At 47.3% G+C, this 135,451-nt stretch overlaps 8 protein-coding genes and 2 long non-coding RNA genes across 22 annotated transcripts; 6 read left to right on the top strand and 4 right to left on the bottom strand.

Moving 5' to 3' along the window:
- Positions 1-10,123: 10,123 nt before the first annotated feature.
- Positions 10,124-18,974, top strand: fam110d (family with sequence similarity 110 member D). The gene is made up of 2 exons (XM_086114603.1): positions 10,124-10,650; positions 16,073-18,974. Exon 2 carries the CDS (start codon positions 16,463-16,465, stop codon positions 17,759-17,761), a length of 1,299 nt encoding a protein of 432 aa, XP_085970729.1. The 5' UTR covers positions 10,124-10,650; positions 16,073-16,462; the 3' UTR covers positions 17,762-18,974.
- A 5,767-nt stretch (positions 18,975-24,741) lies between these two features.
- LOC147204391 (uncharacterized) lies at positions 24,742-28,376 on the top strand. The gene is made up of 3 exons (XR_015101278.1): positions 24,742-24,926; positions 25,444-25,729; positions 26,496-28,376. It is a non-coding gene; the product is annotated as an uncharacterized LOC147204391 (long non-coding RNA).
- A 74-nt stretch (positions 28,377-28,450) lies between these two features.
- Positions 28,451-34,021, bottom strand: LOC147204390 (uncharacterized protein C1orf232). Its single transcript, XM_086114553.1, has 4 exons — positions 31,121-34,021; positions 30,434-30,514; positions 30,247-30,344; positions 28,451-30,127 (listed from the first exon to the last, which is right to left on the bottom strand). Exons 1-4 carry the CDS (start codon positions 31,199-31,201, stop codon positions 29,749-29,751), a joined length of 639 nt encoding a protein of 212 aa, XP_085970679.1. The 5' UTR covers positions 31,202-34,021; the 3' UTR covers positions 28,451-29,748.
- Positions 34,022-36,401: 2,380 nt separating this feature from the next.
- LOC147204389 (uncharacterized) lies at positions 36,402-47,399 on the bottom strand. Of its 6 annotated transcripts, XR_015101209.1 has the most exons (8): positions 47,165-47,399; positions 45,968-45,985; positions 45,856-45,882; positions 45,408-45,455; positions 45,272-45,325; positions 44,036-45,172; positions 38,346-38,453; positions 36,402-37,034 (listed from the first exon to the last, which is right to left on the bottom strand). It is a non-coding gene; the product is annotated as an uncharacterized LOC147204389 (long non-coding RNA). The 6 variants fall into 6 exon arrangements; XR_015101206.1 differs by lacking the exons at positions 45,272-45,325; positions 45,408-45,455; positions 45,856-45,882; positions 45,968-45,985; positions 47,165-47,399 and adding an exon at positions 38,109-38,201 and having other exon boundaries at positions 44,036-44,564; XR_015101208.1 differs by lacking the exons at positions 44,036-45,172; positions 45,272-45,325; positions 45,408-45,455; ... (1 more) ...; positions 45,968-45,985; positions 47,165-47,399 and adding exons at positions 38,109-38,201; positions 38,883-39,485.
- A 1,186-nt stretch (positions 47,400-48,585) lies between these two features.
- On the bottom strand, positions 48,586-54,750 carry dhdds (dehydrodolichyl diphosphate synthase). The gene is made up of 9 exons (XM_086114527.1): positions 54,693-54,750; positions 54,318-54,387; positions 53,040-53,156; positions 52,830-52,972; positions 51,618-51,734; positions 51,019-51,120; positions 49,963-50,077; positions 49,758-49,865; positions 48,586-49,180 (listed from the first exon to the last, which is right to left on the bottom strand). The coding sequence occupies exons 2-9, from the start codon at positions 54,378-54,380 to the stop codon at positions 48,935-48,937; spliced, it is 1,011 nt and encodes a 336-aa protein (XP_085970653.1). The 5' UTR covers positions 54,381-54,387; positions 54,693-54,750; the 3' UTR covers positions 48,586-48,934.
- Positions 54,751-56,806: 2,056 nt separating this feature from the next.
- Positions 56,807-77,141, top strand: ago1 (argonaute RISC component 1). Of its 2 annotated transcripts, none has more exons than XM_086113314.1 (19): positions 56,807-57,203; positions 62,780-62,966; positions 65,159-65,279; positions 65,570-65,751; positions 66,113-66,249; positions 66,343-66,477; positions 66,561-66,648; positions 67,097-67,244; positions 67,325-67,444; positions 67,741-67,863; positions 67,951-68,084; positions 68,427-68,611; positions 68,679-68,838; positions 69,140-69,230; positions 70,279-70,473; positions 70,688-70,822; positions 70,904-71,005; positions 71,812-72,011; positions 72,993-77,141. In XM_086113314.1, exons 1-19 carry the CDS (start codon positions 57,179-57,181, stop codon positions 73,099-73,101), a joined length of 2,577 nt encoding a protein of 858 aa, XP_085969440.1. In that variant the 5' UTR covers positions 56,807-57,178; the 3' UTR covers positions 73,102-77,141. The 2 variants fall into 2 exon arrangements, with proteins under 2 accessions (XP_085969440.1, XP_085969439.1); XM_086113313.1 differs by having other exon boundaries at positions 66,537-66,648.
- A 667-nt stretch (positions 77,142-77,808) lies between these two features.
- Positions 77,809-103,323, top strand: ago3a (argonaute RISC catalytic component 3a). 5 transcript variants are annotated; one of them, XM_086112738.1, is made up of 19 exons: positions 77,809-78,549; positions 85,607-85,778; positions 85,886-86,006; positions 86,379-86,587; positions 87,601-87,737; positions 89,315-89,449; positions 89,560-89,647; positions 90,542-90,689; positions 90,777-90,896; positions 90,986-91,108; positions 92,007-92,140; positions 92,216-92,400; positions 92,814-92,973; positions 93,056-93,146; positions 93,252-93,446; positions 93,848-93,982; positions 95,026-95,127; positions 95,543-95,742; positions 96,408-103,323. In XM_086112738.1, exons 1-19 carry the CDS (start codon positions 78,531-78,533, stop codon positions 96,514-96,516), a joined length of 2,583 nt encoding a protein of 860 aa, XP_085968864.1. In that variant the 5' UTR covers positions 77,809-78,530; the 3' UTR covers positions 96,517-103,323. The 5 variants fall into 5 exon arrangements, 4 of the variants coding, with proteins under 4 accessions (XP_085968864.1, XP_085968863.1, XP_085968862.1 ...); XM_086112737.1 differs by having other exon boundaries at positions 90,986-91,129; XM_086112736.1 differs by having other exon boundaries at positions 90,986-91,129; positions 92,007-92,149.
- Positions 103,324-104,387: 1,064 nt separating this feature from the next.
- On the bottom strand, positions 104,388-111,373 carry LOC147204385 (uncharacterized). Of its 2 annotated transcripts, none has more exons than XM_086113799.1 (6): positions 111,027-111,373; positions 107,888-107,962; positions 106,996-107,373; positions 106,448-106,687; positions 106,179-106,278; positions 104,388-104,743 (listed from the first exon to the last, which is right to left on the bottom strand). In XM_086113799.1, the coding sequence occupies exons 2-6, from the start codon at positions 107,952-107,954 to the stop codon at positions 104,683-104,685; spliced, it is 846 nt and encodes a 281-aa protein (XP_085969925.1). In that variant the 5' UTR covers positions 107,955-107,962; positions 111,027-111,373; the 3' UTR covers positions 104,388-104,682. The 2 variants fall into 2 exon arrangements, with proteins under 2 accessions (XP_085969925.1, XP_085969924.1); XM_086113798.1 differs by lacking the exon at positions 111,027-111,373 and adding an exon at positions 108,442-109,241.
- LOC147204384 (uncharacterized) lies at positions 111,011-122,342 on the top strand. Of its 2 annotated transcripts, XR_015101203.1 has the most exons (9): positions 111,011-111,160; positions 113,176-113,511; positions 114,858-115,121; positions 115,540-115,827; positions 117,061-117,174; positions 117,470-117,525; positions 117,617-119,098; positions 120,173-120,268; positions 120,349-122,341. XR_015101203.1 is itself a non-coding variant. In XM_086113796.1 (8 exons), the coding sequence occupies exons 1-8, from the start codon at positions 111,118-111,120 to the stop codon at positions 120,200-120,202; spliced, it is 2,613 nt and encodes an 870-aa protein (XP_085969922.1). In that variant the 5' UTR covers positions 111,011-111,117; the 3' UTR covers positions 120,203-122,342. The 2 variants fall into 2 exon arrangements, 1 of the variants encoding a protein (XP_085969922.1); XM_086113796.1 differs by having other exon boundaries at positions 120,173-122,342.
- A 10,081-nt stretch (positions 122,343-132,423) lies between these two features.
- On the top strand, positions 132,424-134,353 carry LOC147204383 (free fatty acid receptor 2-like). Its single transcript, XM_086113684.1, has one exon. The coding sequence runs from the start codon at positions 132,598-132,600 to the stop codon at positions 133,648-133,650; it is 1,053 nt and encodes a 350-aa protein (XP_085969810.1). The 5' UTR covers positions 132,424-132,597; the 3' UTR covers positions 133,651-134,353.
- The last annotated feature ends 1,098 nt before the right edge of the window (positions 134,354-135,451 follow it).

The following is a 135,451-nucleotide window of genomic DNA, read 5'->3' as shown; positions in this document are numbered from 1 at the left end:
ATATTGGGCTTTATTTTGACCTCTTCCCTGTTGAAAGGAAAGTTTGGGAAGGAGTGAAACTACAGGAGCCGACGGCGCCGAAACAGCACTCGGACACCTGGCAGGCACGTGGGAAGCCGGGAATATGCGTCACCGGCCCGGCTGCGCGATGACCAGGACCGTCCAGGAAATACACTGGCCGTTCGCGAAAATTAACGTGTTTTCCAATGGCCACGCCGCCCCTGCCTGGTGGCGTTACAAAATAGTCACTTTGTGCTGTTGTGGCACAAACATCTTCAGGGTAAAAATGAGTTTCAGGTGGAAGGCAAAAGTTCTCGGTTGCCCTTGTCTACGCACTGTTTAAATCATAACAATAAAATGTTAAAATAGGTCCTTCTGTACACCAGACTTCAGGCTTCCCTCTGAGATGTTTCATCTCTCTGTGTTCCATGTGGTCGACCAGAAGTCTTACTTCATTGCCATGAAAAGGTGCGCTCACTCAGCACTTCTTGTAGGTCACATCTGGCATGACCCAAAATGAGAGATGAAGGCATGGGGAGGCGGGGGAAAGACACTTTGAACTTCAAAGTAGGCCATGAAAAGTGCCCGAGGTATGCCGACACTGGATGCACACTTGGCATTTGATTCAGGGCGGATTGAGCAACCCGGGGCTAGTTGTGTTCCGCGACGAAATAAAAACTGACATTTCACGCACTGACTTCAGCATCAAAAACAATTCCTATTTACACAGACCTGTACAAAGGTAATATCCATGCCGGGCCACTGCTTGGCGATGTTACCGAGTGGTTTTGAGTGTTTGCGGCACACCTACTACATAATCCAATAACATTTTTTGAGCATTTAAAAAAGTTCCATTGTAAAAACCACAAATGACAGGTTTTTTTTGTGGGTTTAGGCTGAAAGAAGCATCTGTGAAAATGGACCACAAAATGATCAAGTTGCTCCTCAAACGATTTCAGTGATTCGCAAAACTGCTCCTCAAAGTAAAAAAAACAAAACAAAGGCACAATTTCAAGCTTTGATTTGTGTCGATTACCGTTTTAAGCCTGTTCATTAAAGTGAGTTGCAATGTTTCGTTTTCTTCCCTACTTGGTGCTTGACCAGTGATCTTGTGCAAGAGTTGTGACCGACGTACAAGGCTGAGACGAACAGCATGGCCAAGGCCGCGGGAGATATGCGAAGCTGTGTAAGGACAAGTCGACCGGCCCGGGGATCAGAAATGATGGACCTCAAGCTGACAAAATGGAGCACATCAATTCTCTTTCTCTCCATCATGCACGAAAATGGAGTTTGATTCGGCATGCGACGACACTCGCGGCGCCGAAGGACACTCCCCCGCGTCATGACTCAACCTTTGCTCCGGCAATCTCCCAACGCGAACTCAAATCTGCTCGTCAAGCCTGCAGGGTGGTTTGTGTTTTTGTTTGGAGGGCAATTGCCAAGACTCGGGCTGTGCCCGAAATCGGCGGTGACTCGAATTGAGCTGCAAATTGGCCGTTAAATAAAAAAAGAAAAGGGAGGTGGGGGCTGACCCCCTCTTGTGTGACCTAACATCAAGTGGGATTTCTCGCCAAGCTGATTTGGAACGGCTCGACGGCACTCACAATTTACGGCAGCCGCATGATCACGCCGCGGAGTGGCCTCCCCGCGGGGATTTAGTTGATCTTTTCCCAAAACGAGGCGCCGTCTGATTGAGCAGAAAAGCTGTCATTTCCATCACGATGAGATTTCCTCCCACTCGGCTCAATGGGTTTCTCCAGCGTAGACGGCGCCGGCCGGCTTCTCGGCCAAACTCGTTTACATTGGAGCGCTGCTAAATATACCGTCACGCCCCGTCGCCGTCTTTAATCGGCCTCGGTTTTTCGTCTTAAGTGTGAGAGAGGCCGCGTGATGAATCCGTTCCGGAGTTTGTTGCCAGCGGGGGTGAAAACCAGGAGGGAACCTCTGTGATTACCGCTCCCATAACGTGAGAGACTTGTCGGAGAGGATGAAGCCGCAAAACGGCCATTTTCAGCACAGGAAAGGATAAAAATATCCGTTTGCACAAAACATGCAGGCTCCTATTTCGGGGACTGACGAGATCTCTCGGGGCACAGCTCAAACTGCCCAGGAAAGCTCGCCGCCGCACTCCGTAAGAAATTTGTCGGATCAGCCCGCGGTCCACGAGATGGGCAAAAGTATTGGGACACATGGCCACTTTAACGACGTCAAGATCCTGTCGATATAGCACGGTCATTGCGTTCTGATCTTTGCTTTGGTCTTAGTCTTGAAATGGTTTTGACTCAAATCTCGACTGCTTCTCAATCACCTCAAAGTTTTGGTGTTGACTTGGTCTTACTCTGAAAAGCCTCGAGCTTTTCAATTCTTGGTCTAGACCAGGGGTGGGCAAACTCTTTGGCTCGGGGGCCGCATTGACTTTTAAAATTTGACAGAAGGGCCAGGTCAGCACGAGCTATGGTACATTAAAAAAAACAAAAAAAACTGCATTTGTTGACAGTCCATATCAAACATCAACAGAACAAAAGCATGAACGTACTGTATTAATATACTTTTTTTTAAATGACGACAGTGTTGTTGATGACCTATTTTAGCCTGTGCATTTCTGCAGATGGGTTGTGATCAGACCAGTAGAAGTAGAGCGATACAGAGGTCCTAGGTGGTCGAAAAGATCCCGCCCCCCCCCTCCCTGTGTTCTGCAACTTCAAGTCGATGCGCCACCTGGCGGTGAAATGCCTGTCATTACAAGTCCAATTGAAATGAATGCAATCATTCACATCGAACCTTAATTGTAGACCGACCTTCGGCGGGCCGGATTAAAAAGACCAACGGGCCGGATTCGGCCCGCGGGCCGTAGTTTGCCCACCTCTGGTCTAGACTGTATCCTGGCTACTCGAAAGTCTTGGTCTTCACCTTCGTTTTTTGCAACCTCGGCCTCCCCCCAAAGCGTTTTCATCTGCGGTCCGTGCCAGGCTTCTATCATCTGTTTGGTGTGTCGCTCCAAGAACGTGCGTTTGCTTCCACTGCCTTCCAGCCTCACAGAGAATGTCAAGAGAAAGCACGGATAGCGTGAGTCAGCGTGGACGATGAAAGACTCGGACAGTTATTTTTATTTTTTTTTCCAGCATCGACACACGCACGAGCGTTGGATTTTAAATATTGCATTCGAGCAGTGGAGGCTCCTTCTCGTAGCCTCCCTGGGGCTTTTAGCAGAGCTCTCATCCAACCCCCTCAACTGAAGAGCCTCAGTTGACCTCCAAACTTGATCATCTATTCGACATTCCCATGAATGTTGCTGGTGTCAACGTGACCCATTTAGTTGGCGTTGAAGTAGCGGCCGACCACCTACTTGCTTCCCTGGACAAATCCCAAAACCACAAATGGCTCTCTGGAGAGGAGTAGGGGATTAAAAGTCTTTGTGGTTTCAAGGTCTGGATGTCTCAAACTGGATTTACACGACTGCGACAGCCTTCTTTTTGTGCCACAACCAGAATTACTTTTCTGGTTGTTCAAACGTACTTCTTGGAGGGAAAAGAACACCTCGAGATACGAATCTAAGTTGACACCAGTTTCAGCGACTAACCCGAAATTGGATGAACATGTCCGGCAAAACACAACTTATGCCTGAAACTGAAGAGGAAGTGAAGCATTTTGGACGCGTGACAGAGCTGCTCCGAAGGATCTCATACAAAAGAGCCCCAATCGGCAGCAACTTTGCGATGCAAGTTCTCTGCATATGCCGGTCGCCGTTACGATTTCTCATTGCAACAAGAGAAAACCTCACAAATCAAGGACGAGACCTTAATTGATACACCCTCCTGCGGGGATTGCTGGCCATCCATCACGCCGCTCTCGGAGGCCTTCCCCGCAAAGTAAACAGTTTAGGTCAGGCCTCGGCCGGCGACCTGGGACCTTTACGGCCTCCAAACAATGCCAAATGGAGCTTGACCTCCATCCCCGCCTCCGGCCTCAGACCTCAGACCTCCCACCTCCACGCAGGTCACGTGCTCGCTATGGTCACTGTCCTCTGAACAAATATCTTGAACAATTGTACACCGCAATCCTCATCTTTTCAAAATTTGGAGGCTTTTTATACAACTTTTCTCTTCGGCCGGAAGTGAGATTCCCGTGATTTAAGTATTCAGCCCCCAAAACCTCTTTCACTTAGCGACATGGAATTTTGGTGGGGACCTCTATGATGGATAAACCCACCAAAAAGTCTCAACAAGCCAGACCTGAAGACACAAAGTCGTCCGGTTTGGTTTTTAACGGTTATTTTGGGGTCATTTTCAGGCGTCAAATCAAAATTGAACGTCTGGACATTTTGATGGCAAGTTTGAAGTAGTGAAACGAGGACACTCAAGTGCAGATCACCTCGTTTCTGTCATTGTAGCTGGGCAGAGTGCCCCCACCCCTTCCCCCCAAGAATCCATGTCCAAAGACAAACAGCCAGTTGGCCATTTTGGCTTGGAGCTGCCATTTGAGGATTCGGGAAAAACAACAACAACAACAAAAACATCCTCGAGTTGTTGTCTGATTGCAACCAAATTTGAGTAAATTCTATGGGGTGGATGGCCGCAAGCGCACCCCTCTTAACTCATTCACTCCCAAAGACGTTCTTAAACGTCTTTTCAGACTTGGTCCAGAATTGGATGGTACTGAATGAGTTAAAAGGTTCCAGCAGGTGAGTCGCAAGGCATTGCTTCGTGTCGCCATATCAGCGATGACACGTTATCTTTGGCCCCAAAATCAGTTTGGCCCGTTGTTATTCTTGACCGCTACTTTTATCAGCTCGCCTCTCGTCACGGGCTCCAGGGAGCCAGCGCAAACAACAATGGAGGTGCAATGAACAGGAAACGGAGGGCCTCTTCTCAGTGAGTGACCCAAGGCAGAACACACACGCATCGGGCTTTATTTACCTACTTGGCACCTTAATCCTCCACTTGTTAACAATGCAAATGGAATTTTACAGTGAGTGCTAGCAGGCCCAAGCCAACGCCTCTAAAAGCGCCGCGAGCCTATCCCAGCTGTCTTCAAGCAGCGGGCGGGGGGGCACCCTGAGTCGGGTGTCAACCAATCATGGGGCAGATATAGACAAGCAAACATTCGCACTCATGCTCGCGCGTAGGGACGATTTGGAGTGTTCCGGTAAGCGGCCACGCATGTTTTGGGAATGTGGGAGGAAAGCGGAGAAAAGCCACGCAGCTCCGGACAGCCGACAAGCTCCGCAAGGAAGGCCGGAGCCGGAATCGAACCCCGCATCTCTGCGCTGTGAGGCGGACGTGCTAACCGGTTCCCCGGCGTGTCTCTCCTTGCCAAAATTCAGTCTGTTTGTTCGTAACAGAAGGATGTGCAGCCTCTTGTGATGCGTCGCACGAAATTTCGTGTTGACGCAATGAAAAAGAGGAATTTTATGTCGAAATAGAACTTGAGTTCAACTCTTACTTCACTTCCTCATATGTAAAGTTGCAAGAGTCGTGTGTTTGGGGTTTTTTTTGTTTTGTTTGTTGACTAACTGTGCACTCGTCCATGTTGTGGATTAAATCTGTTTGCGAACGAGTGGAAAGTAGTCAGTTGCATTGCGAAAAGTCGACCACAAATCACCATCGATAACAACGAGCGGAGGTCCCGACTCTGGAACGTTCCCTCATCCAACGCTCATCTTGAGCCTCACCCACCCGGGGCGCTGCGGCCAGCGGCCGCGTCAGCAGGATCCGCCGTCAAACACGACACCAGAAAGAGGGAGGAGAGCTGCCCAGGGCTTGAAGGAAGGCAGATAAGAGCGCCAGGAGTGGACAGGAAGTCCCCGCAGCGGTTGCTGCCGCCCGTGTGTGGGAACACGGCTGTCAACTTCAATACCCGACACTCACGTCTCCCGCGATTGTCCTGCTCAAGCCGGGATTTTGGCCATCTTTAGTTCGAAGTTGCCCCAGCAAATACTCTGCCTTTGGAACTCGGGTTGGAGGGGAAAAGAATCAGGAGGGGTGGAGTTCAAAACCTGATACTCGCTTCACCACCACCTCCTCCTCAGCTTTTACGCTGCCCGCTAAAGCCAGGTCTTGTTTGGCCTCTCGTCGACCTAATAACCTATACTTAGCCAAAAGGAAACAGCAGGCAGCTAAAAAAAAGAGACAGCTGCAGTTCAGTGAAGAACCTGGAGAGGAAAATCTAAGAATTTAGAAGGATGGGGGTGGGGGGGGCATCCGCTGTATTGACTTCTAGACTGAAGACTGCGGGCGCTGCAGCTGAGTGGAGTCTAATGATGCGAGTTCCAGAGCTCAGGTGCGGCAAAGCTTACGTTAGCGCGGGTCTTGGTTTTGGTTATGCCTGCCCGCGCGTTCTCAAATGTGACGCGCGAGGACTCCGCTCAACTCGGACCGAGAAATAGGTCCGCCCTCGTTAGCAACCGGCTTTGCCCGTGGAAAAGCATCACAGACCAGAAAAGACATCACGGGACGAGTTTGGCTCCGATTCCGGGATGGGACGGGCGGAGTCCAAGAACAACACGGAGGAAGGTTGACGCCGAGTTAAGATCAAGACTTGGCAAGCATCGAGACGAAGACAGAGGCAGAAATTGTTGACCAAAGCGATGGCGGTGGCCGATGCGGAGCGGGCACTTGCAGACGGCATTCCACCGCAAGCCCGCCACCCCTCCCCATGAATTGATTTCTACGTGATGGTTCGATGCGTATGCCGTTGTTATATCTCGGAATGAAATACCGCGACATCTCCCACGGCTGCCCGGAGTGCAGTAAATCCAGCGAGATCGCCGTACGATGACATGAGACTGCGCGTGCTCTGTGGTTTTCCTGGATTGTGTTCCCACATAAGCAAGAATGTGAATGTCACCGAGCCTCTGTCGTATGAGCGACGAGCCTCATGAGTAGCCCCTTTGTCCCCGCCCAGGCCCACTCTTCATTCTCAGATGACGTAGAGAAACTGGACGAGGCTGGCTTTTTCTCATCTTCACTCAACTGTTGTTTCTTCTTGTTTTGTCTGAGTCGAGACGGAGGTCAGGGATGCGTTCAGACGAGGCCTTGTTGTGACTGCGGATGCCACTTTTGGCTTACTTCTTGTGTTTGGGGATATCTTGGATGGAACAGCCCCCTGGGAGGTTACTGTGTGTTAATCATCAGCAGCACTCCCCCCGCTCAGGCTGACGCAGTTGATTCTGCCGCCTTTCAGATAAGATCTCCTAACATTTTTTTTTTTTAACATCTTGAGTCAAAGCGCTTGTTGACCGAGAGGACTTTTTGTGCAGGGATGCGGAAATCCCGCGGTGGACTTCTCACGGAGAAATATTTGTCTGTGGTCTTACCGCTGCGCTCGCCAACGTGTCAGCAGACTCTGTTGGCGATCAAAATCAATCGTTGCTGAAAAGTTGCGACAGATTCGAGACTGAAACTTTGAAGGGTTCAAATGGAGTCAATAGGATGACCGAGGTAGGGTGACGCCAACCCGAGACCCAAACTTGGAAGGCTTGAGCCCGAGTCCAGACAAAGACAACGGCGGGATGAGAAGTTGAGACCGAATCAAGACCCAGTCCGAGGGAGGTTGAAATCGAGTCAAAGCCAAGACTGAGTGGTCGGCACCTAGTCAAGACGGGATGAGACCAAGACGAGGCCAAGACCGAGGGCTTCAAACAAGACCGGGGAAAGTTGAGGCCGAGTCAAGGCCAAGACTGGCTGAGGCTGAATCCCAAGTGGGGACTGAGTCGAGGCTAAGACCAGATGAAGGCCTGGTCTTCACCTGGTCTTCACCTGGTCTCCTGGCCTTTGGAGGTGGTATCAGAAGCCCAGTGCTGCAAATTTCAGTCGTAGCCTCTTGGGGGCCGTCCAATGTTGCGAGACTTTTCATTTCCAGACAGGAATTTCTGCCATTTCCTCATCTTGGTCCGGTAATATTGATCTTGCGTGCTCGGAAGCGGCCTCCGCGGTGCATTCCGGACATTCCCGTTGTACTTCCCGAATAGCTGGCGCATTATGACCGTCTTCCGGCGCAAAACATGACCGGCGGGTGAGCGGTGGGTGACGCGTCTTGTTGGGGATTCACGTACAGCATTACGCGGGGGTTGGGGGGCATAACTTGTTGGAAAGTAGTCTGACTGGGGTTCAAAGGTCAGCGGGGTGGCAAAACTAAACATGGGAGCGAGAAATGGAGTCTTCTGTATTCCGCGCCGTGATCTTTGGCAACTATTAGAGGATTAGCGGCACGCGTCAGCATTAGCCACCTGCTCACGCCGCCGCCCGCCAAAAACTGTGCGATTCAAATAAAGGCGCCGCACGACAGGAAACGTGATTTCCTTGGGTCGGGAGAGGAAGGGGGGGGGGGGGGGGGTCAGAGTTCAGGAGAGGACCAGATCAAGCGAAGCACATTTCTTGTGTCTGGCGGTGACCCCCAAATGAGGCGTGACTGCGCCCTCAACCAAACAGGAAGTTCTATTCTGAGGCCTGTCATTTGTCAACAGCGCACGCCGCCGTTGACCCGCTTGCATTCCATCTTTCTGGGCGTCTTTCATGTTGGCTTTTTATTGAGGCTCGATCCACTGGTGCCTTTACACGCAGAATTCGCGACAGCAATACGGGTGGTGTTGGATGGCAATAAAAATCCAGTCTGTTTTTTTATTCAATGTCATTTGAAAAGCGACTTTCAAATCAATTTTCATTGGAAAACTTTTGGGGGGATTTCGTGATCTAAAAGGGAATATATTATTTATTATTATTCTTATTTTGCATTAATGAAATGTTTTTCTCTTTTAGATTAAAATCAAAGTTCAATTTAATTTTACAAATACGTTCGGGTTTGATAAGTGATGTTATATTAAGTTTGTTTGTATTATTTTTGTGCCGCAACCGCAGGAGGTCGGTCCCGGCACGGAAGAGGAGAAGACTGAAGCCATACAGCAGTGCGACGTCGCAGCCTGGCTAAACCAAAGCAAAAATGAGCCCGTGTCCGTTCGCATCACTTTTCTTGCTCTCCACACACATGCAACGCACCGACGACTTTGTGCCGCTGTTAAACACGTAGTTCAAAATCACATCAAAGTATGCTCATATCGATGGCTACCGGTGATGGCACAGAGCAAAAGCGAGACAAAAGAGAAACTCGGACTCGCTGTGACATCACGACGCCACGGTCATCTGATGCGGCCATTTTGCCGCGTGATCGCGCCCTCTTTCTGCCACATGTTGAGCTTTAACATTGTTGTGTTTTGAAGCCTGCTTATGTTGCCGGGTAAAATACTTCCCTCTGCATGTGTGTGTGCGTTGCCCTGCGCCTCCTCACCCGTCTGCCTTTTGTGAGTGATGGACTTGGAATGAAAAACAGGTGTGGATCGCATCTTTATCTCTTCCTCCCACCAAAGGCACGTCATTTTTTTTTTTTTTTACCTCAACGTGAGGAAGGGGAGGATGAGCGAAGAAAAACAAAATGGAGGACAGTGAAAGTCATGCCTTCATCACTGAAAATCACCACAGTGATCAATGAGGGAAAATCCCATTGAATTTTAATCATGCCCGCAAACAATGAGGCGTGAAACACTCCAATCGGATTAGTCAACCTCAAACAGTGGAGATCATCAAACTATCGATCAAACAACCGGTGGATTATCATCAGAAGGGAAGCGCCTACTGCACGTAGGCCTCGTTAATCAACCACGTCATCAATCGGTCCTTTCTTTTGCAGCCACGTTAATCATGGAGTGCTCAGAAGCGTGAAGATCGCCGTTTGGACGCTCGTCATTCGCCGCGACGCTACACGCTACTTCTTGGTAGCATTTGCTAAATCGAATGAATTGCGTGACGGCAACTTTGATCGGATTGGTCGTTCGGAATCATGAGAGCAGCCGGCCACTTTCCCGTCTCACTGTTGCTTCCATTTCCTGTTCTATGGTTATCGTCACACTTTTGCTCTTGAAAATCATTCATTGCCTAATTAGGGTGAACTATGACCTTACTTCGACAATGTAAACATGCACTCATTTTTTATTTGACCCAAATTAGAATTGATGATCATGAAGAACACTCGAATAATAATAATAATAATACATTTTATTTATAAGCAGAATTATATAAGCGCCTTTCAAGACACCCAAGGACACTTTACAATAACAAAAAAACACAAAACAATACGTGTGTAGACTTGAGAGTCATTTCATAATGTGTCCAAATTTACATGCGTCTGCTTTTGTGAGTCGCGTTACACTGGTCAACAAACTTTTCAAATCAGAGACGCAAGGAAGTTTTGATAGCTTTTTTTTTTTTGCACACATCCCGAATCCCGTTTAGTGGCCTTCTCAATTACTCGTTCATTCCTTCCCATTACGAAATTAACAGTTGGTCTACACATTTGCGTGTCATGTTTGTCTTCCACCTCACGTCACCCGCTCCCCCCCCCCCCCACACCTCTCCACCCAGATAAACGTGGGAGTCAGTTTACACACGCTCACGCACACACTTGCCCAACCCTCTCAGCCTCTCTTTCTCTCTCTCTCTCTGCGCGTGAGAGTTGGCGGCGGCGGCCACGCTCGGCTCATTGCACAAGACGTCCAGGCAGGAGAAGCGCCTGCCTGTCACAGCGAGAGAAACGACACGTCTTCTGCATCGGATCCAAACACCAAGAGAGGATTTACAAGGCCAAATATAACAAGGAGAGGTCAGTGCGACGAAGCTCTTCTTTCTTCCTTTGAATGCGAATTTCGCTGTGAGTGGCTCGTATCTATTCTTGGGTGAGCTGATTGTTTTTTGTTTGGAAATGAGCCATTTTCAGACACGTTAGTTGACCACTGTTGTTTTTGTCTTCAATCGTTATTTGTTTCCAATTGTGTTTGGGTTAACATTAAGATTGATGACACTTATTTCCGAACATGAAACAGTTGAAAATCTATAAACACACACATTTACAACCCCCCCCCCCCCCTCCCACCCCCCAGATAGCGCCTATGGGCAATTGATTCTTGGGTCAAATTGTTACCATCAAAGATCCCTGACAACTGCATGTAAAAACATTTAGCCGGCATACAAGTGTAAAAAGAAACGCACCACAGTTAATTCACAGAAGCCACAAAAAAAGTAAAAATGTACATTTAGCCATGGCGTGTCTGACTTATGTTGCGATTGTTGTTTCGGTTTGTGGGCTTTTGACAGCAGTTTTTTGTTCCAATTTTGCCCGCAAATGGCCCGCTGACCTTCGGTTGCACATATTTGGTTCAACTCAGACGGACGCGGCTGGTCCAAAAAGCGAGTGAGAGTGATGATTCGAGCTGATTGTTTTAACGGTGTCTCGGCGCAAATATTGACACGGCTCAAGCGGATGCGGCGGCGTCCAGTCGTGTTCTCGCCAATAGCGTGATTGGTTTGACGGGCGCGTGGGTCAACGAAGTCCCCGGCAGACTAAACAGAGTGCGCGTGTGTCGCAAAGATTCAGCCGCATAATCCCCCCCGAGGACATTTCACAATTGTTTTTTTGGGGCGCCACAGCAGCAAACAGAAAAGTCACTGCCAAGTAGGGTCATCCTGTGGAAACTTTCCCACAGTGACACAGCACATAATTACGGGAGAAGAGCAGTCCCGAAAGGTACCATTATAAATTTAAAAGTCCAAATGGTGGTTCTGCTACCACCATTTTTTCTGTGTATCTGTGTGAAAGGGCACACCCTTGTAGCAATATACCCCTCTGCGGTGTTGTGTGTAAAAAAAGAGAGAGAGAGAGACGGATCAATTCGGAGACTTCTATCACTGCTGTCATATTCCAATTTTGTGCAGAATATCATGTTTTGGAGGTTTCTGCGTAAAACTGGACTTTCTGTTCCAGCTCTTTTACAGCCGCTGAACAAGTGTGGAAAGCCGCACTTCTCTGGGCTCTGTGTAAACAGGCACAGTTAAATAAAGGCCGAGCCTCGTGTTACGGCTCCGCTAGTGCAATTTGTGCTGTGTTGCCGCGTGAAAGGGGATGCTGGAATATCCTCCCTCACCAGCTTCTCTGCCAAAGGCTGCGAAAGCTCCATTTTGTGCCGCATCACTGTGTGAAAGCACAGCCAGTTTTGGCACCGGCCTCCTTTGCGGGGTTCAGTGTCAAATTCAGTGTTACGGCTTCACCGAAAGAGGCTTCCGACCATCTTTGCACCCGCGTAGAAGCGGGAGTGAGCTCGCGCTGACGTCAGCCAGAGTGAGGGAAACCGATTGTCATTCGCCGTCGGCGGCCTTTCAAGTGAATGTGCGGCACTTTTGCAGGTGTTGTGTAGCGCTTGTCGGATCTTGTCGGCGGCGCGGGTTAGTGACGCTTGCTTGTTGTCGACAAAGTGTGTCGTTACCTCCGCCAAGTGCGACTTGCCCCCGAGGCCAACGTCGTCTGTTCCCAAGGCGGTGCGTCATTCGCTACCGAGCGGGATGCAACGGGCTCAAGCCCTGCCGCTTAAATTTAATCAAGGCTTCCACCCATCATCTGCCGACACCAAACGAGCGTCCCTTCACATTTTAGGATTGTTACGATTATCATTCAAGTCCATATTAAATCAATAGAAAGGAATAAATAAAGCGACGGTTTTATAGAGACACCTGGCGGAATTTTATCACAAACATTCATGCGCTATTTACTTCATCAAATGTAGAATAATATTATCATTCTATAATATTTATTGACTTTAATATTTGACCGGTTGCTGGAGTCAAAATGGCAAAAAAAAAAAAAAAAAAAGACCGTCAATCGGTTTATAGACATTTGTTGGGGTACGCAAGAATTATTTGGGGCTGTTCGAATTTATTAAACAGAAAAAAACGGAATTGTAAATATTATTTTCACTTGATTTGACGTTATTCTCATTGTATTTATCTTCTCGTTACTATTTTTTTTCTTAATTTAATCAGAACCAAATTGCACTCATTTCCTAAATAGGAATGCGTTTTGAGCACAATTTGCTTCACTTGCTAACTGAATTGTAAAAAAAGGCGAAATAGACGCAGCGACAAAAGGTCGATACTGCAAGGCAAAACAGAAAAATGGATGTTCACATGCTGCCACTTTGAAGAGCCACCTACAGCCCGATGTTTCTCGCGTGAGCCTGCACACTCCCCGGCGCAGGTAACGACCTTGCGCCATTGTTGCGCCGCATGCGTTTCTCATCACGGCCTCGGAGCCGCGTCTCATAAACGCCGCCTTCAAAGCCGCTTCATCTTCCTGCAAAGGTTTGCATGTGAGGACCCCCCTCCGAGCTTACGTTTCTAATTAGAGGCCCCCGTGATGACATCGTCAACCCCCCCCCAACCCTTAAGCAAGCTGAGCGGCAGCTGCTTTGCGACAAAGTGGACCCTTGCTACCTTCTAATTTGGCATGATTGCTGGGCCTCGTCCGTGGCTTTGTTTTCGTTGGGCCGTATTAGGCTGCTGCGCGTCACGGGGAGCTAAAAGAAAGGCTTCCTTTTGGATTCGGTGAGTGACGTTCGCATGCCCCCCAGTTGCTGTCCCGTCAGGCTCAGTGAGAGCAAAATATTTGTTGTGACTTTGTTTGAATGGATCACCTCAAAGTTCGAGCGTAGCAAGTGACAACCGAGTGCCGACGATACGACAGACGTCACGATCGACATTCGCGCGCGCGACCCTCTTCGTTTCGTTTGCCGGAAAGTTCAGAGCGACCGAGTTGCGTGTTGCTACTTCGTCCGAATGAAGCGAGCGTGGACCATCTGAAAGCATTCACTTGACCGTTGCGCTTAATGACCGACGTTGGCACTCCCCCGTTCTGTTTGCGCAACGCGAGCGAGTCAAGGATGAACGGCTGACCGTCACTTGGTTTGACTCCACAGAGGGCGGGGGCAGCATGTGACGTGAAAATCCGCGTCCCCCGATTCTGCCCCGAATGCTCCCATCTATCTTTGGAAGCACGTCGACTCGACCGTCATCGTCGCTCTCGTCACGTTCGTGACCTCGGCAGCCTCCGCCGACTCACGATTCCATCGATTATTTACAGCCGGCTCTCGAGTCGTCAATCGCGGACCTGACAGATCTCCCTCGCCGGCGTGCGACCGATGGTCTGCGAACGGGCACGCTCGCAGCCTCCTCATTTGCGTATGCTTCGCTCAACCGTGACGACGTCGCGGGTCCCACCGGATGTTGACGCGTCACTGCCTCGTCCCCGGTGCTCTCGTCTTTGTCTTTGAATGACAAAAGGAGCCGTTTAAGGGCTCGTGTTGTCCATTTTGCGTTTAAGAGACCATCTCAAGGGTGGGGTTGTGGGGCGATTATGAGGCAAGGAGTAGGGGGGGGGGGGGGGGTCACCAGAGAAAGTCATTAGCAACCTCCAGCAGCTCAGACGTGATAATACCCCGAAGATTTACACTATTGTCTGCTTTCTTTGTCTTTTTTGGGAGGGGGAGGGGGCAGTAGTTGACGTCTTTTACGTTTGATGGCGGCCGTGTTGCCCCCTCCCTGACTAATGAGGCTGAGCAGCCATACGACTTCTCATACTCCATCAAACAAGCCTCACTTTCTTTGTTTAAAAATAATCAAGGAAAAGTCAAGTGAATTCATTTGTTGGGCACCCTCGCAGAAAAGTCTTTAAGATATTCGAAGTCACATTATCACTGCGAGACAAGTGTCAATGGATTTTGGACTTTTGGGGGAATTCTTTTCAGGCCTGTGTCGATTCCGATATTTGCCAGAAGAAAATGATTCGTTGCCGATTTGAAAACAATTTGTTCAGGCCCCAATAAAAACATGCAGTCGTGACACAAATCAATAGAATGAAACGAATTCAACAGGTTTAGCCCCATTTTTTGCATCAGTCAAATGACCATTGTGCTGCTCCTTCTGATGTGCACACCTTGGCCACCAGAGGCCGCCATCACGCAGACTAAAGGCGATACATGGAGCCAGTCAAAATTCCGCAGTTAACCACAGTATAGATGTCATTCTTCACAGAGGATAAAGAATGCATGTCCGTGAGTGTTGCCGCAGCGTTTGTGTTCACAAATCCGTTGGTGAAAGATCTCTAACGCAGCAACGCCAATGCTCACATTTTGCATTGTTTGCTTGCATGAGTGATTTGGAGAAATGGGCAGATCATAAAAGATTCACTCGTTTTCATTTCACACTTGATGGGTGGCCAGACTCTCCGGAGACCAATTTTTCCACACCAAAAAGTCAAATGAGTCGAATGGCGCCATTTGTTGCCGTTTACTTCGCAGATGATTCAACAGCAGCCGTTTTGCTTGGTGATTAAAAAACAGCGTCAAAACCGGCAGCTCCGCGTGGAGCGTCTCCGTGTGACGCCACACAAAACATCTGCTTCTGCTTCAGCCAGCATGGGGTCGCCCCCCGCCAAGCCTCCGAACCCCCGCTGGGCGAGGGCCTGGCAGGGCAGGCGGGACGGAGATTAGAATGCGCTTGCACAACATCTGAGGAGACACTTTGTTGCTCTTCAGGGTTTGTGTTTGTCCTCAGTCGTGAGGCTGAGTCATTTGGCCTTGAAATGAAATTTCACGGGCTACCCCCCCCCCCCATTAAAAAACAAAGATTACTGTGACATTTGGAGATTGGAACACTGTCAAGCAACACGTGTCATCCAAGGACAATACTCACAGGTATCTATTCTTTATCCTCCGAGAAGAAGGACGGATATAAATGCAGCTTACTGAGGACTTGAGACCGTCACACTGGTTGTCACATAGCATGTCTTTTTCCCGCTCCTAATCGAGGACTATCCCAGGGCTGGAAGCTTAACATCTGTGTGTGTGTGGGGGGGGCGGATGTGAAAGCGGCCGAAGGCGCCGAAAATGTCTTTCCGCATCACGGCCGACGAGACTTTGGAGTGGAACGTTGTCACCTTCTGCTCACGACCCCTCGCGAACAGCGACTTCAACAATCGTCTTTGATCTGGTTCCGCGTTGATCCGAGGGCGTCTTAGCCGCGCGCGTCAAAGGTTACACACGCATCGGAAATGAATGAACGGTGCCGGTTTTGCGTCGCTGCCTGCTGAGGAGATGCCGTTCCCTCCTGCTTTAAATAAGCGCGCGCGACAACGGCAGCGTCTGCCATCTGCTCTGTCAAACAACTGAAACCTTTCCCTCTCTCTTTCTGTGCCTCAGGTGAGGGCATTGGCGAAGACGTCGGCCCATCTGCCAGTCGGCGTCTCAAGTGCCGGATGCGAGCAAGTCGCCGGGAGGATCGACGAAGGGAGGAAAAGTAGACGGCTTTTCAAAGAGGAGTCCGCTTGCTATTTCGGCTGCGCTGCGGCCGGGGGAGTGACTCGCTCGGGAGGGCTTTCTGACACAAAGAGGGCCGCCCACCGAGTCGAAAAAGACGAGTGCAAATCCCGGATGTCAATTCACCTCAGCGCTAAGATTACTGCCCTTTTGAAAAACGAGACGGCAAACTTAAACACTGTGGTTTCTTCAAACGCTACCCTCCAATTTCCAGGAATGAAACTCACGCGTTGAAAAAAATCTTGGGTGTCTTTCCAATCCCGTCGGATCACCATGAAGCCGTTGACCCCCATCGGATCGCCGTCCCCCCTTCGGCTCCTCAACAAGGGTCCGGACTACCTGCGGCGGCAGATGGACGCCGGGGGCCACGGTCGAGCGATTAGCGCCGTCGAGAGGCTGGAGGCGGACAAGGCCAAGTACGTCAAGAGCCAGCAGGTCATCAACACCAAGCAGGAACCCGTGTCGGCGCCGTGCGCCACTCCGCCGCCGCCGCCCCGAAGGCCTTTCGCCAGTCCCCAACTCCCCCCGCGGCGTTTCTCCAGCACCCCCTTCTCCACTCTCTCTCGATCTTTTTCCTCCGGGGACGAAAATGAAAACGACGACTCCAGAAAGGAGAATCGACAGTCTGCCGTCGACCTCGAGACTCATAACAACGCGCTGAACCGCGAGCCAGCCAGTCCCAGAACGCCGGCATTTAGCACCCTGGTGACGCCGCGCAGCGCCCCCGGCAGCGCCCCCGTCCTCCGCAGGAGCACCGGCAAACGCATGCTGAGACCCGACTCGCTCGTCATCTACCGGCAGAAGAAAGAGTGCAAGAGTCCCGACGGAGAGAACGGCAGCGCCGAGCTGAAAGGTTACGGCTTCGTCCGCCGCCTCTTCCAGGGCTCCGTGAGGGAGAAGGGCGGCGGTGGCGGTGGCGGCGGAGTCCACAAGATGGTCATCGGTGAGGAGAAGACGCCCTCGCGGGATGGAGACTCCCGCATGTCATGGACTAACGATAAGGACGCGGCGGACGGCGGGCCTGGAAGCAGGAGGTCCAGCAAAACCGAGCAGGAACACAGCCCGGGGTACGGCACCGGCCCGGGGCGGACGTCTCCACCAGACCGGACCGGGGACGGACGGAAAGGCACCGCCGATGACGGCGCGGACGACGACGGTCCGTGGAGACGGGCGTCGCCGCAACCTTCGTCCCGCAGGGGTCAGCGCGGGGGGCTGCACCGTTCTAAATCGGAGCTGCATCTGGACCGCTCCGGAGCCCGGTCCGAGCAGGAGCGGTTCTTTGACTTTTGCGGCCTGGACGCGGACCTGATCGAGCGCCTCGGCCGGGAGAACTTCCCGTGCGGCGCCAGCTCCATCGACACCCTTTCGCTGGCTCTGCGCAGCGTCGCCGGGGACGGCGGCACGGAGCCCAGCGAGTTCTCCCGCCACTCCGGGGACGGCTTGTTCCGGGAGGAGCCGGCCGAGAAGCCCCCCGCTGGCGTCTCCATCATAGAGAGGAACGCTCGGGTCATCAAGTGGCTCTACGGCTGCAAAAACGCTGCCCGTGAAGGACCCAGAGAGTCGACGGTTTGATCCAGAAGACCGTCTCCGTTCGAGGACGATATGCGGTGGCTTTCGTGGGCAACTTGGCGCTTGCTCCTTGAAAAACGTGTTTTTTTTTTCCTCCCGTCAAAACTATTGATGCATCTGACCCAAAGCTCCTCTTCAAATGGATTGATTCCAGATGTACAATCCTGAACAGAACCGGATTCTGAACTGGCACATATCTATAATCGTCTGCTCGCGTTGACACCGGAGACTAAATGCTGCGTGAAGTGAGCCACGAGTACCTCATTCAGAAACGTCTCGGTTTTCAATGCCAGCGTGTGGCTTTCTTTCTTTCTTTTTTTAACGCAGGCGTTGAATCAAACATGCAAGACTCCCCTGTGGGGTTGTTAATGTACTGAAATGAATAGTGAGAGAGAGAAGGGGGGAGGGGTGGGGGGGTGATTGATTGACTTTATTTTTATATACACTGTCCTGATCATGTCTTGTGACGGCATTGATTATCACTCAGGATTACAGGGAACCTCTGGAAAAATATGATGTGTAGCAGACAGTTTCTTCCGAGTTGTCGTCACCACTCAAAAGCCCCTTTCAAATCGCCGAGGTGTAACAGTAGAAGGGGGACGCCGGTCTCCCGTCGTGTCCCAAGTGCGGCCGCACCCATCCTCGTAATTAAATGCCATGTCAACGCCGGCATGACTTCTCAGAATCGGAATCAGAATGCTTTCGCTACTCATCCTAAGCAGGCGCAATGGCTGCTTGACTTGACCCCCCCCCCCTCCCCCCCCTCCTCATCCGGCGTGCGCGTGGCTTTCGCGACCGTGGGCCTGTGCGAAAGGGGCTTCATACGGAAAGACGGTCAAGATGTCGGCTGCATGTGGCGCTTCGGCCCGGGAGATCAAGCGCAGATTCTACCTCACTTCATTCATCACCGGCTCATTTCTGCCGAGCGGTCACTTCTGTGGTACGGCCCACTCGAACGCAGAATCTGGGGTCTTCCGAGGTTCGGCCGAGGGTCTCGCGTGTGACGATTGTGATCCATTACTGTAATGACTCCCAACCCTGATAGCTTTGCCCTTATTTATCATCTCCCTGGCACGCTCCTTCAACGGGACCTACGTTTGCATTCGGTTGCATGCTGACAACATTTATTGTGACGGATGTCCATGAAAGACTTGTTGCTTTGACTCTCAAGAGATGAGACGCATGCACACAATCAATAAATGCAAATACTGACTGATTTGGACTGTTTCTTTTGTTTTTGGTACTGCAACAGAGGAGGTACCGAGCCTTAGGGAACACCTTTGCTTGTCAAGGGACAAGAAAAGATTCACGACCACCTCAATGCATCTCTCAAAGCGCTCAGATCAAAGCGCATCCCTTAGTTTCTGAAAACAAACGATGGCGACAGGTGTTCCCCTTTTTAGTCACATATTAAGTACGTACCTGGGAACTGTTTTAAAAGGTCAAGAAAGCATCGTTTGTTTACTTTAAAGGCTTTTAAGGATCCGGGCATCTGGATTTGTACTCTGCCCACACAGTTGTTTGTTTTAGGGACAGAAAACATCAACCTCCTTCCATCTTTTCCTGAAAGCAGCAGCAGCAGCAGCGGCAGCAGCGGCGAGACAATTCGCCTTCTGTGTCTGGCTGACATGAGCGCAGGGCCTGCTGTGTGACATCCTGTTTTGGGTTCACAGGACAAGGTTGAAACATATGCTCATGTTTTGGTTTTGGCTTTCTTTCCGCTGCGTCTTTTCTTCGTCTCGCGTCTGCCGCCTTGAAATAAGCAAGACACCAGCTGGCCGAGGACAATTCCCGTTGTATAATTGTAGGGATGGGCTGGATCGGGGCAGTGCTGAGCAAGCACAATCGCAGGGAGCAGGAACACCCTGGAAAGTGTGCAACAAACCATTGCGGGCTGCTGATCTGGGTTTTCAGTCACATAAAAGCTCCACGGGGGCTCCGAAGCGCGACTACCTGAGCCAATTAAGACGACTAATGAGAAAAGCTTCTGGAATCCATTTGTCACTTTCCACTTTTTGTTTTGGAGGTGCAACATCCAACAGCTCACTTGACGTGTGTCCAAGTGCTCGCAAACGGTACCCACGATTGCTGTCAGCGGGTTTTTGTCTTCCCCCTCCCTTTTCTGGGGAGTCGTCGTAAAGTCTGTGAGGGGAAGTGAAGTGCACCAAACCTGGCCTGGTTCTTCCGCACCGGTAGCTTCAGCAGAATGGGGCTGTCTATGTCGGCTTCAGGGGACAGACACGCGAGACTCTTAAGGATTGTCCGGTGGTAGAGATCGAGATCCTACTGGGAAAGATCCTCGGTGACCAAAAAAGGAATTCCTTTGATCCTTGCGGATAAAGCGTTAGAGGTACGGACTTGATGATTCCGTGATCAAAATCTGATTTTTTTGTTGTTGTTTTAGGGAGGGGGGGGGGGGGTTTTGGACTCACACCTTTACCAAAGTGTCCTGTCGCAAACTGAACTCGACCACTTGGTGGATAGGTGACTTTGGGATGACTTCATTCAATTGTCGTTAGCTACTACAGACTCCTTTCTTTGGATCATTGCAGTGAAATCGCGGATTAAAACTAGCAGTGAAGACTAAAAAACAAAAATTTAAAGTGCTGTTCGGGCTACAAAAACAGGCCTTGGCCAGCGGGCTTGAGATGAAGCAGACCAAACAACTTGACAAGTGGGTCCAAGGTACAACGAGAACACAAACATAAGCAGTTGGGTCAAACTCCCCCCAAGAGATGAATCACTCTCACCTGCAGGATGCAATGCCATTCCATCTCAACTCAACTCTAGTGTATTTCTCGAGCACTTGAAAACAACCAGCGCTGTCTACAAAGTGCAACACATGGAGCAAAAACAATTCTGAATCAATAACAAAAATGGTAGAAAGCACAAAAACAGCCCAACGAGATATCAAATCTCATGCCGAGTCAAAAGCCAAAGAATAAAAACGATGAGTTTGAAAGATTGCCCAATTCTCATTCCAAAGAGATGGAGCGGCGACGGAAAAGGCTGCGTCCCCTCTGAGCTTAGTTCTCGCTACCCCGAATAGCACCTGGTCCCGTGCAGATCTGAAGCAGCGGGCAGGGAGCTCAGAGAGGTCAGGTGGGGCCAGGCCACTGCAAGATTGGAAAACAAACTAGAGGGTCCTCTTCAAAACAACTCGAAAACGCAGCCAGTGAAGGGCATGCCTGAGGAGGAGTGAAGCGCTACCTCTTACGAGTCCCGGTCAAGAGGCGAGCGGCGGCATTCAGGACCCGCTGGAGACCCTTCATGGAGGATTGGCTGACTCCAAAGTCCAGTGCGTTACAGTCATCCGGCCGAGATGTGACCAAGGCTTGAATGACTGCATCTGAAAGTGCTCGCCGGAGCAAGGAGAGGAGCGACTTGAGCCAGCTGCCACAGATGAAAGAAGCTGGATTTACCGGTCCAATTAAAAATAAATTACTGTCTGTCCAGTTTAAGACTGTTGGCTTTAGCTAAAGGAGCCAGAGGGCCCAAGTCCGCAGGATGGGATCTCCAAAAGGTGGACTCCTAACTTTAGCAGGAGGGTTTCGGGTAGCAAGAACCATCCAGTTGTTGGGACCCCGTGACGGCGTGGGGTCATAAATCACACCGGTGGACCTTTTCATTGCCTTCTTTCTTGTTGGTGACCTCTGCCTCAAGGTGGGTGGGGGGGGGGGGGGGTGAAGGGGGTCTCGACCCGGTGGGAAATCTGAGCAGAACGTCTGGGGCGGGGGAGTTACGTCAGATTGAAGCAAGGGAGAAGACAAGTTTGGTCTTTATTAAGCACATGGCCTCAAGAGAAATGCAATATTCAAAGTGTTGTGTGAACAAGGCGAATGTGGAGCTTTCTGCTTAGTCTGGGAGACTTTTTTTTCCAAGTTCATTTGAGTTGTATTTAACTTTTTTAAGTTAAGTAAGCATTTAACATTCAAGATTTTTCTAAAACATACATTTTAATTCAATTGTTACTCAAGTACCCTATTAGCTGGCATCTATACATTTCAGTTACACAGAAATTTTTTAAAAAGTAAAACAATACTACAGATGAAGGACTTTGAAACACAAAGTGTTTGAATAAGGAAAAAAAAATGGAGGTAATGAAGTCTTCATGTTCAGAGGGAAAAAGTCTGATTTACTAATTGCAATGTTACTCCCCCCAAAAAAAGTGTGTGTGGCCCTCCTCCGTTTTTAGCCCCCATTACGTCGTTTTCACGTGAAGTCAACAAAAACTAGAGCGTTTTCTCATTGACCTACATTGTTGCACGTTAGCTCAGACAACCAAATTGTCCGACAGCTATCAGAAGCATGCTAGCCGGATTAGCCTTCGTTTTTTTTTCTTTGGAGGGAAATTAAAGAACTGAAAGTCCTTTGTTAGGACAAAGTCAGCATTTGGTGACGAGAGAGCTGTTCAGAACCCGACAGTAGCAACCAAAGTAAATGCGCCGTTTGTTTACCCCTTCTTAGAACACCCAAGAGGAGGATTGACTGGAAAGAATGTTCTCACTTTAAAGTAGGTTAAATCAAGAATCCAACATACCACACTTATCCTGCTAAGCTGTTGGGGAAAAAAAACGAAAAATGTAGCAGAAATAATATTTTAGCTCATAAAGAGGATCCTCCTATTGAGCTTAGCTCCCTTTCAGGGTCACAGAGAGGACACGCTAATAGAAAAAAGCTAGCTTGCGCGAGCCTTACGTCGACCATTGTCACTTTTTTTTTTTTATGTCACTAAGAAAAGCCAAGTAGGAGTAGAAGTTTGTTCATGACAGTAGCGCAATGGAAATGGCATGGATCGCACCCTGAACTGGTCGCCAGTCAGTCACAGGGCACAGAGAGACAAACAACCCTTCATCCACACATCACCGAGTGGAAACTAATCCCTGCTGTCCGCATGCAAGTCAGGCGAGCGTGACGCTACACCAGCAGCGACTGCAATGGATTTTTTTAAAATTAAAAATAAATCAATCAATAAGACAACAATGGCGGGATTATAAAAAAAAAAGAGAGAAAAAAATGCTCAGACATCAGACACATGTAACATTTTGTAAAAATGCTGTTGCTATTTAAAAATCCCAAAAATATTTGTCGTTTGAAAAATACACCGTTTTCTGAAAAAAAGTGAATGAGGGAAAAAAAAGAGACAGGTTTCCGGAAAATGTGCATTCTTAAAAAAAATAAAAATAAAAAATCGCAATATTGTGAAAATAAAGTTGCCTTTCTGAAGAACCCACTCGCAATATTACTACTCAATATACATCTCAGATATGTTCTTCCGAAAAAAAAATTGTTTTGCAAAAAAGTGTTACAATAGGAAAACAAATGTACCTTAGAGAAGAAGTCTTATTTCTCAAGTCAAAACAGCCCCCCCCCCCAAGAAAAAAAACAAGATGCATTTTGAGATGAATGTCGTGATTAAAAAAAAAAAAAAAAAAAACAGCAATCCCAAATATCTCCTGGACAGTATATTTGAAATCGGAAAAGATCATGCCAATGGTGTGGAGGTCATGTCGGCGTCAAGCGGGCTGGCGCTGATCTCGTTAATGAAAACATCGGTGCCTGGAGCCCAGCTGAAAACCTTTCCATCTGCGTGAAGAATCAATTTGGGGGCGCGACCAAGTGTGCAGACGGAACGACTGAGTCCGGCCGGGTACAGACTTTCATATGAGGACGCTTGAGGTCAAAAAGGGGCAAAAAGGGCCTGGCTGGTTCCGAAACGCAAGAACAGCAAAGCCAAGGCGACGTTTCGGGCGGCCACGACAAAAACTAAAGAAAAATCTCCACACGTGGACCCGCTCTGCATCGAATAGAAAACGCATTGACCCTTTTCTCGTGAGGCTCCAGATGAAGACCGAAGAGCCGGTCTGCCTCCCGTCTCTTTCTCTGACCTCCGCCCTCATCAAAGCCGAACGACCTCACCGCACTTTTGGGGTTTGGCCGCTCCCCGCCAGCGCCCGAGCGGGCCGCCGGGGCGAGGGATAGGCGCCGCAGATCGGCGCCACGCTGGGACGGACCTCCCCGGAGGATTCGCTCGGCGACTAAACCGCAGCCGGAGCCCCACGTGACGCGCGGTAGCAAAACGGGGGCAATCTGTGCCCGCTGCTTATTTTGAGTTACACAACGACAAGATGGGTGTACGTTAAGATAAAAAAAAAAAAAATTCTTGCAGAGGCACACTTTTCAGGAAAAAAAACATAAATTAACACGTGCTGCAAAAATGGCTGCAGTTTTACTTTTTAAAAGATGTTGCGCAGGAATAAACTGGAATGTTACGAGAAAAGGAAGTTGCTGTTGTTTTTTCTTAAAGGGGAATGGCACAAGAAAGGAGGAGTGATAATTATCCAGGAAAATCGATGAAATTGTTCTCATGATCAAGAAATCATTCAGGCAAACAAATAAGATATTTTTTCAGGAAAAAGGCGGAATGTCATGAGTAGAAAGATGCCTAACGAAAAAAAAAACCCGGGATGTTATGAGAAAAGGAGCTGTAATTTGACTGAATAAAGAGTAGTATTTTTCCAGAAAAAACAATCCAAAGGGTCGAAGAACCAAAACGTCAGGCGACGACAGAATGGCTACAAAACATGTCCATCATCATGAAGGTGGACTGTGATTCCAATCTGAAGAAAAAAAAAAAAAAAAAAGATAACGCAATGATCCAAAAACAAAGAAATCCACGCGCACTCCATATTTAGTACCAATCAAAAAGGTCACGGTCAAGATCAGACGCCCAAATCACAAAATGGACATTTTTTCATGGGCAAGGTGCATTCGGCTTCCGTCTCGGAAGCAACCCCGAGCCCAACGTCAGTCCGAGCAGGACGTGATGAGAGCCTCCACTATCAACGTCACGGCGGCCGTGGGAAAAACAGGAAATGACGGACGCTACCTGTCCCGGCGAGGAACAATACGCAGGAAGTCAACTTTAGCCCGCGGCGCGGCGCGAACGAAGGCGTCGGCGCTCTTCAACTGAGCCGCCGGCCTGAGGGAGGCACGGGGGCCCCGCGCCAGGTGCGTCGTGGCGCAATTGCAGAGGTGCGGCTGCAACGTTCTACCGGAGCAAGCAAGAGAACCCCGCAGGGAAACGTTGGCACGGGAAAGGAAAAGAATAGGTTGGGAATTCATGCCGTCATCACGTGTGGACCACCTGCTGCTCAACAGGCTAAAGGTTCGTATTCAGCCCTCCCAGACAGAAGGACTGGGGGGGGGTTATGGCAATGTGGACACAAATAGCGTGTTTTTGCTTTTCTTTTCGCACTCCTGCGGGATCAACACACTTACTCTGAGGGGGGAAAAAATCTATCGCTCCATCTATCCGAGTCTGGGCTGGAAAGTGGAGTACGGTGGGAAGATGAACATCTGGACTCCTCACGTCAACGACTGCGTGTCGTGTGTGTGCGAAAAGGCCTTCTGCCGACTCGCGCTTTTGACATCGGGTGTGATTCACAACCTTTGAAAAGTTCTCCATCAAAAAAAGTAAAAGCTACGTGTTGAGTGCAAATAATAGCCCGAGACATGATTCGTGTGCACTTGTGCTGACTCGTTTGCCGGAAAAGACCAAAAACGCCACAACGCAACACTATTAAAACGACAAAAAAAAACAAAAGCGGACTTTTGCCGTGCCGGAAGCCGGTCTGTATGCATATGTGTGTGAATGTGTGTATGTGCGCGTGTGTGTTTTCCAGATGTGATGCAAGGCACCGCCGCAGAGACACGCACCACGGTCATGCCTGAACGCCACGAGACATCTCGGGCTCCGCACGTGTTTACGTGGGCGTGCTTCTACTCTGCCCGCTCCTCTCGTACTCTGACAATTGTCAGACAAAACAAGACACGGGGAGAAAGAGAAAACACCCTCCAGCTCATTTTCTTCGCACCTTTTCCCCCTGTGACTCATTTAACAAGCACACAATGATGACATCACACACATCACACCACCTCAACCCACAGGGCGCCGGAAAGGTTTGCATGGTGAGTTTGCGCATTGAGACACACACACACACACACACACATTCACAAAAGCTGAAATCATATGGAAAACACCCATTTTATTATTGCAAATATAAAAGATGCTTCAAGGGTAAACACATTTATCGCTCGGTTAATGCAATAATGAATCCTTTTTTTCTTGCATTATTTTCCTTTTTTGGGGGGGTGTATAAGGTCATCTTTTTTGTTAGATTATTCGCATTTAAATATTTGAAAATGTGTCCATCACAAATTATTTTTATTTCAGTCAGTTTACAGTCTTATTTTATTTTTAAATCCATTTTTATTACACTTCGTTTCTATTGCACTTATTTTACTTGGGTTGTACGTCAGGTATTCAAAATAATTTTGCTTAATTAAAAATAAGGTTCATTTTTTTTAATCCATTAAAAAAATTAATAAAATGTGATTGTTTTCGGTGTCTGGTTTTAAAGTATTATATTTTATGATATTATATATGTTATTTTTTAAGACAAAAGACATACTTGATGAAAGACCTCGATTACTTAAATATTGAATGTGGTTGTCGGCAACAGACATTTGTATTTTATTCCGTTTTGAATCTTAATTTTTTTTCATATTTTTGATATCCTTGTTATTGGTTATACACATAAATGAGGTGTTTCGTTGCATTTTATTTTTTTTTTTCCGGTTTTGGTTTCGATGTAATTTGCTGGGCGTTTTTTTCCCTTTTTGTTTGCTGTATTCTCCTGATTGGATGCATGCGATCCAAGTATTTGTGTTTCAGTGTGGCAGCGACGTCACAGAACGCAATGCTGATGATTTCTGACTTGCGCCTGCAAAGCATTGTTTTCGATGACTGACAGGAAGCCAAAGGAGAGGATGCGCGTGCGCCAGGAAGATCCGCTCCAAACTATTCAATCAAACGGGACAAACTGGCCTCAGATCTGACAGTCTCACGAGAGCAAGAAAAAAAAAAAGCAGACTGGCTCCTGCCGGCTGATTTGGAGATAGTGCAACGGCAGATGGCGCCCCCCGGTGGTCAAAATCACAATAGCCTGAGAATGGTCATCATGATCCAAAACGGGGCTTGAAAGCATCAACACAAATTACAACCTCAGTAATGTCAGCTTTGGTGAAATCTAACATGTAAAACACAATTTAATACAGAAAAAAGCATTGTCGTCAATGGATAAACGAGTTGAACATGTAATGAATGATTGTTTAGCAGTGGCGGGCCGTGCATTTCAACCTTAGGCCTTCAGTGACGTCACATAAATGAACAATATAGCCTCGTCAGGCAGCACTTCATTTCAGGAGCATTGAAAACCATCAAGTATGCATTCACAATTAAGAGCAGGAAACTACATTTACAGATATTGTCAAAAATAAAAAGATTTTAAAAATACTCAATAAAATGCCACCCAAATGACGCTGTGTGATCATCAACAAGTCTGTCCAATAAAATTCGCAATGTCGCAGTTTCATATAAGACACCAAACACACAATAACAAAACAAACTATTCTTTGAAAATAAAATGAACAGATCATTTGCATTTTGAGAATAGGCGATACAACAACAAATAACTGAAAATGTTGAGCAGCTGAGATTGAACGAATTTTAGTGCACGAAGCTGACTACAATGCGCCATTATAAGTTGCAGGTGAGCTGATTTATTTGATACATTTTTGTATCTTTGTCATTTTATTTCGTGACCGTTAATACTAACGAAATAAAATAACAAGAAGAAATGTAAAATAAAATTCAAATACTCACCAATGTAGTGCCTGTTCACTGAGCTGCAGATCTACGCGAGTGTCCCCAAACGTTTTGAAACGCACCGTAGCTTGTAAGTGCCCGGCCGTGCTCTGATGTTTCCTTGCTGCCTTGGTAAAACAACTTCAATTGGTAAATCCAGCGGAAGGTCCGTCTTGAAAATTGTTTGGAAAGTAGTCCTGCAACCAGATCAACGTCTTCTCCTTCGGCCATTTTGGGTCAAAATGCAGCAACAGCTCCCTCTAGCGGGCGCTCATCCAATCACCGAACGCGCGCGTCCATTTTGGGTCAAAATGCAGCAACAGCTCCCTCTAGCAGGCGCTCATCCAATCACCGAACGCGCACGTCCAGTGTCGACGTCAGCTCTTCCAGCTGGCCCTGGTACGCAGACTCGTGATCTGATTGGCTATTGCAAGCTGACTGGGCCTGCTCTATTTAATCTGAAGGCCCCGAGCAAGTTTAGTTTACCTGGCAACACGAGCTATCTGAAATATGATTGGTTAAAAACTCTACCATAATAAATAAGTTATTTATCGAGTGGCTTTCAATGTTCTTTAAAATAACATTGAAAGCCACTCGACTAAGTGGAAATAATATGACATAAAGAATACAGAGAATCATTTTGTTGACATATTTATGAAAATAAAATAACATGAATTAAATTTATGTTATTCTCAGAAAAGTAAATGTATTAAATTTACTTTTCTGAGAATGTTTAGGCCAACAGAGAAGGCCTTGCTGGCCCTGACGGAACGCCACTGTTCTTTAGCAATCCAAAATCCATCCATCCATTATCCGAACCACTTATCTTGTAACAAAAAATATTGTTCACCTGACAGGGCCAAATAAAGCCCAAAATAAATTAGAAAAACAGCAGAAAATGTCGAGCAGTTGTCTTTATTATTATGATTTTAGTGCTTCATGTATCATCACTGCTATTTGGTCGAAACATTTCAATTGCAGCATTCAAAGAAAAATAAAACGGCACAATCCAACATACACCACACAATCAAAGAAAGAAAAAAAATCTCAAACAATCCCAGAGAGTTGCTGTTGGACAGTATGCGCGCGTGTGTGTGTGTGTGTGTGTGTGTGTGTGTGTGCGTGCGTGCGTGCGCGCATCTCTCCAATAAAAGTTGATTTGTGACATGTTTCAGTGTGGTACGATTCAAAGACAATTGGATTCTGTTTGATCCAGTGACGTCACAATTGGATTCCATATGGCGTTATGACTCAGGTCGAGGGGGTCCAATGTTGTCATTTCACAATAAGCCTGACCCCATCTGTACTCAAAGTGTGGCATTTCTTTCCACTGTATCGTCGGAGATACATTTGTCTTTGATGAGAGATGTATGAATCGGTATGAATATTTCTTGTGGTGCTTGGAGGAACGATAATTGGCGGGCATCCGGCCGTGTTCATGCGCCCACAATGTTCGCGCTTCTTTTTTCTTCACTTTTATTACGATAAGATGCAAGCGATGAAGGTTTTTAGGGGGGAAAAAAACTGTGTCACGTAATAGGATGGCCGAAAGATGCCGACGCGACTTAGTTCAGTAAAACAACAGCCGTAGATTTCAAATCGGGTCGATATGACGTGCTACATTTGAGCTAGCATAGGCTAAGCTAACGTGTCTGCTCCATTGCATTTGAAGGGATTCCCGCCCCTGCTAACACGGCCGCCGTGTCATCCGTGCATTGTTTTGTTGGGGAAAGTCACTCCTGTCACGATGTGCAACCTATTGAGGCACCTTTGAGGTTGCTCGAGTCGACTCACTGTCAAATGTGTCGATCTATTAGGAGAGCAGTGCAAGCCGGAAACACGTGACCGGTCACCATCCGTTGAGGGCGCCACAGCGACGTTGAGTGTCGCTGTGGAGAATTGTGGCCAATTTTGGTACTAAAAGACTGAAAGGTATGATGTCGAGCGGCGTTTTTACATGGAGCCGGAGACTATATTCTGTCCAGTGAATCTCGGTCTCGGGGGTCCGTTCAATCGAGGTTCCGCCGTATGAATCGACATGACAAAAGCTACAGCGGAACCAGATCGAAAATTACATTTATACCCATCGTAGATTTTTTTTGTCATCTATTCGAAAAAATGTTGAACAATTCAAAAAATATTTGGGGGAGTGAGAGGGGGGGGGGGGGTCAGAAAGAGGTTGAATTCGTCCACCGTTCCGGTTACCCGCATTCTGATTTCTTTCTTACCCGCAGTAATACCTGAAATTCCCGAGCGAGGGGTGAATTTCATGGATGCTTTCTTAGTCGCTCTTGGCCAGGCTGGCCCTCCTCAACTGGGCCAGTTTGCTGGTGACAAAGTCCCACTTGAAAGCCGCGTCATCGTCGCCGCCCGCTCCTCCTCCCAGCGTGACGTATTTGGAGAAGCCGTTGTTGCCGTGGCTCTGCCGTGGCTCCGCCTCCTCGGCGCCGTCCGTCTCCGCCGCCTCGGACGGCCCCGCCGACGCGGATTGCTCTTCCTCCCCCTCGGGCGCCGCCGTCACCCCCTCGTCGTCCTGGGTCCTCTCGCGGGCGGCGGCGGCCTCCGCCTGCTTCTTGGCGGCCCAGTTGGCGGCGAAGCTATCCCAGAATCCACTGCGGCGTGCGGGCCTGGAAGGTTCCTCTGGCTTGACTGCAAGTGGACTGGCACGATACAAATATGGGAGTCGGGCATTGGAGTTGCTTTTGTTTTTCGTAAGTAGTTCCAAAAAAATACATCTATCTATCCATACACACACACACACACTTTATAGTCTACTGACTGGTCAGCGATTGGCGTCTCTTGCAATAGTTGGTGCTCGTCTTCTTTATTGAAGAGAGCCGACAGTCTGTTCCAGCTCTTGGTCCCTGCCCCCTGCATCTGGACACACACACACACATACACGCACACACATGCGCAAAGTCAAAGGTCAACGGAGGTGTCCGTGTCGGAAATGGCATCGAGCGTACTTTGCGGGCCAGCTCGGAGGCGACATTCTGGCCTTCGTCTTGCTGGACTGAACTCATCACGTCTTCATCCGCCTCACTCACCTGAAAACACACCCACACCCGCACACACAAAATGAAGGTCTTGGCCTGGCGTGTCACTCCAAGCAATGCCAGACGATCCCTCCGTTGTACTTCTGTGCCGGATTGAGTTTCTCGCGACTCTTTTTGGTTGGGTCATTTATTTGTGACGGAGCCAAAATGAGGCCCGCTGGAGCGTTTCTCCAAGCGTGGGGCTCCCTCTGGTGGTATGTGAAAGAATCACTGGCTAAGTACAGTAGGGACGTCTAACGTTATACATTTAGATCTCTCGGGAATGTTTGTTGGTCAAACTTCGATGTTTCCACTTCACTGTGATGTGAAATACATTTTTGAGACTCTGCTAGGGAAAGGTGACGCGTCCGCCAAAAAGGAGTCATTTAAAAAAGCGCAACCAATCAGCTCGTCTTTGCGAAACGGTTCACGGAGGAAGCGTCATGCACCGCAGGCCTTCAATGAACCTCGTTTTCGGAAGGTCAGCGTTATTCATGTCTTTGTTTTAGTCTTTTTTCGGATCCAGATCCTGCGTCGGTATCGCACGTAAGGCCTTCCCAACATTGCGGGGGGATGGCCGGCGAGATCGCTCGAGAAAGTGCGGACGTCGCTCAGTACCTCTTCAGCCAAGTCGTCTGCGTACTCCAGGTTGAGCGTCTTCAAGACTTTGCTCTTACAAAGCCTCCACAAAGGATTCATGCTGCCCTCGGCTGGACGCTGCTCCGATGCCGCCTGCGCGCCGACGAGACTTCACTCGAGGCGGTCCTTTTTTTCCTCCTTTTCCCGCTTCACCCAATGGTCAGGAAGCAGACAGCCAGCAGGAGGGAGGCCGGGAGCAAAGCATCAAGAGAGCCCGCGCGCCTGCAACTGCGTCTGTACTGTCCCTACTTGGACACACACACACACACACACTCAGTGAGTAAGCAAACGAGCGAGGGAGCGTCACGGTTGAGGACGCCTGCCTGGGTTACCTGGAAACAGGTGTGGATTTCCTCATACATATTTCACGGAGCCACCCCTCCATTGTCAGACACCGCTGGCTCCAGTAGCACACACACGGACACGCTCACTCACACGCACTTTTTTTTATTCAACCCAGACCACCATAATAAGCAGACTATTCGTGTCAGTACAACGGAGAGTCTCAAAGTGTCGCACGCATACGCGAGTCCTACGCGGGCTCCCTCTGGTGGTACACAAAAGAATCACTGCCCAAATTCAGTTGATTTGTACTGGATTGAACTTTTCAGTATATCTAACCCTGAATAACGACGTAACTTTTTTTTTTTGTTTTTACGTACAATAAGTTGTAATTGAGTCCTTATTTGCCTGCCCCCGTCCCCATATTCAAGCAAAGTGTTCAAGTGCATTCTTTGCATCATGTTACGAGTGGCTTACGGTACAATAATACCAAATATACTGTTTAGGAATAAACCACTATTTTGTTTGCTACTGCATTTAAATGCTGGTCGTGATCGCGGTACTCGGGGTGATATTTAAAATAAAAAGTTGGAGAGTTATTGCACTCTACAAAACTGTAACGGGGATGCGGCGGATATGTGTATTGCCTTTGATGTTTAACGCTGATCTACCTGCGAGGATGTTTAAGGTGAGCGTGAATTATGGATGCACGCACGCACACACAAACACACACACACACACACACACTGTTTTGAATGGACACAGAGGAGATCGGCTTTCACAGCGGACATGACACACCCACTCGATACTGGAACTCTATTAATAATTAGCATTTCTTTCCGTATCCGAAGAGATATGAGACAATGAAATCCTCGAAGCAGCATTCATTCACAAGATGGTTCGACAGTAAATGACGCAGGTCGCCGTTAGGTGGCGTAACGGTCCCGCCTCTTGGCCGAGGCAGATTGAAAACTGGAGATTCGACCCAAGGCACTTATCCATCCGTGATCTTTTCTTTTAAAGCCTTCTCGTTCGTAGCTGCTTTGTCATCCATCAAAAATTATATCACACCAGCTCGCTTTTATTTTGTCATTTCAAAAGGTTTTCATTTTTGTGTGCATTTTAGTGAGTGTGAGCCAGTGTGAAGGCCTTTATTTATTGGTGCAGCCGAAGCGTGAGCAGGCCTGTCGCATTGCCAAACGGCAACATTTATTCCACATGGCAGGCATTTTAATAAGCGGCAAGCATCACGTCCTGTCGTCATTTTATATACACCGTTGACAGTTTAATGAGTGGCAGCTCTTGTAAAAAGCAAAGAAAATGAGGTGTCGGTGGGCATTCCTTTAAGAAAAGTGGATGTTGCATAAGAGTTTGGACGCAATTGCGCCACACGAAGATGCCTGAAGGATCCCGTAAAAACTACCAGGCAAAACAAAACAAAGGAGTGCAGTATGTACACAAGAACAGGCACTCAAGCTGTGCGTCACGTTATATAACACAAGACGTTTTGGGTTGAAAAAGATACAGTCATATTTTCACATTGTTTCACATAATCGAAAAGCTGTTGTGAGTGTAACCGTGTGCAGTTAATTACTAAGCAATGTCATTCTTGCTGCTGGAGGCTGTAAATTTCCCCAGTGTGGGACTAATATAGGATATCTTATCTTATCTTATGTATGCATATGTATGTAACAATATTGAACAAGTTCTAAATTTAACATCAAGAAAGTTCAAGTAAGAAAGCTAAAAACTGTACGACATGTCTCAGCTGGGTAGTTGAAACTGTATTGTGTTGGGACAACGCCGTTTCCCCGTGGCCTCAAAACATGCTGGCGACACAGCTTGCTGATTAAGCGCTGCCCCTGCCGTCAGGTCGTGGAATTACAACAGCCAGAACATTTACCGGCGCCCGAATGAATGCGACTCTTCACAAACACGAACAAAAAAAAACACAATTTTCAGCAAGCGCCTCGGTATTTTTCCGTTGATAATGTCAAAAAGGACTTGGGCAATCATGCTATTAGGCGAACAATTTTTGAAAAATCTTATAGCACACCACCAAGCAAAACGTCCTAAATGTGCAATGCCACCTGGCCAGAATGGAGAATAACTTCGGTCACTCCTCCCTGGTTCGTTGAGGACATTAAATGAGAGTTTTCAAAATCTGTTGGGTATTTTTTTTGTTGTTGTTGTCATAATCCATTCAGCAAACCCCAATCCAAACCATCCATCGAGCTCGCTCGCTAGTTCCACCCTCGCTCGCGATGGCCTTTATTGTTTCCAGCAAGCCACCGCCTGAGAAAGTTGTTTTAACCCTGCCCGGCTGGGATATTCAAATTGTTTCCTGCGTGAGAAGCTCCGGGGGGGGGGGGCTGATTTCCTGTCTACAATTGAACGTGTAGCGCTCGGCTTAGGGAGCGATTCAGGAAATACCGCGTTTCATCGCTTTTCAAAACAATTCACCTTATGTTGTGTCAAAACGTGACTTTCAAGAATGTTGCTGCGAAAAGATGACAGCATGTCAAATAATATAAGCAGCCACATGGAGGAAAAAGAACCTTTGTGCTCATCAAGCCGGAGATGAGCAGCTTTTCTGTCAATCCCGATGAAAATAAATAGAAAGGCAGCCGCGGAGCATTGGGAAGAAAATTTGGTGTGATTTACAACAAGTGGTCCTGCTTCACCACATGAGCGCTGTCATTGAGGAATACAAGGAAGGAAGTTACAGGTCAACATCGGCGCTTTTCATTTGAGATTGTACATTTTGAAACGGGGGTCTTGCATGCAGTCAGATGGATGTAAATCCTGACCAAAAAAAGGGTAGGCAGAGGCCAAATAAAGTCAACGTGATTCAGACGCAGAACATTTCGTAGCATAGGTCCAACGAAGAAAATACACACAAGGGAGCAAATTGGTTTCGAAAGGTTTTTTTTTTTTTTGTTCGAAAAATGACGATTGTCAGCATTTGCAGACGGAAACGGGTTCAAATGGATGATGGGCATCCCGATGGAAGAAAGGCAGCCATGGGGAAATAAAGCTGAAAATCCACTGAACTGCACAGACACTCCAAACAGCAATTATAAGAAAGCAGTTTACACTCAATTTTGTCGAAAAAATGATCATTTTCAAATCTTGCATGTGTTGAAATGCAAAAAGGCAGCCACTTGCTCAAGCGGCGTGAAGAGCAAATACCAGAAAGCCAACTGCAGTCCAATTATCGAGCTTTTTGGTGATTTTCAGAGAAAAGTCTAGCGTGGGGTGAGCAGAGGCCGAGCGGGCGCCTGCCTGTCAATGGAGACACTTTGTTCCCCACACCCTGCACGTTGTCACGACAGCCCAGAGGCCGGTCCGGTGTGAAGCTCCATCCTGAACACGCACTGGCCAAGGCACATGATGCAACACGCTGCTGCGACACGCACCGAGCACTGATGCGGAGGCATCGAATAAACGCGCGCTGAAAAAAAAAAAATAATAAAAAACTAGATGCAGCACTATTTTTGCATCCATATATATATATAATATAATATTTAAGTTCAGATAATGTACAGTTAGCGTCCAAAAATTGTCGCTGTGGAGGAAATCTTCAACACATGTCATAAAACGTGATGGGAAGCCCCTGCCCTCTCACTCCATAAATAAAAATAAACCCCTCCCTGATACGATTCATGCCAATGAGCGAATCCTCATGCTTTTGTCTCCGCGCCTCGCAACCGGGCCGATTTGGGTGACGCGTCAATGCTCAACCAATGGCCGCCCGTCAGCCAGCATCATTAACGAAGGAGGGGGCGGTGGGAGGGGGTGGGGGCACGTGGTGGCAGGCGAGGTCTGGAGGCCTGTCGCACAGCATCATGGGGCAATGGTGAGCGAGTGGGCATGCGCCGTCACGAAGGGGCTACGTGCGGAAACACAAATCCACCATGGGAATGCCAAATGTGGGCCTAAATCCCCCCCCCATGTGCACTTAAAGCCGCGTTTCATCAAATGTGATGTACTGCGACCATCACTGGAATGAAATACTCATTTCTGGCTCAGAAGAATTGATTACCTCAGCATTTTTTTTTTTTTTTTTTGCTCAATTCTAAGGTCACAGACTCACATTTTCATTTTGGGGGCTTTTAAGCCTGCGCCACAGGAAATTATCTGCAGATTTCAGAAAATGATTTACTTCAAACAATGCATCTTTGTTCCTCTGTCAATGCCGGTGACGTGTCATAACTCGATGGGAGAAGGCCCGATTAAATTGTTGCCACCCAGAAAACAGGAAAAAAATGCATTGTTCCCAAATTGTAGCCATTCGTTTGGAAGCCGGTCCCTTTGGACCGAATCCACTTCTTCATCCCAAGCATATCATGCCACAAATAACAGACACCATCCACACTATAGAAAAATGGCAATGTACAGTAACGGCATGCAACCGGTCCACGTACGTGAGCACGTATTCACTTTCTGAGAGAGAATGATGTACGGCAGTTATTTTCCAAACAACTTTTGACCCTCAAAGGTCACCGTAGTACAGCGGGAAAGAGCGACTTTGCCAGCAAAATGTCCCGTGTTACAATCCGTAGTCGACTTGCGAGTCAATTTAGAATAGAAATAAGCGAGCGCGCGTTCGAAAGTGATATTACGAGCCATTTTCCCTTTGCCGTCAAACAATCGCTAAGCGTGATTTGCACGAGCGCTAATAAGTGACCGGCGGTCGTACGAAAACTCTGCTCAAGACGAACCTTACCCGAAGGGTCGCAACCACCGCTCACAAGACGTTTCTTAGCCTTCCAACATCACATCTCTTTCGAAAGCGTCATGCACGGAGTTCAGTAATCGCATTCCAAAGTACTCTCGGGAAAAGGTATCGAAATTTTGGCCTTTGCGCCGCAATGCATTCTGGGACTTGTCGTTTCAGCGCTTTGTTCACCACTCACGTTTGGTTACTTCTCACGAATAAGACGAGAGGAAACCGAAATAGACAATCGTCGCAAAAAAGGATTCACAGATTTATTAAATAACTACCAAATAAAGTGACATTTCTCGATTAAAAAAAAAAAATTAAAGTCATAAAAATCCACACATGGGCTCAGTGTGGTGTACATACAGTATATAAGACATTGATAAGATGTTGAGTGTCACAAGAGGATTGCCCCCCGCCCCCAAATAAAATACGTAGTGATTTATGACACGTTTTTGCTGAAAAACAAACCGTTTCTACACGATTGTGCAAAAAATTCCCAGAATCTTCCAAGTCGCCCCACGTGGAGATCCACGTTGAGAATTCAAGTAGTAAATGACAAAATATTTCGCCCACCGTCGCGACTTGACCACGTTTGCATGCACCTTTGCAACGCAGCATCATCTTCCGAGTGCGATCAGGAGAGTCACCCCCTTACGGTCTGATTGCAGAAAACTAAAAACCACAATAACATCGCCATGACTTCATCTTCACTTTCCATCCCAGCCATCGCTCTGCACTTCAGGGCACCGGGTGGGCCTGCACCTTCTCCGTCATCTGCTTGGCACTGTAGTAGGACATGCCGAGACCCATGATGGCCAACATCATGGCAATCTGATTGATGGCACGGTCCCGCGGCTGCGTCTGCACCTCGCCCGCCACTTGCCTCTGTGGCGGGGACAAAAGGAAATTAAGACGATTTATTATAAAACTGTACACGTTTAAACAGTTGCCCAAACAAAATTAACCAGGCTAATATTAAATGTGTTCACAACATATATCTCCTTTGATTGCAAATGTATAGCCACTAGCTAGTACAAGAAGCCAACGTAGTAGCCGCCATCTTGACCCCTTGTCAAAACGACACGTTTTGGCTTTCTAGATTGTCGTACAAGTCCAGAAACTAGTGAACAAGGCTCATCTGTTTAATTAAAATGCATAAATAAATAAAAAGATGGCCTGTTTTCAAGTAATAAAATGAATGGTGGCTGAAAATGCTTCCTTTTGATCACGGGCCTACGGCGGCAAGCGCAAAAAACGAATGCGGCAGTCGCCATCTTTACTCGGCACAAACTCACTGACCCAGATGCACAAAACAGTCCCTTAATCACAAAAAAAGTTGCTCAATCAAAGCAAAGATGCTGTAGTCAAAGTTAAGAACAAAAAACACGACTGTTAATCACAAGCATGTGGCACATAGCCAGCCGGGCGGCTAGCGCAGGAAGCTAACGGTAATCTCAATCCTCTCTCCTTGTCAAACGGCGCGCCAAATCAAAGTTGGTTTGGGCACAAAACGTTTGGTAGATATGGCACGTAGCAAGCAAATAAAGCTAACGCCTTGGGTCAAATCTTGAATCCCACTCAAATGCCCGTCAACACAGAAGAAGCAAATTTCAGTCTTTTGTTCACAAAACATTACTAGCTACACAGCTGCTAGCCAGCTAAAAAAGCTGAAGGAAGACAAATTCTCGAGTGGAAAACTGCCAAACCTTCGTTTTCAGGCCGTCCAACCGGTGCGGTAGCGGGTCACTTCATGCAACCGTTCCTCTTACCGTCAGGTCGGATACGAGAATGAAGTCATTGACGGTATTTGCGTGTGCATGTGGGGAGGGCGGTGGTGGTATACATTATGCGACAATCGCCATCTTTCCTCAACGTTTTTTGAACATGTCATTCTGTGTTCCGTTGTCTGGGAGAAAAAAAGAAACCCTCAACCCAAAGTAAACAAGATGAACGCCGTACCGCCAGGTCAATCTGTGTCACGCACGGAGGGCCTTTGTTTTCCCAATTAGAGTCAAGAAGGGAACAAAACCTTGCGACAACGGCTCCCACGCGCTTTGTGATGACGGGCCCGGGATGAAGAAAAAGAAAGAAAAAAAAAACACGATCACAATGGTCGAAATGGCGTCCGATTCGTGTTCAGGAATGAAGTGTAAAAGGGTGCAGACGAGAGCTCTGGAATCTGCCCGGCGTCGCTACCTGGAGCAGGCGAAAGTATCCCGGCGTCAGCCGTCCCAGCCTGATGATCATGTCGATGGATGCGGCGGGACGGGGCGGCCGTGGCGAGACGGGGCGGCTGTCGAGGGCCTGCGAAAGCACAAGAATCTCGTGAGCCGACGTCTTCAAAAGTCCATCGGCGGAAGGGGAAACCCGGACGAAGCGTCCCTCGCAAACGAGAACCGCGTGACCTTCCGAACAAGCCGGCCGTCTGATTGACGTGCTAAGCGTCCATCATCTGGCTTAGATTTGCTCAGCGGCATAAAGCGGCAAAAGCCCCCCAGGCCGCGGCCCGCATCTTTCTCATCACACGCTCCGGATGATGTCCAGACAAGAACAAAATGTACCGCACGTGGCAAAGGTTGGAGAACCCCCAAAGCGCCGTTCTGGATCTTTCGCTTCCGCATCCTACCCTCCTCTGTTCCGCAACGCATTTGCAAAACGCCAGACTCTTTCAAACGAAAGACCGTCCGGGGTTTCGTCCGCCGCCGTCGTAAACCGGGATATTCGGATACGGACCGGTCTTAACTGGTACAAAGGTTGGATGAAAATCAGAATCTGGACGAGCCGAGCGCCCCGAGAGCTCGTAAGCGTCGAGGCGGGGTCATCGTCTGCGGCGATGGAACCGTTAGAAAACAAGAACGTCAACCTGCTTGGAGTCGGATTAGCGCATCAGGCAGACGATCCCCATTTGAGGAAGTTCTTCAAGAGTCTTGAGGATGACCCGACTCGACAGGAAAATTACAGAACATTAAAAAAAAAGAAAAAAAAGATGCCTCGGGTATGCAAGGATTCCTCGAAGCGACAACGCTGATTTCAGCAAGTCTTGTCAGGATTCCGCAATGTCAATCCCGTCGAGACTTTTTCGAGCTGTATTCTTCAAGTCCAGCAGATCATTTGAGTTGGGAGAACTTGGCCCAGGAGTCTCTCCCGCCGCCCCAGCCCTTACTTGTCCGCCGACACCTTCACCTCCAAGCCCAAGCGGAGAGAGCAACCGAGGTACTTCTTCTGCGCCTTTTTATAAAGCGCCTGCTCTCGCCCAACCAGATCTGCCAGGCTGGGCTGCGGCGCACACGCCCACTTTTTGCAGGAACACGCACACCGGGGCTGTCGAAAAGCATTACTTTCACTTGGTGGTCCTACCAAAACACAACCCCCCCCCGCCCCCAACCCTCATCCCTCCCAACTTCCCCCTCTACTTCTACCCCTCCCCCAAAACAAACTGTCCTATGTTAGCTCGTTAGCAGATGAAGACAAATAAAACGGGGGAAACGACGCGTTCATGAGGGCGCACGTGCGCGTCCAAGAGGGCGATTACGCAACCGTTCCCGATGCGCGCGTTTTCGTCGGACGCCGGCGCCGACGGGACACGCGCGCACAGACCTCGGGACTCTGATCAAAACCAAAGACCGGAATTGATTGCTCAAAAGTGTAAACGAGCGTGTCGTTTCCCGTCTTTGTTTCAATACGCACGTGCCATTGAAATGAAACGAAGAGACAAACGCCGATGATGTTGGCACCGCGCCATCATTGCGACTTGCGTACGAATTTGGGCGACGTTCTCAATGTATTCATGAAACATGTTAAATTTGCTGAAATTTCACCATCACTGCCGCAGTTTTTCCGTCATATTTTGTGGTTGAAAAATAAGTGGACGTCGTGCCGTAAAACCCGCATCGGACATTTTTGGCTCAGTTAGCGCAGAACTTTTGACCGCGCGCTCGCAGGCTGGATTCATAATTTGTTTTAATGCGGCGGTCTTAAAGTTTGAAAATTGGCATCGTCTCGAGTTTCCTGAAGTCTTTGTCTCCGCTGCGAGGACCGAAGCAAATTTATGAACAATACGAAGCAAAGTTGAAAAATAAAATGAATAAATATCGACAGTTTGACAATTTTACTCATTGTAACAAATGCACTGTGGGCTGGATAAAATGTTTTAGCAGGCCAGCCGAAGTTCCCCACCCTTTTTTTTTTTAACTACCGGTACATGTGCACTAACTACTTGTAGGGAAAATCTGTTTTATCAAAAGGCATCCAACCATCACCGATGGAATGAAGATTGCCCATCAACACTCCCAAGGGCAAAAAACAAACAAGAAAAGGCATTCGAGGTCGGAACCTCAGGATGCCGTTTGCCACATTCTATCTTTAGGTAGGCACGTTGATGACTGACTACGAACAAACACTGCATGGGTGTGTTCTCAATCACATGTCAAGACACCAACTCATTGGCATGCTTTGGAGTTAAAAAAAAAAAAAATCACACGGTTCTAATATTAATTATTCAAAATGGTTGTGTTGGATAAGACTCCTGTCAATTGTCCAAAACATTGTGCGAGTTAAGAATAGATGACTGTAATGACGCCAAATGTAGCGCAGGCTGAAATTGGACAGCTGCAAATACAAAATGTCACTTGCGTGTTGCCCAAAATCTGATGCAAGGTGGTATAACTCTTTAAATTCCCCCAAAGTTGCCTTCAAGACTACCTCAACTCTCCTAAAAGTTGCACAGGTTACAATAATGTTACTCTAATACCACAGGTCAAATTAGAACCCCTCCCCCCCCCCCAAAAAAAAAAAAAAAAAATCGAATACGACCATGAATCCAAATGTTTCAGAGGGTAAAAACTAACCCCCCGCCGCCACCAAAAAAAAGTTGCAGTTAAAAACAAAGTGTACAGCAGCATAATTCCACAAATCTTGTGCAGCTAAAAATAATTCTACGGTTAATGGCCCGAAACTTGCACAGGTATTAACCTGCCAAAAATCCCAAACATGTCACGGAATAAGATAGGAATCCCGTAAACTGTGAAAAAGTTTCACGGTAAAAATACGATGCCCACAAATCCCCAGACAGTTAGACAGATTCAACAGTATGGTGACCCCACAAAATTGTAGTTTTATTTAAAAAAAAAAAAAAAAAAAAAAACATCTTGATAAAGAAAGACTAGCATAAATCCACCAAATGTTCGGAGGTTAAAATAAGTCCCCCGGCCCCGAAAATATGGGCAGGTTACAATAAGACCAATGCCAGGGAGGAGAAAGAAGTAATACCAATGATTTTTTTTTTTTATTGATTTATTTACTTTTCAGAAAGGAGTGGTTTAAACTATGACGAGCGTTTGGCCAGCAACCCTGCTGAGTCAGCTGGGAACCATTCTTGGAATTCTCTACCTGAAGTACGTAAACAAAAGAGCCACTTTCACACTGGCGGAACAGTGCAAATCACACTGGCACAACATAGCCATGCTGTTCCAAAGATGCTAGTGCTCAGTCTGACAACGTCTCATGATGATCATTATCATTATCATTATCGTAATTGGAGGCTGCTCGCTTCAGTCAACATCATCCAGAGTCAGGCGTCAACATACGCAGAGTACACCGTGTACTCTACTCCTGCCGGCCAATGAAAGCCCTTCATTTCCATTCTTCGTCCCGCCTTTTCACCCACACTTTTTGCAGCTTCCCCTCCCTTCCTCGCTCTCTAGTCGACTAGTAGGGGCGGGGGGTGGGTTCCAATCAGAAGCACCGGCTTCAATGCAACTGGACATCTGTCACCACGGTTACGTCACACAGCAGCCCGTTCGCACTGTACAGCGGCTGCATCGTGCTGCATTCGAGGCAAACCAGCAAGTGGGAAATTCGGCACCCGAGGCCCGACCGCAACGTGAAAAGGAGGCAAAATGGAACGCGAGCTCTCCAAGTGTCTCATCGAGCTTTGGATGAGCTGTAGTAAACAGGTTAAACGTTCGGTGTTATGCGAGCACATCTGCTCAACCTCATTTAGCATTCCAATTATGGCATTATGCATTTAATTAATTTCAATTTCACCCGTAATAGTCACGAGTGAGAAATTTAAGAGGGTGAGCTATCTGGCATGTATGATGCAAGCATGAGCACGGTTGACATTGTAGACCGGCACTATCGGCATTCCGACTTTGTCGTTAAACAATAAAACTTAAATTTCTTTTTACTTTACTATTATGTGTGATATGACAACCAAGAACTTGGTGGACCCGTTTATTTATTTTTAACTCATTCACTCCCAAAGACGTTTTGAAACGGCTTTTCAGACTTGGTCCAGAATTGGCTGGTACTGAATGAGTTAAAATCAGGTTAGCTAGCAGGTTACACGTGATAGCATTCTCATTTCTGCGATAACCAGACCCCAGCCCTTAGCTTTATTGACTTTCTGTAATGACAAACTCTTCGTTAAAGCACACACAACTTGAAGATGACAAGAAATGATAGCTTGTGTACTTAGAGTTCGTATGTGTTCATATAGTTAGCATACTCATCGAGAAGACGAAAATCCGCCAAGTAGCGAACCGGCCCATGGTATAGGTACATGTGTATAAGTATAAATAATATTTATAAGGCCAAATGTAATGGTATACATGCATGTTTGTAGTAATTAACATTACTTAATGCTATATACTAATATATTTAAACATGTATAAGTTAGGTTAGTGTATGAATAACGACATACAGTAAACATGTATGTAGTACTGTATATGTTGCTCTACGTGACTTGCTGCCGTTTTGCTGACTTTCGCTGCCTTTCGCATTTTTTTAATGAATATCTTTGAAAAAATCCTCGATGCACCGAGGGCTCGATAAACGAACCGCGAAATAGCGAGGGATCACTGTAAAACGTTTGTTTTGCAAATGAGCCTACAGCAAACCGAGAATTACTTCATTAGATGAGCGACACACTGCTACTACATTCGATGGGGGCATGTGAAAGGGACCCACTTGAAATGTAAAAGCTGGCTCAGCTACATAATGCGTTCATTTCTTTAAAAAAAACTAAATTCAATGACTATGAATGGTTTGAAAATTGATAACTCTAAATATAAATTCTCAACAAAAAAAAACAACAACCCCCCAACAAATCTTTCTTTACACGGTGACAATAGAGTACAGTATGTTAAACTCGCGCAATTTCACCTAATTTCTTCAAATAAAGTAAAGTTTATATCAAGTTCCGTCACAGCGAATTGTTCAAATGTGTTGCAAACATTTCTTAATCATAGACTAATACAAAAACGGCCATTACGACCTTGAAACTGTGGCAATTAACAAAAATAAATGTACACTTTTGAGGGGATTGCATAAAACAACAGCACAAAAAAAATAACCAAAGGAACAAAAATAAACCTCATGCAAACAGGTTCAAGTTAATTTCTCATCGCCCGTCTAATTTACACATAGACAATTTCGGAAAAAACAAGTTTCCTCATTCACTTCAAATTAAGACACCCCCCCCCCCCACACACACACACACACCCCAAACACAAACATAACAGCTTGCATAAAATGAAAACACATGGTAATACATTTGACTAAAGATTCGTTTAAAATGTACCCAAAAGTAACGCACACTGCAGAGTTGGGACTCGGGCGTTGCTTGCAATTGATTAAACGGACATTTCTCGGGCTTACATATTTGATGATTTAAAAGTAAGACAGGGGTTTCACAGGAGTACATTTTGACTGAGCAACGCTCAAACCACTTTTAGGCGCCTTACCTATCAAACAAATGCACATGCCTGACACTCAAACGGCAACAATGTGTCATTTGCACCAACTAATTCAACGATTAAGGTCACAATGAAAACAGTAATCGAACCATTTTGACCATTAATGGGGCGAGTATTAACCACAATTACCTTCCCTTGGGCTCCACTCTTTAATTAACCAAACAATTCTTCGTGCCGAAGTAAAACTTGACTGTCACAAAGGGCCAAGCAACTGGAGTGAATTTTGTGCAAGGAGTGTAACGTGAGGACATGAGGCTTTTTTAAGGGACCGGCTGGTCGTGATCCACATGCTTAAAAGGGGAGATGGGGCTCCACACACTGGTGCCGGCGTGTAGGTGCCATTGCACATGTGTGAAATACACCCCTCTCACGTCTGAAGGAATGAACACGTCCACATTCTCTTTTTCTCTCTCGACACACTCACCTATTGCTCCCTCTGATCATCGCCCCGCAGTAAAAAGTAAAGCGTACAGGGGTAGAAGTCTTCATTGTTCAGGCATGGCAGCGCCGACGAAGTTTTTACAACATGCGTCATATTTGACCCACTTTTTCCCAACTTGTAATGAACGGAGAGCTCCACCCAGTGGCCAAGACGAGGACAGCGGCTATTCCATTCAATGTGGCATGGCAGTACTGTATTCTATATTGGGGAATTGCAAAATAAATATACAAAGGATGATTTAGAGCTTTGTTTTTTTTTTAAAAAAAGGTTTTATTTCAGCAATATTTAGATTAACCATCGGCGTCATCAACATAGCTTATGGGCAAGTTTCTTCATTGGGTCATTAAAATTCATATGATACGTGTCTCTTGGGGAGGACGGCAGATCTTTTTTTTTTTTTTTTTTAAACATACAGTGTTTTAAAAACATTTGGTAAGTCGTAACTTAAGACTTTTTATTAGCTGCCTTATGTTTGAAAATGTGTGTCAAAGGGTCAAAAACTCAGCAGTTAAAAAAAAAAAGACAGAAAGGAGAGAAAGAGAGACGGCTAGCTATGAGGTATGAATGGTGGGGGTGTAAGAAATTCCAAAATAGATATGAGTGAGCGTCGTGAGAACACCACGTGTTACATCAAGTGCAAGGCAAACCTAATAACGGACATTTGTAATATAAAACTTGGTAAAAAATACTTATTTCAAACTGTACAATCACCAAGTACACAGGAAGGGGTGGCGAAGGGTCGGGGTGGGAGGGGAAGGGGATAGAGAGAGCATGTCGAGCATGATGTCAACTCATTTGGATTCTGCGGCGTCGGCCTTGGGCTGCTTTTTTTTTAAAGGGGGGGAAAGAAAAAACACACAATTGATTAAAAATGAGATTTTACACCACCTGTGTATATAGGTTCCAGTATCATTCATCACTACCTCGGCCTTGGCGTTGCCGTTCTCTGCCTTGGTCTTCTTTGCTTTGGGCCCCTTCTACAATACAAGTTGTCATTAGTAACTCACAGTAAGATATTTTTCAACATTATAATGTCAGTGATAGTGGTGGGAATCATACTTTGGTGGCAGCTCTCTTCTTGACTTCCACTGGAGGGGCTTTGGGTTTCTACAGGATGAGAATAATCTTCATTATTACAAGTCTTTTTTAGTTTCGAGCATCACATGGAATAGGGGTGGGCCAAACATCCAGACAAGCATGCAATGCTCTAATGTATGTAAGTTTAAGATAAGATAAGATAAGAAAACCTTTATTAGTCTCGCAATGGAGAAATTCCCAATTCACAGCAGCAAAGTTAGGAAAGGAAGAAGTAGAACAACAAAATATAGGAGCTGCTGGAAAGGCAGCCACTCTCGCGGCGCCATTTTGAAGTCAAAATAACAAAAATAACACAATTATCTCAGTATTATTATCATCGATGAATCACAGTCTAGTCAAGTATGAATAAATGTGTGAGTATGGCTGCAGTGCAAGTCAGGAAACAGTTTTTCAAGTGTATGCAACGCACCGCTAACAGGCGTGGCGAACACCGTCTCTGTGGAGAGAAAGAATGTGAAAATGTAGCCATAATGTAGCAATTGTTATATTAAAAAGTGTACGTGAATAAAAATGTAACAAACCTCAATGGTGGCACTTGACTGTTGAGGGGAAAATAAATAAACCATTAAACATCATCATTAACCTTAAGTAGCAACAATTCAAACATTTCATTACTCTGACAGCATAATTGTCATAGTCATTCATATTGTAATGGATTTTAAAAAATCACACTCTAATTATTGTTTTCGTAAAAATCTGGGGAAAATGGCTCCGGAAATTACCCTGTTATTAGGCAAACATTTGGAATGTCTTTTGGCCAAGTAGCACGTGACCTTCCCGCTCTTATTTAAATTCAAATAAATGGTGGGCGGCAACAGTTGCCAGGACAACACGTATTTGTAGCCAGACGTTTCCCTTTGTTTTTGTTTTTTTGGCGGGTGGTTGTCCATGTAAACGCAAGGAGACGAAATTAACGAAATGACGGTCTTCGAATGAGCAAACTACTGCTTGTTTAGCACCGTTGCCATACCACAAAGGGGTACAAATTAATTCAAATTTAAAACAACGGGGGAAAATGTCGTTTTTAAAACCACCGCCCCCCTCAAAAAAAAAAAAAAACTCCCGGAAATGAGTGGTTTAGTCTCAAATTGCCCAATGGCTGCTCCGGAGGCTGGAAATCAACAATACGTCATTCGAATACAAAATAAGGCCACGTTAAAATGTAAATTTTGAATTATGATTCAATAAATGTCTATGGGGGGGGGGGGTAAAAAAATCTTAGCCGAAGCAAACTAAGAGGACTCGTGGTTTAAAAAACAAAAAAAAAAACGTCACATCTCCCTCCCATCCCCCACTGAAGCCCTCGCTTACAAAACCTACATTTTGATTGACGGCTAACCGTCAAGTTCACGTAAACGTCAACATATGCACGTATGTGCGAGCAGTTTGGCGCGAAAATGACACTAAACTTTGGCTTTTTTAAAAAAGGTTAAAAAAAATAAAGGCCAAAACAACAGGTACGACGTTGTTATTCACGAGCACATTCGTTAATTATATGGTTACCAACGGGGAAAAAAACCTGACATGTTAATTTTCCTTAGGCTGCAGATTTGCGCAGTTTGCGCGCCTCGGCTGGCTGTCATGGCGATGACGTTTCCACACGCAAGACGACAACCTCACATAACCTTCACTATAAAATTTAAAAAAGAAAAGAAAAGAAAACCACCGCCAAGGTCTCTGCACGTAAAAACAAACTCGCACGTAAACGCAAATCTTACCTTCGCTTTTGCCATGTCGTCGCAGATAAAATGTGAAAACAAAAAATAACGGGCAAAACGGTCTTTTTTCCTTCTCACAAGGGGGTCACGGTACTCTGTGCAGACAGGGGAGCTGCTTAAAATGGCGCATGTATATCGCTAAGCAATGTTTTTCTAGTTTATACCATGAAATATAAGAACCAAACCAGTTTGAACCAGTTGGACATAGCGCCCCCTGTCATTGGATACCACCGTGTCACGTGGCCAAGGGACTCCACCACTTTTTGGTTGAAGACGAGAGATTGGAGCGGGGGTCTCGTTGGAAGTACCGAGTAAGCGCCTCAAGGGAGCGTGCTAAACTACGCAATAATACCGCTTCCCGCAGATGGATTTGCAGGGGTTCATTACAGTATTAAGGTTCTATCATGAATACATTAATGAAACCATGAAAATAGATTAAAAAATAATTTGCAGCATGAACTAATGGTCCGACAAACAAATAAGACATTACATAAAATCAAGTAACAAATATCCTCAGATAAATACAGAGCTCAATTAAGTAATGAATACAATTACACCCAAAAACAAAATAAAAAATTGACTAAATCCTACATCATGACCAAAATTAGGGGATGAATAATAAATATAAATATTTAAAAAAACACTAACAATAAAATACATCACATTTCCTTAAATTGATGGACATTTAAATAATTGCTAAATTAAGGCGCCGTACTCGGCTCACTTTTATTTTGACAAGGTACTGTGGAGCTGCGATCATTTCACTCCGTACAAAGACATTTGTTGATTTTTAAAAGATCATGCATGGTTCAGCTCCTTTTCTACTATCCCTTTTTATAAAATTCAAGTCCTCTGCTACCAGAAATGCAGTGAAAAATACTCTCTCTCTCTCTCTCTCTCTATATATATATATATATAGATATACTGTATGTATATATGTGTATAGATATACTGTATATATATTGAATTTTCTTTAGAAGAACATCATCCGGTCAGGCTGTACTCTCGCTCAGTATGTCACAACAAGGGAATGCGACCACTCACGGAGATTCCTTCATATCAGTCTTTGACAGTTGTTGCAAAGGGCTGACTTGTTGATGCCCAACTACTGTATTTAAACGTGAAGAATTGTACTTTATTTATTCATCTGTTTCTATGATGTCGGACGGGCCATTATCTATTTGTAAGATAAGAAAACCTCTATTCGTCCCACGATGGAGAAATTCCCAATTTACAGCAGCAAAGTTATGAAAGGAAGTGCCTATTCACATCTGGTATGTATTTCAGTAACATTAATCAGATTTTATAAGGGATATTAATTCTCTCAACCTCAATTTTACATCTAGCAAAGTGTATTTTTCTATATGCAACTATTGTATAGGCAAGGACACTTTCAAAAAGAGTGAATCACAACTCATTGATTGACAATCAATAATGTCTTTATTCTTTTTTGATAAAAGTGGTCAAAACCTAGTTACGTCATCAACTTCACACGACTGACACCTTCATTGATGAACCGGATGATAACGGCACAGCATTCACTCCACAAACCACAGCATGCACTTTAAAAGATAACGAACGCATTTAACTTCATTTTGAGCAGACACTTATTTCCTGTTATCACGATTTTTTATTTTTTTTTACATTTAAATCTACATTTATAAATATGCCAGTAACTCTCTTGCCCCATAGGGGTTGACGTCACCCTCTTCTGGTCACTGAGCAGAAGAAGACCTTGTAGGAAGAGGCGGGGTCTACAACGAGGCGCTCTTAGGCCGACCCGCCGTAGCACAAGTCAGTAAAGAAAGAGTCCCGCTTGGTCGTCAGCACCTCCACGAAGTGGCGAACTCGCTCTTGCCGTCGGGCGACGTAGCGCGACAGCGCTTCCTGCCTGCGGCCAGCGTCTGCGGGCTTGCCGTTGCCGTGGCGCTGTAGGTGCTCAGCGGACAAGGCGCAGGTGCGGTCAGCCTCTAGCTGCAGTAGCATCTGGTGCTCTCGGTGGACGTCCCGTGCGTTCTGGAAGGGGGAGAGTTTCCGGTACGGTATTGAGGAATGTTTAGCCATTTTGGATAATGGATCAAATCAGGCTTGGAGTGACTAATCTGGAGTTTCTGTCTAGTTCACGTTGGGCCGGGCTGCTCTAGGCCTGCTCGGGGCCTGTTCTGGCTTCACCAGTTCTAAGTTCCAATCAAAATATGTTATTTTGGAAGAATGCTTTATTTTGAGAAAAGTTCCAGTGACGCAGTAGTGCGCCGTAAATGCGTTTCTAAAATAGGAGCACACACAGGAAGCCAATGTCTCAATCCTGTTATGTAGACTTGCCTGTAGGTCCCTTTTTGTCCAGTGCAGCTATTTATCTTCTCAAACTTTTTTCAAATAACCGATGAGTAAGCACCTTCAATTGTAATTTTGACGATAAACTATTTTAGATTGACACACTTATAAGTAGGACCAAGAGCGATCAGGGGGCTCTAGAAACTCCAATGATTTGGACAATTTCAAAACAAAAAATGGATCAAAAAGAGAATGACAACAATGAACCATTTCCTAATAGATTAATCTGCCGTTTTGGTCATTTTAAGCAAAGCCTCACCTGAATGGATTTGTGGTTGACTTGATACTGGAGAATGGCTTCACACAAGTTCCAGAAGGAATACTCGGGCCACAGCACGGACTGGAACACTAAACACGTGTGGGATGTCTGAGTTGCAAGGGGGTGGGGGGGAGAAAATTAAAAAAAAAAAAAAAGACTCAATAGTCCACAATAAAATTGAACGAAAAGTCTTTGTCATCGTCACCTGCCAGAGTAAGAAGTCACTGAGGCGCACTTCGCCGGAGGTTCTGATGAGAAGGTCAGGATTGGGAGAATTGTTGCTGTACAGACATTGGCTTAGCAGCGCCTCCGACACGTCACTAACACACACACACACACACACACACACACACACACACACACACACACACACACACACACGAGTGCATTCGGACACAAAAATGAAACATTTTCTCTCGTCATACTAGACACGTAAAATGAGCTGCCAAAATGACACCCTTAAAGGAAGACGACTATTGCCATATTTGAACTTATTCCCACCAATGACAACTTTTTGGGTTCAATTTCCAGAGATGGACGGAATGGTCCCTCCGTCTCGGACGGTCCATTGTTGGGGCGGAGGATGAGAAATGTTCTAAAAAGGACGAACTAAGCAAGGGCGGAAGCGGGCTTTCCTTCCATCTTTTTAAATCGTCCCGAACTGGATTATGTGTGTGGTCACGGCAGGCCAAATTGCAACCCCAGAGTGTAGCCAAAGGCTATCTTCTTAACAGGCAACTGCATGTCCTGCATGTTTTTCCAAGTTTGGCATTGCATAACGTTGCAAAGACACGTTTACGTATTTTATGGACGATACGTCTATGAAGAGGAAAGCACCATCAAATCCCTAATACTCGGGTGATCATTTCCATATTTTCAGAGGTTGCTGTGAGCAAAAAGATGTCGACGTCAATTTTGGTGATCATCGATCACGGTTTGAGCACATTTGACGACGTTTAGGTTCCTACATTAGGCGTTTAGACTGTCTTGTTGCACACTGTACGGCAAGTGAGAAAGGACATATGACATTTCAGTCGATAACGGGAGAGGCATTTGAAGCTTTAAATACAAGATCCCATGGGAGTTATTTAAATAGCAAGTGTATTCTTGTAAAGTTGCTGTGGCAAATGTTCTTAGTTTGGGCGGTCTTCTCTTTATGTGACAATTCTTCTGTTAAATTGCACCAAAAAAAACCCAGAAAAACCTGTTTCACTTGTAATATTGCGACTCGACACCTGCCCTGTGTTCGTGCGTGCGTTACCTGGCTTGAATCAGTCCTTGCTCCACCCCCCAGGCCATTTCTCTCACCGCGTTGGTCATTTCATATCGTGACGTGTAGGCAAAGCACACGTTCAAAAAACACCTGTTGGAAAAAAAATAAAAAATTCAAAAAAAGTAGTACCGTTCCTAAAAAAGGTTTGGATATTTGATGATTTTATTTTTATACCGGTACAGCGTGCAACTGCAAGGAAAACATTTAATGCCGTGTACAAAACCTTGTGTAAACGTCACTTTTTTTCCTCTCATACAACTGTCATTTTCCGACTAACTTTTACTTTGGAAATTCCCCCCCGTCAAAACTGACATTTTCCCAGATACAAGAAAAAATGCACAAACGTTCTACTCTCCTTGTTAAAGTTGCTTTTGGTTAAAATGTGACTTTGTCCTCTTAAAAATCTCCTCTTTGTCTCCTACCTGGAGAGTGTATTCAATTAAATATTGGTTGAAAATAAGTTGGAAAAGGTTGTCTTCTGTTGTCATTTCTGTTTAACACAACGTCACTGGAATTGGGTTGGGGGGGGGGGGGGCCCCAACAACAAAGAAGAAAAACTCCACTAAGGACGAGAGACGACAGCGTACTTATTGTGAGCTCGGGTGGCAAGCACCGCTTTGGCAATGAGTCGCTGGAGGTCCAGCGGCAGCAGATTCAGGTCGCCCAGCACCCGGATGCAAACGCCGTGCTTCTCCAGATTGTCCCTGCGTTTGAAAAGAGCATAAAAACAACACATCATGCCTTGTTCATGAAACACAAGCAGTCATGGATCGATTGGGAAAAGCATGAAAATAAAACGCGTCACATGCTGCATGCTCATCATGGGTTTACTCAACTGCACAGAGCAGCGGAAGCGTATGACTCCATGACAGCGGCTTTTCTTTTTATACTGGCCTTGTTGAAGAATTTTAACACGGTGAGCCACCACGAAAGGGCGAGCATTTATAAAACATTCTTTGATTGGTTTACCACTCTCACACGCGTCAATCACGTGAAAACTTATTGAACACACTTTAAATGATTTCTTAGCACCCCTTCTCGCCCGCGTGCTGTCAACAAATTAAGATTAGTGTTCAGTTTAACATCACAGAGGAAACTCGACAAATAAATAAGAGCTTCAGCGTGCTTGCTTTTAGACATCTGAAACTTTGCATTCTATGCAAGATTGCCGATCGGTTGTCATGTCATAATTTGCCGAAGAGTTATCAGCATTTTTGAAAGATTTTTGTTCGAATTTCATTGTTCTTATTTTTTGCCCAATGAGTGTCCATTATACGCAATATAAATTGTGGCTATTCGGCAGGCGGTCACAATCCCCCTACAGCGTAGGTGTCAAACTCAGGTCCTGGAGGGCCGCTGCCCTGCATGTTTTCGTGGTCTCCCTGTTGCAACACACCTGATTCAAACGATCAGATAAACCGCAAGCTCTGCGCAAGCCTGACATTGAACCTGCTCATTTGAATCATTTGAGGACTGCACGACTGTCCGTGTTTTATGTTATGTTTATTATTTTACTTTATGTTAACCGTTTTGTTAAGCGCTTTGTTACAGCTGCAGCTGTTGTGAAAGCGCTATATAAATCAGCATGTATTGTATTGTACTACACAGAGCTCAAAATTCGGACTTGCCAATCTACTGTAAAAGGCCGTATGAGCCCAATGATCTAAACATTTGCAAAATAGCACATGCACGAACAAATAGCCCCGATATTTGCTGACACGGTGTACCCCACTCTGCGCACTCTCCTATACGTGTACCGTAAACGTCATAAAGGTTCCGCTGATTGACAGGTAACCCACCGTTCCTCCATAAGTCTTTCAAATTTCTGTTTGGCCAGTTCCATCAGGCCTTCCACTTCGTCCTTAGTGCGCTTGAAGTTTTCGATGCTGAAGGCATACACAGTCACCTCCTGTATGTTCAGATGCTTGCACCAGCGAAGTGTCTGGAAGACAAGCGAGGGCTGTTTGCAGTGGAACAAGTCCGCACTTTGAAATGTCAGCCGGGCTCACCTCTGCCAATTTGTCGAAGCCCTGCATGTGTCCCTCCTGGCGCTCCATGTTCTTCCTGCGCGCAAAGCGACGGTTGCCGTCCATGATGAAGGCCACGTGTTTGGGCATGGACCCCGCCTTGGAGAGGGGCAGGGGGGAGAGAACGTGGGTCACATGTGAAAGCAGCGACTATACTATATTTCCTCTGACCATTTTGAAGTCTCACCTCCAATTAAAAATGGGCATCCCCCCCCCCCCCTAAAATGTTAAGATGCTTTTAATGACTTTGCTAGACTTGTTTTTCTTACACAATACATCCTGATTTATATAGCGCTTTCACAACAGCTGCAGCTGTAACAAAGCGCTTAACAGTTAACAGAAAATAAAATAATAAACAACACATATCATAAAACACGGACAGTCGTGCAGTCCTAACCCCTTTTCCCTCATAGCTTGGTGTTTTAAACCAGTGTATTGTTGCCTTGTTGAAGAATTCAAAATGTGCACACGTCGGCTACAAGCTAAGTTTCAAAGTCAACATGAAGCTGTAGCATCCATTGATGAAAAAAAAGAGATTTGGTTCACTTCTCCTGTCTCATGCAAATCCATTTCAATTCCAAGCGGCGACTCTCAGTTCCAAATATGCATCTGCGCTCCGCGCCGACGCTTCTCTCTCCTCATCTTGTCATTCTTGTCAAAGTTCTGACTTTTTCCTCATTAAAATAAACACAAACAAAACATAAGATTTCTGATGAAATATTTCCCTTCTAAATTTGCGCCTTTTTCCTTTTTCTCTTAAAAATTTTGATTTGAAAATGATTAATCTCCCACCTTAAATGACTTTCTTGTACAAATTGGACTTTTTTGTTAAAAAAAATATCCTATAGTTTTTCCCTGCCTAGTAAACATGCAATTTCTTGATAAAATGTAACTTTTTAATAACTTTAAGAAAGACTTGTTTTTCTTGTCAAAATGTTGTTTTTTCTTGGAAAAAACGAAACAAAACATAGAAACAATACTTTTTCTCAAAGAAAATTCTAATTGAAATTTTTTTTTCAAACTAAAATTGTGACTTTCACCTTTTTGATACTGTTATAAAATTGCGACCATGTGTTTTTTAGCTTTCTCAAACAACATTCATCTACATCTGAAATAACCTTAGAGGGGGACAAAAACGTTCACTAATCATTACCACTTCTTTGCCCGTGTACGAGACACTTTTTAATCAGGCTGGACCCAATTATCCTTTAATCCATTCTAAATCAATATCTCAATCCAAGTACAGGATGTTTTTCATACCTTGAGGATACTGGCTGAAATCTTCTCCAGTAGATTTAACTCGCCCTCCTTTATCCACGACATGTTCAGGCTGCGAGGTAATTAGAGAAAAAATATGCGGATAAACAAATAGAAAAAAAGCAAAAGTCTTTCGAGAGGTGATGGGATTTCAGCGGCAGGTTTTTCCCGTGAAATATCCCACTGCAATGTTTCACAAGACAAATTGCACTCAATCGAGGCTAAATGTTTGCGAGTTAAAAAAAAACAACAAAACGCACTGACAGAATGTTGTCAAATGTACCCCGGTGTAAACATTAACATTCATTTCAACTAGAGAAGAAAGAGCGCCCGTGGCCACAAAACAACGAGAATTTCAACAAATAGCTTCCAACTCACCGTATTTTACGATGACGACCGCTTCCGCATTGAGGTACGTGACGTCAGAGCAGTTCCTGTCACGCGGAAGGGGCGTATATCAAAATTTGAGTGGAAGTAGTTATTAATGGCAGGAAAAATGGGAACATTAAGGAGAATGACAGTTTTTTAATATATTGTAATAGAAATTGACATGTAAAGTGACATGAAAATAAACCCTCAAGAACTTTTTTTAATGAAACTACGGATTCCTTTTGACGATTACAAACCACTGGCAGATCTTCTCAGCGCATGCGTAACAATCGAGGTGGGAGACGAGGCGGGAGGCTACCAAACTGGCAGTTTTGACTGACATTACATCAGTGTAGATCTTACGCCGTAAAAATTGCAGGCATTGTTTAAAAGGCTTTGTGAGCCTCATGTGACAAAACGGCAGGGGCACTTTGCGCCATGTTTAATGTTATTTAGGGGCTTGGACGTTGGGGTAAAAAGACACCCCGTTATAAAGCATTGTAAACCTTCATTCATTCATTCATTACCAGAAATGTTCTTACCTGTATCATCCTTATGTCCCGGCGTTACACAGACGTCACCCTCACTGCACAAATCAAGCAAAATATTATAAAAAAAACAAACCATTATTAATCTTAAATGTCTTGTCCCAGCAGAGGGCGGTCTCTGTACTTACTAAGTAGCAAACCACATAGATTAACAAAAAAAAAAACATTCCAGAGGCAGTCAGAGTTTTGGCCGCTGCTTCACAATACAGTACTGTAGTTCTAAATCATAGGTGTCAAACTCAGGTCCTGGAGAGCCGGAGTCCCGCATGTTTTCCAAGTCTCCCTGTTGCAACACACCTGATTCAAATGAACAGGTTCAATGTCAGGCTTGCGCAGAGCTTGCTGATGATCTGATCATTTGAATCAGGTGTGTTGCAACAGGGAGACTTGGAAAACATGCAGGACCTGAGTTTGACACCTGTGTTCTAAATGAAAAGTTGGTAACCAAGGTGTCATGATTTGGTTTGGGACCAACAGGTGGCACTGTAGGGCTCCCCCTGCAGCTGCACACCTGTTGGTCGTTAGGTAATTATTAGTTGAATAAAAGGACTCATGACCCAACACTCAGTGTTGGGTCATTGTTTGCTATTGGCTCCTGTCATGTTTGTTTGTTGCGGTTTGTTTGCTGCTGTCAGGTTTGTTTCGGTCATGTTTTGGTCACGGTTCTGTTTTAGCTTCAGTTGTGATTTTTGTATGCTACTTTGGACTATGTTTGTTTTGGATTTAGTTTTCTCTGTTAATACAATTTGTCAAGTTCATCCTGCTCCTCCCTCTTGCTTGCTTGTTGGGGTCCACCAACACCTCGCAACGTGACACAGGGAAAGTCCCTCACCCACATTGCAACTGCTAGTGGTCTCAATCCAATCCAAATCTGTATGGATTTTACTCGTTTTTCTTCATTTTATTGCTTCGTGTTTGAAATATTTGTTCACACCCACTGTTGCTCTTACTCAGCCATGAATTATCCATCCAGTCGCGGCTTGCTGGAGCCTATCCCAGCAGATCTTCAAGCAGTAGGCGGGGTACACCTTGAACTGGTTGCCAGTCAATCGCAGGGCACACAGACAAACAACCAGTCACAGTGGGGGACAATATAGTGTCCAATTAACCTACCATGCAAACTTCAGACTTGGGGGCCGAATTGTAACCTATGACCTCTACTCTGTGAAGCGGAGGTGCAGCTAACTAGTCGTTAACTAGCACATTTGACAATAAAGTTGTCCTTGACTTTACTTGACTTGTTCACTGTGTCGCTTGCACTTGAATGGTACTGTACTAAACGAAGCTCCTCTGTCCTGTACTGTACAAGACAGAGGAGCTTCGTTTAAGTTTGCGTAGGGTGAAGGACAACGGTGATTTCAGATTCACGTAGTTTACGTGCACATACTTCACGCACAATTTCAAAACGGGGTACGTTAGGTGAACTCTTACATTGCAATTCCCTGTTCCGCCACCAGGACACGTCAGTAAATTCGCCAACAGTTTTGATGGCAGAGAAGAAGTTTGATTTTTTTGGGGTGGTGGTGGTGGGGGGTTTAAGGGGTGCGGGGGGCGGGGGCCGACTGTGGCTTTTTTGTTTGGCTGGGGAGGGAGCCACCACACACACCGCCCGAGGCACCGCGGACCGTCGGCTCAATCCCGGAGCGGGTTGGCGGGGAGGTACACCGAAACGACAATCGGCAGAGGGGTTCAGTGGGTAGTCCAGCGGCGGACTGGTGGCCAGCGATCGCCCCACACTTTCTTTTTTTTTTTTTTTTTAAACATTCAAACTCATCTTGTGGGTCTTTTTTTGGGGGGCGGGGGATAATACACACCGAGGAGGGAGGAAGACGGACAACAAACCGAGAGTAGGAGGCTGGAAATCTGCCTTCCAGCCTGAAGGGGCCGGCGGTTCTGCCACACCATCCTGGATTAGCTAGCTTGTACCCGCGCGGCTAAGTGAATGGGATGGAGCCGGGGCCGTCTGGCGCTGGTATGTATGTTTATATATTATGCGGTTAAAATATATATATTGGGGCTATGTTTGTACAAGAAAAAGCCGAGCTATGGTCGCCTGGCCTCGGCTAGTTGGTGGGTGACAACCGCGTGAAGGGAGACCCAGGGGAGGGGGGGGGGTTCTTTAGGGATTTTCCCGATTTATAACCGCGAACGGGCCCTCTTGAACGGTATTGAGTATCCGCTGGGATGGGGGGTGTCCGCGGAGGTCGTGGGAATGAAGCCCACCTTCCACTGGCAGCATGAGGCTGAGCCATGGGGCTGCCCTTCTCCCCCATCATTGACAGTGTATCGGATCTCACTTAGTGTTTTATCTATAAAAAAATCGGAGTACAAGACATAAGTGTCATTTAACATGTCTTGGGTTGAGGTTAATTTAGGATTCATGGATCGGACAGGCCCGCTGAGACACCCGCCCCCCCCTATAACTATGAGTTGCCTATTTGTGTGTGTGTGTGTGTGTGTGAGAGAGAGAGAGAGATGATTCAGAAGAGCTGCTGATGATAGTGTTTAGATGGTGGTCAATTATTTAGAGAAGTGGGAGGGGGGGGGTGAACAAATGGAGCATAATTGGCAGCTCCTTTGATTGGCTACATTACAGGAGTGGCATTATGGTCAAGTGAGGCCCTTTTAATTAAGTGTGGCAACATGCAACAGTGAACTCTTAATTTAGAACACCATTCTATTTTCCCTTCAAGAAGCAAAAGAAAAAGTGCAGGTTTACTGGAAAACTCAATGGAAAACAAAGAGAAATATACTTTGTGTGTTTTTAACTAAATCACATAAATGTGCCTTATAAACCTGCTGGCTTAGTGCAAAATGCCATAGATGGGCCAATGACACTAACTTTGTTGCAGTTGCTATTGAAGTGATGGATGGTTCAATACAAATGGTGCAGCATGTAGACAGACAATAAAATAATACCCAGAGGTATATATTCATTCTCTTCTGGGAAAAACAGCCAATTACTGCACTCCACTGAGCTTAATTTGTGACAGTCTTCTTTGTGTATTTATTCAATATGTATTTAAGTGTTTAAGTCACGACTGTGATCACGAAGGTAATTAAACTCGTAACTCAAGGCACCGTTGTCATCTGGTCCCGTGTCACACTGGGCTCCACCATTAAGTGTATGAGCAATGTTTCAAAGGCAACATTTTGTGTAAAATTGACTTGAGTTGCTATAAATAGAAATATTTGGCTTTCTGGGTTGCCTGCCCACCAATCAAGTGTGAAATAAAGCAACCGAGTAAATCTTTAATCAGTTTATTTCTGAAAAGGTGTCTGTAAGCGAGCCACATGGAATGTTTTGGGACTGTAATGTAACAGTGGGGCGTCCCGGTGAGCGAGTGGTTAGCACGTCGACCTCGCAGTGCAGAGATTGTGGGTTCGATCCCGGATCCGGCCTTCCCGTGTGGAGTTTGCATGTTCTCGCCGTGCCTGCGTGGGTTTTCTCCCGCATTCAAAACACATGCATGGCAGGCTGATTGAACCCTCAAAATTGGCTGGCAGCCGGTCCGGGGTGTCACCAGCCTACTGTCCCAAGACAACTGGGGTAGGCTCCAGCACGCCCCGCGACCCTTGTGAGGATAAAGCGGATCAGAAAACGGATGGATGGATGGATGTAACAGTGTGGCTAATTTATTTAATCCCACCCCATGTGAGCTTCTCCGCCTGAGAGAGAGAGAGAGACCCCTCTACCGCTACCTCTCCTTCTTGCGGCCCAGGTGTATCAGTCTCTGGCTGAAGGAGCTGCCCAGTGCTGTCAGGGTGGACCGGAGGGGCGGGAGGGTCTGTCCATTAGAGCTTTTAGCTTGGCTCGCATCCTCCTGTTGCCCACCTCCTCCAGAGTGTCCAGGGAGGAGCCCAGGACAGAGCTGGCCCGCCTGACCAGTCGGTCCAGTCTCTCTCTGTTCCACGCTGAGATGCTGCCTGACCGGCAGACTATGCCATCATGAATGGCTGAGGCCACCACAGAGTCATAGAAGGTCTTAAGGAGTGACCCCTGAACTCCAAAAGACCACATGAAATGAGGGTCATTTCATGTGAATGGAATCAGTCGCAGATAAAGATGAATTAATTTTCGTTCTTGTCATCACTATGAACCATGCAAAATAGATGGCTCTCCTTGCCCACATGCAAGGGCATTAAAATACCTTAACTGCTGCAGTTTTTCAGTCACTTTCTGGAGCGGCGCGACATTATCAAACCATGTCAGGAAAAGCTTAGTAGAACTTTTGAACTTGATTGGTGTTCATGGCAGGCACTTTAAATGTGTGCTGGCTCCCATTTACCATGAGTTTGAATGTGAATGCTTTATTTTGAGCATAGTTCGAAGAGGGTGTGCACACCCAGGCAATCACGTCATTTACTTCTACTCTTGAAGTTGAAATAGTGGGACGAGTTTTGAAAGAATTTATCTCAGTGCCCTATTTTTTTACATCATGAAAAGATGACATTTGAACAGGGGTGTGTAGACCTTATAAGGGTACTTCTTAACTGTATTGTGTAATGTGGCGAGCGGGGTTGTTTTCCCACCCTGTTGTGTTGAAAGCAATTGTCACGGTGCGACAACTATTTTAGTTGTCACATGCGGTGCTGATGTCGTCCGATTCCGGAATCCTTCGTTACCGTGTAAAAGCGTATACAGTTTGGGGAATATCCTGTTTCAGGGGTTTCTGTGTAAAAGGCACAGATTTGGGGCTTCTGCTCCAGCTCTGATGCACCAATTTTGTGCCGTCTAAGTGGGGAAAAATGTCAACTTACCTCATATCAATCTTTTTTTTCTTTCTTAATAGTCCTGCAACTGTCAAAAGAATTTAACAGCTCCGAAAGGTGAAAACAAAGCGGTTTCTCGAAACTTGGTTAGCATGAGACTTGAGTGTGAGTCGACTTACTTCCTGCAACTTGTCTTCTTTTGATCTACTCTGTTCCGTCTTTTGTAATAAGTGGGCTAAAAAGCCCAAGAAAAGGCAAACAACTCAACCCTTTGATGCAGAATTCTGCTGTCAAGAGGTAAGCTGAAGCGCCGCGTGATAATGTAATGTTTTACGCAAGGTCTGCTGTGATTGGGCTCCATCGTTTGGAATAAGTGTGACCAAAAAAGAAAAAAGGCACCAAAAAAGATGAACATGCAGTGGTAATTAATTTGCTGAACTGAGGTATGCGGACATCTTGAGGGCTATGCTCACATCTGGAGGGACGTTCTATGTGAGGGCGTGCTGTCTTTTGGGAAAACAAAAAACACGTGACGTGAATCCGCGGTTACAGTTGCAAAATCCCGGTTATTTTTCATGTTTGGAACTTTCCGTGGGAATATACCAGGACTTTGCAAAAGTGAATTTTGGCTAAATCGGAGCAAAATTTGAAATCAACCATATGTCATGCAAGTCCACTCATTAGGCTAATAGGATACTTGCCTAAAATCAAATTTAAAGGGGAAGTCAACCCCCCCGAATTCTTGACAATATCTTCGAGGCGCCCCCATTCGACTAAACACGACATCATGATGAATGTTGTGCTTGTGGAATATGAATTAAGCAACCCGTTCGTGTCCATTTCTGGGGGCGGCCATTTTACCAACTGTCGTCAACTGAAAATGACATCGGCACGGCTCAGCTCGCGGATGTCACGTGACCAAACCCAGAAAACAAGTGAGCTGTGATGTCATTTTCAGTCGACGGCAAGTTACAAAACGGCCACCCCCTGACATGTGTAAAAATAAAGTCAAGTGAATTTTGCTGCTTAATTGATATTCCACAAACACAATATTCATCGTAAAGCCGTGTTCAGACTAATGGTGGCACACACAACTTCACTTCCCCTTTTCCAAAAGGAAAAAAAAAAAGACACATTGTTTCCCTTTGACTTAAAGTGCCTCAACTGATGTGTTTATCTAGACAAGGGCCCTCGCATGTGAGCAAGGAGAGCATTGCTTCACTTCCTAATTTTGGACCCAATGCGTGAAAATAAAAATCCAAGAAAAAGCAGGACACGCCCCCAGCGCTCGTCCTTTGATGTCCACCAGATTGACTGAACATCAAACGCAAAGTAGGCCACGCTTGTGGTATGTCACAGTGAAGATGCTAACAGGTTAGCCAGCCCAATGATGCTGCGCTATTGTCGTCGCACCGCAGGGGAACTATTGTCTCGGGACGCCGGCGAGATCTGGCTCGGATTCACGCCATCTGCCTTCACTGGCAAGCGGGCGCCAGGCGTGTGCGTACATGCGTGCGTTTTATTCAGCGTGTGGCCATCGAGAGTCTTGTCATCACAAGTAACAAGCGGTGAAGGTATCAGCGGCAAGTGTGAGATGCTATCACAGGAGTTGATGTCTTTCCTCCGAGCAGCCTGTTGTGACCGCAAAGGCATAAAACGGGTGACAGAAGTCCGTTTTTTTTCTTTTTTCCATCAAAATTTGCTCAGCGCCGGTTCTAGCATACACAGTCCTGTCGAGCCAATGGGAATGGCAATCATGACTTTCACTATTTTTTTTCTATAAAATGTTTGTATTTTTCATCTAACACATTTGTATCCTCCGCCCATTTGTATTTGTGTGAGATTTTCAAATACCCCGTGGGGCCGAGAGTTCTACTGTACACACGCACACGCAGTCCCATTTTACCTTGAGGAAACCCCTTGCAGCTATTTAAAGAAGGGCTTTTCCAGGTTGGCCCGATGTGGGAAAATGCTCCCCGCGGGACGCGAGAGGCCAAGGTCCCGGCTCCTCCTCCCATCCAACAGGCACCCCCAAGCTCCCCTCACACACACACACCCACACACACAGGTCTTTCTGATATCCATGACAATGCCGCGTTGCTGTGGCGTCTCCATGGTGAGGCTGGGAATGCCGGGGGGGGTGGGCAGGGGGGCTCTCCCGTGTTTGTGAGGGCACTCCCCTCCGTCAAGCCATCCTGTGTTGTTTATGTGCGCCCCAGACGGAGGAGCCGGGCAGCTGGGGTCTTTGTTGTTGACGGCGGGGCGAGAGGGGAGGCGGGGGTATGGGTGCGGGGGCGTTCTCTGGGGACCCAAGGGGTTAAGACACGGGGGCCCCTCGCAAGCAGGAATTACAGCGAAACTTTGCACCCCAGATGGGTTGACACTGACACTGGCTTTCTCTCTCTGTTCAAATTTTGTGTTTTGTGGGCAGTGACCAAAATTGGCCTCCGTGCTCCGCCCACATGCCAAAATGACGAAACCTCAAAATTTTCACAGTTTAGCCTCCATCCATCCATCCATTTTCCGCTCAGCATTATCCTCACAAGGGTCATGCTATTTAATGTGCTTTAATGTTCAAACCAAAATGACAGATTCCTTTCTTTTCAGACATAGCTACTCGAGACATCTTTGTGAGCCGACTTGCAATAGACACAGTTACCAATTTCATGTTGTCAAGTGTTCAGTAAAAAAAAGAAGAAAAAAAAAGATTGCCAACAGACATAATCGAGTCTTCAACAAACCCCTGCAAGCCGCAAAAACGACCATGGAATTGGTTCAAATTTGGTAGCAGTCGGACTAAATCTGACTTCCGTTCTCCCGCTCGTTTGTCCTCAGTGCCCATGGGGGTCTTCCCCCCACCCCTGCAACAGGTGTTCCATGCCCCGCGTCGGCCAGGAATGGGCACTGTGGGCAAGCCCATCAAGCTGCTGGCCAACTATTTTGAAGTGGAGATCCCCAAGATGGACGTCTACCACTACGAGGTGGACATCAAGCCGGACAAGTGCCCGCGGCGAGTCAACAGGTAGGCCGCAAATATCTCTTGTAACATGTGCGCTGACATCTGATACCCGCCCGCCCCACACGCATTCGATGCCATGACCGCCACCACTGAGCAGACGTGGCATCTGAAAAGCATCCCAAATTTTCAACATTGACCTGAAAAAGTAGGAAGTGGAATGATCTCAGTTTGTTAAGCCGAGTTGCTACGGTTCACAGCCGGCCAGGCCAGACTGCGCCCCATTGCAGGAGCTCTGTCTGAGGTTGTTCTCCATAACACCTTCTGATTGTTTTCATCTGCAAAAAAAAAAAAAAAAATACAATAATAAACGAGGTGCTGTGAAAGGCCACCCAGCTGACTCCAGTTCTGTGTCCCCCTGGTGGTCATTGTTTTTTGACATCTGTTGCATTTCATTGCACCAATGAAGCTATTCTGATTCCGATGGGTTAGCGTTTCAAGGAAACCTTTCGTATCAGGTTAAGTATTTTAAATGACGGCTTCAAGACGGGATCACTGTTTGTAGTTTGTGTTTCAAATCGAAGTTCGGGTTTCAAATCCGGATTTCAAGACACTTTTTTGTGGCGAGTTCTAGATTCTCCACTGGGTCAGGGTTTCAAGATAGCAATAGAGCTTTTCCAATTGGGCCTCGACGATGGTGTGAGGCCTCAAGTAAGAGGCTTGAAACCATTGTAGCGTTTCAAGCTAGCGTGAGAGTTTCAAATGTTGATTTCTGTTAGTTTGAAGCTATTTTGTTTTCTTCTTTTAGGACTCTTTGAAAAAGTCATACCAAACGAAATGAAGGCAAGATGACATGACTCATCTTTATTCATGTCATCTTTGCCAATTAAAGACAAAAAACAAAAACAAAACGGGGCCTGTCTTGTTTGGGATTTCTCACGTTCCTGACTCGAATGGCGGTAAACAAACATGAAAGCAACTGAGGGAGTCATCGGCTGACACTTTTGTCTTGAGGTCTCTTGACAGTCCTTTTCCCTCTCAGCCGTCTTCTCTGCTGTAGAGGGGAGAAAAAAAAACATATTTTTGCGCAACATCAATTAATACATTTTCGAACGGCGCTCAATTCTGCTGATTTTGTATTTCAAGCTAGGGCTGAAGTTCTTTTTTTGAACCAATTTGAACTCGTCATATAATGAGAACGGAGCCAATATATTGGCTCAGCAAGCTAGACCAGAATGTGGCTGTTCCTGAGCGTGTTCATCAAGGTGGACAGGATCTAGTCGTTCCATAACAAGTTAATTAAGATAAGATATCCTTTATTTGTCCCACACTGGGGAAATTTACAGCCTAATTACATTGACTAAGTCATAGTCAATGTAGCGTACGTGCCGGTTTCTTATCAAGGTAAGTCAAATGGGTTGGATGTGGCTAACCGACAAAATGGATGTTCCGAAACAAGGTCTTTAGGACGGGGCTGTTCCTGAACAAGCCAGTTGAACTGAACCGGATGGGGCGGTTCCTTGGCAAGGCCATTACAAGGTGGACAGGATGCGACTGTTCCTGACGGAGCCAATGAAGTTGGAGTGAATGTGGCTAATTAAGGAGACCTGAACGGAGCCCTTCCCAGATATTCTAATGAAGGTTGTTGTTCCTCATTTAGGGTGGACTGCATATGCGGCTACTCTAACGTGCTGATTCATGTGGGCCGGATGTGGCTCTTCTAGAACAACACATTGATGTGAACCGAGCGGTTCCTCAATTGCTATTTAAACTGGACTAGAGGATTTCAGCGTTGTGAGGTTTTCTCTGTGCATCTTAGTTCATGTCTGCAAAGCTTTTCAGTTGACACAAAAAAGTAGCACCCAACCCCTCCAAAAAAGCGTCCTTCCTCTGAATGTCCGGAAAGCCTTTGAGCTTCACTCCCTCACAACTCTTGAGGGTTCGAGATAAAAGCTACCCGGAGGGTATCCAAAGATCACGCCCTTTGACCTGTACCCTTCCCCTCTCTCTCATATTGAAAAGTGGCCTCCTGATACCCCCCACCCCCTTACCTTCGCTCCTTCTTTTTGTCCTCTCCTCGCTCCCTCCCACCTCCTCCTCCTCCTCCTCCCATGACCGTGACAGCTGCATCGCACGCAATCAATAATTCCGCCATCTCGCATCACAATGGAGCGATACAATCAAGGGGATCGCTTTAACTCATGGAGCGTCATAGGTGGCGTATGTAAAGCTTTTTTTTTTTTGTGACCTCGCCGCAGGGAGGTGGTGGAGTACATGGTTCAGCACTTCAAGCCGCAGCTCTTTGGCGACCGCAAGCCTGTGTACGACGGCAAGAAGAACATCTACACAGTGCTGGCGCTGCCCATTGGCAGTGAGAAGGTATGCAGTTACCGCAGCACCCAAATCATCAATTATCTCTTTTTTGAATGGTTATTCAATGAACCAGGGTTTAGGGACCGAGCCTAGCCGCAAAAGGTGAAACTAGTGAGTAGCTTTGCCAACCACTTGAAAGTACCCTGGCTCCTTTTGTCGACAAAAATAATGAAAAGATCAATGTGTAAAGGAAGATGGATCCGAGTCGCAAAAACCAAAACCTGGAATCCTTGAAAGTGTGAGACAGCCTTACACATCATCGCGTGTTTTGATTTCTTGGACACCTCTCGCTCCAGGTGGATTTCGAGGTCACCATCCCAGGTGAGGGAAAGGACCGAATCTTCAAGGTGTCCATCCGTTGGCTGGCCAAGGTGTCGTGGCGCCTGCTACAGGAGACGCTGGTCAGCGGGCGGCTGCAGGTGCCCCTCGACTCGGTGCAGGCCCTGGATGTGGCCATGCGCCATTTGGCCTCTATGAGGTACGCCTTGTGACATCGCTGCGTATGGCGCAACCCCTGAAGTTGAAGAGTACCAGTTACCGTTTATTTCCCAATCGGACAGATTGGGAGATGAAAACTTTATTCCCAAGTTGGGCTGTAAACTAAGGATCAATCTTTTTTTTTTCTTTCAATTAATGGAGGAATGCGTTGAAAAAAAAAGAACATTTTATAAAATGTTCCATTCATTTATTGAAAAACAACCAACCCCTATTCCATCAGTGTCGCAAGAGGACTTTAGAGGTTCCAGAGGGATTTACGATGACACTTTTTGTTTTTCCTCTGAGTCTCTTTTTCACAAGCATACGCTTTATTGTTTTTGTCAACCCCTCCATTTTTTTAGGTACACTCCGGTGGGCCGCTCGTTCTTCTCCCCGCCCGAGGGCTACTACCACCCTCTGGGCGGGGGCCGGGAGGTGTGGTTCGGCTTCCACCAGTCGGTGCGGCCCGCCATGTGGAAGATGATGCTCAACATCGACGGTGAGGAGTGACAAGACCCTGACTTATAAAAGCCGCCAAAATCGTGCTGCAGTCTGTCTGGATTCCTGGCTGTTGTTCTCTGGCTCCCTCCAGTGTCCGCCACCGCCTTCTACAAAGCCCAGCCTGTCATCGAGTTCATGTGCGAGGTTTTGGACATCCGCAACATAGACGAGCAACCCAAAACGCTCACCGACTCGCAGCGGGTTCGCTTCACCAAGGAGATCAAAGGTGGGGGATTTTTAAACTCCAGCTGGTGCAAGTAATTCATAAATATCTAGTAGTGTCAGGTCTCGTGTACCCCACTTCTCCAGGCCTCAAGGTTGAAGTGACCCACTGTGGCCAAATGAAACGGAAGTACCGCGTATGCAATGTCACCCGACGTCCTGCCAGCCATCAGACGTAAGTGCCAAGCTGATGATGATGATGATGCCGATGATGATGATGACGATGACGACAGCGACAATGATTTGTGCCATGCCTCACTGCATCCACAAAATAGTCATTTAAAGGGACGGCGTTCACATGAGTTCGTTGTGTACTCATCGATGTTAGTCATCCACCAAAGGGAACAATTACATGAGGCACACCTGCAGTCAGTGAGATGCAGTAGAAAAGCTGGAGCCAAACCTTGCCTTGGATGGATGGATATAGTATGATGTACTGAGCACATATCGCTCCCTCGTTATGACAAATTTGGCGTACGGCACGTTGTAAGTTTGATCGGCGTGGCCTTTAAAAAGCATCTAACATTCCCTTAGACCAAAGGCGGAGAACTTTTTTGCTCTCATTACTCTTCTTCATTTCGGTTCATCATCGGCCATAAAAACGTTGCGTGTATATCTTGCAGGTTCCCCCTCCAGCTCGAAAGCGGGCAGACTGTCGAATGCACTGTTGCCCAGTACTTCAAGCAGAAGTACAACCTGCAGCTAAAATACCCCCACCTGCCCTGCCTGCAGGTGGGGCAGGAGCAGAAGCACACATATCTGCCCCTCGAGGTGAGGAAGCGGATCACTTTCGGCTGATGAAATTCCGTTCATGAGCAGATTTTAAAGCCTTTTCGCTCAAAATGTGGTAGGTGTGTAACATTGTGGCGGGCCAAAGATGCATCAAGAAGCTGACTGATAATCAGACGTCCACCATGATCAAAGCCACCGCTCGCTCGGCGCCCGATAGACAGGAAGAGATCAGTAGGCTGGTAAGTCCAATCACCGTCCCGATTTCGAGTGAATAATTGATGAGTAATTGATACCCCGCCCCTCCACAAAATATTTACAATTGCGTATTGATGACATAAGATAGCAGCCAAGAACTAACTTTCATTACCGCCTTTACTGCATCCCCGATTTCGTCCAAATTAACCAAACCTGCATGTTTTTAGAATGGGGAAGAAGCTGGGAGAAAACCCGTGCAAGTGCGGGGAGAACGTGAAAATTTCACGCAAGAAGGCCGGGGCCAAGATGCATGCATGTTGAGTTTGATTCTCTCTTGCAGATGAAGAACGCCAACTTCAACCTCGACCCGTACATCCAAGAGTTTGGCATCAAGGTGAAGGACGACATGGCTGAGGTGACGGGCAGAGTGCTCCCAGCCCCGATCCTGCAGTATGGTGGACGGGTAAAGATTTTAACCGCAACGACCTGGTGTGTGTGACACGAATCTGAAAACTGCATAGTGAGCATGTTTGGGGGTGTCCTGTCACAGAACCGAGCCATTGCCACCCCCAATCAAGGCGTGTGGGACATGCGGGGTAAGCAGTTCTACAACGGCATTGAGATTAAAGTGTGGGCCATCGCCTGCTTTGCGCCACAGAAGCAATGCAGAGAGGAGGTGCTAAAGTAAGTGCCACTGTTTGCCTCACCCTCGTTGACACTGCCCAATCAAGCCGGGATGCATGAGGCTTCAATAGCCGTCGGCGGCGTGCAGATGAATGTGCTTATTACACGTTTGTTTCACGAATGGATTGGAAATGCACGGCCGCTATCGTTTCCCACTTGCATTACAACGTTTGTAACTCGCAACGGTGGGCTAAAGAAATTGGCTCTCGGCGATGCATGACCTTGTGTTGATGATCGTAGATGTGCTGTTTCAGGATTGTACTGAATCATCCAATGATCCCAAAGGTTATCAGAGCCTCAACAGAGGCCGCGATCTAATCATGGATCATTTTGTCCTCTGAGGAACTTCACGGACCAGCTCCGCAAGATCTCCAAGGACGCCGGCATGCCCATTCAGGGCCAGCCGTGCTTCTGCAAGTACGCCCAGGGAGCGGACAGCGTGGAGCCCATGTTCAGACACCTGAAAAACACCTACTCGGGGTTGCAGCTCATCATCGTCATCCTGCCCGGCAAAACCCCCGTCTACGGTAACACGATGATGTCATCTTAGCTTGAGGTGAGTCGTACAACCTGACTCCTCATCTCCATATTCAGCTGAGGTCAAGCGCGTGGGAGACACCCTGCTGGGCATGGCTACGCAGTGCGTCCAGGTGAAGAACGTGGTGAAAACGTCCCCTCAGACCCTCTCCAACCTCTGCCTCAAGATCAACGTCAAGCTGGGGGGCATCAACAACATCCTGGTGCCGCACCAAAGGTAGCCCGTTATGTTTGGAATGTTACAGGAGAATGGACTGCAGTATTGTGGACGGCATGTGTCATCATTTTGCTTGCAGGTGTGCTAGAGCTAGGGGCGGGGCGCATTTGGAAAAAGAATCATTGCGATTATTTTGATGGTTCTTGAAATCATGTTCGTAGAGATTTTGAGGTATAGGCAGCTGTCTAAAGATGTGCTTGTTTCATTTCACTCCAGATGGGTGGGCAGTCTCCCTTTCACTCGCGTATGCAAGGATCACGGTTGCATATTATGTCAAACTTCCTTGTGCTGGCTCTTTCAGGTCGGCGGTGTTCCAGCAGCCCGTTATCTTCCTCGGAGCAGATGTGACGCACCCCCCTGCTGGAGATGGCAAGAAACCTTCCATCACTGCCGTAAGTGTCAACAAAGTTTGCAGAGCATGACTGACACCCAGTGGCGCTTTCCGGGTACTGTCAAAGGTTTCTCGACGTCGTTGCAAGTCTATTTATGTTAGCGTTAGGTTTTCGCCCGCGCATTTCCGTTGCTGTGCTCAACTTTTCCTTTTTGCCACCACTCTGGTAACACACACAAGACACAAAAGTCCTTTGAAAAAAAAAAGTGTGGCAATGATCCATCTGACACGAGCCAAGTGTGGCAATGATCCATCTGACACGAGCCAAGTCAAAGTCATGCGGGATTTGCTGAAGTTACATGACAGCCGACTCATTTCTGAGAAGAGGGAACAATTATCAGATGTTGCATACTCCCCATGCTGAAAAGTATTCAAACAATGAGGTCGTTTCCTTGAGCTTTTTCACCCATAAATAAGTCAGATTTTCATGTTTGTTACACTCCCATCCAAAAGTACTCATCCCAGGAAACAAAAAACCTTGCCAAATCTCACACTCAGTGCCATTTATTGTTTGAATAGGTCACACTTTTCATTCACACGTTCCAATACTTTTGCTCACTAGTAAAAAAAAAAAACACTCAAAAGGAGGGTGAGGAAGGAGGAATGTCTCATCAAACTGAATCACGTTGAAAAATTGAGATGACGTCAACCCCTCAGCCGCCGCTGACCTCAGCCGAGCTGCGATTGGTTGTTTTGTTGCCTAGCGATGGTGACAGATGCTTGAATCATATGTTGGGGTGAGGGAGAGTGACGGGGGGAGGTGGAGGGGAAGAAAAAGCCGATTCCCGAATGATTTCCAAGGAGATCATCATTCTGGATCAACGGTGGGCTAAGCCTGTAACATTAACAAGATTCCTGCAATATTTGTTGCATTAATTTAGCCAAACCCCCTCATTGTATTCAGTCATTTATTTCAATTATTAATTGGTTACATTGTTGATTGATCAAATGTGGCCCAAGCTCAAAAGTTTGCTCCCTCGCTTCCATGTACTCGCCACCGAGAGGTGCTCATGCTCATGCTCCCTTGCTATTCCCTCTCCGGCTTGTAGGTGGTGGGCAGCATGGACGCTCACCCCAGCCGCTACTGCGCCACTGTGCGGGTCCAGCGGCCCCGGCAGGAGATCATCGAGGACCTGTCCTACATGGTGCGCGAGCTGCTCATCCAGTTCTACAAGTCCACCCGCTTCAAGCCCACCAGGATCATTTTCTACAGGGACGGTGTTCCCGAGGGACAGCTGCCGCAGGTCGAAAGAGGTTCTACTTGAATGCTAACAGTTGTCAAAATGCGTTTTTTACAGGTGGTGTTCTGTGCTGCCGTTTTGTTTAGCATCACATTGCCTTGTGTCAACGTGACTGAAAAAAAAAAATCCATCTTGAAAAACAGATGTTTTTTTTTTTTTTTTTTTTTTTTAATTCCTCGCTAAAAATGCACATCAATAGTTTTGTGGTTGACTGCAGATTCTCCACTATGAGCTGCTGGCCATCAGGGACGCGTGCATCAAGCTGGAGAAGGACTACCAGCCCGGCATCACTTACATCGTGGTGCAGAAACGCCATCACACGCGCCTTTTCTGTGCTGACAAGTCTGAGAGGGTGCGCCATTTTTTCGGATACGACGGCACTGTCATACCCATTTTCCTGTTCATAGATTTGTCTTTTTTCTTTTTTTACTAGATCGGCAAAAGCGGGAACATACCTGCGGGCACTACAGTGGACACCAGCATCACTCACCCCTTTGAGTTTGACTTCTACCTGTGTAGCCACGCAGGCATACAGGTATGGATGCTAGCAACATGGTAACGGCTAATCTCGTTCCACTTACTGTAGATCCACAAAAAAATGTGTATTTTGCCCATTTCCAGGGTCCTTCAAAAGCGTCGCCCAATTCAGGATAACATATAACACAAAACTAATGAAATTCAGCCCCCAAGCCAGTTACACTAAGCGACATTGACTTTTGTAGACGTGCCGACTATTTGTAGACCCACAAAAAAAAGTTCCAAGAAGCCGAGCCCGAAGACACACACAAATTCATCTGTCATTTTGTCCTGAAACGTCCATTTTAGGATACTTCTGACGATTCCCAAGCCTTGCCCTTGATTGAGAGTTTATCTGAACCAGCGGTCTTAACACAAGACTGTTGGGCAACACTCAATTGTGAAACTTTGGCGTTTTCAGCATTGTGTCTGGACATAGGTTGGTGATTTGCCATAAAACACGAAAACAACGGTCTAAAAAAAAAAATCAAAATCAGACACTGAGGCTAATTTGACTTCAATTTGGTCGGCATATCAATCACAAGTAGAGAGCCACAAAAAAACCTAACAAAAAAAAAACAAAACGCATGCCCGAAATCACACCCAAAGTCTGAGGGTTTGGTTTCGAACTAGTTTCAATTTAGCCATTTGCTTCATCGCCTGACCAACTGTATTCCAGATAGGTGGACGACAAAACACTGCAAACCCTTTTACTTTTGGTCATTGCGAGTAGCCTTGGCAGGAAGGTTTGATGCTGCAGCTTTAAAACTTTTGGGATTCTGCACTTAGTGTGATGTCCTTTTGTTGCCTTTTCTCCATTTCCAGGGTACGAGTCGGCCGTCGCATTATTACGTCTTGTGGGATGACAATCGTTTCACGGCCGACGAGTTGCAGATCCTCACCTACCAGTTGTGCCACACCTACGTACGCTGCACCCGCTCCGTGTCCATCCCGGCGCCGGCGTACTACGCCCGCCTCGTGGCCTTCCGCGCCCGCTACCATCTTGTGGACAAAGAGCACGACAGGTTGGGAACATGATTGGCATAAACCCCGAGTGTAAATAGCTATGGGCAGATTTACATATTTAATGGTTTCTCTATGTGCCTCTATTTAATGTTCTTACAAACAGGATTCCCGCGGATCCTCAGAAAGTCTTAAAAAGCATTGACTATACAAACAAGGCCTTAAATGGGGAGTCAGCCCAAAAAGTTTCTTTACCATTTTTATGCATGTTCACTAGTCTAAACACAGCATTCTGATGAATATTGCGTTTGTGGAAAAGGAGTTTAGCGGCAAAACCCATCTGTTTTTAGCCATCTCGGGGGGGGGGGGGGGGGCATTTTGCCGCTAACTGTCGGACTGAAAATGTCATAACAGTTGCTCACGTAACGGACCAATCAGGGCTCACCTGCTTTGGAAAGCTGAGCCATGGACATGAACGGGTGGATTTACGTAACTGCCTAAACAATCTCCATTGTACCGCATTTGGATGATCTTTTATGCTGTCTATACCTCTAATAAGGCACATACGCACATAGTCAATACTCACTCATAGAAAAATGGCGTTAAAACAGTTTTTCGCCAGTGCAGGTTCCCAGTGAAGCATTTGGATGGATTTAAAGTTTATACACCATGCTTATGGTCCATTAGAGGCGTATAGAACATGAAATGCGAATATTCTTGTGGCATATTAACACCAATTGTAATACGCCATGCTTTCACTATAGCTTCCTGGATGTTGACAGATTTTCAATATTCGTTTGTGTTGTTTGGGTGGATGTGTATGCGGTACTCAAGCCTGCAACATTGGCAGCTATCTAATAGATATCCGATTGTTGTTGGGGGTTTTTTCTTCTTTTTTATCCGCGTTTGGAAGGGGCCGGAGGATGTCTGATTCCACGCATTTTGATTCCATGCATGGCAGTTGTGCTACTTGAGAGAGAAAATTCAGAATCTTCCGGTGTAAATCCAGCCTCAACCGATGGTCTTGGTGTGTCTGCTTGCAGCGGGGAGGGCAGCCACGTGTCGGGTCAAAGTAACGGTCGTGACCCCCAGGCGCTGGCCAAGGCGGTCCAGATCCACCATGACACCCTGCGGACCATGTACTTCGCCTGAGCTGCATACCAAGCCACCCGCATTTCCTTCGCCATGTCACTTCCACCCGAGTGGGCACGCAGGTCCCCGCCACGACGACCACCTCATCCTCTTCCCTTATCCCCGTGTGACTGCCCACAACTCATCTTCCAGAGCCAGCCAGCCGGCCGCATCGATCCTATCTTCAAAACACTCTCCAGCCTCATGCGCTCAAAAGGTTCAGAATATTATTATTATTATTGTGATTGTTGCTTTGTTTTTACTTGACCGGGACTGTTTGATTATTATTTTTTTTTCCGGCGGTATTATGATGTAATATTGTGTACTACCTTCATACATGCAAGTAAGTATGCAATAGGGAAGAAAGTAGGCGGTCCTCAATGCTGCCTCTTGAACCCAATCCGACGTCCGGATGCCAGTGTGATGAGGAATCCTTTTGCTTACTTTCATTGTGTTTAATGTTTTATTTTTTACAAATAATGTGATTATTTTGATGTTTTTAAACCCACCTTGAGCTACATTAGCACTTAGCGTTTAGCACGTAGGTGCCTGCACATGGTAGGCTAAAGTCTTCATTTTCCTAAGCGGGCGTAGCATATTTTAGAGCCTTGAGAGGGCTTCGCATAATCTTACAATAGAGGGACCATTGCATTGAGCCCGGGCTAGGGAACCTTTTTGCCTCCTCTCTCCGCGGTGGTGGTCCACAGGTTCCCTACCCCTGGTGTGGCAAAGATACATGCACCCCATGCACCTGAACCAGCATTATTAACCAGCCAAAAAAAGAACAACCAACCAATGGGAAAAGGGGAACTTCAACAGGGAACTTATGTTTATTACTTTTGTCTGTACGCTCTTAAATGATTGACAAGGCACTTTTTGTTTTGACGTTTTCATTTTTGATTTTTTGTTTGATTTTTGGGGGGTTCTTACTTCCAAATGGCCTCATCTTTGTACACTAGAACTCGCACACTACACGTAGCTCTTACCTCACCGCCAAGACAGCAGAAGCACACGCTCTCAAGACTATCCCACTTCAAATGCACTTCTTCCTCAACACTCCTCATTCTCCGCCATCGTCACCATCCTTGCGCCCGACACCCGCGTTTAGCGCTTCTCAATCCCTTCGCTCAGGGTTTCCCAAACTTGTTGATCAGTAGTTGAGCCGCAATTATTCGCGAGATTTACTGAATATTACCCAGGAAGGAAATTTCCAGGTTTCCTGAAAGTTTAATTAAAAAAAAACCCTCCAGACAGTTTCCCTTCCCCACATAAAAGCAAAATTTACCAAATTTTCTGTAATAAACTCAATTTATTCAGATTCTGATAAATCAAATAAGATGACTGCGATTGACTGGCAACCGGTTCAGGGTGTCCCCCGCCTGCTGCCCGAAGACAGCTGGGATAGGCTCCAGCACCCCACACCCCCCACCCACCGCGACCCTCGTGAGGATAGGCGGATCGGAAAGTGAATGAATGAAAGAATTAAGATGGCGATATTGATTGGCTTCCCCTAATGTAAGAAATGTACGGACTCTCAGTTTGGGAAACCCTGCCTGGGTGTCAGCCAATTTCCCTTGGTGCTCCGTGTGCATGGGTGGCACGGGTAAGGGGGTTGCAACCACTCAATACACCCTGCCTTTTGAACTATGATAATAATAATGATGATGATAATGATGATGCATGTAACACGTTGTAAAACTGGATTATCTGAGACACCTGATTTTTTTGTACGGTGGGCATTGTTTTCGCTGCCTGTTTGCCTCGATTGTGAAATAGTTACAAGATTACAAAATATCATTTGAGTATCGTGACCCGTGTCTGTGAAGAGCAAAGCCCCTTTCCCACTGCCTTACTTTTTGAGTTGGATTCATTTTTTTGGCCAACTCGAATAGCTTTGAGAACCTGTGGTCCAGCAGGTAAGGACTTCAAATGATTTTGGTGGTGGGCGGGGGGAATGAACAAAGGAGCAGTTTGTTTTGGATCTGGTACTACCTCCAAAGACAGAAAATGTAGAATTCTTTTTTTGATTTTTCCAAGTTTGTCCCCACATCTCAAGTAATTGCCATTTCTACAGAACGCAAGAGCTGCCCTCACGATTTTCCTTTTCCGGAAGGTGAAAATCGATACAAGCACCGGTAACTAAGTTAAAGAATTCCACATTGTTGCGTGTGAGCTCATCTGCTAACATGAGCTAGCTTTGCAGACGTATAATGATTTGTGACACAGCTTTAACTCTACTCGAGTTGTCTCTTTGGCTTTATTTGGACTCCTCAACCCTGCTGCAATAACATCCTGACCACCAAGAGACTAATCCAAAAAAAGAGGCCACCCTAGCATGCTAAACTAAGCTAGCTCAGGCTTTTCTCCACCCGGATCCCGCCAATTTTATGTATTACCTCCAAAAATGGAAATTTGTAGGTTTTGTGCCGCCGCGCCCCCTGCCCCCCCCCTTTTTTTTTCCAACTTCATCCCCCATATTTTGCGTTGCGTCCATTTATGCAGATGATACTGAGATGTCAATCCCCATGATGTTCCCACTCGAGGCGGGTAAATCTGTAGCACAGACATGTCCAGCTCCGGGCCTGGAGGGCCACCGCCCTGCCTATTTTCCATCTCTCTCGGCTGCAACACACCCGATTCAGATGATCAGCTCATCAGCCAGCTCTGAAGCAGCATTAGAACATTCCTGATTATTTGAATCAGGTGTGCTGCTCCTGGGAGAGCTGGAAAACAGGCAGGACAGCGGCCCTTGAGGACCGACTTTGGGCACCCCTGCTGTAGCACAATTGACACAGTTGCCATTCTGCTGTCTGGGCATTCCGGAAAAATTGGGCCGGTTGGCATCTCTGTTTTTTGTATGAACAGAACTGAAGAATGAGGGTGCACAGTCATTTGGGCAATTTTCTCGCATTTTTTTTTCTCTCAGGCCCAAGATGCAGAAACCGAGTCGTCACTGACACTCTCTCTCTCTCCACCACATTATTGTCGAAAATAGTTGCTGGCCGACAAATTTTCTCCATCTTTGGAGGTGTCAGTCTAGTTAGTGCTCAGAGGCAGGACGCTCGCTGTGTGTCAAGCTATCCCAGGACCAGGGATAGCAAGCTTAACACCTGACATTCATTTATGTGGAAAGCCATGATTCCTTGCCTCATTTTTTTTCTGCCAAATCTCATTTATGTTTTCCACCTTTTGGAGGTAGTATCAGAATTGAAACGTTTCTTCATTTCCTGGACCAGGGGATGTGAAGTTTTAGCACACAACACTCCTAAACAATTGTGTCTAACGGTGTTGTCCAATATCCATTTGTGGGATGCCTTGTCTGTGTGAAAGCGCAGGCAGTAATGCGAACTTATCTCGCTTCGGCTGGGTTCTTCAGAAAAGGCGCTCTGTGTGAAAGAGTCTTTGGTCCAAATGCCACCTTGGGCGCCCTCCGAATGCGTTTGGTGGAGGGGAGGGTTAAATCACATTTATGGAGTTGCATTATCCCCCCCTCCGCGCCCACACACACACACACACACACACAAAAGAAAGCCTTTGTACGACGTTTTACTGACCCGTTATTGTGTTGAAGGTGATTTGTACATATAAATATATAATATTAACCTGTTATGTATTTTTGGCTCACCACTCGCCAGGCCTTGTCACAGTTTTTTCGGGGGCCAGTGCCCTCCCGCCGTCTCGTTCGTTCCCCCCTCTCCACATAATAATGACACAAAGTTTCGCGGGATTACCTTGCGCCGCTGAAACCAGATGCAGTTCTCACTCACTGAAGCCACTAAGCACCTTGCAAGAGGGGGCGGGCAGACGAGCGGGAAGGCCGGCTGGGGTTGGGAGTGGGGGGTAGGAATGTATCTATGACAGCCGGCAGCCTCACCATGTGACTAAGCAATATCGAAGCCACTGATCAAGAACAGTCCTTGTCATAGCACTTCCCAATAGATTTGGAATGAAAGGACATGGAAAAGTTACGCTCTTTTGGCTCTGTATGTGAAAGTAGTATTCGAAACTCTGTGGGGAGGGTTATTTTTTAAGAAGAAAATAAAATTCTTTTTTTTTTTAAATAATCCCTTGTATGTCTTTTTGTATGCTTGTGTGGGCCACTTAATTAGGCATCCGACCACAAACTGATGAAATAATCAAATTTGGGGCAGCTGAATATGACATTTTTGGGGGTCCTCTTAACCTCTTAACATTTTGGCTATTTGGTTACATGACAATGTTGGTTCTGTTGTACGGTAAAATTTGTCAAATCTGTAGGTAAATTTACAAATTGTAATTATTGCTAATCTTATACAGTAGCGATCTCAAACCTCATTTTATATAAATATTTCTGTTCCTCATGGTCGTTGTTTGCAGTGTCCTAGAACTCGGACTGAGAAAGCGGTTTCACGAAGGTAACAATATTTATTTTTCATTTTGAATTTAATTATACCATTAATTAAATTAATTATTTCAAATACTTATAATGGAACCTACGAAATCACATCATGTTTATGTTGATTTACATAAACAAGAAAACTACTCAAACTCACAATAATTAGTAGGTGTAAATAGTGGAACACTAAAGTACTCGTAACCCATGTGGGAGCCAACATGACATTTACAGCATCACCGGCACCGTAATTGTGCCTAAACAGGACATTATGGGAGGAGCTCTAGTCGTGACGTAACCGGTGCCAAAGCCGACTTGCCCATATTTAGCAAGCTCGACGCGGAGAGATCCCCAGCCAGACAGCTTCACATTTCATCTGTCATCCTCGGGAAAAATCTCAACTCTTTCGGCGTACACCGAGGACTTGACAGCTGGGTTTTATTTTATTTTATTTTTATTTTTTCAGTTTTGGCCAAACGGGCTGTCGAAGACGACCAAGCCGGCAAAAGTGCCTGTTTTGCTGGGGTTTTTTCGCCCCTTACTTCCCTCCCTCGTATAAAAGTAACCGTCACAATTCCACCTCGTCGCCAACGAGCTAACCGGCTAATGTTAGCACGTCCGCCCGAGGTATAATTACGAGTGACACGGTCTTAAATCCACTCCAAAGGTGCCTCCTCGGCTTCTGAGCACTCTTTAACCCCGCTGCGATGACTTCCTGACCGCAGATATACTTTTTAATGCCCCCCTCCCCTAACAAATAAGGCTTCGCGAGCGAGCTAGCTAAACCGAGAGGCGCCGCGCTAACAGCGGGATTGGACACGTTCCCAACGGCGAGGAGGTGGTGGAGGGGCGGCCTTAGGCTTGACGGCTTCCCCCAGGCAAGGCGGTCTCGAAGAGGCCTGGAGTCCGCCATTCTGCGGGGGCACAGGCGTCGCTGAGCCGCGGGGAGACACCGGCTTGAAGGGAGGAGAGGCCGGAGGAGCGAGGAAGCAAGGAGGAATCGCGCAGGGTTTTTTTTCTCATTTGTTTGCTTTTGTCAAGTGAGATCCGGGAAGTAAACCGGGCAGTGACCTCATGAATGGAAATCGGAACCACAGGTAAGACATTTTCTTCGATTTGACTGCGTTATTTTAGTTTTCTCTGGGGCCTTGCCGGTGAACCACCGGCCAAGTTGTTTACCGTAGGCAGGGAGACCGTCACCACACACACCAAGTGGAAACAGAATAATGCGGTGTTTCCCAACATGTATTGGGCAAAGTTCATATCTTCGATGAGTAGAATATTACAGCGCACCACCAGTTGTCACCAAAATTGGAAACTGCATTTTCCAGTGGATGAGCGTTTGCTGTCCCTGTGCTGTGCCGTTACCTTACGTCACTTGCATTGATAGTTGAGCATTCACTCCAAATAGTCCATCTATTGTTGTAAATTGATAGATGAGGACTGTATGCTTCGAAGCAACGATTTCCCCCCCCCCCCCATATTCACGTGTCAGCGTTCGCCTTTGGAGGTGCAACAATATTAATCAACAACTGCTTTGTTATTCTAGTTTTGTTGATCCCTTTGAGCCATTTGTACCTTTCTTAAATAGTGTTAAATCTTTGATTAAGATATCCTTTGACTTTTGGGTTGAGTGAACGCTGGCGCGTTTTGGCTGCCGCTGCTCAACCCGTATTATTTTGTGTTTTTTGTTATTGTAAAGTGTCCTTGGGTGTCTTGAAAGGCGCTTATAAATAAAATCTATTATTATTATATTATTATTATTGTTCAACTGAAAAATGTTCTTATCCTCCAATTTTAGCCACTTGACTGTAAATAAGTAAAATTTTTGTTGCGCTCCATGACATTAGACAGATTATTCTTTGTAATTGATCAACGTAACATTGGCAAAAAAATCTAAAGGAATCATTAACGCAATCGCATGTTTTAATAGCTCAAAATAATTGTCTTTATCTGATTACTCAGCTAATTGGTGGCACAATCGGTAGAATTTTGTACTTTAACATTTTCCACAGCTGCAGCGCTCAAGTAAGGAATTTTTCAGACCAATTTACTGAAATTGAATAATTTTTCGTAATTATTTTAATTTAATTTTTCATAACACCTTCCAGCTCGTCTGACAGCACAACCCTGAAAAATGATTGACAAATGTCTCTTTCAGCTAATAGTTTATGTTGGACAGAAAAATTCCACCAGTTGACAAGTTTGTGAGATGCAAATCAGTGAGGGTCCCCTACATTTTTTTTTTAAGTGAGGCTACAAGTGACAGCGGTTTCTCCTTTCAAGGCTGCGGGTGACCCATCACTCACCTCAATAGATTTGGTCGTGGCAAACAATCTCTGGCTGCACTTGTTACGTTAGGCGTACTTTAAAAGCGTGCAGCCAGTGTTGAGTGCTCCAAATTGCTCACCATTATGACAAAACAGCAGGTGCATTTTTGTCCCGTTTGTGTCGAATCCCCGCTGGAGCTAAATTTCGGTGAAAGTGGTGTCGGCTGAGTTCTTGACGTCCTCAAAATGCGCCTGCATCTTTGACACCACGCTCTGCCGTCAATAGATGGCGTATGCAAAAAAAAAAGCTTTGGCATTTTGAGAAATGACACCTGCTCCAAATGGTGGTTCGATTCCGTGCGCGGGTCTTTCAGATTGTTAGCCCCTGGCCTGGTTATGATACACGTCTTCACGCGATTCTGTGTCGGTAGCTGAAACTGATGTTGGGTTGATCATTTTATATTTGTATTTTTTTCCAGCGCTTGTGCTAGTGCTAGTTCTGATCCAGCGCCCAGCTTAGTTCCAGTTCTTTCTTTTTCCACCACCGAAATTGGCTCTCGCTCCGGTGCTTAAGTTGCCCCCATTTATATCTTGGGTCAGACTCCGTCAGTGTTTGCGGGGGGCCGGGTTATCATGACGATCGCAGATGTAGAAGGAAGGACTCCCTGGACGCACAGAAGTTTGAGCGGTAAACTCCGGCACAATTGTGTTCCACCGGATGAGCGATGGCGGATGTGCCCAGCAAGCGATCGCGGATCTCCGACTGGCTGCCAGTCTCATGATCATCTACAACGATTAAGGAAGATGTCAGCGTTTGCTGATTGCATGTCCCCTGACTCTTTGATACTGTTATATCCACGTGTAATTGATGCTGAGCTAAGTTGCCTGGCACTTGCTAACTGCACCTTGCGGTTAACGGCGCAAGGCGCTCTTGACTGAACGTCGCTGTTCACAAGTTTCTTTGGATGGAAATGGGGTGTCGGCGAATCCTCGAAATGAGCGTGACGCTTAAACCACAAGTGTCAAACTCCGGTCTTTGGAGGGGGCGGGGGGGCCCTCTGCTGCATGTTTTCGATGTTTCCCTCTTCAACACGGCCGATAAAATTGATCAGGATCGTTATCGGTGGGTTGGGGACATGTCAAACATGCGAGATAGCGGCCCTCCACGACCGCAATTTGACACCTGTGTACGACACCAAGGAAAGAACCCTTCAAATTTCCCCAATGGCAAGCACAAGTCACTGTAATGGTAACCACTGTGTTGACTGTTGGAAATTTCCCCCACCTCCTCCTGTATTCGCCTGGCAATAAGGCAAATGTCAAAGAGTCGTTGACAAGCGAGCGCTCTCCCGCTCGTGATCCCAGTGGCGGTTAAACGGCCCCAACTGCCCGGCTTTGTCCGCGCTGTCATGCTGAAGCGTTCCACTTGCGCGACCGTACCAACCGACTGGCCTGAGGTGCGGTTGACATTTCATCTTCAACTGCACCCCCTCCCCTTTTCTTCTCATTAGTTTGTCGGCACTTCTCGTGGCATGTAACATGAGGGATCAGGAGGTGTTTTCCCAGTACCCAGCACCGTATGATCACGACAACTCAACGGGTTTCTTTTTCGATCCAGTAGAAGTGAGTTGCTTTCAAACAGCACTGCGGTTAATGCCAATCATGTTGGCAGTCTGGAGCCTCCCCTCAAGTTCTTGCTGAAAAGCTCGCCCATTTACATTGATCAAGTGATGCATCTTCATCTGAGAATGCCGCCAAATGAGGAAGAAGGTCTCATCTGCCCAAAATAGTTCCTCCTCTTATACTGACTTGACCGCCCTTGCTCAGGAGTAATAACATTTTTTAATTAAAATTATTTTTTTTTTTGTAATTTCTTCCATGTTATTTGACAATCTCATATTTATTTGGCCAATTTACTACTCGCAGATTTTCACTTCAACCAAAAGATCATCAGCAACTCTCTCGCGATACTTGCGTGCAACGACTACTCGCTTTTCCTAAAAAGTTTTCATTCCTTGGGCGATTTGCTCGACTTTTGGAGGGAATCCCCTGTAACATAGACGCAGGGGGTGAGGGGTGGGGGGACTCTGCTCTCGACAACTGCAAGCGAGGTAATGACACCTACCCAAAATGTCCGCCACGAAGGGGCCCCTGGTCAGTGCTGTGTGTGTGTGTGTGTGTGTGTGTGTGTGAGAGAGAGGATCACACAAGTTAGCTTCTAGTCGGCCTTGAGCTTTCCACTCTTGCCTTCCTATTGCGACTGTGCCGTTGGCGCCAAACGCCCCCGCAACCCACCCCCGGTTGAAATTTGACCTTCTCGCGTCACTATGACACACACACACAGTCGCCGATCACACACTCGGTCTCAGTCACCGATAAAAGCAGACAAGCAGAGTCGTGTGAGAACATGCAAATGACTGTCGCCACCAAGCAGCTTTGAAAGACGACACGGCCGCGTTTGTCCGAGCGGCAGACCAGATTACCACCGGCTGCCACATACTGGCAGAGAAAAAAAACAAAAAAGTCACATCCGTTTTGATACACGGCTTGTCCAAGTTCTGTTATACGATGGAGCCGACAAGCTCAACGTCGTCACTGGAGATCTCGCACCAGGATTGTTCTTGATTTAGGGAGGGCAGTTACCGTTCATGTAGTCTGGAGTTTTCAGAGTGGACTTGGGAGGTTTACATTTGACGGCGACAAGATGTTTGACTTACTAGCCTGTGTGTAAATTGGCTTAAAGCGGCTCAAATTGGCGTCAAAAAGCTGACTCTCCCAGGCTCGGCTCCGTTGATCCCTTCGGGCTGGACCGCGGAGGCTTCGCCCAATCTCCTCCTCCTCACGCTCCGATATTTTTATCACGTTGCAGCGACTGACCCTGCAGGATGTGGCGGCGTTGGCCTTGCCGGTGACTCCCGCGGACGCCACAGGCGACACTCCGCAGAGGCCCGGGAAGGGCACGCGGAGGGGGAGGAGCCAGACGCCGTCGCTCAATCTGCGGTTGCGTGTGTGACCGACGCCATTGTGCTCTGTTCCCACATAGCTCAAGCCTCTGTGGATTACAAACACAACAGCTGTATTGTGTGCGCTCGCGAGTGGTGCGGACGTTTGTGTACTTGGGGGTGATGGATGTCGCTCTCGCGTCTCACCATCTCCACAACCATTTTGGATTACAACTGTGTTCTGTTCATCAGTTCTGCTCTGACATTGGTTCATTGATTCAACAATCGAGGAGTGGCCCAACGTAATTAATCGAGCAACGCAAATCATTCGATTACAATTACGGTCGAAGCAACATCTCGGCTTGGTAGCTCGCAGGGATCGTTCTTCCACCGATGTTCACATTACTGAAGATACGCAGCCAAATCTACATTCTCACGGGCTGACACCCACGTCACTCACCAGGCCAGGCTGTGCCTTTTAACGTCACAAGGGGTGTTCACACGGCACACATTTGCTCCGGCGCTGCACCGATGTATTTTGTTGCAATATATTTTGCACCGCAGCAAATTGTGTGGAGCGTCGGCGCAGCCCCACTTGCGTTCACACGGCAGTTTCTGCAGCGGGGCAAAACGACAGAAAACAAATGAGCTGTCGTGTTGGTTCTTTTTAAAACGTATACACAACTCAAGCGACTACTGGACAGGAACGTTCTTCTCCTTCTCGGTCTCCGTGCCTTCTGCTCGAGAGTGACCGCCCCCGAAAACGTAAATCAACGATGACTTCAATGACACTCAGAAAAGCAAACACATAATGCGCCAAACAGAAAATCAAGAGAGGAAATCACAAAATAAATTATATAGGGAGCGGGGGGTTGTGAACACACAACAAATGAACAAACTACACAAACAACTCCGAGACAGTCCAGTCTCCTACAAAAGGAAAGATGTTACCAGCCAAGTCTTGTGTCGTTATTAAACAAACACATGACGGAAGTCCGACAGAGCGCGAAAGCAACGCATTCTCGCCGTACGCAAACTCTTCACAAGCATTTGCTCTGGAGCAAATTTAACCCAGTTGCGTTCACGCGTGCAAATTTACACCGGTGCTGCTTCGCTAACGAGCATTTGCTCCGGAGCAAATTTTTAAACCACCTCCCTGAGGTGGATCAAATTTGGTCCGGTGTAAGCTGTTTTCCGGGGCTACGCCGGAGCCAATTTACACGCGTGAACGCTCTACTGGGGCAGCCCCGGCGTAGCACCGGACCAAATCTTGCCGTGTGAACACCCCTACAGACACTCAAGTCGTATACTGTACTGTAGAAAGTGAAGACGGCGACAATAGCCTTTGTAATGCAAAATTAATCATGATCTGATGGTCGAGAGAAGATTTTCGCAAAAATATTTGAAGGGGTACCTCAAGGAAAACCTAAAAATCTAAGCGTGGGGGGAGGACCAGCATGGGCTGAAATTCAAACCTCTGAACTGGAAGGCACGAGTGCTAAGCACTACTTGACAATGCTGCCATTTTTATATATCGTGCCAAACACACATTTCCCATCATATTCAGGTTTCTCTCCATTTGCACGTAACGTCCCCCCCTTGCCCGCCACCACACAGTAGCAAGAACTGGGGAATACAATGGGTACTCAAATTAGGCATCCTTTATCCCCTTACGAGACACGAGCTCTTGCAGGAAGCCAAAGAATGCGGCCAGAAGCAATCACGTGGATGAGACCCAAATCACCAACCAACAGGACAACATTTTTCTTCTTCTTCTTGTTGATTATTGCAATCGCGGCAAATTTCCGTGTGGATGAGTTTCCCCGTTTGGCCAAGTTGTGAAAAATGTGGACAATCTGGATGTCCGAGTGGCAAGCGGACTGAGCGAAAACATTTCTTCAATCTGAATGGAAATGGCATCAAATCATTTTATTTTTTATTTTTAAATAATGTGATTACTTCCGTTCACTCAACATTATAGTCGGCTACAAAGCATTGTTTTGAAATCATGGCGTTTGGAGGGGTGTCAAATGTCCACACCTTTGCCTGCATAATCCCGCCGCTCCGTTGCAAACTCGGCGCTAACCCAGCTCGTATCCGGGCCCAAATTGAATTACGGTCCGCTTAAGACGCAGGCTCCCTTGCCAAGAATAAATATCTGTTCTCTTGTCTTTTGTGCCTCACACTCGGGCCTTTGGGGAATTATCATAACAAAACTTTTCATGGCTTTTTTCTTTTGAGCGTGTCAGGAATTCCAGACTTCCTTCAGAGAAGCTGGTCACTGACTGTAAACAAACACACAGCCTCAGTCAAGACTTGCGGTTTTGCTACGTTCTCTCCCCTCTGCAGGGGCCTCAATCCCGCCCGCCCCCAAATCCACATGTGAGTCAAATCAGCGATGAGTTACTTTTGATTTACCCGTTCTGACTTGACCTGCTAAACTCTCCATTTTTGCGGGTGCGTGAGGGGCATGGGAGGGGGGGGGATACAAGTATCGTATTTAAATAGTCTGGTGACTTCAAATGTTTTCCCAAGCTTGACATGGCAGGCAAGACTCGGCAGGCACAAAAATAGCTCCGGCATCTGTGCGGCACGTTTAAGCTGTGTTTTTTTTTTTTTTTTTTCCCCCAATGTGGGGGCGGGGGTGAGGGGGAGTCAGGAGTGACTCATGTAAGACATCTCGGTGTGATAAATACTGAGAATTCTTAAAGCGTGGAGAATTGGCTGGTGTGTGTGTGTGGGGGGGGGGGCTTTCGTTGCATTTGAAAATGTCCCTCACAGTTGATTGTTCAGTGTTTTCCCCTCCGTTGTAGCACCCACGTCAACGTTGACCCTTGGAATTTTTGTCATTGCGTGCAATCAGATGTGTTACCAGAAGTAGCAGCGCATACCGGAATCTCTCAAAGTACTACTCCACCCCGCTCTTCCCCCATGTTGTGCAGGAGCCGTTGGGGCCCAGTCCCTGTTCGCCATGCCTCGACGGCCCGGCTACGGCACAATGGGCAAGCCCATCAAGCTGCTGGCCAACTGCTTCCAGGTGGAGATCCCCAAGATGGACGTCTACCTTTACGAGGTGGACATCAAGCCTGACAAGTGCCCGCGGCGAGTCAACAGGTAAGCGTGTCGTCGTCGTCCCCCCCCGTTGCTGGCCGCTCTTTGCGTTTCTTCCACGTGACGACGGTACAGCGTGAACGTGTGCTGCCGTCGGTGGTTTGTCACAGGGAGGTGGTTGACTCCATGGTGCAGCACTTCAAGGTGACCATCTTTGGGGATCGCAGGCCGGTCTACGATGGCAAGAGGAGCTTGTACACGGCCAACCCGCTGCCCGTGGCGCCCACGGGGGTCAGATAAGCCTTTTCTTCGACTTCACCTTGTCCTCTTTCTCTTGACGTTTTCATTCCTACATTCTTCTTCTGATTGGTCTTGTCCTCATTCTTACTGTTCGTCCTCATTTTACTTCTGTCTGCCACCCTCATGTTCTTTATCCACTCGCATCTGACCATCTTCTTTTCCTTGGTTTTCTCACATTTTTCTTATTTTCATCCTCGTCTGCATTCCTTCACTTTTATTTTTTTTCTCTTTGTTCTGAGTCTTCTCCTACACTCCTTGTCTTTGTTCTCCTCATCCTCCTACTTTTAATTTTGTCCTCCTCCCTGTCCAAAAAACAAACCCGCCCCATCGTGACAATTTTAACACCATTTGCCCACTTTTCAGGTGGACCTGGACGTCACTCTGCCGGGCGAGGGGGGCAAAGATCGTCCCTTCAAGGTCTCCATCAAGTTTGTGTCTCTGGTGAGCTGGCACATGCTGCACGAAGTGCTGACGGGTCGCAGCATGCCTGAGCCACTGGAGCTCGACAAGCCCATTAGCACCAACCCCGTGCACGCCGTGGACGTGGTGCTCAGACACCTGCCGTCCATGAAGTGAGTTTGACGCAATGCCTCTCCACGCCTCAGTCAAATCATTGTTCATAATTTGCGCCCCGCCATATCACCACCGATTTTCACTGTACACTGTGAATTAGAAAAACATCTACACACGACATCTTTAAAACAGCTTCACCTGAAGTGGGTGGCTCTGGAACTGGAACAAATTCCGCGAATGAACAGGTTCTGTCCGCTCTACATCGGTATCAGCCCCCGCCATCCAAACGGAAATCACACCAGGCTCAAGTGGGATCTCAGTCACTCCAGCCAGGCCATCCCCATAACCCGTTATCACTTTCCCGAGCTCCAGCATCACTAGTAATCTCACCGTGGCTTCTATAAAGCGTTATCAGAAGGGGTCTCTTTCCATCTTTCATTTGGGTTTGTTTACAGCGGCCCTGCTATCACATTGCCATCCTGACACGTTGTCACACTGCAATATGTGTGCCCTTTGCACCTGAGTGCCACAAATGCCGTACAACAACAGCTCGCCAACGCCCTCATCTCTGCTCGCACCGTTTACTGTCAACACTGTTCAGCCTTCGGGGCATCTTTCATTTTGCCATGTTGTCACTTTTATGGGAGGGGGGGTCATGGGAGCACGTTTTCACCCCAAAATATTTCTTCCCCCGCCCTGAGAGGGAAATAAACAAATAGTACCACTTGATGGCTATAATTGCCTTCACGATGGCTGGTGTTGCCGTAGACACGCAATACACGGTTACTTGGAGGGGCATCTGTAAAGCCGAACGTAAAATCTGCGAAATATTTCAACACTGATCCAAAAAGTACAAGGAAGTAAGCACAACGAGGTCATCTTGGCAGCGCATGTTAGTAGAACCGCAAGCTCCAAGCAAACTGACTTGGTGCCATCTGCCTATTGATTAAAAGCCATGCAGAAATGTGATTATTGCTTCATAGCCACGAGTCGTCGACGAGCGCTGATTCCACATGATTGGCATGGAAGACTTTAAACTTGCGCCCCCCGCCTCACCTCCACCCCCTTGTAGGTATACGCCGGTGGGCCGCTCCTTCTTCTCGGCTCCAGAGGGCTATGATCATCCTCTGGGCGGAGGCCGCGAGGTGTGGTTCGGCTTCCACCAGTCGGTGCGGCCCGCCATGTGGAAGATGATGCTCAACATCGACGGTAGGTGGCAGGTTGCGGACTGTTGTACGAAACGTAACCTCGGCGCGTGAACCGACGTTTTTGTGTGCCTGTTTGTTTGTGGCTGGAATGAAGCGAGGTCCTTTGAGCCCGATGGGGAGCTGACTAATTGGTTGCTATGGAAACAGGCCAGGGTGTCGCTGTGTGGTTAGCGCGCGGGGAAAGGGGGGTTGTGTGTGCATGCGTGCGCGTTTTTTTTTTTTTTTTTTTTTTTTGCTCCCAAGTGCTTCAATGCGAGCCCTTCCTGCTCTCTCGTCATTTTTACCCGCCATGTTAACTGTGCCGCTGACTCACTGGATTTTAGTTTTTGTGTGTGAAAAGGTTTCAAAACTCATTTGGTTGGTAAGTATTCTTGTGTGTGTGTGTGTGTGTGTGTGTGTGTGTGTGTCGTCGGCGGCGGGGGGGGGTCTGTTGCCCACATTAAATGACACACTCCCGGACTCAACCACTTATTTCAAATAAACATAACTATGGTGAAGTGACACCCTTCAATTTTGCATTTAGCATGACTGATTCATAGTCTGGTGACGGTTGTCGGGGGTGGGGGGGAATTGTGTCACCTGCCCGCAGTGGTCTCAAAGTCACTCATTAAGCGTTGGTGACAGAAGGCTGTGAGATCAAAGCAGCTGAGCTGCCTGTCTCGCTTCCCTGTCTGATCTTGTCAAAACAGTTCTCGGTTTTCTTAGCTCGGTAACATGCTATCATTGAAGTTATCACGACCAAGAATTGTAGCAAAGTTTTTTTTTTGTGTTGCTGAAATTAGCCCGTTTTGAGCGGGCAGGCCTCGTGTACCCTCGATTTCTTTCACCGTGAGGACCAGCGGCATCAAGTATCATCCCTGCGTTAGCACCTTTTTATTAATACGCAACATTGGAACAAGAAAACAACATTCCTTCCGACCTGAGGTTCTGAGCCCCCATTTACTGCACTGCTTCCCTTTTCGTACCCTTGGAAAGAAAGCAGTTGCTTTCTTAAATAAGGATTAAAAGACCAAAAAAAAAAAAACCCCATGGTGGATCTTCCTTTGGAAGCAAAGCCCATAGTGTGAGAAGACAAAATAATTTTCCCTCGTGACGACAGCACTTCATTGTCAATGACACATCATTTGGCAAATTGGCAAACTGACACAATATAAAACGAGATTGATAACTTGACTGAACAATCATATTTGTGTGTCTCCCAAAAACTCAAAGCTCTGCTTACCTTTTGACTTAGACGGAGCGTTTTTGGTGGCGTCCTCCGGCCAATGCTTGGCAATGGTAGATCGTTACTCACCAAGTCATGGCCAAAGAAACTTGGTGTGGAAGTGGCGTAATGTAAATTAACTGGGTGAGAAGGGCTCGCTCACAGGCACATTTTCAGAAATAAGTCGGGCACACAAAAAGGTTACACTCGCTGGCATCATTTCAGACTTGAAGGATGAGCAGTTACTCCAGAGTCACAACTCTTTGTAGACAACGCTTTATAAAGTGTCCACTTGACATAATTTGTACTCTTGAAATGCTTTGATGCCGGCCGCTTTGTTTCGCGTCACGATAATTGTGTCTTTTCTCTGACAGTGTCTGCCACCGCCTTCTACAAGGCCCAGCCGGTTATCCAGTTCATGTGCGAAGTGCTGGACATCCACAACATAGACGAGCAGCCCCGCCCTCTCACTGACTCGCACCGGGTCAAATTCACCAAAGAAATCAAAGGTAAAGAGGATCGGGGTCAAAGTGGCAAAAAAACAAAAAAGTCTCCATAATAACAGTAATTTCTGCTAGAAAGGAAAACGTTTTTTTTTTCTTCTTCTTGTGTTCATTAGGTTTGAAGGTTGAAGTGACGCACTGCGGAACCATGCGAAGGAAGTACCGCGTATGCAACGTGACCCGCCGGCCGGCCAGCCATCAAACGTGAGTCATCGTGGCGGCCTGTACAAGACAACGGGGTTCTGCGGTCATTTGGGGCGGGGCCGGTTAAGACCGGCTGCACGTTGACACCCCAGTAAACCAGATGCTTGCCGACTGGCTCATGTCAGAGTCACCATTAGTCATCCAGTAGGGAAGCAGCCCTTAACCGTTTGTTATCTTAAAGCCTCATTCAAAGCAAACTATCAAAGGAACGCTTTAATGTAACTGTAATGATTTGTCGACTACAGTTGCACACAAACGTTTTCAAACTCGTAGTCAATTATTTTTGTGTGTTCAATAAAATAGTAGCTGTTGGCCGATGTCAGCGTTTGCCGTTTGCATGTCCCTGACTGCATACGAGTGCCTTCGATGCTATGCCAAGTTGCCTCGCCGTTGCTAACAACTAATTATTATTATTCCGAATAGCGCTTGCACTCTTGGTTCAATGTCGACGTAAGCTGTGACATTTGGGCGCTTTACGATGATGAAATGATGTCGCTCCTGTTTGGCTCTTTGCCAGTGGAAAACCAAACACGTTCCTCCTAAGAGCTTGTTAAGCACCAACGAAGCGCAACACTGGCCCTGCCGCCCAATGAGCACCAAGTGTCTTTTGGGTGGAAAAGGGACATGTGAGAACAACTGTACATGAGTTTGTATATTTAAAATCAAGAATTTACCTTCATCGCCCCCGTTTGTTTTGTTTCTCAAGAGCCACAGTAATAACGTTCTAGCGTTGCGCTTAAATATCCACAAGTATCAAAAATGTAAAAACATGTTAGTAAACGCGGTTGGTATCTCATTAACTCGCGTGCTAACAATTTAAATTGGTCACCTTCCCTCTCGCACATCACCGTTTTAAAGAAGACAATTCACTTTTGGGCTTTTGTTTTGTTGCAGGTTCCCCCTCCAACTGGAGAACGGCCAGACCGTGGAGCGCACGGTAGCCCAGTACTTCAGGGAGAAGTACAGCCTGCAGCTCAAGTACCCCCACCTGCCTTGTCTGCAGGTTGGCCAGGAGCAAAAGCATACCTACTTACCCCTGGAGGTGAGAGAGCCCATCAATCCAAGCCACCCATAAAAACAACCACGAAAAGGAGGGGGTAAAAGTGTCGCTCTCCTTTGTTTTTGTTAGGTGTGCAACATCGTAGCCGGACAGCGATGTATCAAGAAACTGACAGATAACCAGACTTCCACCATGATCAAGGCCACGGCTCGCTCTGCGCCCGACAGACAGGAAGAGATCAGCAGGCTGGTGAGCCGCACGGAACAAATCTTTGTTGGGTCCGACTCAAGTCTTTCAAGCTGACCCCCCCCCCCCCCCGCCCATTCTTTTGATTCAAGGTACGCAGCGCCAACTATGACGCCGACCCCTTTGTCCAGGAGTTTCAGTTCAAAGTGCGCGACGAGATGGCCCATGTGACGGGGCGAGTGCTACCCGCCCCCATGCTGCAGTACGGCGGCAGGGTGAGCACAGAGCACTTTATGGTACCCTTCTTTTAAATCACACCCATTCTCTCCTTGTTTTTGTCTGCCATGCCGTACCTTCCCCCACTTTCCGCAGTGGGGGAACTAACACGCTGGCTTCTGTTTTATGTTTGGTTTGTGCTACCTACTTGTGGCTCAGTCTCTTAACATTGATGATGTTGGGTATTTTTTAAGCAAAAAAAAAAAAAAAGTTGGGACTGAGCCACAATGTGAATTAACATCCGTCTGTCTCAATTGTTCGAGTGAGTGTATTTGTCAAGGGAATGTATTGAAAGGTTTTGGCAAATGTACATAATGCGCAGCTTTTCCATCCTTAACGTCCCTGCTGGGCTGGGTGAAGATCCACCATTTTCAAGTGGTGGCTGGAGTCCGACTTCTGATCGGCAAATGTTTGGCAAAGTTGCTGCATTGATGTCTGGGTCTGTTTTTGTTTGGTAATGTCTCAGCTCCATGTGCCTCCTACAGAGATTCGCCACACTTGTTGGCCTCGTCCTCTTCAGAGGATTGGCGATGAAGTGCTACCTCCATGAGGGGAAAATGCAGTCGAGTCATTTTGGTCGGTCCTTCGTGGTTAAATTAAATAGTGCCATTCATTCGCAGTTTAAATGCAGAGTGGGACTGACACTCTTGCCTGCTATAATACAAATTCTATGCACAAAAAAAACCCCATCTCTAATTGCCCCACGGGGATAAATAAAGTTTTCTGAATCTGAATAATGACCATGTAAACAATGTTTTGGAATAAGTGAAGGGCTTTGAATTCTTTCCAGATGCATTGCTGAATGAGAGAGGTGTGTTTGTTCCAGCTGGTAAACGTCTGCGTGTTTGAGTCCACGACTCACAAGTACACACGGTGAGACTGCACCTGTCATTTCAGAACCGCACAGTGGCCACGCCCAGTCACGGCGTGTGGGACATGAGGGGCAAGCAGTTCCACACCGGCGTGGAAATCAAGATGTGGGCCATCGCCTGCTTCGCCACGCAGCGCCAGTGTCGGGAAGACATTCTCAAGTCGGAAGAGTGAAAACGGTTCACTTTTAAAAGACGCTGTCGGCGACTTGGTCATGTAACGCAATGTTTGTTTAGGGCCTTCACGGACCAGCTCCGCAAGATCTCCAAGGACGCCGGCATGCCCATCCAGGGCCAGCCGTGCTTCTGCAAGTACGCCCAGGGAGCGGACAGCGTGGAGCCCATGTTCAGACACTTGAAGAACACCTACGCCGGATTACAGCTCATCATTGTCATTCTGCCTGGCAAAACCCCCGTCTATGGTAAGATGATGTTGTATTCAGCTGACGAGCTGTATTATACCACAGTTGTTGTCCAACTGAAGTGCCGACAAAAATAATTGACAGTATTTGTCTTTATAAGTATAGTATTTGTCTGTAAAAGATGACGAGCAGCCAGAGAATTGGCAAATACATTTCCTGGTTGAATTAGAATTGGTGTTGAGCGTTCCCTTCACAATGCTTTGGGCATCGTGACACCTAAGCTTTAGCGAGGGTTCCAACTGGATGTTCTCAAAGCAAAAATGACCGCTGAGCACAGAGTCTCTCAGGGGGTCGTCAGCTGGTTGCAACGGAGAGAGACTGGAAGAGTCACAGAGTCAGAAAAGCGGACTTCCTTGGATCAACCGCGAATAGCCCAAACTCTTTGCAAGCTGATGCTGTGTGTCCAAATTTAGCCGAGGTGAAGCGCGTGGGGGACACCCTGCTGGGCATGGCCACGCAGTGCGTCCAGGTGAAGAACGTGGTGAAGACGTCCCCTCAGACCCTCTCCAACCTCTGCCTCAAGATCAACGTCAAGCTGGGGGGCATCAACAACATCCTGGTGCCGCACCAAAGGTAAGCCTTCACTTCTTTGGCTCTTGAACGCCGGCGCCCTTGGGCAATGGCCGCCGCTCATTTTGCGCGCGTCTCTTCGCAGGCCGTCAGTGTTTCAGCAGCCGGTCATCTTCTTGGGAGCTGATGTGACGCATCCGCCTGCCGGAGATGGCAAGAAGCCCTCGATTGCAGCAGTGAGTTTCATTTGCTCACCCCCTGCTGCTGGAGAACAGACAGTCTCTCAAGCTCACACTTAGAATGTCCCTGAGTGATGCAGTGCGCTTTGTCTCCCCCTCCAGGTAGTGGGCAGCATGGACGCCCACCCCAGCCGCTACTGTGCCACCGTGCGGGTGCAGAGGCCCAGGCAGGAGGTGATCCAAGATCTGGCTTCCATGGTGCGCGAGCTGCTCATCCAGTTCTACAAGTCCACACGTTACAAGCCCACCCGCATCATCTTCTACAGGGATGGAGTGTCCGAAGGCCAGTTCAGACAGGTCAGCTGCAAAGTTGGGGAGAGGGAGGGAGAGAGAGAGAGAGAGGGGGGTGGAGAGCAGCGGAGCGGGGTGGAGGGAGATCCATTTAGTCATTTATTTACTGGGGCGAAATTTCAGGATGAACCCAAAATGTTTTTTGCTTTGCTTTTGAGCCACAAAAGCTGTTCAAAAAAAAATTTTGCTGTTCAAGGCACCTTGTTAGACAAGAGCAAGTTGTGCATGTGATACTGAAACGCTGAATAGTTTGATGATGATGATAGGTGGTCCGATGAAGTTCCCTTGTAAAGATTGGAGCGCTTTTTACGATTCATCCTGACATTTCGCCCGGCGGCCAGATATCCCTCACCGTTTGCAAATACCATAAGTTCTTGTTTGGTGATGTATGCCTTTTTGTTGTTTAGGTGCTGTATTACGAGCTGCTGGCCATCCGCGAGGCCTGCATCAGCCTGGAGAAGGAGTACCAGCCAGGCATCACCTACATCGTGGTGCAAAAACGCCACCACACCCGCCTCTTCTGCGCCGACCGCAACGAGCGAGTACGTCTCCTCCCGCCATGTACAAAAGCTCTCACTCGGAACGGGCGGTTTTGATTACCTTTTGCGCTGGGGTTCCGCCGTTCACTTTGCGCCTCTTGTTAAGTAGCGCTCGATGAAAGCATTTAGGCCCATTGAGCTGCGGAGTGGCACTTGAGGCCCCCGGAGCCCGAATCCTCGGCTTGCGCTGTTCACAGGGAGCCGAAAGCTCTCGGCAGCTGAGACGGACGGGCTCGCTCGCTCCATCAAGTCTTTCAAAAAATATTGAGATTTTTTTTTTTTTTAAATTGCTTGTAGAGCATACCCAACTCTGAATGTTTGTCGTTGACCTTTTTTCTCAACGTTTTATTTGGAGTGCTGCCGAGTGGGCTTGGGCAAATGAAATGAAAACTATATCATGGATGGCATTCATGCATTTGTCGGATTGGAAGCAGTGGCAATGTGACTTCAAGCTCTTCTTTTGAGATGGACTTTTTTTTTCTTGAATAAATTTGGTTGATCTTCATAAGATCACATTACTTTTCATTCCCTCAAAAATAAGACTCTGCGGTCGGTATTCGCAACAACACAAAAAAAAACATTGGCGAAATTTTTGGGAGGAATTAAATTTTATTCGCGCAGGATTCCATCTTGTTTTAAAAAAATTGATACTAAAAGATTTAAACATTTTTCTGAAGAAGATATTTTATTCGAACAAAAGTACGACTCTTGAAAAGTGAATGCCACTATTTTTGTAAGATTACGACTTCTTCAAAGACTTGAACTTTATTCTCAGACTTTTTTTTTCCTCAAAGAACATGGCAGAAGACTTGATTTCCCACCAAAATAGACTTTTGCAACTTTTTCTCCCAAAATACTTTTTTGTGCCAGATTCTGTTTTCTCCAGAAAAAAAAAAAGGCGGTTCTCGCAAGATGACACCTTTTTTCCTCTTCCTTTTAAACAAAGACAACGGATTCTTATATGATATCGTTTGTTGCAGTACTGCAAAGTGTTTCACGGGTGAAACGATAAGTGACAAGTGACGAAACGCTAATGTGTTTGTCAGGTTGGACGCAGCGGAAACATTCCTGCTGGTACAACCGTGGACACGGACATCACACATCCTTATGAATTTGACTTTTACCTCTGCAGTCACGCTGGAATACAGGTGAGCTCTCTGGTGATCCTTCACCTATTTTCTGCACCGCTCTATCCTCAAACGGGTCGCGGGGTGTCCCGGAGCCTATCCTAGCTAGCTGTCTAGGATCGGAAGGCGGGGGACACCCTGAACCGGTTGCCAGCCCATTCGCTGACGCGCAACCATTTGCGCTCGCAATCACTCCGAGGGACAATTTGGAGCGTTCAATCAGCCCGCCGTGCATGTTTTTGGAATGTGGGAGAGGAAACCGGAGCACGCGGAGAAAAGCCACGCGGGCGCAGGGACGAGACGTAAACTCCACACCTCTGCCCCTGTGAGGTGGACGGGCTAACCAATCGAACACCGTGCCACCCTCTGGTTATCAGATGGATGTGAATGGCTTGTTGGCCCTGAAATTCCCATTTTTGCTTCCCTCGGGTGGCAGGGCACCAGCCGACCCTCCCACTACCACGTGCTGTGGGACGACAACTGTTTCACAGCCGACGAGTTCCAGCTGCTTACCTACCAGTTGTGCCACACCTACGTGCGCTGTACCCGTTCAGTGTCCATCCCCGCGCCCGCATACTACGCCCACCTGGTGGCCTTCCGCGCCCGCTACCATCTGGTCGACAAAGAGCACGACAGGTCAGTAAGTCAGTCGAGGTCCTCACCATGTTTGCTTTGAACTCTGGGCTCCGCTAATGGACCCGAGTCCCACACATCTCGCAGCCCTCTTGGATTTGTCTTGAATGCAGATAAAGCAAGTGAACTTTTTTGTCTTGAAAATGTTCTCAGTCTAAAATTGTAAGCTTTGGAGGGGTTTTTTTTCTCTGAAAAATGCTACTGTTCTCGAGAGATGACACCGCCTCCTCCCTTTTAAGATAAATAACATTTTATTCTCAAATAGTGACTTTTTGTGATGAACATATGATCCCTTTTTTCAGGGAAAAAAAGTGATCTGAAAATGTTATTCTTGCAAGAGTCCATCCTTTATCCCCCCCGCCCTCCCAAAAAAAAAAAGAAGTCTACCTCCCTTACATGTAGACTTTTTGGATAAAAGAATATGCCTATTATTGCAAGACTGTCACATTTTTGCCGCAACTCAAAGCATAAAATCAGCTGAGTGATGGCGTCACTGTTAAATGAAGGCTGACTTTATTCTTGTCGCATTGCGCATTTTTCATTTCAACATGGTTTTTCGGTTTTTCTTGTGAGATGAATAATTGTTGAGGAAAAAAATGAATGATCCCAGTGTGGCTGTAAATGGTTGATCTTTGCACACACCGTTTGCTCTCTATCCCACCGTGCAGCGCCGAGGGCAGCCACGTGTCAGGTCAGAGTAACGGTCGAGACCCGCAGGCCCTGGCCAAGGCGGTCCAGATCCACCACGACACCCTACGGACCATGTACTTCGCCTGAGCTGCAGCCCACCGCCATTTCCATCGTCCGCACATGAACACCCAACACACACACACACAGCCATGCATGGATGGCTTGCCAGTCAGAAAGCCCTCTCTCTCACACACACTCACACTCACACTCGCCTAGTGAATCCGGACCGACACTGTGCAGAGGGAAGCAGGGAAAAGGAGGAGGCGGCACCCCACACTGGATCGAGGAGGCAAAAATGCTGCTGTTAACCAGGAACAACGAGACAAAACAAAACTCGGCACTAATATGCAATAGAAACCAGCCAACGTTTTTTTTCCCTTTGAGTTTACTTCTCTTTTACGCTGTAGTCCCTCATCCCCTGTTTACATTCTGCCCAACTGCTCCCAGGCACCTCAAAACCATTCAGAAGCAGCAGCACTTTTACTCGTTTTTTTCCTCTCTTTTTGTGTGTGCGTGTGTGTGTGTGTTTTGAAGCAATCGAGGGAGCAGCCGGGAAGGCTGTCGGATTATGATTAGATTATTTTCCCCCTTCCCTCCCGCTCATGAAATGAGCAGTTCTTTGAGCACACTGCCACCAGCCGGCGACCAGATGCAACGTCGTCCCGCTGAGATGCCTCACTGCATTCTCCTCTTATGCTGTGGGCCAAAAAAAACGAAATCAAATTGACCCGTAAAAATCGAGAGGATTTTTTTTCCCCTGTGTATGAAATACATAATGTGCGCTTTAAAATTTATTGCTGACTTTTTTAAATGATTATTTTTTTGCATTGCACTCTTTTTATTTTTTAGTCTACACACATTTTAGGTTAACTTCTTCTGCAGGTCATATTTTTGTTTTTTAAAGTATTGACAAATTTGCTTTTTGTTGCGTTTAAAAAAAAAAAAAATCAGTCTTGGGGTGTTTTTTTTTTAAATATGTCGATATACACAAATTGTAGGACACCTTCCACGAGACATAGTTTCTTTGTTTTGTCTATCTACAAAAATGACTTCCAGACTGTTTAAAAAAATGTTTTTGTTATAAAAGTCACATATATTTGTGCAATCAATCATGCAGTTGGTGCAATTGATCCGTAACAAAACTCAGCAGGAGCCAGGAGGGTTTAATTTTAAATCGGGTCATTCTGACCGCCATCATAACGAGGAATTAAACTTTACAATGGCTGAATTTGGCCCGTAACGGGAGAATTGAATTTGACATAATTTGTCCATTTCATACACAATTTACAAGGAGGGTTAAATTTACCCACAGCAAAACCGGAGATGCTCTCACTATTTTTCCTTATCTAAATACCTCTACCATAGCCATACCTGCATTTTAAAATCGGATTTGAAGTATAACAATTGTCTTTTTCTCTTTTTATAACCTGATGTCACCCCCGCCCCGCCCCGCCCCTCCCTTTTTTTTTTTCATCATGTGAAGCTTTGCCCTTTCCTTTGACCTTGTTGGATCCATTTTGTTTCTCTGGTAGTGCTTTATGTGTGGAAGGGAAGAGGAAAATAATCGGCACGTTTGGCGTGACGGTTGCAGACTGTTAGGCACCTTGGACATTTTTGTTGTTTGTTTTGTTCCTGTTTTCGGTGTGCAAAGTGCAGTTTTGACAACATTTCATAAGCTTACTTGAAGGATTTATAAGCGCGCGTCGTTTTGGATTTCCCGATGAACGAGTTATTTTGGACCCGATTGCAGCAACCTGGCGTTCAAAGGCCATTAAAGAGAGGGCGGGAGTATTTTAAGTGCCTGGTAAAGGGTGAAGCGGGTCATGCCGAACCGGCCGAGTGACTGAACCGATAAAACGTTTCACCCGATGCCTAGCGGTCTTCTCAACTCATCGACTTTTCTACACGACTCGATCAGAAAATCATTGTGATTGTGTGTGCGGTGTGTAGTTGCTCACGTTTTTGCCTGTCGCGCAGTGTTAGCTGGTGCATTTGCTTGGACACCGCAGTCTGATCGTCTTATTATTCATACTCGTCAAGGTTTCGTGTTGCTCGACAAGTTACGACTGGCTTTGGAACAAAAACAAATAGCTGCGCAGTCAAATGGAGACCACCTCTTTTGCGGTTTATCCTGTCAAATACATATCTGTCGAGACTCCTTTTGCGCTGCTGATGGTCTGAAGCTTTTTTTTTTTGGGGGGGGGGGGGGGGGACTACGGGCGGGTGGCTTATGTTTCCCCCGACAAAGTTAACTGCACTAAAAGAGGCGTGTGTTCAGCTTTGCGAACACGGCCATGGTGCTAAAACCGATGGAGAATCTGAGGCTGTACTGAAACATAAGACAAATTGGACAGGTGAAGAAAATCCAAAACGATCAGCGCATTCCCACCAGTTAGGGCGCCATGTTGGGTGTCAGACAGGCACCACCTCACCACTAATTGGGGGTGGGCATTAGCCAAACGGGTGTTGCACTAGCCCTGTGGTCTGAAGGATGACCATGGATCGATTGATGCCTTGCTGCTCGTGGTAAAGTCTCCTCCGAGTAGGGCTGGGCTAACATGGGTGCGGGAGTCTAGTTCTGGTTGTTGTGGGACGGCCTCGCTGGTCCCCGGCGATTGCGGGGAAGCCTCGGTGCCTCGGAGACTTGGGTGCTTGTGGGATTTGCCCCGCTTTCCCCGCTTAGTCGTTGAGTGGCCCCAATACCCTGGCGGGTATTCCAAGGCCCCCCACTATCCCCTTGGATCTGAGGACTATAGCAGGGGTGTCAAACTCATTTTTTGTCGCGGGCCACTTTGGGCATCCACAACAAACGAAAGGATTACTCGTTTGGAAACCCTGAAGTCAACTTGGTTCCATTCTTGTTCAAGGAAGTGTAAAAAGGGTCACAGAATGATTACAAAATCTCACCATTCTTGATTCCACGTGACAATTTGACATTTCGGTCCAGATTTGAGCGGAGATCATGCACGCCGACTCGCGTGATTTGCTTTTGCGGCCCACATAAAATGATGTGGTGGGCCGGATCTGGCCCCCGGTCCTTGACTTTGACACCCGTGGACTACAGTGACAGTCCCCTCTCCCGGAGCGGTTGTGGGTCGTGGGTCAGTCCCGACTTCCTTGGTAAGCCTGGGAAGTTCTCCTTTTTGGGTGTCGGGATGAATCCCACTTCGCTGAGGATTGTGGATTTCCCCCACTATCCCTCCCTCATCCGGGGGCGCCCACAGGGATTCTGGGATTGGGGACGCTTCCTGAATCTCAAGCCATCTCGTCAGCCCTACTGGGTGTGGGATGGCCCCCGACTGACTACACTGGTGCATGTGGAGGGGAATGTTGGAAAAAAGCCGTTGATGGACAGTTGCGTCGGACTACCTTCAAAGTGGTGTGGAAACTTGCCGAGGACTGAGCCTCTGTCTTGAAAAAAAGCCTTTAAACAAACAAACAAACAAAAAAAACCCCGGATCAAAAGTATATTTGTTCTTTGGAAGGATGAAATGCACACCAATTATTTTTGCTAACAGAGTAAAAAAAGATGTAGTCTAAATATTCTTAGTAACAAGTATATCGTATGTTATGGTAAAACAAAACAAAAGTGCATATTTCTGCTAGTTATTATATTGCAATAGACTTTTGACGTGCATCCCTGTAAATGGTGTAGTGCGCCAATCACGAAAGGCGTTGAGCGTGACTGTCATACTGTTAGCGATCTGCCGGCGCCCGTCGAAGCGCCCACTGGACATCGGATGCCACATGAATTCAAAGAGTGAAAAAATCGATTAGAACGCTCCTGAATGTGCTTTTTCTTTTTCTTTCCTCCCTCCACCCTGGTGCTGACGATTCCATTTGGAAGGAGTGTTGGGAAAACTTAAGCGGGTCTTTTTTTTTTTTTTTTTTAACGCTTTTGCAATCTGGCAACTGCAGCGGTTCGTGGCGGAATATCCGGCTGAGGTTTTCTTCAGCGGGAAAACTCTGGGTGGGCCCCCGCGACAATCACCCTCAATCTTCTTGCTTTTGACGCCAACACTCGGTGGATGTGGGACAGTCACCCTTGCTTTAGTGGTGACAAAAGAGCCCCCACCACTCTTTTGACGAGTGTCAAGCAGGTACTCTGGTGAGTGTGGCTGGCTCTTCATTCCTCCGGTGGGCAATCTGCCCCCCCCCCCCCCCATCCCCCACTCTCTCTCAACCTGTTGAATCCGCGGCAGTGCAGAAACCCCCTGGTAATGGTACGGCCCCTGCGTCCTTGGTGTTTGAGGGTTTGCCCTACTAGCCCTAGCGGGTGTGGGACTGCCCCCATGATGACCCTGGTGACTGGGGAAAGGCCTGCTACCCACATGGGTATCGCACGGACCCACCGGCGTCACAACCCAGTAAAGTATGAGAGGACCGCACAGGACTGTAGTAAGAGTGGGATGGTTCCCACTAGCTTTTTTTTTTTTTTTTTTTGCCCCTCCCCCGCCATCCAGTGCTGATGCCTGCTCCACGACTGGCAAGTGATCCATTTTAAAGGACTGTTGGAAAATGTATCCCCCCCCCCAAACCCGCAGTTCAATCTCCACCCTGACCCCAGAGAACTCGTTTCTTTGCCATGAAGGTCTTACACACCCAAAAAAGATGTTTTGCTGGTGAGGTGTTTGTGATTGGCATTCTTTGTGAGAAGATGGAAGGTGAAGAGGTGCTCGGTGGGGCCTCGCCATGAGCTGCAAAACCATCGCTTGCCTGTGAATGAGCTAACATCAAAAAGAAGCCTTGCCAGTTGGGGAAAAACCTCTCTTGTCTCCCTTTAAAGTGGAAGCTGTTATTCCACAGCGAGTAAGGGTCCACCCAGGAAGTGCCTTTCCTCTCGACTACCAAGCCCCGCCTTCTTTCTTCTTCTCCATCGAGACTCGTGTCTCAGAGCTCGGATTTGGTCCTTGGTAGAACCCGCCAATGTCGACCACGGCACTTCAGAGAGCGCCATTTCAACTCTTGAAGTTCAGTCCCTCGCATCTCAAGATGGGGCGGGCTTTCATCCACGGCGTGGACAATGGTGGCCGTCATCTTTCATTCATCTTGAAGGGCATTAAGAAAAGCCAGACCAGCATCAGTATTGAATGGTTCTTGGAGACCGAGCACTCGCTCAGGCGAATGCGAGTGCAATGTCAGGGTGGGGGGTGGGGGTTGGGGCACTAGGGTGTCAATTGAAAGGATCTTCAATCCAGGTGGGATTGGGTGGAGGGGAAACTTTTGTGTGTTTTTTTTTTTTTAAGACGGTTCTCAGAAACACCGCACCTCACTTACCTTGGTATGCTGCATCATGTTGGAGGGCGACACAAGAGAAGAACTGCAAACTGCTCATGATATACATGCTTGAGTTATGCCTGACATTCTTAACTATTTTAGAGTCCAAATACATAACTGTAAAAAAAAGTCTCAACTGTTTTTTTTTTCTTTTGAGCCGACTTCTTCTTTTTGTCCTATTTAAATGTGTTTATGAAATATATACATACATACACGTAAGAAGCCTATATATGTGGAGTATTTTATGGCGTATTTATTGCTTTTTTTTGTGTGGAAGGTGTTTAGAGCCTTATTTTCGTACGCGCAAGCACAATATATGCGAACGGGCTGATTATTATTATTTTTTCCCCTCCTTTCTTAATCTAAACGCGACTTCCTCCTTATTTAGCCTCCAAACGCCAATTGGAGCCGAGTCTTTGGGCTACATCTGCCATGTCAATTCCATTGGCTGGATTACACTACTTCGAAAAAGGTGCTGGGGTTTTGGGCTTTTGGCTGAAATCTCAAGAGAACCAGAAATGTGCTTGTGGACATAAAAAAAAACAACAACAACAAAGAGCATGCGGTGCATTCAGGAGTTTAGGCAAGGTCCAATTAATGCATTAACCGATGAAGCTCAGTGGTCATTTTTAGGTTCATCTTGAAATTTCACCCAACAGCCCTTTTTGTGACGAGTGGATCAACGAAAGCTGTTGTCTCGAGTTCATGTGCCACAGGAGGGCGGGCGAGAGAGAGAAAAAAAAGAGCCTTAATTGTGTCCTAAGCCTGCGTACTTGAAACCGATTGTACGTTTTGTCTCTTCTCGTTCCAAAACCACTAAAATCGCTACGCTCAAGTCTCTCTGTTCGGGACGGTCCGAGTTTTTCTCAGCGTGCTTCCTGTCCTGTCTGGTTACGCGAGTGTCGACGATATCGCGACGACAAAATCCGATCCAATCCCGATCAGAAGGCTAGTTAGCGAGACCTGTGCCTGAATCGTTTCTTCTTTTCGACACTCGGGTAAACAAGATTGTACTCCCCCCGAAAGCAAACAAAAAAACCCCCTGTAACCTCCCTTTCTTACTTAATCTCGTTAAATGTTCTTTCACCCCCGTCAGCATTCCAGTACTGAGGTTGAACCAAATATTGCGAAAGAGATTAGACGTTTTGATTGCTCGTCCGTGGCCAAGGAAACATTTCATTTAATACCTTTTTGGGGGGGTCTCAACGTGGCAAATGTTTGTGTCAGTCACACCTGCGCGACGCTGCCTACGGGATTTGCATTTGTCGCAATTGTACCGACTGCTTGAATTTTTGTCTCTTTGTAAATTCTTCCTTTAAGTCATAGGTGTCAAAGTCGGGTCCTGGAGGGCCGCCGTTTTCCAAGTCTCCCCGTTGCAACGCACCTGATTCAAATAAACAGGTTCAAGGTCAGGCTTGCGCAGAGCTGATCATTTGAATCAGGTGTGTTGCGACAGGGGGACTTGGAAAACATGCAAGACAGCGGCCCTCCAGGACCCGACTTTGACACCCCCGGCTTTAAGTTGTTGGCCTTTTTCAAGTGTTGCTTTGCTTCTGTTTGACGTGTATGTTTGACTAATACTTGCAATAAAATGCTTTGCTTTACCTTGGTCACACATACTGAGGCTTTTCTTACATTACTCGTCTCGTGCAATTTGACTTTTGGGGATGGTGGGTGGGGCTAAGGAAATAGCTGTACTTCGTTACTTCCCACTACCTTGATTGCCATTGAGAAGGAAATGGGATTTACTTGGTAGTAATCGATGAGTGAGCATGTGCAGTTCTGGTCACTAATTACAATTTGGCTAAAGTGGCGACCATCAAGTATGCAGCAAAGTCAATTGAGATGTGAAGAGACTGGCCTCCCAGGAATACGCAATAACTCATTGATGTTGCGCACCGTGACGACTTGATAGTAAGTCTTTTCACTTCTCAATTTATGTCTACACTTTGGTGACGTCAGAATGTTCAAAATGGCTTGACTAAAATGTATTGAGGGTTGTTTTTAATTCAGTAAATTGATTTGTGTGCGAAAGTGAAATAAAAATGGAGCACATTTATATCCATCCATCCATGTGTGACGTGTGCTCTGAAAAAGAATCGGCACTTACAGTTCAATTAATTTAATTTTAATCTTAAACTATGGTTTGTTTTCAAATGTTTTCTTAAATGAAAATGTGCAATACCGTCAATTGAATGATGAAATACGTGTTTTTATTTCTCGATGCACAGGATTGATATTCAAACTGTGTAATGTTACAGTGGCTTAAAAAATACGAAAATACATCAATTCATTTTTATTTTTTGAACACGTAGGGGTTTTTTTTTTTTGAATTTTTAAAATCCTTTTTTGTGAATGTTGGTGATACTCGGTGGGATAAGACTTGGCGTAAAAAGTTTGTGCACACAACGCCTGCCTTTGGACGACGCGGGATCTAAAAGGAAACGGATAAATCCGCAATCCGGGGCGTCACTTTAGTGGCTTCTTCGTTCATCGTCTTGGTGCCCGTAACCTTGGACAAATAAACAGTACAAAGAGGTATAAACGGTGGCAAAGTTGTCGCATACTTTTAGACAATGGCGCTCGGGGGGAAAATTTGACTCGGGACCATTCAGACTCCTCAAAAAGCCAAGACACTCTTCTCTCAATGTTTTGTGACCCCAAAAAAAAAAAAAAAAAGATTTCAGGAGAATTTGTGTTTTATTTTCCATAGAAACAGTGGAGAATTTCTACGTCACATTTTGCTAAAATGCTTCACTGCATTTTTCTACATTTGTCTGTTTCTGGTTTCTCGGGTTGGATTTGGTGCTCCCAAATGGATGATTGATTGGCTTGAAAAACTCAGTGTCAAGTGTAGCCCAGCAGGAGGCAGTGTTTAGGCAGACAAGTAGTCCAATCGACGTCCTCCCTGGTGACAATAGAAAGACTTCCGGAAATTCGGGACGGACGTTTGATGTCTTCCGCTCATGGCACCTTTTAAATGTTGTCGTCCACATGTTCTCGCAGCCTGTCTCCTCGGAGCCTGTTGCGGTACCTCCTGGGCAGGTAAAGAAAACGAAAAATAAAGCAGCTACTAGGCAAGCACACACAAAAATGCCAAACTTCAATCCTTGACCATTTTGCGTTACACGTCGGGGTAGCATACCCAGTGGCGGTTCTGGGGGGGGGGGGGCAACGGGGGCCAGTGCCCCTGTAGCACCGATTCTGGCCCCCCCTCCGAGCGCAGATTACGCAGTCGTGCCGAGTCGCCGACGCGAAAGGTGGAACCAAATAGCGTGATTTAACATTGTAGTCGGACCCTTTAGTGCGCTGCGCCATTTAAAAATGAGCGGGAAAATGAGAAGCAGTCCGCAGAGAAGGAAATTACCACGACACGAGTGCTATTTGCGTGTGTGTGCGCGCGCGCGTGTGCGTGTGTGCGTGTGTGTGTGTGTGTGTGTGTGTGTGTGTGTGTGTGTGTGTAACTTTTTTAGTCTCCCTTTTTATTTTAATTTTTATTTAACAGGATCAATATATAAGACATTGCCTTTTAAAATTTGGATAATTATATGCATGTAAAACATCTAGCTTCAGTGTATTTGCAATTTTTGTCCCCGGCAGGCTGGTACCACATCATCCCCTGGCTTGAATATTCTCAACAGATGTATTGTTACGCTTGCAGACATTTTAGCCCTCCTAATACTGTTTTTTTCTCATCACTGTAATGTTATGACTACAATTTCAAAGTCTGAAGAAATAAAAAGTCAAATAAGATTTCGAATCTGTCTTTTTAGCCCTGGGTTGAATGTGCCCCCCCATCAAAACCCCTGGCCCCAGCCCGGCCCCCTCAGTGAAATTGATCCAGAACCACCCCTGAGCATAACTGTCAACTTTCCGGAGCACCAACCTGTATAAACTACCCAAAAAAATCCTAATAAAGAGCAAAAAATCCTTATAACATACCAAAGCATTTTATATGTCAAAATAACGGCAGAAGAAACCCACGAAATTTTCAATGATATTTATTGTAGATCTCCATAATACAATGTCTGGTTAATGTCTAATTATCATTCTACTTAGTGGCATTACTATGTTCAGAGTTGTATTCCTGCGTTACTTTTTTTCACCAACTCCAAATGCTGACCCATCGGCTCAAAGTTACAGCATCCATTCATATTTACTTTGGAAATGAAAGCATTCGAGTAGACTAGCACCATTCTGAGCAAAAGCAAACGGAACTACCTGTTAGGGGGAAAATTTCAGAATCCGTATGATTTGTGCGATACGGCCATATACGTAAGATTCACCACAAAATCCGTATGAACTGTGGCTAAACTGTATGAGTCGACAGGTATGGGGTAGAATGAGGAGTTGAAATTTGGCACATTTGTCATGTGCCAAACAACAAGTCGGAAAAACCTGAATTGAATATTAATGGTGCCTCGCATCTTTGTAATGTGTGTGTGTGTGTGTGTGTGTGTGCGCGCGCGTACCTCCAGAGTAGGAATGCCAGGCCTCCTCCTAAGATCTGCAGCACCACCAGACACACGATAGCCACTGTCGAGCCGCTGATGCCGCTCGGCTCACACGGTGCTATGCGGCGGTGGGGGGGGGGGGGGGGGGGGAGAGAAAAAAAATCTGACATGGCTACCCAGAAGGAAGGGAGAGACAAAACAAGGATGGTACGTAAGGAAGGAAGGAAGGACGTAAGCGAGGAAGCAGGCAGGCGCGGGGGGGGGGGGGAACAGAATGGGATGGCTACCGGCTGTGTAGGTGGCGGAGCTGTAGCCCAGCTTGTTGCTGACCACGCAGGTGAAGTGGCCGCAAATGGGCACTTTGGTGACCGCCAGGGTGGCGCCGTCGGGGGACACGCGGCCCACGCCGCTCGTGACGGCGTCGCGTTCGTGCAGCCAGCTGAACCGAGGCTCGGTGCCCCACGCCTCGCCGCACACCAGCGACGAATGCGACACGTTGATGCTCACCGTCACGTGGTGCACCGCCTCTGTGGCAAAAAGTCAAAAGGTCAAGCGAGATTTGGGCTGGTCACATTTCGTGAAGTCGGCGCTATTAAAAGTGCGACTGAAAAATACACCATTTTTAGTCTTTGGCTTTGGACTCGGTCGGCATGAGCCTTGATTTTGAGTTGGACTGTTTTTGCTTTCTACTGTCCTCGTGATGAATTCGCTTTCGTGATTGTTGTCGTACGGATTCTTTTTGCTCCGTGTCCGGCGCTTTGTCGACAGCGGCGGTCGTTTTGAAGCGTTCCGGAACTACCCTCGAGTCGAGTGCGAGGACGGCGTCCACGCTCACCGTATTCTCTCACGATGACGCGCGCCGTGCGGGATTCTCCCGCCTTGCCCGCGACGCTGACGGCGTAGACGCCCGCGTCGGCTTTAGCGTACTGGCCGACGCGCAGGATGCTGGTCTGCTGTTCCACGCTGGCGCGCACGTCGGGACGGGTGGAGGCGCACTGGACGGGCCGCGGGGCGCCGCCCCCGGGGCAGGCGGCCAGCGCGGCCCGCCCGCCGGGGGCCCCGCTTTCGGGCTCCCGCTCCCAGGTGACGCCCGTCAGCTCGTCCGGAGAGCCGTATTGGATGTGGGCGCGGAGGACCAGGGCGGCGCCCGGGATGACGTACACGGGCTCCTCGTTGGGCAGGTGCACCGACAGGCACGCCACGCCGTTGGGAACTACAGACGGGAAAGCGCGCGCGCACACACATTACCTATCTAGCTACAGTATGTATCTATCACACACGCAAAATAATCGCGAAAGCTTACATATTCCGATGACATATTTTGTCTTTTATACAGTGTAGCTGCGATTTTGTCTTAGCCGTGTGTGTGTGTTTAATGCACAAGATGTTTGCACCGAGCATGGAGAGGAAGAAATTTCATCTATAAAGATGACCTTGACCTTGACCTAAAATGATTTGTTTTTTTTCAATGGGGCGGGGGGTCGAGCGGTTCCATTGATTTACTCTGCTCATCTTGTCAGAACAATTTCATCTTCCTGTTCTATGGTTAGCATCGCAATGATGTGAAAGAGTTGATCATGATCCGTGAGGCAAACGTTCGGAATCATGCGGCGGGCCGCACAATGCGGTGGTGGGGGGGGGGGGGGCAAATTAAGTGCGCTTCTGACCGGGTGTCCAGAACACAGGACAATAGCCAACATGAGCAAAACAAGTCATACATCACTCACACGGCAGCAGCAGCGGCAGCAGCAGCAGCGTGGCAGCTCTCCAGCACAGGAAGTCCAGTCGAGCCATGGCGCCAACTGCCGTTGGACGCACAACACGAGCAGATATCAACGTACGCCGTCGCTGCATTCGTTCTCATCGGAAACGCCACCCGCCCCATTTATCCGTCCTCCATAGCGGCGGTGGCGGAAACTATCGCGGCTGATTTGGAATGAAACGCCGACTATGCCGTCTCTTTTCTCGGCCATGTTTTGAGCAGAAGCGGTACGAGCATCGAGTCGACAAATGGAGTCCCTCGAGAAGCTCATCAAGTGGGATTGACTTGCGATTTCTCGCACGGCTTTCCCTTTTGCACAAGAGTTTTCGTCGGCACGCTTTTGCCTGCTCGCGCGCGACAGCGAAGCCGTGAAAGCCAAACGGACTTTGGCGCCCGCGCGAGCCTTCGAACCACCCTCACAAATTGGGAGGCCGTCAGTCTCCTTCGCTTGGCTTCGTGCCGCCAGAATTGAGATGAAGCTTTGGAGCTTTGGAGCGCGATGCCTCCGAATGGACCCACCTTCCCAAAAAGTTGCTTCCTGCCGCCCCGCGAAGATGACCGCGGTCCAAGATCTCAGCGCATAGCCAGAAACGTCGCGCGGAGCCGAGCTGGTGAAAAAGTGACTGGGGGGGGGGGGGGTCGCGCGGGCCCGGCCGGGCGTCGCCTCGTTCCCCGTCCGTTTCCTCCGGCTGTGGACTCCGCCTCCCTTTCCTGTTCCAGCGCAAACTTCCTGGGGCCTCCGCCGAGACATCCCCATTGTTAAGGCCGGCCGGCGTTCTTCCCGCAGAAAAACCGAGCGCGCGCGGCCGCCGCGGCTCATTGCCAACGGGGCCGTTTCTCATCGGAGCGTCGTGAGAAATTCCAAGCCGCTTAGAACGGCGTTGCGTTGAGATCGGTCGGGATCCCGTTCGATGAGCGATTGACCGAGCTTTGGGCCAAATTTCAAGTCTGGCGATTTTCTTCCTGCAAGGGGAAATTTCAAGTCCATTGGACTTGAACTGACAGAGCGAGGCCTTGGACAGCCGCCTCGCTACCGCCGTTGAGGCAGAACGTTCAACGGTGAAGGACGACATCTCGAGGCGATGGGCCGTCTTTCTTTGTTTGCTTCGACAATTCGTTTGAGATGGTCAATGGATCGCAGTTCAAAGTCCAGAGCGAGGCCTTGGTGTGAAATTTCAAGACGCCGCGCGTCATCTAAAACGAATGCTCTCAATAGCTTCGAGCCCGGGTGACTCGAAATGTCTCGCGGAGCACTTCCACTGTTGGAAGTTGAATGCGTTTGCATCAAGTGGATGTTCGACACACGTTTGGAAAGAAGTGGTTTTTTTTTTTTTTTTTTTTTTTGTACATTCCGCCTAGAACAGCAGCGCTCTCAGGATAGCGGAAGCTGGACTTGCGATTGCGTTTTTGTCAACCTCCTTCCCGGTCGAGGGAGCGCGAGGCGTGATGACATCACTTATCGACGAGGGGAGCCACGCAAAGCAGCCACAATTATGATGATTATTCCAAAAGCGCTCGACTCCTTGCAGGGTTTTCGCTCCCGCCGAGCGCCATTATTGCTGCTTTCAACCAGCGGGGGGGCACCGATGCACACAAGCTCAGCGCATTGGACGCTGGCGTGTCGACGATGCCGCGCGCGAAGCATGGCAAAAAAAAAAAAAAAAAAAAATCCAAAAGAATGTCCAAATATAGATTGAATGGCGTGAGCGCCGTCACCTTGAGGGCATTTTGTTCAAATCAAATAATCACCATTTTTTGGTGGATCGGTTCGAACGGTGTGAGAGATTTCAAGTTTGGCAGATTCTGTTCCGAAACACGTGTGAACTATTCATCTGCACTCGGAGATGAAAGAATCGCACAGTGGCGACACTCGCGACCGGAACAAAAGATCACTTCCGACAAAGCTTTGAATGAAAAATGCAACTCGTCCTTTCGGGTGGGGCAACAAAAAAAAAAATCGAATCAGACAGCGGTGTACCTGCCTCCCGCTTGCCATGTTCTCCATGTTTATCATTAAATCAACGCGACACGTCAAAGGGCATCGGAGAAAGCCAAGCAAAACAAGGCCAGAGAGTCTGGCTGCCTTTTAATAATTGAACAGCTTCTTCCTTTGACCTTGCTCCGCTCACATAATGCCTCAGCCGGCTGGCAGGAAGCGTTTGGGAAGAAGACGATTAAGAGTCACCGCTGCCTACGGTGCAGCTTTGCGGCAGACAAATTGTTTGTTCGCTCTCTTTTTTTTTTTTTTGCCCAACCATATGGCTCAGCGCTCGGATCGTTTTCCGCTCGCTCAAATATTGTTGCAGCGTTGGAAATGATGAGCTTGACTTATAATCAAGCCATGAAATTCACTTTTTTTAAAATTTTTTTTTTTAAAGCTTCGAGTCGTGTTGCAAAACACTTAAAACGAAGAGGGAGACGCGAGAGACAAAATCCATTGAGCTCTCTGGGACTTTTCGGAACACGCGCTTTAATTTGGCTTCATAATCAGTGGGAACATAAAGGCCTTATTCCTAATACTGCGGATGCCCAGAAAGAGAGAAAGAAATCCTCACGTGGTATGATTATGGAAACGATAACAAATCCCGCATCTTTCAGGTCATTTCCCAAAATGCTCTCCAATCAATAAACGCCTCCACCAAAGAACGCCGACCACATTTAGGAGTCAACGAGAGACGAAATACATTGGCCTCTTCGGGATGTATCACAAGACTTTCTTTCATCAAGCATCATTATTCATGGAAAAATAAATGCCTCATCCCTAATAGATGCTTCACGCATTCTGCAGTTGAGGAAAGAAATGCCTTCGAGAGCGTGGCCCCTTTCAACATGGCCGCCACGTCAGCGCATCGCTTAGCCGCTCCCGGGTTTAGGGTGCTGGCCCTTTAAGAGAACAGGTGTATCAGTGACGGAGGGGAGGGGCGAAGCACCCGGAAGTTGACATCACTATCCCAACATCCCGAAACTCGGCGTGACTTTAATCACGTACCAAAATGCCCAGGAAGATAGCATGAGCCTGTAAGTTAATAATAAACTGATTGCCTCCACAAAGGAGGGATCGTTTGTTTGTTTTAATAGCACATAGGCGGAAGTTAGAAACTTACAGCATTAATTCCTTTTGGGATGCATCATTGCCGCGGGCATTTTTGCTGATGAAAAAGTCCACTTTGTCCACGGGGCGTCCTGACTGGCGACATGAGACTACTTGTGGTCTACTTGGTTGGGCTCTCACTGGCAGGTAAAAACAAACAACAACAAAAAAAAAACCGACACTGTCTTTTTGCTCCAGCTTTCAAAAAGAGCCCCCAAATGGCCTCCGACTCGGCGACGTGAGAAGAAAACAAAACGAGCTGCGTGGTATTTCAAACACGTCCACAGGGGGGGAAGCCTTCAGACCGCAAAGTTGCCTTTCCCTTCATTTGTCTTCCTCCTCAACCCGCGCAACCGCATTCCTGTCGTGACGCCTTCAACGCCTCATCCCATCCTCGTAAATCTAATATTTCATCGTCGAGATGGTTATTGTTTACCAATTTGAACTGCGTTGAGCTCGTTAATCGTTTTAAATGTTTCCTATTGATAACCGAGTGCCCCTGTTGATCCGGCGGAAGAAGACGTGATTTAAATGTTAATACGAGGCCCAGCGATATCTGCCTTCACTCATCGAAACGCGCAGCAGTGAACGCAACACGTCAGGACGAGCGTTTGCCAAAATAAACAGAACTTGAGTGTTTTTCAAGTCATTTAAAATTAAATGTTGGTGTGCTAAATTAATGATTATGTAAATCAATACAACAAATTATAAAATATGCACAACGAGAGACTTGTTTACTCAAATCCAAAGTGTTTATTAGGGGTGAGATGTTTATTAAGGAGAGACTTCAATTTGCGGAATAACGTTTGTACAATGTTGTTATGACACTTTTGTGAACTGAATTCTGGATTTTTTTTACTCACTTGCTGAAACACGCCTATATTAGTAGCGAGACGTTCATTTTTGTGATATTACACTTCATAACAAACATGCCCCCTCCCTCCCTCCCTCCCTCCCCATTTGTTCCAGAAATGAATATATCTGTCGGAATACATACTAATGCATTGACAGTAATCATGAATTTAAATGTAGTCACTTTACTTGTGGTCCATTTGGCTAACTGCAGATATCATCAGATAGCACTTATCATATAAATACAGTTTGTGTCGTTTATTTCACAAATAAATACATTATGTGTGGTCGAGGAAAAAAAAGACAGAAAACTACATACATGATTAGAATAATAAGATTGCTAGCTCACTCGCACGGGGAAAAAAAACCACAATCAAAACCGAGCATCAGAGATATCCGCATGTTTGCATTGCAGAAACTGGCCCTTTGAAAATGAGGTGCCGGTAATTTGAAATCACATTTCAATTTGCTGCCCGTCCGGGGCCCCCCGTTCATGCAGGAGAAATCATCATTCAAGTCATAATTTCTGACATTCTCCTTTAATTGAATAGTCATTTTCCCCCGCTGCCAATTGAAAATTGATTTGGCAAAATGCTGATTGAGCCCCGCGTGCAGTCTGAGGACATCTGTTTTAGCTTTCCCCCTAATCGAGCTTCTTTGAAATAATAAATAATGGCGAGTCATTAACCTGGCTATGAAAACAGGAAGTAATTGGACTTTGGAGTCCTTCCCGAATGTGAATTGCGCGTGTTCTTTGTACGCGACTTTGCGTTCATACACACTCGTCTATGAACGCTCCGTGGACATGGCTCGCTTGTGACAATCATACAACTAGGTCAGGATAATTGCCGGAGTCATTCATTTTGTTTCTGCTCGTCTCATCATGGAGGAAAAAAAAAAGAGAAAAAGTCAGTTCCAGGGTCAAAATGTGACCAGCGTGACAAGTGTAAAAAATAAGTATCATCATAACACAAGTACCAGCAATGCAGCGTGCGTCTCATTTTCATTCTCGAAAAGAACAACAAAGTGATGCAGGAAAAAGCCAAAGAAAAAGTAAAATGCGCCCAGATGACATTTCATGACGAATGTGATGGCTCCTCTTCTTGCACATGAGAAAACAACAACAACAACAAAAGGACCGGCAATAATCCGCAGTCAAAAGCGTCCACGATACGCACGGGTACCCGCACCTGTAACGTACGCGTCATAAGTCAGGCATTTGCTCCACTCCGTGTACTGCTTTTGAAATCATCCGCAAGATAAGTTTGGAGTCACGAAGCCAAGTCTCCACCATCATATTTGCCTTCCAGTCCCGGTGCGCGCGCAGGACCAGATCCAGATCCAATTCCAGACCGACCCCGTCCTGGTGCTTAGCGGCGGCGAGATCCAGTTCACGGTGCTGACCGTGCCGGACGTGCTGTCCATGACGTGGCTGTACCAGGGCGTGACGCTGGGCCTGTTTGTGGGCGGCTCCCCCGAAATCAACGACGTGGCGCAGTTCCGCGGCCGCGTCGCCATCACGGCCACGCGGCTGCGCATCGCAAGCGCCCGGCTGGGGGACGCCGGCACGTACGCGGTGGAGGTGGTCCCGCTCGCCTCCACGGGCCTGACGCCAAACTCCAGATCGGTCCCTCTCAGGGTTTTTGGTAAGTGCCTATATTTAAAAAAAAAAAACGCGGATTAAGCAAGAAATAACCTCGAGTCTTTGATCGTACATTGCGCATATGCGTACGTGCAGGCTGCACATTTTTGTTTTTCCTCACGCAAGATGGCGGCTGACGTGAACGACTGGCGACAGGCCCAATCGCAGTCATTCAACAATGACGGAACATTCCGCATGTAGTTTATTTCTCGGCATTCTTGTTGACTTCTCTTGTGCCCGGGGACGGTTATCATTCCTAACGGGCGACAAGCACGACCGCACGAACCATGACACGTGTCTGTCTACACGCGTGCGGCCAAGTGCGCTCCGGATTTTGGAGTGATTGCTTATCGCAATGACCTGTCGAGAGGAGCGGTCGCATGATGTGACCAATCCCTTGGACATGTGTAGTTGGACATGTCGGGGTCATCTCCTCCGTCAACATCGTCAGGGGGATGAATTATACGCGGTTCGTATTTTCAAAAAAGTTTTGCTTTAGCTCGAGTTCATGACATCGAGTGGATACTATTATTAGTCACCAAACATGCAATCAGTATATTTCATGATGCGTAACGTAGAATGATAAAAGAAAATATTGCCAATGTGGTCGTTTATGAGCGATTTTATTGAAGGCGCCTTGCAGAACACTTGAGGACATCAAAAAATGTGACCAAACTAAAAATACTAGCATCGGTATCAGCATGATGCTTATTTCAAGGTATCCGTCACTTGGGGAGGCTGCCGATACCAGCCTCTGATACTTACGGTAAAAAAAAAAAATCCAAAATAAAATCATAATAATAATAATAAATCTGACATCAAATAAGTCTAACTTGCCAAGAGATGGCGAACGTTCGACACATGGGCGACTCCTCGTTTGCGCCAGAATGATGTGTCATTCGGTTACTTGGAATTTTGTTCGACTTGTATCGGTGAGAACTCAACAGTGAATCCTCAGTCTGGAAAAAAAAAAAAAAGTCGTGTTGAACATTCCTAAGAGAAATACCATATTTGAAAATGATGAAAACATTGTAAAAAATATATTTTATGAGGTTAAACAAATCGCTTTGTTACAGCCGCAGCTGTTGTGAAAGCGCAAAATAAATCAGGATGTTTTGTATTGCATGAAATCATCTCCAGGCCACGCCCCTTAGCATCAACAAATACTGCGTACTGTATTTATACTGTATATATATATTTATACTGTATATATACTTACTTATAGGTGTAAAAATATATCCGGTATGTTAGTGTATGTTCATATGTGTGCGTGTATATATACACTTACACATCCACTCTAAGTGGATCCTATTCCGTATCCCTGATGATGAACGTGCGTTTGTTGAATAGACGGCGTGTCCGGGGTGGCGCTCTCCGTGCCTTCGGTGGCGACGGAAGGAGGGAACATCACGCTGACGTGCACCTCGGGTGGCACGGAGCTCACCTTCCAGTGGGGTAAGGACGGCGCGGCCATCGCGGAAGACGGCAGGATCGCCGTCGCCGGCGGATCGCTGGTCATCAACCCGGGCCGGCGCGGCGACGCCGGAGATTACACGTGCACCGTCAGCAACCCAGTCAGCGCGCTCGCCGCCACGCGGAGTCTCACCGTCTTCTGTGGGTTTTTACGACTTGACTTGTGTTCCGTCGCAACTTTTCTTCCCCCCCATTTCTACTTTTTTCATGTTATGATTTTTTTTCCTGGCCCTGTCCCGTATTTCCCCCCCCCCCCCCCCTTTCCAAATTAGTCATTCGGTTATTAAATAATGCAAGTTGTAGTGAGGAGAATCAAGTTCTTAAATGGAAAATGATGAATCTGGATTTGAAAAATGTCCTTCATTTCTGACTGGCACTTGAAGCTTATTGCGAAAACAGATTAAAAGGTGGACAATCGCATATTATCGCAATTGAAGACCCGCCCAAAAAAAAATCACAATTTGCTCATTGTTCTCAATCCCTTAGTGGCAAGTCCTAAACATTTCCATCATGACGTTGTTTCTCAACCCCCCCCCCCCCCCCCCCCCCCAACCAACAGATGGACCCGACACCCCAGTCCTGACCAAGGACTCCCCCAAAGACTGCGTGGGCAGCGCCGACGTTTTGGCGGGCCAGACCTTGCGTCTCAACTGCCTGTCAGACTCGCTGCCCCCCGCCCTCTTCACGTGGCGACGCGACGGCGAGCCGGTGGCGTCGGCGCAGCCCGACAGCGGCGCGCTCAGCGTACGGACGTCGTCCACGGACGACAGCGGCCGCTACTCGTGCACCGCCCGCAACGCCGTCACGGGCGGCCAGTCGGAGCGGGCCACCGACGTGTCCGTGCAAAGTGAGTTCTGACCGACCCCCGACCCCCCCCCACAACGTCCCCATATCCGTCTTCGTGACAGCGGAAGGACACGACGCATCCCGGCAGATTGATCTGGCGGGAATGTGGTCAAAGTCATTCGGTGACGCTTCCGTCTTTTTCTTTCTCCCCCCCCCCCCCCCCCCCCTTATCTGTTCTCTTTGGCCTCATTATTTTTGTGTTACCACTGCCAAGCGCAAAGGGCAAACCTGTTTTTTTTTTTGTTTTTTTTCCTTCCCGGCATCGCTCAAAAATCACCACAACTAATTTCCGCAAAACTTGAAATGGGCATTTAATATCCGCAAGGTCCATTAGAAACAATAAAAATACAGCAGAATGACTCAACTCAACGATATTTCCGGAGCACTCTAAGACGACGACCGCTGTAGACAAAAAAAAAAAAAATAATTCATACAACAAACAAATGAATGACAAAGACAGTCGAGAGCACAAATACAATCAAAGTAAAAGTCAAGTCAAAAGCCAAAGACTAAAAATGAGTCCCGAGGCGGCGGGCGGGGCGCGGAGGAGCTCCGCGAGGTAAGGTGGGGCGGGGCCGTGTCAAGATTTGAAAACAAACAATAGAACCTTCCAAAGAACCGTAGGAAGGGATGCCAGAGTCAAGAGGTGGCAAGCAGGATTCTGGACCCGCTGGAGACCCTTGGTGGAGGACCGGCTGGAAAACAAAAAGTTATGACACATGTTGAAACATTCACTCGTAAAAAAAAAAAAAATGTCTTTGTTCAAATAATCTTACAGCTCTTTTTTTCACAAAAGTTGTAAAAATGAATAAAGAAGGTGCGCTCAAAGTCAAATGAAGAGAATTCTGGTCAGAAGAAAATTCCAACTGTACTATAACAGTTTTTCCTCTCATATCCCACTCTAAAAAAAAAAAAGTCCTTAAGGATAAAGTTGTACTTTGATAAAAATCAAAGTTATAATTTTCCGCGATAAAATCGGGTGTTGCAAATTCATGGATGGGCCACGGTGGGCTTTTTACCGCTTTTCGAAAAATGTGATCGGGAGAACCAAGCCACACATTTCTTGGACCCGTTCCTTTTTCCTGTCCGAAATGAGCATGTGGGCCTCTGGAAAAAAAAGTGTTCGGACGGATGCGGACCCAACAAATCACCGGTGCGAGCTCGCTTTGGGGTCCGGCGGCGATTTGACCTTTTTTTTTTTTTTTTTTTTTTTTTCTCCTTCTTTGTATTTCAGACACTTGTTTGGACGTCGGGGAGGTGGTGGGCATCGTGATCGGCAGCTTGCTGCTGCTGCTCATCCTGGTGCTGCTCATCGTGCTGCTGGTGTGTCTCGTGCTCAGGAGACGCTGTAAGCGCCTTTGGATTCCTTTCCCGATGACTTTGTGAGATTTGGTTTTCCTCGGGAAAGCAAACGTTTGCCGTCCATACGCTCAGGTAGAATACGACGCTCCCGAAAAACGAGGCACGATACTACCGGATCGCTAAAAAAAAAAAAAACACACACAACACACAACAAGCGGCCCACTTTTTGTTTTTCAAAAAGGATTCTTTGACTCGACTTCAGATGTGTTTTTATGCTCCAATGAATTGATTTGATTTTGTACCTCTCCTCCCGGTAATCGTTTGCACTCGTGTTGTTCCAGCGCGACAAAGGCAGGGAGAAGCCGTCACGGTCCGGAAGAACCGCGCCAATCCTCAAGTAAGCCAACGGCCACACCATTGGCTCTTGATTCGAACGCGCCATTGAAAGCGAAGCCTCCTCCCTCATTTTTCTCTTGCCGCCATTAAAGCCTGCAGATCCCCGCGCCACCCTCGCAAGGGAGCCGGCCCGAGGTCCCGACCCCCCTGTCTTTGGATCCAACCCGCAAGGCGTCGACGCCGCCCAGCGTCAGAAAGCCCCCGACCTGCGGCCACCGCAGCGGAACGGCTTGCGGCAAAACGCTCTCGTCGAGGCGACGCGCAACGCAGCCTCCTACCCGCTCGACGGCGTCGACAACCCGACTTTCGCGCGTGGCGACGCGCGGCGGACCGAGTCCAACATTGTCATCCGGACCGGCGCCGCCGAAGGCGACGGCCGGCCGGCGGGAGTCCGGCTGAGCCTGACGCACGCCTCGCAGCAGAACGCGCAGATGCCCACCATTCACGTCAACCTCAACTCCTTCCCTCAGCAGGAAGCCGCCCACGCTGCTCGTCAAGTCACGGAGGCGGGGCGGTCCAATCCCGGGATGCAAGGCGGGCCAGCCCCCCGAGGTGCGGTGGCCAGTCTTGGGGCTCAGCCTGGGCTCATCCCGACAGCGTACGCGCACTCCCACCCCGCTCTGCGCAACGCCAAGACGCAGACTTACCAACGAGAAGTCGGCGCCACACCCCCCCGTCAGCAGATGCCGTGGGATCTCCCGAGGGGGACCCCGGCGTATCCCGGCGGGACCCTTCAGAGGGGACTGACCTCAGAAACTACAGACTACACCGACCGACCACCTTTGCGAGCAAGTCAAACGCAGCCACGAGGGCGAAATCCTTTTAGGGAAGATGCGGCTCGGGAAGGCCGGGCGAGGAGCCACTCGGCTGACCTTTGGGACTCGCGCGCTCTGAGGGTGCCGCAGCTCGAGCCCGCCGGCCACTGGCGCGGAAGCGAGCCGACGCAAAGGGGCAGAGGCGGGCAAGACTCGAGGGTCGCGGCTGCTTTCCAAGCCGCTTCCAGTCAGGAAACCGCGCGCGGCGGCAACCCTTTCGTAAGCCAGGAGACGGCTTTCACACCAAGTCAGCCATTTAGCCCGGATGAGCGAGCTCTGGCCGATCCGAACCACCTCCCCCGAACGCCGGTGGTCCGGCGGCAGGGGGCGGCGCCGGCCCAGGCGCAAAGCCAAGCGGCTCAAAGCCGAGGCGGCGGCCAACCTCGCCGAGCGGCCGCGGTCTCGGACCGACCGCAAGCAAGTGCTCTTACCCAGGCGGCGCTTCAGTCCCACACCGACAGTGCCCGCACCTTCCAGAACCGCAGGCAACAAACCCAAGCGGCCCTGCTTCACCCCGGATCCCGGGCTCAAGTGACCTCCGCGCCCGCGGGACCGCGAGCGCCGACCCCTCCGCCCGTTATCCCGCTCAGTCGCTTCCAGAGCCTTCCCAGGGCCCACGACCATCAAAAATCCGGTCAGCACCGCTCGGGGCACGCCGGGCACGGCCAGCACCCGGCAAATGCCGCAACGCGCGGCCACGCTCGCGCCCGAGGCCACGCCGCTCACGGGAACGCCGCCCACGGCGCCCACGCGCGGCAGGTGAGTTGTTTTCACTTCTCTCCGATTGTCTCGCGATGTCAGGAACAGGGCCAGTTCATTTTTCACGCATGAAGCTGCCGTCGTTTCACAAGGGGCCTCGCTTTATCACGGTCCTGATTTTTCGAAGCTTTCGGCCACACGTAGTAAAACGGTTTGAGAAATCGGCGGTCTCACGGCACACAAAGGCTCACTTAGCTCTGTACTGCCGACATATCATGTGCCGTATTTTTCAGACTACGAGTTGGTCCTGGAGTGGAAGTTGCACCGGTCTTAAAAAATCCCCAACATGTACAAGTTGTATTTTGGAGGCAAATTGATCTTACAAGAACCCAGACTCAGAACAGCCGACGTCGGGACTAGCACTAGCACTAGCGCGCCAATTCCCCGTTCCCCGATTGTGTTGACGGCAGCAAACGATTCAGGAAGCTTTTTCTTTTTAGTTGAAAATGGCTGACCTTATCGAGAATCCCGCGTTGCATTGTGGCCGTCGGTAGAACGCTGCTTCTCCTTGTTTTGGCAGATGGCGCGGGCGAAAGAAGGTGGCAGCGATGCACCAAACGTGCTCGCCGAGCGCCAAAACAAAGAACAATTGGGAGCGGAGCGGCTAGCGGAAAAAAGTCGTCATGGCAACCGATGCGTGACGTCTCGCTAATTTAGCACGCGGCATCTGCCACAACAATGATTTCCTCTTTACGGCACCGAAAGGCGTTGTTAGAACCAAACCGGGATTGTATCCGTCTCCGCGACGTGATGCGGGATTCTCGTCCCTGGTAAGCCAGGTTGAACTCAAAAGAAAAACTCTTGCAGTCAAGCGGCGGTTTGGAATCCAACAGGAACTTGTTCACTGCCGTCAAGGTGATTGACGGCAATTTGAAATTTGAATCAAGTTGCACCTGAGGAGGTGTGGCGAAATGGCACGCATCGCAGTTTAAATGTTGGCAGAGATCGGCTTTTGGTTTTGGGGCCAGCGTCGAAGCGCAGCGCTGCCCGTCGTCCGTGGCGATTCTTCCTCCCCTTTGTCTTCTTCCCCTCGCCGCTTGTTGCGTGTCAACGGTGAAGCGTTTGTGTCCCCAGCGTCAGACTCACCGAGGGAGGCCGAGGTGATGACGGACGTCGGCGGACGACTTGCACTCGGCCCGGTCTCCCCGCTCGGGTGAGCAGCTGACAAATGTGAGTTGGGCAAAAAGGCCCAAACCGCCGCCGTCGCCGCGACAAAGCTTCTCATCGCGTTTACCAAGATTCTCCTTCAGGCAGACCAATTCAGTGAGCAAAGCTTCGACGGCTGTCGTGATCCATCCTTTAAATACAAGCAAACGTACCGCGGCGCGGTGGCTAGCCTCGGCATCCGACAGACTGCTCCGTCTGTCGGAACGTAAGAAAAAAGGCGGATACCTTTTTTTGTGTTTTGACGGCGTTTTGCAAAAATGACTTTCTCCTGTTTTCTGGTTGGCTGGAACAGCTGAGCAGAGGTTGCATGATCCCCCCCCCCCCCCCCCCACACTTTTTCAAACGGATTCACCAATGTTTGTTTTTTTTGGCTTTTTTTTTTCTCGCTTCTGATTGGCTAAAACGGCCTGCTCGAGGTTCGAGTGCCGTCTGCGTCATCCCAAGACGGATGTTCTCTTTTTTCACCTGACCACAGGTGCGCCTTTTCTGGGAATGACTTTCCTCTGCTGTCCCATTGGCTAAAATGTGCTTATTGTCCCAAATGTTGATTTTTTTTTTTTTTTTTAGATTGTTTTTGTGTTTACTGTCATGTTATTTTCAAGTGTTTTTGACGAGCGTCTTGACGGGTCTGGCTTGGCCTTTCCTCAAGTCGCCGCCTTCTGATTGGCTAAACTAACCTGTTCCTGGTAATAGCTACATCTGGCGAAGCCCCCCCACCCCCATTTTATTTTATATTGTTTCATTTTTGTGATTTTTTCTTTTTTTTTTTCCATGCCTGACTTCCGACGTCTGCTACAGTCGTTAAATAGTGCCGCTTTTTAGACCATGCCAATAAGTCTCGCAAATTTTTCCAGTGAAATATTTTGTAAGTGCGCACAAAGTCGAAATGGGAAAAGACTCTGCCAATTCCAGTATCGCAAGTCAGCTATTTGGTGCTGTCTTAATGTACAATGCACATTTATTTTGCGCCTTCTGTTGACGGATGCTCGTCGCGACGCTTCTCAATTAAGAGGATTGGCCTCGACGGAGCCGCGCAAGCGCCGCTCGGCTAACCGTGAAGGGGATCCCGCATCTGGACGAGTGCTTCTTATTGACAGGCTTTTATGCGACTCGAATGAGTCGGGAAGTCACGGCGCCCGCGCACATGCGAGGTCGGCACGAAGCGACGAGCCGGGCTGAAAGGGGCCAATTTTTGTGCCAGGGTCATCATCGCCGAGGAATGTCATGAGCACTTGACGTATTTCTTGATTGGGAGGTTTCCTGACTCAGGGATGTGCTTTCCAAGGTTTTATTGAGCTCTTTGTTTTGTGCTGCCGAGACTAAATTTGAACGTGCCAAAGGTAACAGTGAACGCAATGACATAATAAAAGTCTGTTCACACCGTTGACAATTTGGTCTTTTTTGAATTAATAGCAGCTCAGATCATGACTTTGAGTACTGCTTGACCCAGAGTTTATTGAGTTTCAATGGAAAACGTCTCCAGCTCTTGCTGTCGTGAATACCGACTTTTTAGTCTTTTTCTGGACCAAAAGCACCGCTGATTTGAAGCACCTTCCAAGCCAAAGTGCCGGACATATCTAGCATCAACTCAATTCAACGGTATTTCTCCAGGGTTCCCACGGGTCTTTAAAATTCATAAAAATCCATAAAAACTTGTAAACTTGTAAAACTATGTTCTTAATTGTCCTTAATTTTCAGGGAAAGCTTCTAAAATAAATAAAAATCCTTAAAATAATCATTTCATTTGTGTATGGGCCGAATAAAACGACCATGCTATACATGGACCAATAAAATCCGACCATGTATAGTGAGGCGTTTTGGGCCGAAGAAAAACGACCACGTATAGTAAGGCGTTTTTAGCCGAAAAAACGACCATGTATAGTCAGGCATTTTGAGACGAAAAAACGACCATGTATAGTAAGGCATTTTTAGCCCAAAAAACGACCATGTATAGGAAGGCGTTATTAGCCGAAAAAAAACGACCATGTATAGTAAGGCGTTTTTAGCCTGAAAAAAATGACGACGTATAGTAAGGCGTTTTTAAGCCGAAAAAAAACGACATAGTATAGTAAGGCGTTTTTAGGCCAAAAAAAGCGACATAGTATAGTAAGGCGTTTTTAGCCCGAAAAAGACGACATAGTATAGTAAGGCGTTTTTAGGCCGAAAAAAACGACATAGTATAGTAAGGCGTTTTTAAGCCGAAAAAAACCGACATAGTATAGTAAGGCGTTTTTAAGCCGAAAAAAACCGACATAGTATAGTAAGGCGTTTTTAGGCCGAAAAAAACGGCATAGTATAGTAAGGCGTTTTTAAGCCGAAAAAAAACGACATAGTATAGCAAGGCGTTTTTAGGCCCAAAAAAATGACCATGTATAGGAAGCCGCTTATGCCCCAAAAAAGACCATGTATGGTAAGGTGTTTTTCACAAAAAAAACAAAACGATCATGTCCAGTCAGGTGAATTGTTCCTTGGTGTGAGCATGAAGAGGATCAGAAAACGCTTGGTTTTGAGAACACACATGGAGGCCGGAGCCGGAGTAGAACCCTGCACGTCTGCACTGACATGGAGACACAGTAACCATTCGACTACGAGGTCAGCCATGAGCACTTCATTCACATTGACCCCATATAATACACTTTTTTTCAAAATATCAGCCTATGGATAGTCAGGCTTTTGTTTATGTAGGAAGGCATTTTTCACAATAAAAAACGGCCGTATATCGCAAGAGGTTTTGTGAATTGTTTCCTAGTGTGAGTGAGAGCGTGAAGAGGATCAGAAAATGGATGACCTCACATGTTTTTGAGAACATGCAAGAAGGCTGAAGCCGGATTCGAACCCTGCACCTCTGCACTGTGACGCAGAAGCGCTAACCACTGGACTAGCAGGCCGGCCATGAATACGCTGCATTGTCTCTATATGAGACTTTTTTTAAAAAAACAGCCGCCTTCAGTTCCAATCCACAACTCCAAGTTCCATAGACGCATCGTCGCTCTGCGCTGACGCTCCTTTCTTCTCACCGTCGGTTCCACAAGCCATCCATCCATCCAGCCGCAGACAGTCCAACAGCACGATGTATAGTCAGCCGTTTTTAGTCGAAAAAAAAAGCCCATGTATAGTAGGGCGTTTTTGGACAAAAATTTTAGCTGGCAAAAACGACCGTGTATAGTAAGACATTTTAAACCAAAAAAAAGACCATGTATAGTAAGGCGTTTTTAGGCCGAAAAAAATGACAGTATAGTAAGGCGTTTAATAAGCCGAAAAAAACGACATAGTATAGTAAGGCGTTTTCAAGCCGAAAAAAACGACAGTATAGTAAGGCGTTTTAGGCCGAAAAAAACGACATAGTATAGTAAGGCGTTTTTAGGCGGAAAAAAACGACATAGTATAGTAAGGCGTTTTTAAGCCGAAAAAAATGACAGTATAGTAAGGTGTTTTTAGGCCGAAAAAAACGACATAGTATATATAGTAAGGCGTTTTTAGCCCGAAAAAAAAAACGACATAGTATAGTAAGGCGTTTTTAGCCCGAAAAAACCCCACATAGTATAGTAAGGCGTTTTTAAGCCGAAAAAAATGACATAGTATATATAGTAAGGCGTTTTTCGGCAGAAAAAAACGACAGTATTGTAAGGCGTTTTTACCCCGAAAAAAACAACATAGTATAGTAAGGCGTTTTTAGGCCGAAAAAAACTACATAGTATAGTAAGGCATTTTTAGCCCGAAAAAAACGACATAGTATAGTAAGGCGTTTTTAGGCCGAAAAAAACGACATAGTATAGTAAGGCGTTTTTAGGCCGGAAAAAAAACGACATAGTATAGGGCGTTTTTAAGCCGAAAAAGGCGTTTTTAGGCCGAAAAAAACGACATAGTATAATAAGGCGTTTTTAGGCCGAAAAAAACGACATAGTATAGTAAGGCCGTTTTAAGCCGAAAAAAACGACATAGTATAGTAAGGCGTTTTTAGCCCGAATAAAACGACATAGTATAGTAAGCCGTTTTTAAGCCGAAAAAAACGACATAGTATAGTAAGGCGTTTTTAAGCCGAAAAAAATGACATAGTATATATAGTAAGGCGTTTTTCGGCAGAAAAAAACGACAGTATTGTAAGGCGTTTTTACCCCGAAAAAAACAACATAGTATAGTAAGGCGTTTTTAGGCCGAAAAAAACTACATAGTATAGTAAGGCATTTTTAGCCCGAAAAAAACGACATAGTATAGTAAGGCGTTTTTAGGCCGAAAAAAACGACATAGTATAGTAAGGCGTTTTTAGGCCGGAAAAAAAACGACATAGTATAGGGCGTTTTTAAGCCGAAAAAGGCGTTTTTAGGCCGAAAAAAACGACATAGTATAATAAGGCGTTTTTAGGCCGAAAAAAACGACATAGTATAGTAAGGCCGTTTTAAGCCGAAAAAAACGACATAGTATAGTAAGGCGTTTTTAGCCCGAATAAAACGACATAGTATAGTAAGCCGTTTTTAAGCCGAAAAAAACGACATAGTATAGTAAGGCGTTTTTAAGCCGAAAAAAACGACATAGTATAGTAAGGCGTTTTTAGCCCGAATAAAAACGACATAGTATAGTAAGGCGTTTTTAGCCCGAAAAAAACAACATAGTATAGTAAGGCGTTTTTAGGCCGAAAAAAACGACATAGTATAGTAAGGCGTTTTTAGCCCGAAAAAAACGACATAGTATAGTAAGGCGTTTTTAAGTCCGAAAAAAACTACATAGTATAGTAAGGCGTTTTTAAGCCGAAAAAAACGACATAGTATAGTAAGGCGTTTTTAGGCCGAAAAAAACGACATAGTATAGTAAGGCGTTTTTAGCTAAAAAAAACGACATAGTATAGTAAGGCGTTTTTAGCCCAAAAAAATGACATAGTATAGTAAGGCGTTTTTAGGCCGAAAAAAACCACATAGTATAGTAAGGCGTTTTTAGCAAAAAAACCCCCGACATAGTATAGTAAGGCGTTTTTAGGCCGAAAAAAACACATAGTATAGTAAGGCGTTTTTAAGCCGAAAAAACCGACATAGTATAGTAAGGCGTTTTTAGGCCGAAAAAAACGACATAGTATAGTAAGGCGTTTTTAGGCCGAAAAAAACGACATAGTATATATAGTAAGGCGTTTTTAAGCCGAAAAAAACGACATAGTATATATAGTAAGGCGTTTTTAGGCCAAAAAAAACGACATAGTATAGTAAGGCGTTTTTAGCCCGTAAAAAACGACATAGTATAGTAAGGCGTTTTTAGGCCGAAAGAAACGACCATGTACTGTATAGTAAGGCGTTTTGAGCCGAAAAAAACGACCATGTATAGTCAGCCGTTTTCAGCCGAAAAAACCAACCAGTATAGTAAGGCATTTCGGGCCAAAAAAAGCGATCACGTGTAGTAAGGCGTTTTTAGCCGAAAAAAACAACCATGTATTATAAGGCGTTTTTAGCCGAAAAAAGCGACCATGTACTGTATAGTAAGGCGTTTTTAGCCGAAAAAAACGACCACGTACTGTACAGTAAGGCGTTTTTAGCCGAAAAAAACAACCATCGATAGTAAGGCAATTTGGGCCGAAAAAAACCCGATCACGTATAGAAAGGCGTTTTTTTGCCGAAAAAAATGATCATGTATAGGAAGGCGTTTTGGGCCGAAAAAAAATGACCATGTTTTGTAAGGCGTTTTTCGCCCAAAAAAACGACCATGTATATATAGTCAGGCGTTTTTGGCCGAAAAAAACCACCATGTATAGGAAGACGTTTTGGGCCGAAAAAAGCGACCACGTGGAGTCAGGCGTTTTTAGCTGAAAAAAACCACCGTGTATAGGAAGACGTTTGGGGCCGAAAAAAAACGACCACGTATAGTAAGGCGTTTTTAGCTGATAAAAATGACCATGTATAGTAAGGCGTTTTGGGCTGAAAAAAAACGACCACGTATAGCAAGGCGTTTGTAGCCCAAAAAAAAAAGACCATGTATAGCAAGGTGTTTTTAGCTGAAAAAAACGACCATCTATAGTAAGGCGTTTTGGGCCGAAAAAAACAAAAAAAACAACCATGTATAGTAAGGCGTTTTTTGCCGAAAAAAAACCGACCACGTATAGTAAGGTGTTTTGGGCCGAAAAAAACCTACGACGTATAGTAAGGCGTTTTTAGCTGAAAAAACGACCACAAAGAGTAAGGCGTTTTGTGCCGGAAAAAACGACCACGTATATTAAGACGTTTTTAGCTGAAAAAACCGACCACGTATAGTGAGGCGTGTCAAGATTTGAAAACAAATCGTCGCATCTCGGAAAGAACTCTCAAACGAGCCAGTGAAGGGATGCCAGGGTAGCAGTTGTGTGCTCCCTCTTAAGAGTAGCAGTACCAGCGGCATTTTGGACCCACTGGAGACGCTTCATGGAGGATTGGCTGACTCCAAAGTCAAGTGCATGACAGATATGACGAAGGCGGGAATGACAGTTTCAAAGTGCTCTTGAGAAAGGAGGGACTTAACTTGAGCAAGCTTTCGGGTTATAGCAGAGCCTCGACAAAACAAAGCAAGAAGCGTAGATTCTCAACCCCCCCCCCCCTAAAATCAACACATTTCTGTCTTCGAAGCACATGTTTAAGCCTCGGATTAAAAAGTGAATGCCATCGTTCGCTGGTGGTGCCGCCGCGCGTGTTTGTCGAGCGCACGCGCCGCCGGTGAAGAGGTCAAAGCTGTGGCAGACGCTTTTTAAGAGCACAGTTTATTTTTGCCGCTCGCGAGCAGTTCGCCCGTGTTTAAATTTAGAAAGTGAAGGGCTGTCAGCGCGCGTGGGGGGAGAACAACACAACCTTCCTCACTGAACGCGAATTTGCCGCCTTCTCCCCACATGATATCAAGTCCACGAAGGATTCTCAGAGCCCCCCGGTCGAGAGTCTTTCACGAGCGGAGGTGTGCCAGACGCCCGGTCATGAAAGGCGCCGATTGATGGCAAAGCGGTGACGGCTTTGGCACGCGCGCCGCGTTTGGCTCGTTTACGGGGCACAACAATTGAAACGACGAGACAAACGTCCCATTTGCATGTAAATCTGCTGCTGTTTTTGCCACCGGGATGATTTAGTAGCGCCCGGGCTACTCTTTGGGACTGCTTACGCGTCCCTTTGGAGGCCCGTTTGTTTGGGGGGCTTTTTTGTGTTGATGAATGCCCACTTTACGTGCCTGTGTGTGTGTGTGTGTGTGTGTGGGCCTAAACTGACCTTTACTTGAGCCAGTATCGGCCAAGCCCGTCTTAACCCCGGGAGAGAAAAGAAAATGGTGGAACCGTGCCTGATCTCGCTGCGCTTTCTATTTGCTGGAATTATTTCCCAGTCGTCTCCCGCCTTGATAACCTCGACCACAATTTTTTTCAAAAATTCTGTACGAGCCTCGTTTATGCAGTCGCCCCCGATGACTGGTTCACCCTCCCCCACCAAAGAGCTTTACGTGTGGGAACGGAAGACAATTTCGGTCATTGAAGGTGTCAGAACGATTTTATCCAGCGCACGTCATCGTCGGCGTCAGCAGCTGTCCCTCGCCCTCGAGGCAAACGCGTGCAAGTCGTCGAGGTCACGCTCCAAATGTGCACGTGCCGCTGTTGTAAAGTCCGCCCCCAGGTGATCGGTGACGAAAAATCATTAAAAAAAAAACAAACGTTTGGACTTTATGGCTCTGCAGCCGACTCCATTTTGTGACCTTGAATTTCCCGCTTTGGCCGAAAGGCGCGTTTGGAAGGGAAGGGAAGGGCCTTCCATGCGGCGGGGGTGTCCTTGAGCAGGACGCCGACTCCCCGACGGGTCATAACCGCAAAGAGCTCCAGACTGGAGTGTCTCAAAATGCAAACGATGCGCGGCGGAAACTGCCACAAGGGGGAGCCGCGCGAGGTTATGCATCGATTGCTCGCAGCTTGGATTCCTCCGGGACGGCTCGTCGCCATCTGTGCAACATCAAAGTACCTCCGCCCCCCCCCCCCCCCACAAAAAAAATCATTGCCAATCATAACATAAATTAAATCGACAGGCTTGTTGGCGAAGGTGAACGCTTGCCTTTTGGGAATACTGAACAAGAAGTGTCATCATTTTACACACACACAAAAAAAAAAGACAAAAGGCTTTTTTGTCTTCCGTCGTATTTGTATGGCGTCCACGCATTTTGCCTCAAAAACATTTCGGATGGAGATGCACCCGCTGCTTTGAATTCAATTACAAAAAGAAGACCCTCCCGCTCTCCCCACCTTATGTAAGCTCACCTCGAGACGAGCGCATCAAAAGGAATTGTTGTTTGTTTCAAGCAGAGCAGAAGGAAGAATGATCGTCGAAAAATGAAAGCAAAACGCTCCTGATGAAAATGTCAAACTCTTCCGGTGCCCAAACACAGTCCTTCATTCATGTTACGACCAGCGCCAAAGCAAGACTGCGTTCCGGAAAGTATTCTTTCTGGACGACGTCGGGGCTTTATCAAACTACACGACTTTTGTTTCTCGGAAAAACGGTTAACAGTGAGTATTAGTGCCACCGCCAGGACTGGCCTGCAACATTGTGGATGACTTTTGTGGCAAACACACTCCACGATCAGGTTGGAAAGCTCAACTACAGTGAGACTCCTCTACAACGAAACCTACATGGGCGAAAATACCCCCGAGTGTGAAAAAATCTTCATGGATTAACACCATTCCCATTCTCCTGCCCCCCTTACAATGAAAAAAAAACCCTGTTGCGTTATACAAAATCTTTTTCTCTGCTCTTGCTTCGCGACGAGATTCACTACAACGAAGTCTAATCCAACAGTGACCTCTACTGCTTCGTTCGGAAACGGCAACATCAAGCACCACACTGGTTGACACATGCGCAGTAGTCCAGGAAGTATTTGTTCTTGTTCGTTTCAGACGCAATGAGGAGCGGGATCGTTATCAGGCTTCTGTAGAGCCTGCCGATCCAAAGCGGGTAGGGGCCTTGGAGGGGCCGGAGTTGGACACCCCTGCTTTAAAGCAAACCCTAACCAACCCCAGACGTTTCGAGTGCTGATGTGACCAAAGGCACTTCCCGACATCACCCGCCGGTCCAATAGTGACTCAAACGGCAGCCGGCCAGAGAATTCTGCAATTTTAGGGGGGGGGGGGGGGTGGATGTCACCATGAAAGAGACGAAGGGCAAAAGGGGCACCATTTAGGAGCAGTCAACTGCACGAGACGATCCGTCTCTTCGAAAGGCCTTCGATTGCAAGGCCGCAATCCGGGAATCGGCCAATTGCGGAGACGGAGATTGAAGAGCGCCCCCGTGTCAGACATGTCGGGAGTGGAATCTGGGACGCGTGGAAGGTGGGAACTAAACGGACCTCTGGGGGTTGAAACACGGGGCCGGCGGGCAAACCCGACCCCGAGTCGAAGCCACGCCCATCCGTCCTCGAGTGCTCAACCTTGGCTCACCTCTCTCGCCCGCACTCCTCCTCGCTTCTCGGTCTATAACGACAGCAGAACAAACACTTGAGTGCGGACGAAAAGTACATCCAGGCATCACAGGGTGGACTTTGGCCTCGGCGAGTCTTTCACCTGTCAAACATAATCCACCGTTGAATGGAACCTCGTTGACGATACGAGTCCGCAAACAACAGGCTGCTGTTTGATTAGCCCTACCGTGCCGTATGTCGGCGTGGCCGCGGGTCATCTCCCGTGTCAAAGGCTCCCCCCCCCCCCCCCCTGGCCCCCTCCCAAACGCGCTCTAACCACACGACCCATCCACGTAGAAGCGCCGATAACCGAATATGATTTAATAACCCGCATCAGGCCGTCGGAGCCCCTCGCCCGTTGCCGGGGAGACGGTGTTTGGCGAGCAGATAAAAATTGCAGCACTGCAATAACTGCCGCTACCCGCGCGCCGCGTGTTCGGGAGCGCCGTGTAAATAAAGTGCAAATGGACGGCCGGCCCGGCGTCCAGAGAGAGAGAGAGAGAGAGATCCAATAAAGCAAGCTGAGCAAGCACGCCGGCGAGGGGCCGGGCCAGGACCACGACAAAGCCCATGAAGTGCTTCTGCAACAGGAAGTGAAAAGTGACGGAACCATGACGACTTTCTGCAATTTGGGGGATTGCGTGCGCTTGGTTGGATGCCAGGTAAGGATGAGCCTTGTGTTTTTGTGTCCCACCCAGCACTCTTTTTTTGGGGGGTGTTTTTCGCTCGACCAGTGGCGAGAGTGAAAAAAAATTGGATTGCTTTGGATAGTTTGGACTGTCATTTACTGTTGTTGTCGCAGCTGTCCAAACATTTTTTTCTTCTTCTCAAAGCGAAATTAACATTGATTTTGGGATTGAAAATTTGCACACACAAAAAATTCAGAATTTGCAGGCTGGGTGGCTGACCGAGGTTGGACTTTTAATATTCGGTTCAGGTCATCTGTCTGCATTTGTACCATTATTTGGGTTTTTTGTTTCTGATTTCGTTTTTGACAAATTTGTCTTGCTTTATTATGATTTTTTTTTTGTTTTTATAATGCCCAACAAAAAGCATACATCAATCAGATTCATGAAGAAAAATCTATTTTCGACCAAAAAAAAAAAAGTTCGAACCACACTGTTGGAATTGTGATGCAAAGCGTCTCGGCATAGTTTGACTATTTGATCGTCGAAGGAAATGTCATCGTTTGAGCATGATTTGCTCTTCAGAATGAGCGCCTGACGGTTTCGATAGAAAGCCTCGACTACTTATGTGACTCACTCGTATCGCTTGAGAGAAAGGCCTCAGAAAGAGCAGAACATGAATGGATTGAAAACATACTTTTATGTTGAACTCAAAACAAATAAGTGACTCTATGAGCGAGATCGATAGATGGACACTTCACACTGCGTGGGAAATTAAATATCGAGTCTTGGACTACGGTGGTCAATCCAATTACTTTGTGTTTGCTAATGTGATGTTTTTCCTCAAAGAACATGGCCTTCGATGAAGGGGAATCCATTTAATTAGGCTCAGTGATTTATTGATGGTAAATGTAGGGGCTGGACGGTTATTTAAAAAAAAAAAAAAAGTAACGTGTCCAACGGTTTGTTTATCGGTGCGTGCGGAATGACTTGCAAGCGCACGCGCTGTCCGTGACATCATCGACAATCACCGCGCCGAGGTGGCTCATCACGTGAAAGTGTTTGTCCGTCTCTTACGAGAACACAAGCGGCCAGTTAATAAAGAAGACGGCGCTCCGTCGTGTTTGTCGGGAAGTCGGCTTTACACGCTCACGTGTGGTCCGAAAACACGCCGACGGAAGTCAACAAAGAACAGCTTACACCGAACTTGGACGATAGTCAAATCGTCAAATAACACTTCGTCGCTCTCTCGACTCTCCGAAGGGGGTGCTCTCTTTTCTTATTGACTTGTTGTCCCCTAGCATGAGCCCGCGCTACAAGGTAAATCTCATTTCTACGATAACAACACACGGATGCACGCGCACACACGCGCAAGTTTGTGTTTCTCATATTTTTTTCAACGGGTTTCAATAGCTTAAAATAGGTCCACCCCAAATATACGAGCTTTTTTAAAAACCGACCAGAATAAAGTGTAATTGCACATCCACTACAGCGGGGGCAGATTTCAAAATGCCTTCAAAGAGCTTAATCACAGGTATGGGGAAAAAGCATTTACACGCTTTGTTGACAGCTTATTCCATTTCCTTGCGGCATAACAGCCAAATGCCGCTTCACCTTGTTTGCGTTGAAATCTGGGTGTCACGTTGCGGCGGTCGTGGTGGTGGTGGTGGACCCCAAAAAGCAGGCAAGAGGGAGGAGCCAGGAGAACTTGACAAATTCTATTCAAATACTGAGGAAACGAAATCCAGAACACACAAAGCCTGGAAAACAAAACGAATTCAAAGTAGCAAACAAAACCACGGCATAAGCAAAAAACAAAACAAAAACGAAGTGATAAACACAAACCAACGGAAACCGTGACAGCAACTAACATGACAGAAGCAAACAATGATCATGACCAACAGGTGTGCAGCTACAGGGAGAGCCCTACAGTGCCACCTGTTGGTCACAAACAGAATCATGACACTGGGCTCCACAAATTGACCCGAGTCTGCTAAGTACAAAACCCTCGCGGCTTTATATTCCATCAGCATTTCTTGAATGTCATCAGGACCCAAGTCATTGATTTAGACCATTAGCGGCATTTTAAAAATCGGATCCCACACATGCAGCTCATTCAGAATGCTGAGATCTGAAGAGATCTTAAGATACACTCGCGTGAAGTCATCTCTTTTCTATTCCTTCCCAGAAACGAGGAGCTAATCGCGGGGCTCCGTAGCAGGAAGCAGACACCGCCGCCGCCGCCGTCTCGCCAGGCCCCTTCCGAGCCGCCGTCGCAACATGGCAGGTCCGATGTCCGCGAAGGAGCCGTCCACGCACGAGTGCAGCACGGAGCTGCGCCTGTCCGTCTACGTGGTCACCTTCGTGCTGGGCTTCCCGGCCAACGCGCTGGCCTTCTACACCTTCTGCAGCAAAGTCCGGCACAAGGCCACGCCCATCGACATCCTGCTCCTCAACCTGACCGTCTCGGATCTGCTCTTCCTGCTCTTCCTGCCCTTCAAGATGCGCGAGGCGATGACCGACATGATGTGGGAGATGCCCTACGCGCTGTGCCCGCTGTCGGGCTTCATCTTCTACATGACCATCTACAACAGCACCTTCTTCCTGACCGCCGTTAGCGTGGAGCGCTACCTGGGCGTGGCCTTCCCCATCCGGCACAGCCTGAAACGCCGGCCGCTCTACGCCGTCGCCGCCAGCGTCTTCTTCTGGATCTTCTCCATCAGCCACCTCAGCATCGTCTTCGTCATGCCCTTCATCGGGACGCCCGAAGAGCCCGTCAACGCCACGGCGGGACCGAACGTCAGCGCGCCGGCTCGGCGCGCGGCTCCCGAGGAGGTTTGCTACGATGACTTCTCCGAGGCCCAGCTGAAGGTGCTCCTGCCGGTGCGTCTGGAGCTGTGCCTGGTTCTCTTCTGCATCCCCTTCCTCATCTGCAGCTTCTGCTACATCAACTTCATCCGGATCCTGTCGCGGCTGCAGCACATGGACCGGCGGAGGCGTCTGCGGGCCATCGGCATGGCGCTGGGCACGCTGCTGGTTTTCGCCGGGTGCTTCGGCCCCTACAACGCGTCCCACGTGGTGGGTTTCCTCACCTGGCGGAACCCCGACTGGCGGGATAAGGCCCTGCTGTGCAGCACCTTCAACGCCTGCCTGGACCCGCTCATCTTTTACTTTTCGTCGTCGGCCGTGCGGGGCGCCGTGGCGGACGTGATGAAGGGGGCGAGGGATCGCCTGAGCGGGTGCCCGTCCGGCCGCCCCCCGCGGAGGGCCCCCGAGCCGGGGGGCGGGGACGATAAGGAGAGCAAACGGGAACGGAACAACGCCGCTACCTAGCAGCCGGCTTTATTTCTTTATCAGCGCCGGCGGCGGACAGGAAATTGGCGTCACGTTTATGTCCGCCGCACGTGGGCCGTCTGTGTCGTGTCGCTTCCCCGAAGGACCGCCGCCTGTCGGGACGACCGAAGCGGCTTGTTCGCCATTTTGTCGCATGCGAATGAGTTCGCCCAACATGGACACTGATCAAATGAAGAACGAAGGACGTTAAACGCGCTTCGGGGTTTCGCTTTACGTCGAGGTGGCGCTTTGCTTTTGGATGAGGTTGGAGTCGGGTTTCGGTCTTTGGGTCGCGCTCAATGGTAAGAAAGGCCGGGAACGAGTCCAGGTTGGGTTTGGGGTGATGCCCGATTGCAGGCGACCATCGAAATTGATGCGGGCTTCGAGAAAGGGCGCCAATTGGCTCCACGCTTCTTCATTGTCCCGCTGCAACATCTTCAAAGCCCTCAGAGTCCCGACCAAACAACAAACGGATAGAGTTGGACGGGGAATTTGATTTGAGGTTGGTTAGTTAGTTCGTTAGCTCGTCGAGGGTTACGAGATAGATAGTCGTCTCATCCCGTGAGGGCAATTCCATTTGCCGACAGGGAATTGAGAGCGCCGCATCTTAACGACGGGGCCGCCGGCGAATTGGATTGCCATCGGGCTGAGGAGACGGATTAGAACTTGGACGGATTCGGGCTCGGATGATGTTCAGGTCGAGTTTTTCGGGGGGTTCAATTGAGCGCGGTTTTTCCACAGGATTGGGTTTTGAAAGGGCAAGTTTTGGAAAGGGTTGCGGGTGGTTGCGCTAGGCCGGCCCCGCAGAAGAACGCCGCTCATGTCGCGGACATCCGATCCAATGCGTTTAGTTTTGGACATTTGTGTTGCAATCTTACATATTGATGGATGGAGCGTGCCCGCGGAGGGATAGCAAAGACTGTAAGTCATTCCGACGCCAACATGCACGCGCTTGGGAGACCTCACAATGAAAAATGCTGAAACGATGACTCATGGCTGCTCGTCATTCTTGCTTTTATCATCACGACTATTAAGTCTTATCTGTGTGGCCTAATTTCTTTTTTCCGGACCAAGTATACAATGCGATAAAGTGAATGGGCCGAATTTGCCGTCAACAAAAAGGCAAAGTTGTCATCCTAAAATATTTGTACGGTTTTGTTGTCGCACCGCGGGAGACGGCAACGTTTCTCACAAGTCCGGCCCATAAACAGGACGTACTTTTAAAAGCCCCACTCGGCCACAAAGCATCCATCAGAGCAGGCGTCACTGGCGTCATTCCTCACCAGCGCAACACAAAGTGCATCTTGGAAGGCCCGCTACGGCAATTACCTCGACTTCACAGGCGTGTTTTTCCCTCCCGACACGACACGAGCAGCAACTCAGATTTATGCTGAGGGGCCCCGACCGCTCTTTGTCCGCCTCGACGCGATCGAACGCCGCAGATAAGCGCCGCCGGAAACTGTCAAACAGCAAAAAGACCAAAGCCGAATGCAGAGATAGCATCCCCTCGCTAGCGGAGTCGCGAGAATCGTTTTTGCCAGAACGCAAAACGTTTGTTTGTTATTGTTGGTAGTTAGTAGTTTAGGTAGTTGCGTGTTCGGTTTCGGCTCGTGACCCGCCACGTCCTGCCCAGGAGCAGCCCACACGCCGGCCGTCCGGGACGGCTTGCTTCCTGACGGGCCCGGAACCGGATCTTTTTTGGACCATATCGGCTCATGACGGACGCGAGAACCGTCCCGCGCCAAGCGCGACTGTCAAGCGTTCGCGCCGCCGCTTCCCGGCCTAGCGCCTCTTATCTACG

Source organism: Hippocampus guttulatus, chromosome 6 (assembly GCF_054856545.1).
Source record: "Hippocampus guttulatus isolate MCC_2025c chromosome 6, RoL_Hgut_1.0, whole genome shotgun sequence".
Taxonomy (NCBI): domain Eukaryota; kingdom Metazoa; phylum Chordata; class Actinopteri; order Syngnathiformes; family Syngnathidae; genus Hippocampus; species Hippocampus guttulatus.
Note: the sequence above shows the minus strand (reverse complement) of the source record. Positions and strands in the feature narration are given on the sequence as shown.

Excerpts from the sequence above, each read along its gene's own strand:
- dhdds (XM_086114527.1), bottom strand. The coding sequence starts at position 54,380 with ATGTCGTGGATAAAGGAGGGCGAGTTAAATCTACTGGAGAAGATTTCA. Across the intron at positions 51,735-52,829 it reads GAAAGACTTATGGAGGAACG|GGACAATCTGGAGAAGCACG; the intron begins GTGGGTTACCTG and ends TTTCAAACGCAG. Across the intron at positions 49,181-49,757 it reads TCAACCACAAATCCATTCAG|AACGCACGGGACGTCCACCG; the intron begins GTGAGGCTTTGC and ends TCCCCCTTCCAG.
- ago1 (XM_086113313.1), top strand. The coding sequence starts at position 57,179 with ATGGAGCCGGGGCCGTCTGGCGCTG. Across the intron at positions 67,245-67,324 it reads ACACATATCTGCCCCTCGAG|GTGTGTAACATTGTGGCGGG; the intron begins GTGAGGAAGCGG and ends AAAATGTGGTAG. Across the intron at positions 67,445-67,740 it reads AGGAAGAGATCAGTAGGCTG|ATGAAGAACGCCAACTTCAA; the intron begins GTAAGTCCAATC and ends TCTCTCTTGCAG.
- LOC147204385 (XM_086113798.1), bottom strand. The coding sequence starts at position 108,742 with ATGAGCCGCGGCGGCCGCGCGCGCTCGGTTTTTCTGCGGGAAGAACGC. Across the intron at positions 107,374-107,887 it reads GCTGCCGCTGCTGCTGCCGT|TTCCCAACGGCGTGGCGTGC; the intron begins GTGAGTGATGTA and ends TCCCGTCTGTAG. Across the intron at positions 104,744-106,178 it reads CTGGCATTCCTACTCTGGAG|GAGGTACCGCAACAGGCTCC; the intron begins GTACGCGCGCGC and ends TTACCTGCCCAG.
- fam110d (XM_086114603.1), top strand. The coding sequence starts at position 16,463 with ATGAAGCCGTTGACCCCCATCGGATCGCCGTCCCCCCTTCGGCTCCTC.
- LOC147204383 (XM_086113684.1), top strand. The coding sequence starts at position 132,598 with ATGGCAGGTCCGATGTCCGCGAAGGAGCCGTCCACGCACGAGTGCAGC.
- LOC147204390 (XM_086114553.1), bottom strand. The coding sequence starts at position 31,201 with ATGAATCCTTTGTGGAGGCTTTGTAAGAGCAAAGTCTTGAAGACGCTC. Across the intron at positions 30,345-30,433 it reads CCTCCGAGCTGGCCCGCAAA|ATGCAGGGGGCAGGGACCAA; the intron begins GTACGCTCGATG and ends GTGTGTGTCCAG. Across the intron at positions 30,128-30,246 it reads GAGACGCCAATCGCTGACCA|TCCACTTGCAGTCAAGCCAG; the intron begins GTCAGTAGACTA and ends GTATCGTGCCAG.
- ago3a (XM_086112736.1), top strand. Across the intron at positions 90,690-90,776 it reads ATACCTACTTACCCCTGGAG|GTGTGCAACATCGTAGCCGG; the intron begins GTGAGAGAGCCC and ends TGTTTTTGTTAG. Across the intron at positions 92,974-93,055 it reads ATCCTGGTGCCGCACCAAAG|GCCGTCAGTGTTTCAGCAGC; the intron begins GTAAGCCTTCAC and ends GTCTCTTCGCAG.
- LOC147204384 (XM_086113796.1), top strand. The coding sequence starts at position 111,118 with ATGAGACTACTTGTGGTCTACTTGGTTGGGCTCTCACTGGCAG. Across the intron at positions 111,161-113,175 it reads GGTTGGGCTCTCACTGGCAG|TCCCGGTGCGCGCGCAGGAC; the intron begins GTAAAAACAAAC and ends TTTGCCTTCCAG. Across the intron at positions 115,828-117,060 it reads CACCGACGTGTCCGTGCAAA|ACACTTGTTTGGACGTCGGG; the intron begins GTGAGTTCTGAC and ends TTTGTATTTCAG.